We start from the raw sequence: 133,130 nt of genomic DNA on the forward strand, positions 1-133,130 counted from the left end.
GAAGCTGGAAGCCGCTGCAGTAGCAGGGTTCATATAATGGCGGAGTTTCAACGCTCCCAATAGTGGCGCAGGAGCGTTAGGCTGCGTCCATAGAAGGACAGGCAGCGCTGAGGCGTGAGGACGCTCCGCGCTGAGCCCCTGCATCCTCAATGAGGATGCCTTGAGAGAGGGGGCTCGCGCAAGCGTCCGCAGGCGTGGTCAGGCTTTGGAGTTTTCAGCCGAGCGCCGAGCTGTTTTTCAGCGCCCTGTCGGCTGAAAACATCCAATCAGCCTTAAGCAGCGTCAACGTCACGGCGCCGTGACATTGACATCAGTGCGTCACGGGCGATTGGCCCAGCGACATCACTGCCCCGCCTCCAACCACCTCCACCCGGATCCCTTCGCGCACGCTGGCTCGCCTGCAAGTCCGTGCGATCGCGCTGACTGAAGCAGGCGAGCCTCAGCGTTAGAGCGCCTCCGCTCTCCCCACATCTCTATGGCCCGGGCCTTAGAGTTGGCGGAGATATCGGCACCTTATTTGGAGGCAAGTATCTCGGCAAGCAAAGGGTTCCCCGGATCTGAAATTAATGGGGGTTCAGAACCAGAGACCGCCTGCTTCAAACTCATGTTAAAAAAACAAATATTAAAAAACAAAAAACAAAGAAAGGGCAGTGAATTGCTCCTTTAAGGATTGAGATCAGAAAGGGGAACTGAAAGATGATTCAAGTCCAGTTTCTACAAGTTAATTAACCCGAAATGTACGATGAAGGCACAGCCGCTTTGGCGTGGTGGAGACAGGGACAAACTCCTACTACAACGGGAGGTGTAGGGGGATCTTTACTCTAGACGTATTGGCACACAAAGGTACTACTACCAGCTTGAACTAGAGTTATTTCATAGAAGAGCAGCAACACGCATTTATGTGTAACATACTTGTGCTACCCCGGTCTCCACACAATTATATAGTGGTCATTATTGCTATAGGTTGCAAGTTACACCTCTGCTCCCTGTGACCGGCTACCTCTGCAAGCCAGGTGATATCCCACTGTGCAACGAGGCAAGGTCTATTTCTTTGCAGTACCTGCTCATACATCTACGGTCACCATCTGTCCCACACCTTCCTCTTTATTCCGATCTCCGCCCCATGCACACTGTTTGAACTTGGAGCTTTTATTTAACTCCTTTTGTTCTGATTCGATGTGGTGGCCTTCATACACACAGCCCCCCTTTTTATAATTGGTCTACCTTAACAGAATACGATAGCTCTGCCCGTCGGCGCCCAGCAATTCTCCTTTTGTATTGGTTGATCACTAGCTTATGTTATCTCTACCGTCCTTATGGGTTTCACATGTGCGCTCATCTCTATAAGGCAGCGTGCGGCTGCAAATTGGAAATGTGGGCTTACCATGTATTCCATACCAGAGAGCATTCAGAGAACTCGTTGTCCCCATCTTGGGCTATCTTACCTTGGACCCCGCAGACGTACCCATTCTATATTTTCATAACCATTGGAACTAGATCAGGGCACCTGCTCCATAATAGATCTTCTCAGGGCACCTGCTCCATAATAGATCTTCTCAGGGCACCTGCTCCATAATAGATCTTCTCAGGGCACCTGCTCCATAATAGATCTTCTCAGGGCACCTGCTCCATAATAGATCTTCTCAGGGCACGTGCTCCATAATAGATCTTCTCAGGGCTTATCCAGGGACTCGTATAGGAAATATTACTTTCTTGTAATTCAATCTGTTAGTCCTCAGAATCACAATATACTTGTAATATGATCATATAGGATTAACCGCAGGTTCATATGTTCATTTACTTATGGGTACACCATTACTATGCATCCACAGTTATATTGACTATACAGTACATTGTATCCAGAATTATCCCCTATTTCTCTATTGTGTGCTGGTTCAATGCTGTTTTTATACTGTTTCATCATGTTGCTCAATTGCACTGTTTGAACTTTTGCTATGTGACCGACAGAATGTAAATCCCCCACATGTGGAATGGGACGAATGGACGTGGCTATTTTGCCAGAGACTTTTAACCACTGCTGTTTAGCTGTTTAGCCGAAGGACACACACCCTCCCCCCATGTCAGCAGTCTTACGAGACACCCCCCCCCCCCCCTCTTTCACACTTCGGCTTCCAGCGCTCACCGGCGGGAGAGAGAGTCCCCCGGTGGGAGAGAGAGTCCCCCCGGTGGGAGAGAGAGTCCCCCCGGTGGGAGAGAGAGTCCCCCCGGTGGGAGAGAGAGTCCCCCCGGTGGGAGAGAGAGTCCCCCCGGTGGGAGAGAGAGTCCCCCCGGTGGGAGAGAGGCCTGCAGCAGCTGGGGAGAGCCGGGGCCTGGCGCCAGCCAGACACAGGAGTTGGGCTTGACCTCTGACCAAGCCCGGGACACCTGCCCCTGCTCTCCCCCCACGGGCATCCCTGCATACACACACACAGTGTGTGTGTGTGTGTGTGTGTGTGTGTGCACGCGTGTGCGCGCGAGAACAATTCACACATTATTTAACTGCATTCTACATTGATAAATTCAAATAAATGACTTTTTGGAAGGAATTTATTTTTTTCCCTATATGCTACAAATGCACTATATTATATAAAAAGTCCAAAGACAATAATTCTATTTGGAATACATCGCTTTAACTTTGAAAAGGTAATTAGGTAGCGCACACACACACACACACACACACACACACACCAAGAGCATGACCCTTAACCTCTCCATTCCTTGCCGGAGGGAATAGGATTTGTGCTGTTAACAGGATGTGACACTACGCCAAGTTACCTTGTTAGAGGCGGAGAATGCCAAGCATCTAATCCCTTTAACACCTGGGGGGTACATTGAACACATGTAGTTTTGGTAGCAGATAAAGTCTGTCGGGAGTAGGGGCCACCCTTATGATTAGGGGCTGGTCTCTGAAGTGGGAAATCCTTCATTTAAAAATGTTCAGAGTTAATTATTATAGGCACATAAGAATTTGATATGTTACAATGTTGGTCTGAAACAAAAGAATGAGTGTGGGGGGGGGCTCAATAGCAGTTTGACTTCAAGAAAAACCCTTCGGCCGCGATTATAGTGAGTGCGATGGCGCGGGCGTCGTGAGCAAAATGCAGGACCGCTATGAGGCCGCCCAAAGTGCGCGTGACCGCACAAGCGAGGCTGAGCGACCACGCGGCAGATTATTTAAAAGACAAATTATTTTGTCTTTTCGCGTGACGGCCGCTTCACGTGAGTGGTTCAGCCAAAGGGGGGGGGAACCCGCCTGGTGACGCGTCCGCCACGTTTCCCCCAAATTGCTGGAAGCGCAGTTCACCCATCGCTCAGGCAACAGGCGCGCATGACGCCGCAGGCCTACTATAATCTTATCCTTAGGTCCAGAATTACTAAACTGTGCTACACCATAAAATAAAACGGGCCTTGAAAAGGTGCTGTAGTTTGGCAAATCTTTCATTAAATCGTTCTCCTTTACGCGTTAACTCCTTAAGTACTTTGCAGTACATTGCAAGCCCCTCTGGCATTCAAGAAGTGAAGACCCTGCCATGCAGACCAAATAAATATAATTTATTTTGTATTCTGTAAGCATTATACTTCCAGATTTCCAATATAATGCAGAATTAAAAAGGAATAATCCTGATGGCAAAAAAGTCCATTAAAAAACCAAAACAATAAAAAATAAAATAGTATTCTGGTCTTTCCAACATAATCATTTTTACAGCATACTTTATTTAAACAAACAAACAAACAAACAAACAAACAAACAAACAAACAAACAAACAAACAATCTAAAACCCCACTGCAACTAGACAATATCAATGATATACCCTAAGGCCGCACTTATAGTCCCGGCGCCGTAGCAAGGACTATAAGCGCGGCCCAATGGCAAGGAAGGGTGGCTCGCCGTGTTGGTGCTTTCTTCCATGTAATAACAAAGGAGGGAGAGGGGGGACGGGGTATGATACCTTTCATTGGACCAACAAGTGGTTGATATGTTACAAGCTTTCGATCATCTCGGGGTCCTTCATCGGGTCCTACCCCTAACCTGAGAGGTTCAAAAGCTCGTAACATATCAACTACTTACTAGTCCAATAAAAAGGTATCCTCACTCCTTTGCTACTACGTACCCCAGTATTTTTCAACCAGGGTTCCTAGGAGCTGCTGGGTTCCGCGTGCACCCCTAAAGGGTTCCCTGCAATGTTCTGGTCATTTGAAAATCGTATCTAATACAGACAATGTACATCTGATAGAGTTGCTATTAGAGAGGGTTGGGGGTTCCTCAGAATTTCACTTAGGGTTCCTTAGGCCTGGGACATAGTGTAGTGAAGAGCGCTGGGCAGCGCCGACGCTCATGCTCTCCTGCTCAAGCAGGAGATTTTTCGTGTCTCTGCATGAGCGTCAGCGAGCGCGCTCGTGTGCCGGGCGGGAGGCGGGGTTAGGGCGCCACGTCACGGCGCAGACGTCACGGACTGCCATTGGCTTCTGGCAGTCACGTGACCGGCCCTGCGCTTCCCTCAGCGGCAAAATTTAAACTTGCCTGTCTCCTGCATTTCCACACGCCTCCGCACGCCTGCGGAAACGCCGTCTAAAGCCGCGCTGATAGGGATAATGTTTCCCCTCAGCGCGCCTCAGCATGGTCTTTTTGACCATGTCCGAGGCCTTAACCCTCAAAAAAGGTTGGAAATCACTATTTCCCTAATGGAGAAGTGTCAGAATTGTGCGGCAATAATTGCACCCTAGAGATGGCTGCTTGAATGGTTCTGAAAACACAGTCTAACTTGAATGGCAATAATAAAAGTATAATTTTAAAAAGGAGCAATCCAAGCGATATCCCACGTGGTTTTTTTTTTGTTTTGTTTTTTAATTAATCAGTTCTGTAGTATTATTAGGTAATATTGACTACTTTTTTTATTTTAAAATTCAACTGTTAAATGCCATTTTTTTATGAGTTGTAATATACTGAGCATCCTTTGATTTCTATAGCAGGTTTTAGCACACTTTCCAAGCAGTGCAAGATCTGTGCAACACTTTCCTGTTTGGGATCATTTGTTGCCAATATTCCCAGCAGCTTGAACTGCAAACTGTAACAATAGATAATGCTACCTTAGTAATATAAGAATAGATTGTAGCTGGTGAGTTACACTAACTGAATGATTGTTTTGAAGATGAAAGGCAGCCATTTAGTGAACCCTGGGAAGCAGGATCTTTGCTGATCCACCACGGGATAACTAAATCGATCAGCACCGTCGGTAATTAGTTTTCAATAAGAGGTCATTAAAGGCTGAATATAATATTACAACGAAATGTTTTTTTTTTTGTTAGTTTGGTTTTTTTTAAGTTGCTTGGACTGCCTCTCTAACCTCGTTGTTGGAGAATCTCCTGCGATTTCCAACCTTTCACCTAGAGGTAAAAATGAGTAAGGCTAATAATCCATGACACTTACTCCTGGCCAGGATATAAACCAGTCATAATAGGAAGTGCCGATCTTCCACAGCAAAGAACGCAGTCACACCAAGTTGCAACAGAGACATGAGCGAGAACACACTATGTTAAAGGGACAGTCCTGCCTAGGACAAAACAAGGGGGGGGGGGTTCTTCTGATAATGTCTGCTCTGGGGACCCCCGGGTTTCCCGAGATAATTGGTGAAGTCACTGTCATCACTTCTGGGTTTCTATAGGTGGTTTAAGCTGCCATCCAATAGGAAGTTGCAACAGATTATGTTGCAATTTACTGTAAACCTACTTGACATGAAAGTTTCGTACGGCCATTTTGTTTCCCCTGGAAGGGGAGAGACGCTGGTAACTACACCGGTGAGTATCGTGGGAACTATGGGGTCATCAGAGTTGAAAATCATGCTGTTCAGCCCCAAGAGACCCGCTGGTTCCGGACATACTTACCTGTGAAGTTACCGGGTTTAAGGTGAAACAAAATGGCTGCCGAATCTCGAGCCAATAGGAAGCTGCAACATCATCCGTTGTGGCTTCCTATTGGATGGCCACATAAATCCCCTTTAAAAAACAAAACACAGTAAGCAAGATCAGCAACCTTACCGGTTAGTATCTCTGGAGCCGGAGGGTCCCCGAAACTGAAAATAGTGGGGGGAGATCAGCTCTGGAGGACCCTCCGCTTCAAATCCTGTAACAAAATCAATTAAACAAAATGGAGGTTAGTTAGGGTGGGTTGCTGCGGTTGGTCAGTCACGTAGATTGTAAACAAAGGAACAGCTCTGCTAACTAAGTAACGATGGTGCCATCATTAGGCCGCGCTTACAGTGCCGGCAGGCTACGCGGTCGCTGGAAAAATCAAACAGATGACTTCCAGCGACCGAGCCATCGCGCTTACTATAAGCGCACGCGACGACGGCAGTGCATTTGTTTTGACGCAACGTCGGCGGCACTATAAGCGCAGCCTTAGTCAAAAAGCTGAGTTGATTGAATCCAGTATTCCAGGCAAAATTGAATTCAGATTTACTTTTCGCAAGACAGTAACAAGACTATTACTTTAACCGCGATTGTATCTTTCTAAGGAAGCGAAATCAACCAATACGTTAAAATATATATATATAATTAAAAGAGAATTGACCAGCTAAGTTGAACTGCCTCTTTAACGGACAAGCCCGTCCAGCTCATTTTGTGATGCAAGGAAGACCTGCCTTTGGAGGCATGGAACTATTGACTTGGCAATAAGGCATGGCGGGGAGTCTGGGGAAGAAACGTGTAACCAATCTTCTGCAACAGCCAAATGCTAAACTCAAGCTCCTGCCAGACAAAGTATCAGTACGTAACCAACACTTCACTTCCTTATTGGAAGCTTTTAAAGCACAATCGGCTACATAACAAACAATAAAAACAACATACCAAGCACTGGACAAGCAGAAGTTTGCGCTGTTCAAGATTTTTTTTGGGGGGGGAAGGTTTTTTTCCTTAAATGAACATGGAGCCGATATGTGTTTCTCTCCGAAATCCGGGGATATCCTGTTCCCACATTAACCGGCACCAGGCAAGAATATTTGCCCGTCGCTGGGTCAGCCAATAGAAAGCTGCCAGGTCATCAGGAGATAGGCGACCTGTGGACATATTTGTAATTTTTCTGTATCAAATGCAGACACAAAAAACTAGAAATATCATGGAAACCAAAGGGTCCCTGCAAGTCGGAGGATCGTAGAACAGCTAAAGGGAATTTAAAAATTAATTTAAAAAAAAGGGTCAGGTTTTGGTGGGATTGCTGCTCATTCGCATGTCATTACCCAGAATCCCTTGCTGCAGTGGAAGCACTGTTTGCCAAGCGATAATAGGGAAAGACAAGGTGGCAGACCTGTGAGACATGCAAATGCATCGGAAGTTGTATTTTTATTTACTGCTTTAAAAAGGAAAATGTTCACTTCTTATTGTGCAAGCCTAATCTCATCACTTTTTTTCTTTTACCTTAATACTTTTGGCGAATGATAGCATGGGGTTATTCACCTAAATTGCACCTATGAAATATACCATGTGTGAGCAGGACAAAACCGGCAAAGTAAAGGCAATATGTCAAAAACAAACTTTGTTGTGTGGCTATCTAAATGGGACACAGCTTTAATCCAACCACCATGTACCTGCAACACCCCTCATGCCAGATCCCTCCCATATAAAAAAAAGTGTGTAAACATGGCACCTATGTGCAGAACTATTTTAAACCCATAGTGAAAGAGGTAGACAGACGGGAACAGAAATAAAAAATAAAGAGAGATTCAAATAAATACATTAAATTTAAAAAACAAAAAGCCGAAGTCTCATGAAGAACAAATTTAACCCACAACTGGCCTTTTTCCTGTCCTTCCTTTGAACACAGTTTATGTCAACCATGATCTTTTGTGAATTGTATTGTATTGTATGTCTTTATATAGCGCCAAAAGTGTACTCAGCGCTTCACAAAGAACATAGTACAGGGAATTATAATAATACAATAAGTGCAGCAAAAATCAGACAATGGGAAAGGAAATCCCTGCCCCGAAGAGCTTACAATCTAAGAGTTTTGATGGGGAATTTACAGAGACAGCAGGTGAGGGAATAAGTGCATATATTGCTACAGTATATACAGGTAAATAACACTCCGGGAGGTCGCGGCAAGAATACAAATAAAGCGAAATTAAACAGGAGACACGTTTAACCTATCGCTCCCCTCGCTTTTGCAGCGCTGCAGGAGTTGTGTTATTATTACATTTTAAAAAAGTTTGTATTTTTACGGAAACACTTCATTTCCACCGCATGAAACAATTCTATTTGAAAGGTAGTTTCTGTTGCCACCTCGGGGGTGGATTCTTGGCAGGTCATTTATAATCGCAGCCTCCAAAACAGAGAGGGGAAACAATAGTATTGTCTAATTATAGCTATGTAAACTCCGGCACAGAGTAATCTGAACGGGAGGTCGCTCGCTGAGGCAGGAATGCACACACTGGTGAACCCACTATAGCAGTTTAAACACAATACACCTTCTTAGATTTACAGTATGGAATGAAGGAAAGGGGGGGAGGGGGGGCTAGCACAGGGGTGGGCAACTCCAGTCCTCAAGGGCTACCAACAGGTCAGGTTTTCAGGATATCCCTGCTTCAGCACAGGCGGCTCAATCAGTGGCTCAGTCATTATGACTGAGCCACTGATTGAGCCGCCTGTGCTGAAGCAGGGATATCCTGAAAACCTGACCTGTTGGTTCACCCTTGAGGACTGGAGTTGCCCACCACTTGTCTAGCAGGGTAAACATTGTCTTTGAAATATCAGTATATATGCTGCGTTGCGGGCGCTCTGGAAATGTTTTTCGGATTTCAAAATTTCTCCAGAAAGTACAACTATTTTTTTTTTTTAAGGTCCCAGAGCAGAAGTGGCCAATTCCAGTCCCTAAGGGCCACCAACAGGTCAGGTTTTCAGGCTATCCCTGCTTCAGCACAGGTAGCTTGATCAGTGGCTCAGTCTTTCACTGAGCTACTGACGGAGCCACCTGTGCTGAAGCAGGCTCTTTTACTGAGCCACCTGTGCTGAAGAAGAGATATCCTGAAAACCTGACCTGTTAGTTCACCCCTCGAGGACTGGAGTTACCTGCTCCATCGTCTTTGAAATATCAACATATATGTAAATGTCAGATTGATAACACCTACAAATTCTGATTCTGTATGCATTACTGCATACTCTGCTTAATGGGTGTCATTGCAACTTGTCCCATTGGTTGGGTGGGTTCTCAAACCAATGAGAAGAACCACAAATCGAAATCACAGAACCAACAGACGCGCTATGACACACACGCTATGACACACACACACACACACACGCTATGACACACGCACGCACGCTATGACACACGCACGCACACTATGACACACGCACGCACACTATGACACACGCACGCACACTATGACACACGCACGCACACTATGACACACGCACGCACACTATGACACACGCACCCACACTATGACACACGCACACTATGACACACGCACACTATGACACACGCACACTATGATACACGCACACTATGACACACACACACACACACTATGACACACGCACACACACACACACTATGACACACGCACACTATGAGACACACACTACGACACACACTACGACACACTATGACACACACACACACGCACACACGCACACACACACACACACACACAACACTATGACACACGCACACACACACACTATGACACACGCACACTATGACACACACACACACACACACTATGACACACACACACACACTATGACACACTATGACACACACACCCAAACACACTATGACACACACACTATGACACACGCACACACACTATGACACACGCACACACACTATGACACACGCACACACACTATGACACACACACACACACACACACACACACACACTATGACACACACACACACACACACACACTATGACACACACTATGACAGAAATATTAGTCAATTGTCCCAACAAGTAATATGACTCAAAGTAAGCCCTGATAGAATATAATAAGCCTCAATTCTAAAAGTGGTGTGTGCACTAAACTTTACTTTCCTACATAGCAGAAGATAGACATTCACGTATTGCATTTGGTATTTAAACATAACCTTTTTACTTATAAATTTCCACTCTGCCACCATGGAAAAACAGTTCTTACTGACAGTTTCTGACATGATCCCCTAAGCTGGGTTTGTGTAGAACAATGTTAGCTAGTAGGGCGCATGGGTGCCGCGTTTTTATAGGGTCCAAAACTACTCAACCGGTACAACAGATGTCAGAGCAAACAGGGTCTGATTGCTATGGAGACCAGAATCTTATTTGGGAGCCAGAAGAGATTTAACTAAAAACAGAGAGTGATCAAAGGGTCATGAGGAGAGGTATGTTCCAGAGAGCCAGACTGTACCAGGCCTGCCAACAGTTACTTCAGCTAATTTGGGGATAGAAACATTTATGGAAGAAGAAGGCGTGCTCACATATATTCCCAGAGAGAAGGTTGAGCCCTTTCATGCATTAGAGCTACTTTGATGGTTCTGTGATGACACTGATATCTATCAGTCTTTTGATGCTTACAGTCCACCCGGACTCTTACTGCTTAGAAAAACGAAGTTAGAACCAACACATGAACCTTGCAAGTATTTAGTCGCCAAAAAGGTTGGCTAACTCCAGTCCTCAAGGGCCACTAACAGGTCAGGTTTTCAGGATATCGCTGCTTCAGCACGCACGGATTAATCACATTTTTTTTCGTGATAGGTGCGCTATGGGTGGGGGGGGGGGAGGGGGCTGCTCCTTTCATTTGTCCTGGGCCCCATGATTTCTGTTGGAGGCCTTACCCTTGAGGGCTGGAGTTTGCCACCAATGTCCCCACTGACTTCTTACCCACGAAAATAACCAAACAGAAGAAATGTTTTCAGCAATGTTTGAAGTTAGGGGGGGGGGGGAGAACCTCAGTACTTATTTTATCAGAGTTCATCTGTTCTTATTTTGTATGTCATTGCCCCATCGTACCACGTTAAAAAAATAAATAATAAATTATAGTAATAAACAATTCAAGATGCTTTTGTTTTCTAAACTACGCAGCTTACAGATTTGAGTTGTGGACGCAACAGTCACCAAGAAGATGGGCTACAGCCAGGAGATGGGCTACAGCCAGGAGATGGGCTACAGCCAGGAGATGGGCTACAGCCAGCATGTTGGGGGTTGCCCTAAAAGATGTCATTCTGTGATAAGTGGCACACTGCGTTCCATAGCAATACTGTGCTGTGGAGGCTCAGTGATTGCCCAGGCCACTATACTAGGGTTAGAATCAACGACCCTCATTACAAGGGTAACACCACACCTCGGTGAGGCACCTTACTATAGCAATCATATCCTGGGTAGGGATTATATGGACGTTCTTTGGGGTTACTACCCGCCAGGTGATATTCTCAGATTGTCTCCCCAACCCCTAAATGCTTTGTTACCTAAATACCCACCCACCCCCCCAAACTACCCTCCTTACCCCCACTGATCCTTTTCCAAAACTGTCACCCCAGAACTAACTTACCACTAATTGACCTCACCTCCCTACTAATGCCCCTTATTGCCCCAGACCACCTTACATACACCATTGTGCCATTAACCCTTCACACTCCTCACACAAAGCATCACACATACTATATATACGATATATATATATATATATATATATATATATATATATATATACACACACACACACACAACACCCCTGTATCAAGATATCCAACACCCTTCTTACCCCCAACAACTTTTTGCCCCACTCAGCAATGCAAAGGGTTAAATCCCCCCCCAGAACAACGATACCCTTCTTGCCCCCCTCCCCCCGTACCTTGAGCGGGGCCCCCAGCAGCTTGTAGACGGCGGGGAGCTGCTCTATGAGCGGGGCGCTCTCCGGGAAGCTGTATACCGGGGGTCTCCGGGGCTCGGGGAAGTTGGTGCAGATAAAGGGGTCCATGTCATCCAGGTACTGCACCCGGCACGGTATGGAGGCCATGGCGGCACCGGGGAATCAGGGGGGCTCCTGTGGTAGCGGGGACCGCTCAGCGCGCTGCTCCGGTGCCGGGATCTCCCCGGGGTCTGTCTCTGTGTGTCTCAGGCAGGGGGCGGGGCGAGGGCAGGCCGGGGGCGGGGCGGGAAAGGGGCGGTGCCATCAGGGAGAGGGAGGGGCAGTGTGTCAGGGAGGAAGAGTGTGTGTGAGTGTGGGTGGCAGGGAGGAAGAGTGTGTGTGAGGGAGGCAGGGAGAGTGTGAGTGTGGGTGGCAGGGAGTGTGTGTGTGTGTGTGTGTGTGTGTGTGTGTGTGTGTGTGTGTGTGTGTGTGTGAGGGAGGCAGGGAGAGTGTGTGTTTGAGGGAGTGTGTGTGTGTGAGGGAGTGTGTGTGAGGGAGAGTGTGTGTGAGGGAGAGAGAGTGTGTGTGAGGGAGAGTGTGTGTGAGGGAGAGAGAGAGTGTGTGTGAGGGAGGCGTGTGTGTGTGTGTGTGTGTGTGTGTGTGTGTGTGTGTGTGTGTGTGTGTGTGTGTGGGGGGAGGGGAGTGTGAGAGAGGGAGGGAGGGTGTGTTTGTGGGAGTGTGTGGGAGGGAGGGAGTGTGTGTGTGGGAGGGAGTGTGTGTGTGTGTGAGGGAGGGAGGGAGGGAGAGTGTGTGTGAGGGAGTGTGTGTGTGTGTGTGTGTGTGTGTGTGTGTGTGTGTGTGTGTGTGTGCATGTGAGGGAGGGAGTGCGTGTGAGGGAGGGAGTGCGTGTGAGGGAGTGTGCATGTGAGGGAGTGAGTGCGTGTGAGGGAGTGTGTGCATGTGAGGGAGAGTATGTGAGTGAGGGAGAATGTGTGAGGGAGTGTGTGTGTTAGAGAGAGAGTATGTGATGGAGGGAGGGAGAGAGTATGTGAGGGAGGGAGAGTGTGAGGGAGGTGGAGGGTGAGATGTGGAAGGAAAGTGTGAGGTAGAGAGAGTTTGTGAGGATGAAAGGTGGAGATAAAGTGGGTCAGAGTTGGAGGGAAAGGGGGAACCAGAACCGAACCTAGAAATGGTTAGAAGCAACAATGTGACAGTAGCCAGAACAGGAGGGACAGAAATAACACTGTCAGAACCAGAACCGAACTCTGACATAGTGAGAAATACATTGGGGGAAATTAGGAGACGGGAACTGATTTTTATTATCATTACGAGTTCAGATTCTTATTTGTAACGGGAACGAGAAAACCTAAAGTTAAGTTTAAAAACCTATGATTGGACAAGATCCTGATACAAGAAGAGTTTGAACAAAGGCCAAAAGTGGATCCTAAGATAAGAATTTGAGACACGGCCAGATCTGGAGCCTGGAATAAAATGCTTCAGATACAATTAGAAATCAGAGTTTAAGACCAGAACCACAGCATAAAATGGAAGCAAAAGCCAGTGGCTATAGTAAGAATTGTGCTCAGGACTGGAACCAAGAACCTAATCCAATCCCGATTCAAGGACCAGAACCTGACATCCCAAGCAAAGAATGCAAGGCAACTGAAACCTGAGCAAAAAGGACATACGAAATTAAAATCCAAACTGTAATGATCCCTCAAATCGCAAAAGCTATCGCCCAATTTCACTCTTAATTAAATTGTATGCTAAGCTACTGGCTAACTGGTGCCTTCTTGACCTTGTCCATTCTGACCAGATCAGGTGTATACCTGGACAATAAGCTCTAGATGATACCAGCTGCCCTATAAAATAAATATTCCAGCTATGATTTTAAGTCTTGATGTCGAAAAGGCGCTGGACCGGATTAATTGCAGGTTTATGTTTGCTAAAGTACCTTAAACGACCATAAATATAATGGAAGAAGTCAGGGGCACACACTCTCCACACTTACTGTTGCCCAAACAAACCCTTAGCCAGCCCCATCAAATGAAACCAAAATATATTGGGCATCAAAATGAATATAAAATTGCATTGTTTGCAGACAACGGAATACTGATAGTAACTCGACCTGTAATAATGGTAATAACTAAACCAGAATCCAGGATCTGCTACAAGAACCATTTCCAAAGACTCAATAGATTCCAAGCTGTTACAAGTAGCAAGCTGGCAGCTCATGCAGCAAGGTGAACCCCTAAAACAATGCAAACTCTTGGCATCGTGAAGGGGACACAGTGTAGAGCTGGTACTATATGAGCAATCGGTATGATGGGTAAAGGAGAGAGACGCTATTAACTACCTTTATCTGCTAATGGCCCAACATATCTTCCCAACCCTACAAAGAACTTGGTGGCAACAACTGTGTGAAAAGGCAGTATTGTCCCACAAGAAGAATTGAGGGTCCTACTGTATGTTTAAATGTCATTAATATTACAACTTTGTTTAATGACATGAGAACATTTTAGTGGTTCCATTTTTTTCAGATTTGTTCTGTATTTTCATCTTAAGGCCTCGGGCATGGTCAGCGCGCTGTGCTGAGGCGCGCTTGTACTTACCTGTGAGCCCCTACAGCCGCAATGAGAGCGGTTTTAGTAGGGGCTCGCCTACGCTTCCGCAAGCGCGCGAAAGCGTAGGTCTTAGCAGAATTTTACATTTCAGCGCTCGCCGGAGCGCAGGACCGGTCACGTGAGCGGTTCGCCCAATGAGGGCGAACCAGCTCCGTGACGTCACTGGCCCGCCCGCCGACACGCCCCCCGGACGGCGCGCTGTCTAAGGCCAGGGAAAGCACCCGCTTTCACTGAGCCTCAGCGCGCCTCCGCACGCCAGCAGGAACCCTGGCTGAGGCCTTAGAGAGCTGGAGGTTGGGTGTGCACCAAACCTCCACTGCCACCAGCTTCTGGCATTTTCGGTTATGTGATCGCTTCAGCAGCGATCACCTGATTGCCACCACCACCACCTTAGTGACCGCTCCATTGGAATGGATAGCCCAATCAGCCCACAGAAAATGAGCATTTGTGCCCTTACGTACCTTTGACGTCCATAGCACCTGTGGCGTGCGGAAGTCCATGATGTGCTTGGTACGTCATAAGGACACTCTATTGCACAGGTGGCCAACTCCAGTCCTTAAGGGCCACGAACAGGTTAGGTTTTCCCGTGATCCCTGCTTCAGCACAGGTGGCTCAATCAGTGGCTCAAAGACTGAGCCACCTGTGCTGGGAACCTGACCTGCTTGGTGGATAGCTCAATTAGCCTGTTGGTGATTCCTTCTGATAGGAATGGTTTGGCCACTCCCTGCCTTATCTAGATTAATTTAAAAGTCCACAAGTGTACAGAACAAAGCAGAATATCTTAGGAAAATGTTGCCAGTCAAATGATTAAGATGGATGAGGACATAGTCAGCTGTGCAGATCACATTTCTTTTTAAGCTATACAGAAAAACAGAATAAATATCAGAATACCACAGCCACACGTTTATTTAAATGAAGGAAAACTGAGTCGACTAGTTGAGTTGGAGTGAGGTTAATGGTGTCACAAGATAGATCTTAACCATAAGTATGCACAGTAGCACATGTGCAATCATTTTCTCTCCGTGGTTCTGTGAGTTAATCATTGAAAGAGCAATAACATTAACATGTATATATGTGGAAGCCAATTCTTCAGTATCTAGCATACCTAGCTGGATTGGAATTCCCCTTATTTTTTAACATCTGGCAGGGCAATAACCCTTGTGCTTTTGGGACTTATGATTTATTTATTTTTTGGTTTATTTCATTTTTATATCCATTAAAAAAAAAAGTGAATAAACAAATTATTAATTTTGTTGATATCATTACATTTTTATGTGTAATCGTCGGTCTTTTTTTCTTACTTCTTGGAAAAGGAAAACTGCTATCAACCATCGTGTATTCATTTATTTTTAAATTATTTTGTTTTGTCTTGGGTTTCTTATTAATCTTCATCTTGCTTAGTAGAAAGGCCAAGAATAACATTAGGTTTGGTTGATTGCTTTTTTAAAAAAAAAAAAACATTTTTATGTTGTGCAAGATTATTTTTTTCTTTTACTTTAAAGCAATTGTATTTCCTCTACACCGCCGGGCTGGCAGGAAAAGCTTTCTCAGCTCAAGCTATTTATTCCAACTTGCAATGTTTCTTTGTTATGAAACAAAAGCTGGAATCTGAGACAAGTACCAGAACCTGGTATAAAAAACACTGGAATGAGAGATGGAGCACACACATACAGAAGAACTTGTAGCAGAAGATACTCCAGTCCATCCAACGTTGGGCACATGAAAATAGGTACACCTTAGTTCAGGGGTGGCCAACTCCAGTCCAGCCAACAGGTTTTAAAGATACCCCTGCTTCAGCAGAGGTGGCCCAGTCGAAGACTGAGGACTGGAGTTGCCCATCCCCGATTTAACAGGATGTATTTATATACATGAATATATAATACACTTCAATGTATGGGGATTTAAACCTCCTTGGGGTGCGGGCGGCACGTTCTAAGGTACGTATCTCGGGAATTTGGGGATCCTCAGAGCTGGAGCTGCTCTTTGAAGATCATTTGACCAATTAACCCTGTGAGTGCCGGAGGGGGTCGCAGGCACGGCCCCTCCTGCACTCGCGATCACACGACCCAATTCGGGAGACGCGGCCCTGTGATCGCCCCCCCCGTCACGGATGACGGAAGGGGAGGAGTTCTTCCGTTCCTGTTCTAGATTGCGTTCTGATCTCCCCTAGGAAGAAAAGATGGAAGTTTATGATGTAGATACTATGTCGTGGGGCCCTGCACCCAAGAGCTTACAATCTAAGTGACTTTTTGTATCATTGTCACTTTTTAACACGTGAATTATTCCCACATATTTGTGGACAGAACAGAGGTCATGCTAACAAACTGTGTCTCGTGCAGGAATATATTAGAGCAGGGGTGCGCAAACTTTTCCCCCTGCGCCCCCCTGCCTGCTATCCCTCCCTGCTTGTGCCCCCCCCGGCCCCACGCCCCCCAGCCCCCACACCTCCCTTACCTTGTCTCCAACGTCAAATGATGCAGCGTGGTCACGTTACGTCAGGTGATACCACTGTCATTTGCCGCCACGTTACCATTTGCCACCAACGCATCGCCCGAAGCCGTCGGACACAAGGTAAGTGAGTTACAGAGGCCTCGCGCAGTCCCCCCCCCGGCATTTAATTTAAATGCTTTGGGGAAGAGCGCGGGGCCTCTGTAACTTCCACGCCCCCCACCCCCCTAGAAAATCTCACGCCCCCCAGTTTGCGCACCCCTCACAACCCTCGCCTTAATCTCTCTAGTTTACTGGGACTGGCCGTGCAGTTCAATTCATGCTCGCAGGGCCCTACATTGGGGGTAGAATATGTACTCATTTACGTAAGCATTTTCAAACAAGTGCAATAGATAGGCAGGTTAATGTGTTTTTAGAATAACAAAGACGGTAAGAAGACATGCCAGCATTTATTGCAAGAATGCGGGGTCATTGTCACAGCTCTTCCTGACAACGGCTCAGAAATGTATACAGTAGATGACACTTTGCAAGCCCTGTTATTAGCAGGCTCATGCTGCGAGCTGAGCTAGGCTTCCAGTAACCCCACCCTTTTGGGGAATGTTTCCTGAAAGGTTCTGTAAGCTTCTTATCGCTGCTCCTCAGCTCTTGCTGAATTTTGCTGGTATCCGTCAATGATGCAAGCAACACAACGCATGTCACATTCATGTTAAAGGACATCAAGAGTTAGACCTCTTTTATAGTTGCGGCATCAGTGCGTGCGTTCGCGTGGCGTCACTCGCACGAAGCCTGCACTGCAGGCTGGAGGTGACAGGGAGCCGTGGCCATGACGTCACGCGAGCGGTCTGCCCTGATTGGCTGACCAGCTCACGTGACGCGGCCGTCTGCGCAGCAAGAACAGTTTCCAAAGTCTGTTTAAAAAAATCGCACGCTTGAACGCGTTGGTCGCATGCGCGGTCGTGCGCACCAAGGCCGCGCTTAAGTGAAAAACATTACTTTGTTTTGGCGTCGAGCGCACGCGCGCCGCCACTATAAACGAGGCCTCAGGCCAAGGGGGCTCAACTTTAGTCCTCAAGACCCCCCAACAGATCAGGTTTAAAAGATATTTAAGGACATCCCAGCTTCAGCACAGGTGGAAGACTGAGCCACAGATTGAGCCACCTGTGCTGAAGCAGGGAAGGATTGAGACACCTATGCTGAAGCAGGGATAGCCTTAAAACCTGACCTGTTGGTGCCCCTTGAGGACTGGAGTTGCCCACCCCATCTAAATCGCTAACAAAGTTTGGCATCTGAGACACAGGTTCATAAAGCACCTGGTCCCACCGGGTAAGTGTAGGTAGGTGAGATTAAACCATTCCTCATGAAGTTATCAATATAAAGAAATCCACAGAAATCACTGCTTCAGAAGAGTTGATGGTAAAAGGTTTAGAATCGATCAACTGAACCATTGAATAAAATTGCAAATACAATTATAAATAGAATTCAAGGTTATAATATTAAGTGCGTACAACATATCAACAGAGCAACACGATGACATTGCAACGAATGAGATCAGTCAATATATATATATATTTTATATATATATATATATAGATCCACATCTTAATTTGGGCGGATTGTTCTCAAGTGAGCAGAAGTTAAATGGGGATCAATGAGATTTGGCAAGTTCAGGGTTACGGTGTTTGCCATCAAAAGAGCCTGTCAAATTAAAAGCGTTTGTGGTATGAATAATACACTTACTGGTTAATGAAAAGCCAAATTTCAAGTCAGGATCACTCCAGCCCTTTCTTCGGGCATGTCCGAGCATGTCAGAGCCGATACTTGCTTCTTCATGAAACATTTTGATATTGGTATTCTTGAAGCAGCAGTTTCCCACCTTTTTTTGGTTAAGGGACCCTATAATTATATCATAAAATTCTGAGGAACCCCAACCCTCTCTAATAATGCGTCTGATATCAGATGCATTGGAAGGAACCCCAACCCTCTCTAACAGCACGTCTGAGATCAGAAGTATTGTAAGGAACCCCAACCCTCTCTAACAGCACGTCTGAGATCAGAAGTATTGTAAGGAACCCCAACCCTCTCTAACAGCGCGTCTGAGATCAGAAGTATTGTAAGGAACCTCATCCCTCTCTAATAGCGCGTCTGAGATCAGATGCATTGTAAGGAACCCCAACCCTCTCTAATAGCGCGTCTGAGATCAGATGCAGTGTAAAGAACCTTAACCATCTCAAACAATGTATTTGAGATCAAATGCATTGAAAATTCTTCTGTATTTGGTACAATAACCTAAAAAGTGCAGGAACCCATTAGGGATACCCGGGAAACCCAATTGTTCCTTGGAACCCTGGTTGAAAAAGACTGTCCTAGAGCTTAGGCTGCGGCCACGGTGCAGCGACGCACGCTCATGCTTCAGACCCGTGATGTCATCAACTCTCTGAGCAGGAGCGCCAGCCTGTCCTGCTGCATTTCTGAGCGCGGGCGCAAATTTTTAATTTCACCTAAAAAAATTAATAATAAAAAGACTATGTTCAGAGGATTACTAATGTGCCTGCAGAACTGGACATCTCTGCTCAGGGACCGTCAACAGAAGGAAAATCATGTTTATTGGCAGGTTATATACAACACTGAAAAGAGTATAAAGGAGACAGAGTACAGCCCAATAGACACGAGAGGGGGTAACACGGATTGGTTTTGCTGACTGCTGCTCTGTGATTCGTTGTTGCCATGTCATGTGACCCATCAGCGCGCTTAGAAATCAATTTTGCCTGTCTCCCCAAGTGCAGAGAATTGGAAAGCGCACGCACACACACGCACACGCACACGCATGCAGTGTGGACATGTGCACCCACTATCATGTATCAGATGGCGTCAAGAATGATCAGCTGCTTTATCTTGCTGTCACTTTCTGTGATATGTTTATACACCTAATGCAGCAATCCAGATGTCTATGTGCCTTTTTGAGTGTTAAAAATCAGATTGACTTAATATCTAGTGTCTACGGCTGAGTCCATAGAGACTCCAGCCGTGCGGAGGCGCGCGCACCGTCCGGGGGCGTGTCGGGGGGTGGGGGGGCAGTGACGTCACGGAGCTGGTTCGCTCTCATTGGGCAAACCGCTCACGTGACCGGCCCTGCGCTCCGGTGAGCATCAAAACTAAAAACAATTTTAGTGGTACGCCTCCGCACGCCGACGCTTGCGCGAGCCCCTGCTAAAGCCGCTCTCATTGCGGCTGCAGGGGCTCACTGCCGAGCGTCAGCGCGGGTCAGCACGGGTCAGCACCTAAGCACTGACCATGCCCGCGGCCTAAGGGACTGCACTGGGATCTGGGTAGAGCAGGAGTGGCCAACTCTAGACTTTAAGGGTTCCCCAACAGGTCAGGTTTTCAGGATATCCCTGCCTGAGCACAGGTGACTCAATCAGTGGCTCAGTCATTGACTGAACCACTGATTGAGCCACCTGTGCCGAAGCAGGAATACCCTGAAAACCTGACCTGTTGGTGGCCCTTGAGGACTGGACTTGACACCCCTGGGGTAGAGCTTTATTTTAACCTCACGGACACTTCAATCAGCGCATCCTTCACCCCCTTTTTTGATACTAGGATGAAAAGCAGGGGGTCTCCGCGGAGCTGACGTGTGTTATTTTCAGTACCAGAGACCCGCGGGTTCTTGAAATGCTTACCAGTAAGAGAAGTGACAGTACTTTCAGTTCTTGACAGATTTATACCTCAATTTGGCTTCCCCTGGAGGGGAATGTCAAGAGCTAATTTGACCCTTAAGTGTCTCGGGAACCAGGTGTTCCCCGGAGCTGAAAATACCTTATATATCCTGGACTGAGCATCCGTTCGAAGGGGCAAGGAAAGATCTCTCCAAGTAAGAGGGAAACATGGCGCCCGGCGCAGACGGCGACTTCACGTGCTGTTTATGAATCTGCAAATGATACTCTAACCCTGGAACGGCAACTACCCTACTGGGAGAAACACACGCAGTATGCTGGGCCTGAGACCTGTAACGCAGGGGTGCGCAAACTTGGGGTGCGCGGCGATTACGGAGGCCCTGCGCTCTTCCCCACAACTTAAATTAAATGCCGGGGGGGGTGGGAGGGAGAGCGCGAGGCCTCTGTATATCCCTTACTTGTCTCTGGCGGCTTCTGGTGATGTGTCGCCATGGCAACGCGACATCACATGACGCCGTGACGTCTGATGACGTCAGAGACAAGCTAAGGGTGAGGGGGGTAACTGGCCACTTTTGAGACACAGAAATAAAACCGCAGCTGAGTCAGAGCGCAAACGATTCGCCGTGCATTAAAGGAGAAATCGAAGGGGGTGATTTTGTTCCCAAATGTTGCAGTAACAAGATGTGCATGGCAGCAAAACAGTACCAAAAAAAACCTTTAACGCGTTTCGCGCACTATGACCCCATAGTACGCGAAACGCGTGTGCGAAACAATGCACATATTGGTAGTGCAATAACTCTGTTTTTAACCAGCACTGCTATTTAGCCCTTATTTTTCCACCCCAGAGCTGTGCCCCTTCCAGTCCCCGCTCTTAAGCCGGAGTTCCCCGTTTTAACACAGCCCTTCCAATCCCTCTTCTGTATAGGAATTGTGTCAGCAGAATTTTGAACATCTTGTGTACACATTTCACACCTGGTTGTTTAATTGACTATTTTGACGGTTAAAAATTGCTTGGGGGTTTGTGTAGCTTCGTCAACATGTTATCCTATGAGAGAGGAAAGGCGTTTATTTACACATAGTTATGAGAGATGAAATGTGGGTTGTGGATGTTCCACTTCAAAGGCTAGTGCACGTCTCCAAAGCAGCAATCCACTCTGTTATGGTCTTTAGTGATGCAAACTATTTGAAATTCTGAATCACTGTATAAAAAACGTTGTCAGACTAGGATTTTGAAGCATCGTTCACACTTAATAAGAGCAAGAGGTTACCAGGATAACCCCTAATACCAGTAAAAGAAAAAAACACATTAAAAATGACGTTACAGTATAGACAAAATGAACAGCGGAAACTCCTAATTAAATTCTACACTATTTATTTATACAAATGTTTTACCAGGAAGTAATACATTGAGAGTTACCTCTCGTATTCAAGATGTGTGTCTTTATTTATATAGCGCCATTAATATACATTGCGCCTCACAGCAGTAAAACATGTGACAATCATATAAATAACAAACAATACAAATAACAGGACATGGGAATAAGTGCTGCAGACATAAACATTTACATTTAGGAAAAGGAGTCCCTGCTCCGAAGAGCTTACAATCTAATTGGTAGGTAGGAAAAACGTACAGAGACAGTAGGAGGGCGTTCTGGTAACTGCGTCTGCAGGGGCCAAGCTTTATGTCTATAGTATTAGCCGCGGAGCTACTCATATGCTTCGTTAAGCAGGTGTGTCTTAAGGTGGATAGAGAGGGTGCTATGAAGTGATAGAAATATGCAAAGAATGCAAACAGTGGGTGGCGCAGTGATAGTAAAAATATATAAGGTGTATAAAAACACAAAGTGTATATAAAGACAAATAAGTGATAGGTGAAAAAGATGCAGCTCAAAACCCTATAGTGGATGATCTGTGATATCCACTTCTTGTTGCAGCACGTCTTGGGAAAGCAGGGGAGCGCGGTTTTCAATATGCAACAAATAGAAAAGCATACATAGTGCAAATAATGTTAATTCAAACGATGTGGTGTGGTTGTATCTATTGAATGGAGACTCGCGTGGTGTCAGATATAATCAGTCATGTCAGAGATCAGTGGCAATAGCTTGACTCTGTGAATGGTAGATGACCCCACAACTGGATAGTTGATGAAATGAGAACAGCATACACAGCAACCTCAGCAATCAGGGTTATAGAAAGGAAAGAGAGGCTTCCACAGCGTAACACAATAAAATACCTTTATACACGCAATAAAATTAACACTTACAGTGTCATGATAGCAAATGGGCACATAAAAACGGGTGATATCACCAGCTCCCGTCTCCTCCGTCTCGGATACCACGCTCTGGGCCGCAGGGGCCGTCAGAATCGGCTGGAACACCTATAGAACCGCCTGAACGGGGAACCTCTGTGTCCTCTGCGTCATACACTCCCAAGGTCTCGCCTGGCATCCGTCACTGGGATCCGTGCAGCTCTTGTTGTGGACTCACTGGGGAACACAGCTCTTCTTGCGGAGAGGCAACCGGTATGCTTCCGGGTACTGGCTGAGGACGTCACTCTCAGCGACTCTACGCGTTTCACTAAACAGTGCAGTTTCATCAGGAGTCATGACTACACTGTTTAGTGAAACGCGTAGAGTAAAATCTAAAATATCTAAAGAATTATCTAAAATAATGATGATTAAAAAAAAGCCTCATGTCGAGTTAAAGCAGTTACAGTTGTATTCTCCGTTCAGATGTAAGATATAAGCGTTTCAAACATTAAGTGTGAGGCAGGTTAATATGGAGCTCTCCCCAGGGCCCACCACAGTCTACGAGTTATCCACTTATAGCCTTCTGGGGGGGCTTGCTCGTTTAAGTCCCTTTAAACTGCTACTCCTTGTAACTCCACTAACCACAGATTAATGATCACTTGGGGGGGGGGGGGGGGGGGGCGGGGGTTATGCCTAACTGTGCTGTCTCATTCCATCCTTCACCCTGCTTCCCTTCTAGCTGATAAACAAAGGAAGGAACAGCTGAAAAGATACTTTAATTTGCCATCACAAAGCCAGTAGCATTCTTGTGAGTGATAATTAACAGGAAATGTTTTCCCAAGGCTTTGCGGTTCTCTGTTTGAAGGGGGGGGGGGGGGTGGATTATAATTAAATTGCATTTAATGGGTGGTTTTGGCAAATAAAACTTCCTCTGGACCAGGGGTTGGGCAACTCCAGTCCTCAAGAACCACCAACAGGTCAGGTTTTAAGGATATCCCTGCTTCGGCACAGGTGGTTTTTCGACTGAGCCACTGATTGAAGGGGGGTTATGTCCCCCTCCACCGCCCTTTCTTTTTATCTCTCCCCCTCTCCCTTCCTTTTTACCTAATGTCCTTGTGTCCCTCCCTCCTCCTCTCCATTCCCCTGACCCACATATGTAACTACTCCGGTAGACGCAAGGTTTGTGAGGTTCTAGTATAAGTTAAACGTGTGGACACGGTACTGAGCTACGGCTGCATGTACTAAGCATTGTATAAATATACCCCTACCCTAAAAATTGTTCCAGCTATACCTGCGGGGGTTTGAAAAACATGGGAGAAATGTCCATCTGTGTGTATAAAGAAAGAGCTACTGAAAGTAAGGAGTCTTTGACTGAGCCACCTGTGCTGAAGCAGGGATATCCTGAAAACCTGACCTGTTGGTGGCCCTTGAGGACTGGAGTTGCCCACCCCTGGTTTAGTAAGTCTGACCCAGCGTTCCTCCTCAGCTGAAGCCAGTTGGTCCCCCCAAGTTCCCCAGACAGGGCTCTAGTTTCAGCTTATGGTATGCGGACGTATAGTGAAGAATATACCTCTGTACAAATTGCAATTCACTGCCCTGTTCCCATAACACGCACGGAGGTAACATTACCTGTGCGCATCACTCTCTATACAATAAGGTGACACGTGGGTCAGCGCACCTTTTAATGCTGCAATTAGTAAGATCTCCTTGTTCACCCTCCGGATCCCCACAATGGTATCTTGTGATGGAAACACTCAATAGGAGCGGCTCAGTGAGTAAAGACGCTGAGTGGCACTGAGTGTGAAGCAGGGGAACCTGGGAGAAGGAGCGGCTCAGTGAGTAAAGACGCTGAGTGGCACTGAGTGTGAAGCCGGGGAACCTGGGAGAAGGAGCGGCTCAGTGAGTAAAGACGCTGAGTGGCACTGAGTGTGAAGCAGGGGAGCCTGGGAGAAGGAGCGGCTCAGTGAGTAAAGACGCTGAGTGGCACTGAGTGTGAAGCCGGGGAACCTGGGAGAAGGAGCGGCTCAGTGAGTAAAGACACTGAGTGGCACTGAGTGTGAAGCAGGGGAGCCTGGGAGAAGGAGCGGCTCAGTGAGTAAAGACACTGACTGGCACTGGGTCTGGAGCAGGGGAACCTGGGAGAAGGAGCGGCTCAGTGAGTAAAGACGCTGACTGGCACTGAGTGTGAAGCAGGGGAGCCTGGGAGAGGGAGCGGCTCAGTGAGTAAAGACACTGACTGGCACTGAGTGTGAAGCAGGGGAACCTGGGAGAAGGAGCGGCTCAGTGAGTAAAGACGCTGAGTGGCACTGAGTGTGAAGCAGGGGAGCCTGGGAGAAGGAGCGGCTCAGTGAGTAAAGACACTGACTGGCTCTGGGTTTGGAGCAGGGGAACCTGGGAGAAGGAGCGGCTCAGTGAGTAAAGACGCGGAATAGCACTGGGTTTGAAGCCGGGGAATCTGGATGGTTTTCCAGGCGATATTGCCATTTACTGCTCAATAAATCTATTCTCTCACGTGAAAGAGGCAGTCCAAGCTGGCGATTTTTGTAGCCATTTATTTTTATTTTAACATATTTCGACCCCGTTCATTTCAGCTTCGGGGACCCCTGCTTCCAGAGATCCTGAGCTCCGTAGGGGGTGCCGGTAGCTGCTCCACTCAGCTAGCTAGCAGGTTTCTCGTAATGGCGGAGCTTCACAACTTCCGCGCCCTGCGGTCCAATAGGAGGCTGTGACATCATCAGGTTTCACTTCCTATTGACGCAGGAGCATTAAACTTTGCTGAGATACCAGCGCCCCTTTTGGAGGTAAGTATCTCAGGAAGCAAGGGGTCCCCGGAGCCGAAATTAACAGGATTCAGATCTGGAGACCCCCTGCTTCACACCGATGTTAAAACAAAAAATAACATATTTTTTTTTTAATAAAAAAAGGGTATGAATTGCTCTTTTAATGAATAGGCTGCTGTGTGTATGCTTTGCTGAGACAGCCATATTATATTTCACGTGTATATTTCTAGTATGAGACTATACAGTAAGTACCAGTTAAACTTCAAATCCTAATCTGATTGATCAGAATTAGATTAGATGTGAATAACGTGTTGCCCGTACTGGAGGAGAGAGAGAGATGTTAGAAGTGATGCGTATATATGGAACATGCCATTCACTTATTTTTGTGGCCAACTCTAGATACGGGGTGAATGTGCATTTTAATAGTTTCGTATAAAGACGTGGATCTTTTCATCTGTCATCCCTGTAATTCAATGTGGCACTTTGGAGCTGGGTTACCATATGGCCATCAAAGGCGGATAATTGCTGTAACTCAATTCTTCAGTGTGCATTACTCATAGGTCACACGGATGCTGGTACTGACTTTTGAACTATTATTTCTAAGTGCCTAAAAAGCATTCGATCCTCGCTCACTGCGACACACGCACAGAGATAGCCGTCCTTCTGGTGCTGCTACAAAAAACTTTGGACACGGGGGGGGGGGGGGGGTAGGAGGGGGATGTTGAGATTATCATTAAACTGTGATAATGCCTATTGCACAGAAATCTCCCATTAACTACAATGCAAATCTGTGCGGTGTAGTGCCCCGATCAGCACTATTGCAGTTTAATGATTAACCCCTTTTCAGAGAGGTACAAAAACAGCGTTACCGTGGCAAACATTCTTGCAAGAAGAAGAGAATGTAGCCACTTGTAGATTTTGTCAAAGTCACAGATTCGTGACGCAGTAATATTGCTAAATGTGCGGGGGGTGGGGGGGGTTTGCCTTCGCTTTTGCCGGTGTTGGCTGCAGTATTGGCAAACGTTGCGACGGCAGAAAATTATTATTATTATCGCTAATTTGTAAAACGCCAACATATTCCATGGCGCGGTACAATGGGGGGGGGGGGGTACAGAGATTTGAAAATGACATAAACAGAGTTACATACAAATACGGAGAAAAACAGGCACACACGGACACAAAGAGGAGTTTGTACAAATCACACACAGTCCCTGCAAAGTCAGAACCAAACCCACTACAACACACACACACACACATACACACACACACATATACATATATACAGCTCAACCCCGTTATAACGCGATCCGCTACAACGCGAATCTGCTTATAACGCGATGTAAGCGTGGCTCCCAATTTTCGTATTTATTAATCCTTTACACCACGATTGTTGGTATCTTAAATACGTTATTGTACAATATACAGAGCACAGCGTTATAAGGGGGTTGAGCTGTATTGTGTCAAAAGGAGGGGACACCTTGGCATCGTTTGCAGCTTATAATGCTGTGGCCAAATAATTTAACTAAATGACCCTCACTTATGGGAAGAAAAACATAGGTGTTTATATAATATGTCATATTAGATGTAGCATTGGGGCTTCTTGTCTTGTGTTACTTTTCTGGCCCAGGCACACCATTAAGCATGTACTCTGACATCACATCCCTTTGATCATGATAAGTATTGAGAATGTATAATTAGAAGTATTACCACACAGCAGTAACTGTCCCAAGCTCATGATATCAACGGGTTATACTGTTATTAGGGATGCTCAGACTTATTTTATTTAGAAGATTTATATTGATTGTATAAGTGCTGTATGTTTTATGCATTACAGGTCACAATTATTGATTACATTAGTTTATTGTTTTTAAATCAAGTATTAGTTTTAAGAGTAAGTTTATACTTTTTATATTTTATTTATTTTTTATTGTTTATTTATATTATAGTAAGTGTATTTATAATAGAGACTTGACTAGGTTGTTTCTGTATGACATGAAGCATAATAATGTAATTAGGCAATGCTGATCCTGGGTGTGCTCACTGAGGCACAATTGCCTCAGAGTATAATCACACACAGGTGACAATTGGGCTTGGACTAATTGACTAATTAACCAGTTAGGTTTGAGGTCACAACCTCACCAGTGGGTAGATAAGGAAGGGTTTGAGCACTGCCCGACTGTATCCCTGATGAAAGAGCAGATTGTGGCGAAACGCGTTAGCCAAAAGACTAGCTGGTTCTTGCTTAGTCACTAACTGGACTGCGTGGTCAGCAAGTTTTACATTGTTTAACCAGGTGATTTCACTGACGAGGAGACAGCTCTCACAGTTCCGAGCAGTGAGGGTCTCGTAGCTCTGGGGATACCCCTAGAGATCAGAGCGGACAGGTTGCCTTACGACGTCACTTCCAGTGCAACGGAGAACGAGTCACAAACTACAAAAAGGCCGGCCGCAAAACAGCATTTCCCCTTCCCCCCCCCGAAGATGCAAGACACCCCCTGAGTAACCAGCCCAGGGGACGAACGCTACAGCAGCAGGAGAGCTACAGTGGCAAAGACATCGGCTCCAGAAGCAGTTCCTACTCCAGGCACCAATAGAAGGATGACAGACGGACTCCCAGAGTGTTTATTATCATCCATATTGGACTACGCATCAGAAAAAAACTTACAGGCAAAGTTTTTTTAGTTTCTTTCTAATGCATATTGTACTATGAACATTTGATTACTCACATAAAATATTTCTATTATATGCCCCCAACGCGCCTCATTTTGTTGTTCTGTTTCTGTCTTGTATACACAGGATGGTTATCCTTACTTGGGTCAGCATTTAATAGCATATTATCCCCTGTACTTCTGGACTTTGCATCACAGCATTCTGCACAGTACCCTGGCATTGGACTTTTCAGGACACACCCACTCACGTTTGTTATTGCTAACAAACGGTAGCCCGTACTGGTTAGCACTAGCCCACCGGTCAGGATATAGGGTGCTTGTGGCTTATTACATCTTGTTGACATTATTTATTTATCGTATGGTTCATGTCATCATTCTTTACCGTAGGAGGTTTTATTGTTATACATGTTTTAGCATTTTTATATAGGTTACACGCATTATCTATCTAGATTCTGTTCTATACACCCATCTATAGGTGTCATTAACATAGGTTCATTCCGCCGCTGCCCCAGGTCAGGGTCATCTAGCGCGCACTTTTCTCTGTTTTTTCTAAGTCAAGACCAACTTGGGGCGGTTTACGGTTTTTGCCCTGAGCCTCTTCTCATGCTCTGCAAATTCTTTCCCCAACCACGCTCTCTCTAGCCGTATGGCTCACCACCAACAAGGCATGACCGCGAAGACAGAGAAAAAAACCAATCCTGTTCCAGGACGATGTAGCCTAGTCCTCCGGCTACTATCTTTCTTTTGGCCTTAACAGTATAAGTCCTGTTAGGTACAGGCACTGTGAGGGATAAGCTCTCTCATAAAGGCCTAGCTTGTTGTTGTAGCCTGGATGCATTGTTACTGTACCCAGGGGCGGGCCTAACAACAACCTGAGAGTGTCACCCATGGGGAGGATACTGGCTGGGTCACATGCGCAAAATGTGATGCCTGTCAGTTTCGGACCTACCCTGTTATGGGGCAGGGTTAAAAGCCCATCCCCTGGGGGTTCATACGTTGACACTTTCCCAGAAGTCAGGGCTCTCTCTCCCAAAGGTGGAGTGGGAGAATTTTGCCCTTTTATCCTATCAGGGGGTAAAGAAGCTGAGGAGGGGCCTACTGGGCCTCAAGCCTTGTGGGTGCTACTCCAGGGAATGTGTCTGCTATGAACATCATCTGTCTGGGCCATTATCTGAGTTGCCAGTGGGGACCATTCTGGCCGCACCAGAATCCTCACCGGCTGGAGGCGCTGCACCATGAAAGATCATCTCTGAGAACCTGTCCTGATGCCTCCCCACACCACCGCGGAGTTCTCAAGGCCTCCTGTTCCACCACACAGGTATCCACTGCACCAGAATACATCGGTAGTGACACAATCTCCCTTAGGGTGGGGGAAAGGATGCTACAGCAGTTATACACGAGGTCACAATCTCAGTAGCACATATGTGTGGTGGGTTTGGCTTCTGAGCTTGCAGGGGTTGGGTGTGCTTGTAATTGTCAATTTGTAACAATTGCTTGGAGGTTGGCGACCCCTCCTCCCTGGATTTAAGCTCGCCCAGCCCCCTTGTACACAGCAGGCCTTGTGATGCTCCTGTGAATAACCAGTTTATGACTTCTTCCTCCATCAGAGAGGTAAGAGAGCGTTTGCAGGCAGTGTTAGGACTTGCAGGGGAGGGGTCACCGTGGCATGGTTTGCAGGCAGTGTTAGGACTTGCAGGGGAGGGGGCACCGTGGCATGGTTTGCAGGCAGTGTTAGGACTTGCAGGGGAGGGGTCACCGTGGCATGGTTTGCAGGCAGTGTTAGGACTTGCAGGGGAGGGGGCACCGTGGCATGGTTTGCAGGCAGTGTTAGGACTTGCCGGGGAGGGGGCACCGTGGCATGGTTTGCAGGCAGTGTTAGGACTTGCAGGGGAGGGGGCACCGTGGCATGGTTTGCAGGCAGTGTTAGGACTTGCAGGGGAGGGGGCACCGTGGCATGGTTTGCAGGCAGTGTTAGGACTTGCAGGGGAGGGGGCACCGTGGCATGGTTTGCAGGCAGTGTTAGGACTTGCAGGGGAGGGGGCACCGTGGCATGGTTTGCAGGCAGTGTTAGGACTTGCAGGGGAGGGGGCACCGTGGCATGGTTTGCAGGCAGTGTTAGGACTTGCAGGGGAGGGGGCACCGTGGCATGGTTTGCAGGCAGTGTTAGGACTTGCAGGGGAGGGGGCACCGTGGCATGGTTTGCAGGCAGTGTTAGGACTTGCAGGGGAGGGGGCACCGTGGCATGGTTTGCAGGCAGTGTTAGGACTTGCAGGGGAGGGGGCACCGTGGCATGGTTTGCAGGCAGTGTTAGGACTTGCAGGGGAGGGGGCACCGTGGCATGGTTTGCAGGCAGTGTTAGGACTTGCAGGGGAGGGGGCACCGTGGCATGGTTTGCAGGCAGTGTTAGGACTTGCAGGGGAGGGGGCACCGTGGCATGGTTTGCAGGCAGTGTTAGGACTTGCAGGGGAGGGGGCACCGTGGCACGGTTTGCAGGCAGTGTTAGGACTTGCAGGGGAGGGGGCACCGTGGCATGGTTTGCAGGCAGTGTTAGGACTTGCAGGGGAGGGGGCACCGTGGCATGGTTTGCAGGCAGTGTTAGGACTTGCAGGGGAGGGGGCACCGTGGCATGGTTTGCAGGCAGTGTTAGGACTTGCAGGGGAGGGGGCACCGTGGCATGGTTTGCAGGCAGTGTTAGGACTTGCAGGGGAGGGGGCACCGTGGCATGGTTTGCAGGCAGTGTTAGGACTTGCAGGGGAGGGGGCACCGTGGCATGGTTTGCAGGCAGTGTTAGGACTTGCAGGGGAGGGGGCACCGTGGCATGGTTTGCAGGCAGTGTTAGGACTTGCAGGGGAGGGGGCACCGTGGCATGGTTTGCAGGCAGTGTTAGGACATGCAGGGGAGGGGGCACCGTGGCATGGTTTGCAGGCAGTGTTAGGACTTGCAGGGGAGGGGGCACCGTGGCATGGTTTGCAGGCAGTGTTAGGACTTGCAGGGGAGGGGGCACCGTGGCATGGTTTGCAGGCAGTGTTAGGACTTGCAGGGGAGGGGGCACCGTGGCATGGTTTGCAGGCAGTGTTAGGAGTTGCAGGGGAGGGGGCGCCGTGGCATGGTTTGCAGGCAGTGTTAGGACTTGCAGGGGAGGGGGCGCCGTGGCATGGTTTGCAGGCAGTGTTAGGACTTGTAGGGGAGGGGGCACCGTGGCATGGTTTGCAGGCAGTGTTAGGACTTGCAGGGGAGGGGGCACCGTGGCATGGTTTGCAGGCAGTGTTAGGACTTGTAGGGGAGGGGGCACCGTGGCATGGTTTGCAGGCAGTGTTAGGACTTGCAGGGGAGGGGACACCGTGGCATGGTTTGCAGGCAGTGTTAGGACTAGCAGGGGAGGGGGCACCGTGGCATGGTTTGCAGGCAGTGTTAGGACTTGCAGGGGAGGGGGCACCGTGGCATGGTTTGCAGGCAGTGTTAGGACTTGCAGGGGAGGGGGCACCGTGGCATGGTTTGCAGGCAGTGTTAGGACTTGCAGGGGAGGGGGCACCGTGGCATGGTTTGCAGGCAGTGTTAGGACTTGCAGGGGAGGGGGCACCGTGGCATGGTTTGCAGGCAGTGTTAGGACTTGCAGGGGAGGGGGCACCGTGGCATGGTTTGCAGGCAGTGTTAGGACTTGCAGGGGAGGGGGCACCGTGGCATGGTTTGCAGGCAGTGTTAGGACTTGCAGGGGAGGGGGCACCGTGGCATGGTTTGCAGGCAGTGTTAGGACTTGCAGGGGAGGGGGCACCGTGGCATGGTTTGCAGGCAGTGTTAGGACTTGCAGGGGAGGGGGCACCGTGGCATGGTTTGCAGGCAGTGTTAGGACTTGCAGGGGAGGGGGCACCGTGGCATGGTTTGCAGGCAGTGTTAGGACTTGCAGGGGAGGGGGCACCGTGGCATGGTTTGCAGGCAGTGTTAGGACTTGCAGGGGAGGGGGCACCGTGGCATGGTTTGCAGGCAGTGTTAGGAGTTGCAGGGGAGGGGGCACCGTGGCATGGTTTGCCGGCAGTGTTAGGACTTGCAGGGGAGGGGGCACCGTGGCATGGTTTGCAGGCAGTGTTAGGACATGCAGGGGAGGGGGCACCGTGGCATGGTTTGCAGGCAGTGTTAGGACTTGCACGGGAGGGGGCACCGTGGCATGGTTTGCAGGCAGTGTTAGGACTTGCAGGGGAGGGGGCACCGTGGCATGGTTTGCAGGCAGTGTTAGGACTTGCAGGGGAGGGGGCACCGTGGCATGGTTTGCAGGCAGTGTTAGGACTTGCAGGGGAGGGGGCACCGTGGCATGGTTTGCAGGCAGTGTTAGGACTTGCAGGGGAGGGGGCACCGTGGCATGGTTTGCAGGCAGTGTTAGGACTTGCAGGGGAGGGGGCACCGTGGCATGGTTTGCAGGCAGTGTTAGGACTTGCAGGGGAGGAGGCACCGTGGCATTGTTTGCAGGCAGTGTTAGGACTTGCAGGGGAGGGGGCACCGTGTCATGGTTTGCAGGCCGTGTTAGGACTTGCAGGGGAGGGGGCACCGTGGCATGGTTTGCAGGCAGTGTTAGGACTTGCAGGGGAGGGGGCACCGTGGCATGGTTTGCAGGCAGTGTTAGGACTTGCAGGGGAGGGGGCACCGTGGCAGGGTTTGCAGGCAGTGTTAGGACTTGCAGGGGAGGGGGCACCGTGGCACGGTTTGCAGGCAGTGTTAGGACTTGCAGGGGAGGGGGCACCGTGGCATGGTTTACAGGCAGTGTTAGGACTTGTAGGGGAGGGGGCACCGTGGCATGGTTTGCAGGCAGTGTTAGGACTTGCAGGGGAGGGGGCACCGTGGCATGGTTTGCAGGCAGTGTTAGGACTTGCAGGGGAGGGGGCACCGTGGCATGGTTTGCAGGCAGTGTTAGGACTTGCAGGGGAGGGGGCACCGTGGCATGGTTTGCAGGCAGTGTTAGGACTTGCAGGGGAGGGGGCACCGTGGCATGGTTTGCAGGCAGTGTTAGGACTTGCAGGGGAGGGGGCACCGTGGCACGGTTTGCAGGCAGTGTTAGGACTTGCAGGGGAGGGGGCACCGTGGCATGGTTTACAGGCAGTGTTAGGACTTGTAGGGGAGGGGGCACCGTGGCATGGTTTGCAGGCAGTGTTAGGACTTGCAGGGGAGGGGGCACCGTGGCACGGTTTGCAGGCAGTGTTAGGACTTGCAGGGGAGGGGGCACCGTGGCACGGTTTGCAGGCAGTGTTAGGACTTGCAGGGGAGGGGGCACCGTGGCATGGTTTGCAGGCAGTGTTAGGACTTGCAGGGGAGGGGGCACCGTGGCATGGTTTGCAGGCAGTGTTAGGACTTGCAGGGGAGGGGGCACCGTGGCATGGTTTGCAGGCAGTGTTAGGACTTGCAGGGGAGGGGGCACCGTGGCATGGTTTGCAGGCAGTGTTAGGACTTGCAGGGGAGGGGGCACCGTGGCATGGTTTGCAGGCAGTGTTAGGACTTGCAGGGGAGGGGGCACCGTGGCATGGTTTGCAGGCAGTGTTAGGACTTGCAGGGGAGGGGGCACCGTGGCATGGTTTGCAGGCAGTGTTAGGACTTGCAGGGGAGGGGGCACCGTGGCACGGTTTGCAGGCAGTGTTAGGACTTGCAGGGGAGGGGGCACCGTGGCATGGTTTGCAGGCAGTGTTAGGACTTGCAGGGGAGGGGGCACCGTGGCATGGTTTGCAGGCAGTGTTAGGACTTGCAGGGGAGGGGGCACCGTGGCATGGTTTGCAGGCAGTGTTAGGACTTGCAGGGGAGGGGGCACCGTGGCATGGTTTGCAGGCAGTGTTAGGACTTGCAGGGGAGGAGGCACCGTGGCATGGTTTGCAGGCAGTGTTAGGACTTGCAGGGGAGGGGGCACCGTGGCATGGTTTGCAGGCAGTGTTAGGACTTGCAGGGGAGGGGGCACCGTGGCATGGTTTGCAGGCAGTGTTAGGACTTGCAGGGGAGGGGGCACCGTGGCATGGTTTGCAGGCAGTGTTAGGACTTGCAGGGGAGGGGGCACCGTGGCATGGTTTGCAGGCAGTGTTAGGAGTTGCAGGGGAGGGGGCACCGTGGCATGGTTTGCAGGCAGTGTTAGGAGTTGCAGGGGAGGGGGCACCGTGGCATGGTTTGCAGGCAGTGTTAGGACTTGCAGGGGAAGGGGCACCGTGGCATGGTTTGCAGGCAGTGTTAGGACTTGCAGGGGAGGGGGCACCGTGGCATGGTTTGCAGGCAGTGTTAGGACTTGCAGGGGAGGGGGCACCGTGGCATGGTTTGCAGGCAGTGTTAGGACTTGCAGGGGAGGGGGCGCCGTGGCATGGTTTGCAGGCAGTGTTAGGACTTGCGGGGGAGGGGGCACCGTGGCATGGTTTGCAGGCAGTGTTAGGACTTGCAGGGGAGGGGGCACCGTGGCATGGTTTGCAGGCAGTGTTAGGACTTGCAGGGGAGGGGGCACCGTGGCATGGTTTGCAGGCAGTGTTAGGACTTGCAGGGGAGGGGGCACCGTGGCATGGTTTGCAGGCAGTGTTAGGACTTGCAGGGGAGGGGGCACCGTGGCATGGTTTGCAGGCAGTGTTAGGACTTGCAGGGGAGGGGGCACCGTGGCATGGTTTGCAGGCAGTGTTAGGACTTGCCGGGGAGGGGGCACCGTGGCATGGTTTGCAGGCAGTGTTAGGACTTGCAGGGGAGGGGGCACCGTGGCACGGTTTGCAGGCAGTGTTAGGACTTGCAGGGGAGGGGGCACCGTGGCATGGTTTGCAGGCAGTGTTAGGACTTGCAGGGGAGGGGGCACCGTGGCATGGTTTGCCAGGGTGTATCACTGGGGCTTTTTGTCTTTTGTGAAAAACAGAAACACATTATTTTCCCTGGCACATATGAGGGGCCGCCGACAGGGGGGACAGCCGGGATAGCCATCCTGGGCCCGTCGGCTCCAGAGGTTGGGTCCAACATCCGCTGCCCATCCTCAGCTCTCCCCCCTCACCACCCCCGCAGCAGCGCAGTCTCTCTCTTCCCCCTTCCAGCGGCCCTGGCCTCCGCTGCTAGTCCCACCCCGGCACGCATGCCGGAAGTTGTCCGCCTTCCGTATCGGCGCGGCCTCCCCCCAAAGTAAGGGCGTGTGTGTTTTTTGAAGCTTGAGTTCTGCTTTGGAGGTTATTGTTTTATATATGGCGTTTTACTGTGTTAGAGATGGGGGGGGGGGGGGGTTATTGTGGTAGAGAGATGGGAGGGTCTCGCAAAGGCCGCCGACACTGGGGGGGACATGGTGGAAAACTCTAGTCCTGGGCCCCAGGAAAGATGCCTGCAACCCTGAAAGTGACCTTTCATTTATTTAAAACCTTGCCCAAACTTTTGCAAAGCGAACGTGTACGGTTTCACACATTTCCCATGAAAACAGCCTTGATTAACTTAAAGCTATGTAATGATGCCAGTGACCACCAGAGGGCAACATTCATCACTTACAAACGCCATTTGTTAACATATGTTCTGTAATTTGAGCTAAATGTCAGTGTTTTTACACTGAGCCTGAAAGCAAACACAGATTTAACAGAATATACACAAACTGTTTATACGTGAATTGTACGTTTTTAGTGCTTGAAGAACACTTGAGTCGTACATTTCAGATCCTATGTTAAATCAGCATTGCTCCAAAACAGAAGTACTGTATACTGTTAGAATTGACAGCGTATAATATTGTATCACGGGGAAAATGAAACATAAAAATCATTTGTAGGTGAAGTAAGTAAGTTAAAAAAAAAATTACTTAAATCAATAGGATATTTATTATTTTGCTGCATGTAGTCAGGGCGCAGACAGATTTCCTGGGGCACAGCACTAGAGTTACGACCGTGGTTCCCTCTTGTCGGCGGTTTTGCGATCCTCCCCCACCCCCCCCATTTCACACCTCACGAGCCCCCTCTATTTCCCCCCTCTTCCCATGTATTTCTCTCCCCTCCGTCTCGCTCCCGCTCTTCCTCACTCACTTGCCAAAGCTGGTAATTCCCGGCCCGGCTAATTCCCAAATATGCCGAAACTAGGTTACCGAGCCGAATCTACTGAAAGAATCTTCTGATCTACATATTTGGGGACGACCATGTGGTGGATACTGATTTCCACCCTTTTCCTGTCTATTTCGAGAGGAAAGAAGGGGTTGGTGGTGGAGCGTCTCACACAAGGTGAGCTTGCCCAGATGTGTATGGTTAGAATGAGTTGGTGGTGGAGCGTCTCACACAAGGTGAGCTTGCCCAGATGTGTATGGTTAGAAGGGGTTGGTGGTGGAGCGTCTCACACAAGGTGAGCTTGCCCAGATGTGTATGGTTAGAATGAGTTGGTGGTGGAGCGTCTCACACAAGGTGAGCTTGCCCAGATGTGTATGGTTAGAATGGGTTGGTGGTGGAGCGTCTCACACAAGGTGAGCTTGCCCAGATGTGTATGGTTAGAATGAGTTGGTGGTGGACCGTCTCACACAAGGTGAGCTTGCCCAGATGTGTATGGTTAGAAGGGGTTGGTGGTGGAGCGTCTCACACAAGGTGAGCTTGCCCAGATGTGTATGGTTAGAATGAGTTGGTGGTGGAGCGTCTCACACAAGGTGAGCTTGCCCAGATGTGTATGGTTAGAATGAGTTGGTGGTGGACCGTCTCACACAAGGTGAGCTTGCCCAGATGTGTATGGTTAGAATGAGTTGGTGGTGGAGCGTCTGACACAAGGTGAGCTTGCCCAGATGTGTATGGTTAGAATGGGTTGGTGGTGGAGCGTCTGACACAAGGTGAGCTTGCCCAGATGTGTATGGTTAGAAGGGGTTGTGCACTGGTGGGAGCAGTGTCGGGTTAAAAAAAAAAAATGCCGTCCTGGTGCTGCCCTCCTCCAGCGCCGTACCATCCCGTTGCCATGGCAACATGACGCCGTGTGATGTCACGTTGCCGGCCGCGCATGCGCGTTTGGTCCTTGCCGGCCGCCCGTGCGCACATGTGATCGCACGTGCGCCCCCAAATTCTGCCGCCCCCAAATTTTGCTGCCCTCGGCCCGGGCCTATCGGGCTTAATGGGAAAATCCGCCACTGGGTGGGAGGGTCCGTTAATTCCCCTCGAAGAGGAGAGAACTCGCCGACAGTATTTGGGAACTATTGATGACAGGCTGCCCCAACAACGAAGAAGTATTGCGGGACATGGCTCTGACGGCGATCCCTAAAGAGGAACCCTTACTTTGGGTTCTACCGGGGGTACCTCATTGCCAGAATCTGACACGGCTGAGCCATGCCAAAAGGGGTGTATGGGACACGTTCCGGGACATTGGGGGTACGAGTATCCCTGTGTACCTGTGGGGATTGTGGACATTGTTGACATGTCCCGGGGCCAGTGGATCAAGAACAATGTGAAGACCTACGCTACCCACCATGTCCATGCCTTCCTGACCAAGAAGAAGGACCACATAAGACAAACACGTGCAGACCGGGCATATAGTCTGCAGTGTTTATAAGAATCGAGTTGAATATGGGGGCTAAGAGGGTTTATTATGTGGAAGTGCCCGATGAAACAGGAGGAATGTGTGGAAAACGTGATCTTGCCCATTATTACTGAAGGAGCCCATCTGATGTAGAGATCAGTGGCATGTCATCTGCCCACTGCCATAGTGTAGATTTGGATCCTACTGATCACCGCTGATCCTGGCCCAACCTGTGGTGTGCAGCCCCATCACTGTCTCTAGCATTGCTCTGCCCCTGTGATTGTATTTGTATCTGCAACATTGCATTAGATCTCACCTGTAAATCTGTGATTTGGTTGTATGCCTGCTAGTGTGGTAACATTGGGTTAAAGGATAAATGTATTTCTGTATACAGCCGCATAAGGATTACCATGTATATTAAGGATGTCCTGTCACCATTTATTGCTTTCATTTAAGGAACGTGCCCAATATAGTTAGAGGCCATAGTAATGGCCAAAAGAGTGAGCATGTGCTCAGCAGGGAGTTCTCATAGAAGCTCCGGAGTATAATCGTATCGGCCCCACAGGAAAGTCCTAAGTAAACTCCCGATACAACAATTATAGACTGAGAATACCGTGATCCCAGAGAATAGTGTGTCCTCAACAAGGTTCCAACTGAGATAGGACAGAATTGAAGCTATGCAAGAGATTGCCAATCTAACCCAGGGGTGTGCAAACGGGGGGTCTGCCCCCCCAGGGGGGGGAGCAGCTGTTACAGAGGCCCTGCGCTCTTCCCCAAGGCATTTCAATTAAATTCTGGGTTGCCTGTGTCGCGTGAGGCCTCTGCAACTTCCCTTACCTTGTCTTCGGCAACGCGGCGTCTTCGGGGCGCGAGCAGGGGGGGAGTGCAGGCATGGGGGCGCAGGGGAAAAAGTTTGCGCACCCCTGATCTAACCAATACTAAGGCAAAGATAAGTACCTCCACAGCGTAGGAATGAATGCCACTAGGGGAAGAAGCACAGAGTAACCATATTGTTTAACACCAGTTAATGTCTGAAGTGAAGACTGTCTGTTCTCTATCGCGCATTATGAACGGCTGTGAATAAAGCTTGTTTGTGCTATAAAAATAGACAAAGGCGTGCACTGTGAACCGGTATATATAGCTGGGCCAAAAAAATCAGTTTAAGAGGAATTTATTGAATGAAATACAAAAAACACATCACTCCAAAAATCCTCTGACGCATTTCATACCGCCATGGCGGTTCTATGAGAACTCGCTGCCTCCCTTCTCCCGCCATGGCGGTTCTATGAGAACTCCCTGCCTCCCTTCTCCCACCATGGCGGTTCTATGAGAACTCCCTGCCTCCCTTCTCCCGCCATGGCGGTTGCGCCGATCGCGCATGCTGACATTTGTCACGTTTTTTGCCGAACAAATCTAGTCACCCTATAGCTGGGTAACATCCCAAGGGCAGTACAAATGACACGTTATCATCCCTTAAGGTTGCAGGAAAGGAGATTTCACCAGCAACAAAGGAAAGGGATCTTTACAGTAAGGCAGTTACAGTGTGGGATTCATTAGATGGAGACTGTGATGGCAGATACAATAGATTTGTTCAAAAAAAGGTTGGACATCTTTTTAGAAAGGAAAAGTATACAGGGATATACCAAATAAGTAACCATGGGAAGGGTGTTGATCTAGGGAGTAATCGGATTGCCAATTGTTGGAGTCAGGAAGGAATTTACTTCTCCCCTTATGAGATATCATTGGATGATATTTCAGGGTTTTTTTTGTTTGTTTGCCTTCCTCTGGATCAATATACTGTAAGTACAAATATAAGAAAAAGTATCTGTCGTCTAAATTTAGCATAGGTTGAACTTGATGGACACATGTCTTTTTTCAACCTCATCTACTATGTAACTATAATTAGTCAGTCATTTACTTGACGCTTTGAGGACAGGCAACCAATCTTATCAACTTCCTACATCATATAAAATAAAACCAAAGCATTTGGAAATGTGAAAACAATTATTTTAAATATACATTTTTTCCAGTTTTTATGGAGTTTGTGAATTTGCTCCATTTAACCTCTGAGACATATCACGGACCCTTTGTTCCGTTTCCTCCTAGACAGGATGGCACCTTTAATGGTAACTTCATGGACCCGTACAGCTAGTCTGGATTTATACAACAACGACCCCAAATGTCATAACTGCTCCTGGATTGATATCTTCAAATAATCAGAATTTGTGCCAAAAACTTTGCAGCTTCAGACCTGTCACTTGTCCATGATTTTGTGTGTGTGTTACTTGGAAGTAGTCCCAGCAGGCTGTTGAGTCAGTATGTTTCCGTGTCTTGCTCCAGAATACCAAAATCTCACTGAGTTGGGTCACTAAAGGTTACCATCCTTGTAACTTGTGCTCCCTGGGGAGAGTCAGTGGTCGCTTGGCATAGATGCCAACAAATGAAATATTTGGGGGCAAGAGGCCTCTTCAAGTAACCCCTTTGCTACTAGGGCTGCGTGTAACACCTTGTATTACAATGCTTTGCGTGCCGCTCTGGCACTGTAAGGAGGGATCTTTTAGCGGGGAGGGAATTGATGATGCATAGAGCGTGCTGGCTAGTAAGATCCTCAGGTGTTTAGTGGAGTCAGACAAGGAAAATATTTTATAAGCACTGATTTTAATGGTGCTGTCTGCCGTTTGTTCCTGCTGACACCTAATACGCCCACTGCGCTAATGTTCTAATACATATACAGCAAACAGAGACACTGATGCACACACATTAATTAGATTGTAAGCTCTTAGGGACAGGGACTCGTTTTCCTGTTACTTTTATATCTGAAGCGCTTATTCCCATTATGTGTTATATTATTATGTCACGTGTATTACTGCTGTTAAGCGCTATGTATATAAATGGCGCTATGGAAATATATACATGCATTAACCCACAGGCACACACAAAGAAACTCTCGTCTAAACCAGGGGTAGCCAACACCAGTCCTCAAAGGCCACCAACAGGTCAGGTTTTCAGGATATCCCTGCTTCAGCACAGGTGACAATCAGTGGCTCAGTCAAAGACTGTGCACTGATTGAATCATTGTGCCACTGATTGTGCTGAAGCAAGGATATCATGAAAAACTAACCTGTTGGTGGCCCTTGAGACTGGAGTTGGCTACCCCTGCTCTAAACATAGACATGGGCTTTTTGTCTGCTTATATGAGTCCTTTACCCCCGGTGTTGATAGCAGCCAGGGTCTTCAACTGGCAGCCTCATAAATGACCCTTGGACTGCAGACCCTCCAACATTTTGTGCCTATAAAATAGGTACCACGGTTGTTCCTCTACTCGTGTTGGACGTAGGGACTTCCAAGCCATCCCTATGGAGGTCCCATAACCCCAGCACAGCGCACACACAAAATGGTGTGCAACAGGTACAGCTGTTCATACAGAAGCCCTAACCGTGTAGTGTACCTGCCCAATAGGTAGAGGTGGAGGTATGGGACTGTGTGCTCCACCTTATTCTATTGCAGTTGCAACTCCTTCTTCACCTGAAATTCACCTGTAAGCTCAGGTAATGTGACCACAGTGAGAGGGAGCGGCTCAGTGAGTCAAGACAGGGACTGGCACTGAGTGTGAAGCAGGGGAACCTGGTTCAATTCCTGGTGTTGGCTCCTTGTGAAAGTCACTTTATCTCCTTGTGCCTCAGGCACAAAACAAAATAGGTTGTAAGTTCCACAGAACAGTGACCGTGTCTGCAAAATGTCTCTGTAAAGCGCTACGTTAAACTTGCAGCGCTATACAAGAATGTGCTATTATTATTATACAGTACAGGTGTCATACATTCTTTTTAAATCTCAATTTATACACAATAAAATGTACAATTATCACACAGGTGGATAGGCTTTGAGGATTCATGTGTACTTTTCAGGATAGTAAGGAGTAACAGGGGGGATTGGGAGGATAGTAAGGAGTAACAGGGGGGATTGGGAGGGTAGTAAGGAGTAACAGGGGGGATTGGGAGGGCAGAAAGGAGTAATTGGGAGGGCAGAAAGGAGTAATTGGGAGGGCAGTAAGGAGTAATTGGGAGGGCAGAAAGGAGTAATTGGGAGGGCAGAAAGGAGTAATTGGGAGGGCAGAAAGGAGTAATTGGGAGGGCAGAAAGGAGTAATTGGGAGGGCAGAAAGGAGTAATTGGGAGGGCAGAAAGGAGTAATTGGGAGGGCAGAAAGGAGTAATTGGGAGGGCAGAAAGGAGTAATTGGGAGGGCAGTAAGGAGTAATTGGGAGGGCAGTAAGGAGTAATTGGGAGGGCAGTAAGGAGTAATTGGGAGGGCAGTAAGGAGTAATTGGGAGGGCAGTAAGGTGTAATTGGGAGGGCAGTAAGGTGTAATTGGGAGGGCAGTAAGGAGTAATTGGGAGGGCAGTAAGGTGTAATTGGGAGGGCAGTAAGGTGTAATTGGGAGGGCAGTAAGGTGTAATTGGGAGGGCAGTAAGGTGTAATTGGGAGGGCAGTAAGGTGTAATTGGGAGGGCAGTAAGGAGTAATTGGGAGGGCAGTAAGGAGTAATTGGGAGGGCAGAAAGGAGTAATTGGGAGGGCAGAAAGGAGTAATTGGGAGGGCAGAAAGGAGTAATTGGGAGGGCAGTAAGGTGTAATTGGGAGGGCAGAAAGGAGTAATTGGGAGGGCAGAAAGGAGTAATTGGGAGGGCAGAAAGGAGTAATTGGGAGGGCAGTAAGGTGTAATTGGGAGGGCAGTAAGGTGTAATTGGGAGGGCAGTAAGGAGTAATTGGGAGGGCAGTGAGGAGTAATTGGGAGGGCAGTGAGGAGTAATTGGGAGGGCAGTGATGAGTAATTGGGAGGGCAGTGAGGTGTAATTGGGAGGGCAGTGAGGTGTAATTGGGAGGGCAGTAAGGTGTAATTGGGAGGGCAGTAAGGTGTAATTGGGAGGGCAGTAAGGTGTAATTGGGAGGGCAGTAAGGTGTAATTGGGAGGGCAGTAAGGAGTAATTGGGAGGGCAGTAAGGTGTAATTGGGAGGGCAGTAAGGAGTAATTGGGAGGGCAGTAAGGAGTAATTGGGAGGGCAGTAAGGAGTAATTGGGAGGGCAGTAAGGAGTAATTGGGAGGGCAGTAAGGAGTAATTGGGAGGGCAGTGGTGTCAAACTTCTCACAGGGTGAATAATATTGAATAATTAATATGTAACAATGTATCCGTTGAACCAGGTGGGGGGGGGGGGGGGGCAGTGTGGCACTGGGTTCCCTAACTGCGTGTGTCCCTGACAGGTTTATCTGCAGCAACAATAAAAGCACATGGCATGCCAGGCATGGCTGTCACGTGACACCCCCAGCTACCTGTCGCTCCCCGCCTTCTCATTGGCGGAGGCCCGGTGCTTATGGGCATGACGTCACCGCCGGCCTCAATAACCCCGCCTGCGCTCCAGTGCTGTGAGGAGGAGGGCGGCACCGGAGGGGGACATGCTGTGGCTGCTGCTGCTGCCGCCGCCGGTGCTCGGCTCCCTTACCGGGCAGGAGGCGCGCGGGGATGCCCCGGTGGGCGGCGGGTTCCAGGTGGTGCGCTGGGAGTGGCACACGGTGCAGGGTCCGTACCTGGTGGCCGCGTGGATCCTGGTGGCCAGTTTGGCCAAGATCGGTAAGGAAGCGGTTTATATCATCCCGCGGTGTGTCCCTGTGCGCTTTATTCACCCCCTGTCCCTCTATTCAAACCAGCTCTGTCTATCCATATATACCCATCCATGTCTCTATCCATATATACCCATCCATCTGTCTATCCATATATACCCACCCATCTGTCTATCCATATATACCCACCCATCTGTCTATCCATATATACCCACCCATCTGTCTATCCATATATACCCACCCATCTGTCTATCCATATATACCCACCCATCTGTCTATCCATATATACCCACCCATCTGTCTATCCATATATACCCAGCCATCTGTCTATCCATATATACCCATCCATCTGTCTATCCATATATACCCATCCACCTGTCTATCCATATATACCCATCCACCTGTCTATCCATATATACCCATCCACCTGTCTATCCATATATACCCATCCACCTGTCTATCCATATATACCCAGCCATCTGTCTATCCATATATACCCATCCACCTGTCTATCCATATATACCCATCCACCTGTCTATCCATATATACCCATCCACCTGTCTATCCATATATACCCATCCACCTGTCTATCCATATATACCCAGCCATCTGTCTATCCATATATACCCAGCCATCTGTCTATCCATATATACCCATCCACCTGTCTATCCATATATACCCATCCACCTGTCTATCCATATATACCCATCCACCTGTCTATCCATATATACCCATCCACCTGTCTATCCATATATACCCATCCACCTGTCTATCCATATATACCCATCCACCTGTCTATCCATATATACCCATCCACCTGTCTATCCATATATACCCATCCATCTGTCTATCCATATATACCCATCCATCTGTCTATCCATATATACCCATCCATCTGTCTATCCATATATACCCAGCCATCTGTCTATCCATATATACCCAGCCATCTCGCTATCCATATATATCCCATTCACTTCTCTATCCATATAGATCCCATTCACTTCTCTATCCATATAGATCCCATTCACTTCTCTATCCATATAGATCCCATTCACTTCTCTATCCATATAGATCCCATTCACTTCTCTATCCATATAGATCCCATTCACTTCTCTATCCATATATGATCCCATTCACTTCTCTATCCATATATGATCCCATTCACTTCTCTATCCATGTATATCCCATTCACTTCTCTATCCATGTATAACCCATTCACTTCTCTATCCATGTATAACCCATTCACTTCTCTATCCATCTCTCTATCCAGCTGTTTGAATCCCTCCCTTCTCTCTCCAGCTCTTCTTTCTCTATCCATCTATCTCTCTATCCCCTCTCTCTGACCATCTTTCTCTCTCTCACACACTATTTCTCTCTCGCTCTCGCTTTCTCGCTCTGTTTTCCTCATTCTCTCTCTCCCTTCCTCACTCTCTACATCTTCCTTCCTCCCTCCCTCCCTCTCTCTCCAATTTCCCATCTATCACTTTCTCTCTCTTTATTGCTTCCCCTGTCTCTTTCCGTCCTTCCCTTCTCTCCATCCCTGTTCCCTTCTTCCCTGAATTTCTTTATCCTCTGATTTCACCCATCTACAGCTCTTTGTCCTCTGAAATTATCCCTTTATCCTTTCCTCCCCTTCTGTACCCATTTCTGTTTGTTTCATGATCCTCTCTCTCCAACTGAATGTGCTCCATCCATCCCCCTGTCCAGTTATGCATTCCTTATTTCCTTTATCCAAATTCCTTATACTCATCCATTTCAATATACACTTATTTATTCCCTATATCCATCCCATCCCCTATATCTACACCTATATTTATTCACCCTGTCCTTCTATAAGTCCAGCTGCCTGTCCCATCTTAATTCCCTCTGTCTCTCTTTATCTGCTCTCCTTTTATCCATCCCCATATCTAACAATCTACATTAACACTCCTATTCATTATATTCCTCCAACCTACTGTCACTTTATTTTAATCTCTGCCATTAATCTAATTTATATGTATGTCCATGTGTCCCCAATTCCTTTAAAGTCTCTCTTCACTGCGTTCTCTCTCTTTCAATTTCCAATCCCTTCATTCAGAGTCTATGTCTCTGTACTTGTAACCCATCTGTAATTTTATTCATCGTTTTTGTGTGTCGTTACCTGACCATTTATGTATTTAATAATTGTGAGACAGTCCTGAGCTAGCCACTGGCTTCCGGCACATCTCCCACTTCCCATCATAGCCCTAATACTTGTGATCTTAAAGTGCAGACCATCACCCACAGCCCTGACCCCAGCACCGCTCCGAGCTTCCCTGTGGCTATGTTATTTACGTGTGCCAGTTTCTCACTGTCGGACCTTTTAGTTGGAGCACGGACACAGCACCCATAGATGCAAAAACAAAAAATGCCATTTCAGTAAAATATAAGAGTATGTAAGAATGTGTAAGTGTTGTACACATGTGAGTGTGCAAATCTGTGTATTGTATATGTCAGTGTTTCTGTGTTTAGGATATGTGTGTGTGTCATTGTGTGTTTATTGAGCGTGACCTGTGTTTTTACGGTGTGTGTACTTGTGTAACAGCATGTTAGGGAATTTGTAGTGTAGGGTAAAGGGCATCAGTTACATGCATTTAGGGTCAGTAGCCATCAGTGGTATAGGGCCCCATTAAATATGCTCACACAATATGTGCTCTGTCTGACTTCCAAATTCTTCACGATGCAGGTCTCCTCTAGGACAGAGGTACAAAGTACATCTCAACTCACAAGTTCATTATGCAATTCTTCCAGCCAAGAACAGAGGAGGAACAATGTTTCAGTTCCCATATGGACCTGTACTTTGTACCTCTGTCCTAGAGGAGACCTGCATTTTGAAGAATTTGTTTGTCTACGTTGTGTTGGCTGCACAAGCCGGACTCTCCTCGCCTGAAACCATTTCCCTGCATTTGGACTCTGTCTGATGTCCCCACATTTCCATGTATTCATCTCTTTTTAATTGGAATTTCCTCCTTTCCCCCTTTTAACTGCCCCCTTGTACTTTCCATCTGCCAATCTTTTCCCCTGAATCTATCACCCCACTTTTTGCTAATCATTATACCTCCCCTACACAAGCCTTAACCCTGTATATCTCTCCTTTTCATACAGACTTCCCTCTCTGCTATTTCCTCTTGCTCTTCCTCTCATCAGTGATCTATTCCTTTAGCCCTGTAATTATGTCCCAATCACTTGAATGGACCATAAGTTATGTCTCATGGAGTAGCACCGTTTAGTATATATGACCGCGTGTGTGCTCACTCATCCGTTAACCGATTTACCTGTGAAATCTATTAACCCCATGGTCACCAGACGCGCAGCGATGCACTCCAGGCGTCTTCTCCTACAGCAAAGACGGGTTGAAATGGAATAAAAAAATTAAAAAAAACAGCTGTACTGTGCTCTAATTAAATAAATAAATCGCACAACCTTTGTGGACAAAGGGGCCAAGCTGTCACTTTTAAATGGCTTGTGTTCTTTTTATGCTGAGAACTGGAAGAGGGTGCGATTTTGAAACATTATTATGAGATCAGTGGAAGTTTAGGTTTGTAAATACATATTTAGTGGGACTGTGGCCCCATTGTCCAGCCATCCTCAAACTCTTGTTTATAATACCGCGATCATCAACCATACACCATTTGACTTTTGCATCTCGGTTTATCTATCCCTTGGGTTGTGCTTATTGTCCTGAAGGGCAAATGGTATTTGGGCATTGTATTTGCTCACTGGTGTTCTAATAAATTTGGGATGCTGGGTGACTGTAAGCATCCTTAGCCTGACTTTTGTGCTGTCCTTTATTTATATTTAGCAATACCAGTTGTGCCCTGTGCCTTGCTTGCCACATACTAGTTTGGAGGCAGGGGTTAATTGTGCCTGTATTGTACTTTTTTTTACGGTGCTGTGGGTGTAATGTTGATTCTAGAAGGGAGATTGGACACCAAGATTAAAACTTTTGAGGTCAGCGCCTTAACCACCATCATACTGCATCTTTCTTTGTTGTAGTGGAGAAAAGATAGGTGTTTATTTAGAGATGGATGTTATGAAAGCAGCAGCCCTTAAAAATTGCAGTGCTGATGAGCAACGTGTGTGTGTGTGTGTGTGTGTGTGTGTGTGTGTGTGTGTGTGTGTCGAAACGTCGGTCATACATAATAAAAACATGTGGATACCTATCTATATCGTAGCAGTTCTTGTCTCCCCACTGCTGGATGAAGCCTCCCCAAGGATCTTCCAGGTAATGCGGTTGCAAACCTCTTCTCCACGTCGCTCCAACAAGTTTTCTGATTTCATCCTCCTATCTGACTTTTGGTCGTTGTCTTCGTCTTTTAATCTCTCTTGGAATCCAGTCGAGTCCCACAATGATCATTTCTTCTTGTGAGTGTTGCTGTGAAAAGCTTTGGTGACACGGTGTCTCCCTGCCGCGCTCCCTCGCTGATCCTGGTGACACGGTGTCTCCCTGCCGCGCTCCCTCGCTGATCCTGGTGACACGGTGTCTCCCTGCCGCGCTCCCTCGCTGATCCTGGTGACACGGTGTCTCCCTGCTGCGCTCCCTCGCTGATTCTGGTGACACAGTGTCTCCCTGCCGCGCTCCCTCGCTGATCCTGGTGACACGGTGTCTCCCTGCCGCGCTCCCTCGCTGATCCTGGTGACACGGTGTCTCCCTGCCGCGCTCCCTCGCTGATCCTGGTGACACGGTGTCTCCCTGCCGCGCTCCCTCGCTGATCCTGGTGACACGGTGTCTCCCTGCCGCGCTCCCTCGCTGATCCTGGTGACACGGTGTCTCCCTGCTGCGCTCCCTCGCTGATCCTGGTGACACGGTGTCTCCCTGCTGCGCTCCCTCGCTGATCCTGGTGACACGGTGTCTCCCTGCCGCGCTCCCTCGCTGATCCTGGTGACACGGTGTCTCCCTGCCGCGCTCCCTCGCTGATCCTGGTGACACGGTGTCTCCCTGCCGCGCTCCCTCGCTGATCCTGGTGACACGGTGTCTCCCTGCTGCGCTCCCTCGCTGATCCTGGTGACACGGTGTCTCCCTGCTGCGCTCCCTCGCTGATCCTGGTGACACGGTGTCTCCCTGCCGCGCTCCCTCGCTGATCCTGGTGACACGGTGTCTCCCTGCCGCGCTCCCTCGCTGATCCTGGTGACACGGTGTCTCCCTGCCGCGCTCCCTCGCTGATCCTGGTGACACGGTGTCTCCCTGCCGCGCTCCCTCGCTGATCCTGGTGACACGGTGTCTTCCTGCAGCGCTCCCTCGCTGATCCTGGTGACATGGTGTCTCCCTGCTGCGCTCCCTCGCTGATCCTGGTGACACGGTGTCTCCCTGCCGCGCTCCCTCGCTGATCCTGGTGACACAGTGTCTCCCTGCCGCGCTCCCTCGCTGATCCTGGTGACACGGTGTCTCCCTGCCGCGCTCCCTCGCTGATCCTGGTGACACGGTGTCTCCCTGCCGCGCTCCCTCGCTGATCCTGGTGACACGGTGTCTTCCTGCCGCGCTCCCTCGCTGATCCTGGTGACACGGTGTCTCCCTGCTGCGCTCCCTCGCTGATCCTGGTGACACGGTGTCTTCCTGCCGCGCTCCCTCGCTGATCCTGGTGACACGGTGTCTTCCTGCCGCGCTCCCTCGCTGATCCTGGTGACACTGTGTCTTCCTGCCGCGCTCCCTCGCTGATCCTGGTGACACGGTGTCTCCCTGCCGCGCTCCCTCGCTGATCCTGGTGACACGGTGTCTCCCTGCCGCGCTCCCTCGCTGATCCTGGTGACATGGTGTCTCCCTGCTGCGCTCCCTCGCTGATCCTGGTGACACGGTGTCTCCCTGCCGCGCTCCCTCGCTGATCCTGGTGACACGGTGTCTCCCTGCCGCGCTCCCTCGCTGATCCTGGTGACACGGTGTCTCCCTGCCGCGCTCCCTCGCTGATCCTGGTGACACGGTGTCTCCCTGCCGTGCTCCCTCGCTGATCCTGGTGACACGGTGTCTCCCTGTCGCGCTCCCTCGCTGATCCTGGTGACACGGTGTCTCCCTGCCGCGCTCCCTCGCTGATCCTGGTGACACGGTGTCTCCCTGCCGCGCTCCCTCGCTGATCCTGGTGACACGGTGTCTCCCTGCCGCGCTCCCTCGCTGATCCTGGTGACACGGTGTCTCCCTGCCGCGCTCCCTCGCTGATCCTGGTGACACGGTGTCTCCCTGCCGCGCTCCCTCGCTGATCCTGGTGACACGGTGTCTCCCTGCCGCGCTCCCTCGCTGATCCTGGTGACACGGTGTCTCCATGCCGCGCTCCCTCGCTGATCCTGGTGACACGGTGTCTCCCTGCCGCGCTCCCTCGCTGATCCTGGTGACACGGTGTCTTCCTGCCGCGCTCCCTCGCTGATCCTGGTGACACGGTGTCTCCCTGCCGCGCTCCCTCGCTGATCCTGGTGACACGGTGTCTCCCTGCCGCGCTCCCTTACTGATCCTGGTGACACGGTGTCTCCCTGCCGCACTCCCTCGCTGATCCTGGTGACACGGTGTCTCCCTGCCGCGCTCCCTCGCTGATCCTGGTGACACTGTGTCTTCCTGCTGCGCTCCCTCGCTGATCCTGGTGACACGGTGTCTCCCTGCCGCGCTCCCTCGCTGATCCTGGTGACACGGTGTCTCCCTGCCGTGCTCCCTCGCTGATCCTGGTGACACGGTGTCTCCCTGTCGCGCTCCCTCGCTGATCCTGGTGACACGATGTCTCCCTGCCGCGCTCCCTCGCTGATCCTGGTGACACGGTGTCTCCCTGCCGCGCTCCCTCGCTGATCCTGGTGACACGGTGTCTCCCTGTCGCGCTCCCTCGCTGATCCTGGTGACACGGTGTCTCCCTGCCGCGCTCCCTCACTGATCCTGGTGACATGATGTCTTCCTGCCGCACTCCCTTGCTGATCCTGGTGACACGGTGTCTCCCTGTCGCGCTCCCTCGCTGATCCTGGTGACACGGTGTCTCCCTGCCGCGCTCCCTCACTGATCCTGGTGACATGATGTCTTCCTGCCGCGCTCCCTCGCTGATCCTGGTGACACGGTGTCTTCCTGCCGCGCTCCCTCGCTGATCCTGGTGACACGGTGTCTCCCTGCCGCGCTCCCTCGCTGATCCTGGTGACACGGTGTCTCCCTGCCGCGCTCCCTCGCTGATCCTGGTGACACGGTGTCTCCTTGCTGCATAGGGTTCACCAGCTTTTTCTCTCTCTCTCGCGCGCGCGCGTGTGTGTGTGTGTATGTGTGTGTGTGTGTGTGTGTGTGTGTGTATTCGGGTACCACACCCTTTTTGGCGTTTCTTATATCTTGAACATGGTGAGGCTGCGGTACCATTCAATGCACCTAGACGAGAGCTCACCATTAATAAAGGTTTATACCGCTATCAAGCTCCTAAAACTGTTCCCGGGACTTACCAGATCTGTAGATGTTAAGGATTTAATGTAGATAAAAGTACTGTATTGGCCCCGAATATAGTATGGCCTCGCACATCATACGACCCTAAAGTTTTGACGGTGTTCTACGTGAAAAATAAAAGGTATATAGGCTGCGCATATATCACGAGGACAGTTTTCGGAAGGACTTTTTTAGGAAAAAAACATAGCATTATATTCGGGCCAACAGAGTAATTGTTTTGCCTGTAGATCTGCAGGTAAATGTTTTCATGATCAACAATGTATCACCAATTATTTTTTTAAATAAATATATATATGTCTACTCTGGTTTTTGATAGCGCTGCAGTGCAGTGTTTTGGGTTGTAAGACGTGGGAGATGTCCCTGTGTATTCTGCATTACTATGGTACAGATTGAGTACACCTTAGTATGATTTTTATTACTTCCTCTGACACGCCACATTGGCTTAAACCACCCTTTACCAATCAACCTGCTAGTTTAACCCCGTAACCCCTCTGTGATTAAGTGCTAAGGCACGTTATCGGCAAATACTAGTCTTCTAGGTAGTGACCTGGATGACAATCTCCACCTCCCCCTACAGTATGCCCGGGGACTAGCTGCATCACGTGACTGCGCAAAGAGCAATCACGTGACGCAGATGCGTCGTCCTTCCGGCACTGAAAAGGTTAAGGGTGCTTGTTTCCTCTTCCCCCCCCCCCTCCCCTCCATCAAAAAAAATGTTTTAGCAGAGACTGCTGTGAACAGCGCAAAAGGATGCCACAAAATATGTACTACATTGCAAAACAAAAATAAATATATAGCGTATGGTGCATGTTTTTTGGACAGTAATTGTGGCATTGTGTCTTGGGAGTTAGGATCCTGCAGCAGCAAAGTCTGCTGATTTTTATATGCAGTGTGCTATTCTTCCAAAGGGCAAGTCACGTTTCTCATGCTGCAAAAGTAACACAGCCTGTACTGGTGCGAAAGAAAGCCACTGTACAAGCAGAATTCACACGCTGCAATGTCCATTAGTGCAGAGCATGACCTCGCTCTTCCAATGCTGCAGCACAGGATGTCCTCGCTCAACCATCAAGCGACCGTTCTTTAGGAAGCACTAATTATCACAAAGGCTGAGATTATACTCTCAGCGCGTGCACGTGGCGCACGCCTGGCGCGATGTGCGAACTGCGGTTTCAGCGACGGGGAGGCGTGGCTGTGTCCGTCGGGTGACCTGTTCGCACCTCGTTGGTCGGCGCTTGAAAAGACAGCACATTTTAGTCTTTTCAAAACGCGCTCGTGCCATCGCGCTCCGTCGTGCGCGCACTAGAGGAGCTCTCCTAGGGATTGGTAAGTATATCCTTGTCGCAAGCGACAACGCGAGGAGTATAGTCTCAGCCTAAGGCACCACGCTTGGGAAAATATTGCCCTACAAAGAAATAACCCTGCCCTGTTGAGATTGCTGGCCTCCCAGGCAGCAAAGGGGTTAAAAATACTAGGTGGCAATGTTACATAACGCAGAGCCTCATAGCGAGCGAGCGCTTGTTCCTGCATCTTCCCACACCTGTGTGAAGAGCAGCGATGCCATTAGTCCCACGCTGTTTTGTTACAGAAGTGCCGTCGTTCAAACAAAGCGATTGATTATTGTGTGCCGGGGATGTTTGGAGAGTTGGATTCAGGCAGCCTAATTACTTTCAGCATAAGGCTCCGGCCGGTGTTGTAGGAACCAGGAGCAGTTTCGGCACATGAGATAAGCAGGCGGATAATCTGTGTCACCTCTCACTCCGGGGACCGCCTGGGACCCGAGATATCAAACCTTTCAATGGCTCTGGTAACGAATATCTTGGCTGGGAGAAATAATATGGCCACTTAAGAGCTGCAACAGTCTGAGGAGCAAAGTTGATGAGATTTCAGGGTTCTAGACCCAAAAATTGCATTTTAATGGAAAAGCACATATTTCTGAGTAAGGCTGCGCTTATAGTGCCTGGCGACGCGACGTCGCCTCAAAACAAATCCATTGACTCCGTCGCAAGTGCTTATAGTAAGCGCGACTGAGCGACTACATTTTTGGGAAGCCGGGTAAATTTGATTTTTTTTTTTTTTTTTTTTAGAGACATGTGACTGTCTCTAAACCAATCAAATTGCGTGGCCCACCCCCTTTAGTGATGTCACTGGCCTTGTCGCCAGCGACGTCACTAAAAATCAAATTGCAATTTTCGCTGGTGGCGACGGGTGACGTCATCGTTCGCGTCACCAGCACTGTAAGCGCGGCCTAAGGCTGTGCAGGCCTAGGGAGCTGATGGTAAAAATCAGTCAGACTGACTCCAAATCAGCAGCAAAAGGGTTAAATCCATTGGATATGCTTTTTTTTTATTTTTTTAGATGCATTTAAATAGTGTGTGGTAACTATGGAAACGGGTTCTTATTTTAGGCAGCGTGTAATTAGCTCGCTGACTGTCGGTGAACATGTGACGGTAGCAATGGCACGATTTGTAATTAATTAACACGGGGGCAAATGAATCTCAGGTGAATCAGGCAATTAGGGGTCCCTGTACGAAGTTTATATTCATTTTCTGTGTGCTAAAAAGTACTCAAAACATGCGTCCGTGTGCCTGGCGGCTTAAATAAATACAATCAAAATGATTATTTGTGCCAATAATATTTTATCTATACCCCACAGTACCTAGTGCAGCAGTTTCTAGAAGAGGGTATTGTGCGAATATATTTGTTGTTTTTTTTTGGCAGTATAAGGGAGCCAGAACTAAAGCTTCAACCTTTTCAAGACAAAAACAGCTGGGAGGCCTGGGTACCCTGACTTCACACAATATTATTATATAGCTGCAGAGATAAATAGCGCGTTAGATAGGCATTTAAATAATCGATTCAACGATCGCTGGATTCGGGTTTTGTAATCTCGCAGACCTGGAATCAATTTACTGGATCAATAAAGCTCTCAGACCAGAGGCGTTTAAATAAACATCCTTTACTAAATAGTGTTAAATTCAAGGGATACGGCAACAACCAAAGGAGATTGTACTTCTTTCCCCTCTCCCGTTACACCGATTCTTGATAATCCTGAGTTTCCTGCAGGTCTGTCTGCTTATGGTGAAAACAGGCTAAAATTAAAATAACAGTGTGGCATTAAAAACTCCCCCATACCGGGAAAAAGCTGATATTTAAGCAGCAATCGTGTGTGTGTGTGTGTGTGTGTGTGTGTGTGTGTGTGTGTGTATACATACAGTTAGGTCCGGAAATAATTGTACACTGACACAATTTTCATAATTTGTGGCTCTGTACGCCACCACAATGGATTTGAAATGAAACAACTGAGATGCAATAGAAATGCAGACTTTCAGCTTTAATTCAAGGGGTTGAACAAGAATATCGTATGAAACGTTTAGGAATTGCAACCATTTCCATACACAGTCCCCTTATTTCAGGGGCTCAAATGTAATTGGACAAATTGACACAACCATAAATAAAATGTTCATTTTTAATACTTTGTCGAGAATCCTTTGCAGGCAATGACTGCTTGAAGTCTGGAACGCATGGACATCACCAAACGCTGGGTTTCCTCCTTTGTGATGCTTTGCCAGGCCTTTACTGCAGCTGTCTTCAGTTGTTGTTTGTTCGTGGGTCTTTCTGCCTTAAGTTTTTTGTCTTCAGCAAGTGAAATGCATGCACGATCGGGTTGAGATCAGGTGATTGACTCGGCCATTGCAGAATATTCCACTTCTTTGCCTTAAACTCCTGGGTTGCTTTCGCAGTATGTTTTGGGTCATTGTCCATCTGTAAAGTGGAGCGCCGTCAATCAACTTCGCTGAATCTGAACAGACAATATATCCCTATACACTTCAGAATTCACGGGCTGTTTCTGTCTTCTGTCACATCATCAATAAACACTAGTGACCCAGTGCCATTGTAAGCCATGCATGCCCATGCCATCACACTGCCTCCACCGTGTTTTACAGATGATGTGGTATGCTTCGGATCATGAGCAATTCCAAGCCTTCTCCATACTTTTTTCTTCCCATCATTCTGGTACAGGTTGATCTTGGTTTCATCTGTCCAAAGAATGCTGTTCCAGGACTGGGCTGGCTTTTTTAGATATTGTTTGGCAAAGTCTAATCTGGCCTTTCTATTCTTGAGGCTTATGAAGGGTTTGCACCTTCTGGTGAACCCTCTGTATTTGCTCTCGTGAAGTCTTCTCTTTATGGTAGACTTGGATAATGATATGCCTACCTCCTGGAGAGTGTTCTTCACTTGGCTGGATATTGTGAAGGGTTTTTTCTTTACCATGGAAAGGATCCTACGATCATCCACCACTGTTGTCTTCCGTGGACGTCCAGGCCTTTTCGTGTTGCAGAGCTCACCAGTGCGTTCTTTTTTTCTCACAATGTACCAAACTTGATTTGGCCACTCCTAATGTTCCTGCTATCTCTCTGATGGATTTTTTTTTGCAGCCTAAGGATGCCCTGTTTCACTTGCATTGAGAGCTCCTTTGACCGCATGTTGTCGGTTCACAGCAAGAGCTTCCAAATGCGAATGCCACTGGGAGTTCAACTCTCAATAGATGAATGGAGGAAAAAATGTGTGTTCGTCATCAATCTCTTTTGAAGATCCTTAAACACCTACTAAATAATGTACAAATGGTATTTTGCCCTGGTCAGGCTGCACTGCTTGTTCCTGGACTCATCTGTGATGTGCTGGACAGTTTATGGCGACAGGGGATCTGTGGATCTCGTATGGTGGCGCTGTCTTGTAGTTTGCTTTGGAATAAAATGTTACACATACTCAAGTTGATAGCGGATATCAAAGACCCCGGAGGAATTCTTTTGACTTAGATTTACAATTTCTGGGTATTCTCAGAAAAAAAATAACTTGGATTATATTTTACATTTAAATGCAGCCAGATGTACTATCCCATTATACTGGAAATTACCCCCCAAGCACTCCGATAGGAAATTACCCCCCCCCCTCCCCCCCCAAGCACTCCGATAGGAAATTACCCCCCCCTCCCCCCCCAAGCACTCCGATAGGAAATTACCCCCCCCCTCCCCCCCAAGCACTCCGATAGGAAATTACCCCCTCCCTCCCCCCCCCAAGCACTCCGATAGGAAATTACCCCCCCCCCTCCCCCCCAAGCACTCCGATAGGAAATTAACTCCCCCCCCTCCCCCCCCAAGCAGTCCATTAGGAATTAATCTACGCCCACCTCCCCACCCGGCACTCCGATAGGAAATAGCCCCCTCCCCCCCGGCACTCCAATATGGTAATGACCCCCCCCAGCACTCCAATAGAAAATGATCCCCTCAGTGCTCCGATAGGAAATGACCCTCCCCAGCACTCCGATAGGGAATGACCCCCCCACCAGCTCTCCGATAGGGAATGACCCCCCCCCCACCAGCACTCCGATAGGGAATGACTCTCTCCCCAGCACTCCAGTAGGGAATGACCCTCCCACACTCCGATAGGGAATTACCCCCCAACACTCTGATAGGAAATGACCCCCCCCCCCCCAGGACTCCGATAGACATGTGGCTTTCAAAGATTTTGGAAACATTCTGTATGGAGAATCTCACCCACATAATATAGAATTCCTTAGGTTAATTTGAGGATACTTGGTCCATTAGATCAGTGGTGCTCAACTCCAATCCTCAAGACAAAACAGGTCAGGTTTTCAGGTTATCCCTGCTTCAGCACAGGAGGCTCAATCAGTGGCTCGAACTGCTGAAGCAGGGATATCCTGAAAACCTGACCTGTTGGTAGCCCTTGCGGACTGGAGTTGAGCTTCCCTGCAAATTTAATACAAAATCTAAGCTTCAAACTTTTTGCTGTTGGGTCTATAACAATTAAAAACCTAGATCACTATTGACACACAAAACGGTATTTCGAAGAACCTGATCTACAGCACCTCTTTCCACAAAAAATGTTAACATGAGTGATTAGAAGCAAACATTCCATCTATAGGATATAAGCTACCTTTCCCCTTATTTTCTGTTTTGTACCCCCATAAACCCACTTTAGTTATTTTAACTACCTTTTTTTTATTTTCTTCACAAAAAAGTCTACAAATAAGCATTTTGCCAATTCTACTTTGATATTTGACACTTTTTTTTAAAAATTAATAATGAAGACTTTACACTTTTTTTAATTTTATAGACTATCTATATATATATTTCTCAAACCGTTGTATGCGTGTCTGTTTGCCCCTAGGGACAGGGAGACACAGGACAATCACATTGGACCTTTGGCCCGTCACTCCGCCTTGGCCTGCCCGCCCCCGCACACCTCTCATTGGCCTGAGGCGGAGTGACGGGCCAAAGGTCAGACACAAAGACACACACACACTTACTCCCTCTGTGTCCCCCCCCCCCCATCACGTGCGCCGCCCTGCACCGGCTCCTGGATGGAGGGGAAGCGCGGCGCGGATCCTCCTGCCACAGCCGCCAGCTTCAGCCTCCTCCCCCCTCGCTCTCAACCGGCTCCCGGACGGAGGGGAAGCGCGGTACGGCCCTCCTGCCCCAGCCGCGAACGCTCCCTTACCTCCCCGGCGCTACCTCCCCGGCCGCTGGGGGGCCAAGCAGCCTCCTCGGATCTGCGCCAGTCCCACTCTCCACCACCCCTCACTCCGTGTGTGTGTGTGTGTGTGTGTGTGTGTGTGTGTGTGTGTGTGTGTGTGTGTGTGTAGAGGGACATTTTACTCCTGCCAACAATTTGTGCCTCACTTTCACCCCTACCCCTGCCCTTCACCCTACCCCTGCCCTTCACCCCACCCCCTGCCCTTCACCCCACCCCCTGCCCTTCACCCCACCCCCTGCCCTTCACCCCACCCCCTGCCCCTCACCATACCCCCTACCCCTGCCCTTCACCCCACCCCCTACCCCTGCCCTTCACCCCACCCCCTACCCCTGCCCTTCACCCCACCCCCTACCCCTGCCCTTCACCCCACCCCCTGCCCTTCACCCCCCCCCTACCCCTGACCTTCACCCCCCCTACCCCTGCCTTTCACCCCCCCTACCCCTGACCTTCACCCCCCTACCCCTGACCTTCACCCCCTCCACCCCTGCACTTCACCCCCCCTACCCCTGCCCTTCACCCCCACTCGCTTGCCCTTCACCCCTCCCCTACCCCTGCCCTTCACCTACCCCCCTTATCCCTGCCCTTCACCCCCCCTCTGCCCTTCACCCCCCCCTGCCCTTCACCCCCCACCCCTGCCCTTCACCCACCCCTGCCCTTCACGCCCCCTACCCCTGCCCTTCACCCCCTACCCCTGCCCTTCACCCCCCTACCCCTGCCCTTCACCCCCCCTACCCCTGCCCTTCACCCCCCCTACCCCTGCCCTTCACCCCCCTACCCCTACCCTTCACCCCCCCTACCCCTGCCCTTCACCCCCCCTACCCCTGCCCTTCACCCCCCCTACCCCTGCCCTTCACCCCCCCCTACCCCTGCCCTTCACCCCCCCTACCCCTGCCCTTCACCCCCCCTACCCCTGCCCTTCACCCCCCCTACCCCTGCCCTTCACCCCCCCTACCCCTGCCCTTCACCCCCCCTACCCCTGCCCTTCACCCCCCCTACCCCTGCTCTTCACCCGCCCTACCCCTGCCCTTCACCCCCCTACCCCTGCTCTTCACACCCCCTACCCCTGCTCTTCACACCCCCTACCCCTGCTCTTCACCCCTGCCCTTTGCCCCCGCCCCCTCCCCACCCTTTGCCCCCGCCCCCTCCCTGCCCTTTGCCCCAAGCCCCCTCCCCGCCCTTCACGCACCCGCCCTTCACGCACCCCCCCCTGCAATCCCGGGCAACGGCGGGTATATCAGCTAGTACTTTATATTGAACAGTGTTGGTAATATGGGGAATTAGATACACAGGGTTATATCCTGGATAACGATATGTGATAAAAAATGGAAAAAGAGGCACAAGCATGCTAAATAAATGTTATAAGCTTTGGAAGACCTGTGGAGTGCCTCTTCTTTTTTTTTTTTTTTTTTTCTATTTTTTTTTTCTATTTTTGATCTACCTGTGCCTCCGCTACCAGCGGGACCATCAATGCTGTGCCCCCAGGCGATTTGTTACCCGGTACCGTGAGTTCACCTATTTTGGCCCATTAACGATATATGATGACAGGTTATATATACTCAGACATTCTATTGGTACAGTTGAGGGTGACAACCAATGGGAATAATTGGTACCAACAAAACCGATTATGTCTTTTTGTTTTAACAATTCCGAAAAGTTATACTCTATATTAGGTTTGTTTCATTCTTAAGCTTCAATTTTTGATAGCACACGGTGTTCTGTAGTTTTATTTTATTATGTTTTTAAATGAAAAGCGAGCGAGAACATCCAGCTATTATGTAAACATATGGGATTTGATTAAGTATGCAATAAACGGTGTCTTATTCTGACATGTTATCAGGCTTTTGTTTTGTGAAAAATGTGATTTAGAGAGGGTTCCTAGCAGTGAGTAAGATGTTCTGCAACCTTTAATAAGCTGCATGGGCCCCAGTGAGCCCATAGCCCACTCAGCACCCGCATGCTCCGCACTGTAGGGTTGAGGGTGCCAAAGACAGGTTCCCGAGTGGGCCTTAGGTGCCCCAGTCCGACACGGAGAAGCCGTACACAACAAGGAGGCTGCTGCGCGTTTATGAAATAGTTTGTCTTTCTCATTTCAATTCTTTACTGCTTTGCAAACCCACAACGATCATTACATTGAATAGTGTCCATAGTGCCACAAAGTGGTATTCACAATGCAATGGCCTCCATGACTTTTGGTTAATGTCGGCAACACGATGACAAAGACCAGGAGAAAATGAGCACAATGTTTCCGCTATAGGTTAATTTACAATATTAAAGGCGGAGGAGGTATCTATATGTATATCAATTTAGGAAGACACACCTGCAAATAGTTCCTGGTACGGGAAGTTCTGTTATCGTATATATGGTACAGAAGGTACTTCAAAGTTCTGCTAGCCGTATTGGTTCTGGAGAAATGTAGGTTCATTCTACGTTGCGATACTTGCCAGGGGACCAGCATTAGAGTTCGTCATAGATGAGGTTATAGTGTACAGGGCTTTCCAAATGTGTACACTTGAAGAAACATTTTGAGGTTTGCAAAGCTCTGTATACTATAATTTCATCTATGAATCATCTGTTTATGTATAAAGAACTTTTGTGGGTCACCTGAAAGGTATCAAAATATAGAACAAATCTGCATTTCTCCAGGACCAATATGGTTACTGGAATGTTGATGTACGTTCTGTACCATCAACAGGAGAACTTCCCTACCACCAACTTCACATGTTAATCTTGTCTGTAACTGTTGCATACGCCATCATCCTATATTCTCTCTGTCCTGAAATGTCTATAAATTTAATGTAACTGTGTATTGTCATCATAACTCTGTGCGCAGGACATACTTCAAAACGAGAGGTAACTCTTAATGTTATTTCCTGGTAAAACATTTGATAATTAATAATAAACAATTTTATAGGTGTATCTATACTTAAACCCCATCAGTGTAGTCCAACCCCTGCAAAACTCCTGACATCATCAGTAATGTGCTTGTACTGCTCTGTGTTCCAGTGTTCCACTTGTCCAAGAAGGTGACCACGGTGGTTCCTGAAAGCTGCCTCCTCATCATCTTGGGTCTTGTCCTCGGGGGAATTGTCCTCGCCATAGCTCAGAGGGCACAGTTCCAGCTGGAGCCCAGCATGTTCTTCCTCTTCCTGCTCCCTCCTATCGTCCTGGACTCCGGGTATTTCATGCCCAGCCGGCTTTTCTTTGACAATTTCGGTGCCATTCTCATGTATGCGGTGGTCGGCACAGTCTGGAACTCCTTTGCGACAGGAGCGGCCCTGTGGGGGGTGAAGTCGGTGGGACTTATGGGTAAGTTCATTGGTCGATCAAGTGATTTGGGGGGGGGGAGTACTATCTTATAAAGTGGGTTTAGGCGAAATAGGAAAAGGAGTCCCTGCCCCGAAGAGCTTACAATCAAAGTGGTAAGTTAGGAGAACGTACAGAGACAGTGGGAGGGCATTCTGGTAAGTGCGTTTGCAAGGGGCCAAGGTCAGTGCATCTGAGATGTATAGTATCAGCAGGGGAGCTACCCCTATGCTTCGTTAAAGAGGTGTGTTTTAAGAAAGGTCTTTTAAGAAGGTGACAGTCGGATATTGAGGGGAAGGGCATTCCAGAGGTGTGAGGCCGTGAGTGAGAGGTTTTAGGCAGTAGAGGGCTTTAGATACAAAAAGGGGTAGTCTGAGACTTCCTTGAGCAGAACGCAAGGGTCGGGCAAGTTTATAGCAAGAAATAAGGGCCAAGATGTAAGGAGAAAAGTGTATAGCCTTAAATGTGAGGAGGAGAATTTTGTAAGTGATGTGGAGTTTAATTCGAAGCCAGGAGAGGAAATGCTGTGACCGATTTAGGAGAGAGTCAAGTGATTCTGGCAGCAGCATTTACTGTAGGATAGATTGTAGGAGAGACAAGTGAGAGACAGGAAGGCCGGACAGTAGAAGGTTACAAGAGTCGAGACGGGAGAGAATGTGGGCCTGTGTTAGTTTTAGCAGTGGAGCGATAGAGGAAAGGTCGTATCTTTGCAATGTTATGGAGGTAAAAACAACATGTTTTAGCCACATTGTGAATGTGAGAGGAGAATGTGAGGGAGGAGTCAAATGTGACCCCTATGCAGCGTGCTTGTGATACCGGGTGTATGATAGTACTGCCAACAGTAATGTAGAAGAGGCTAGTGTGGCCAGGCTTGGGAGGAAGTATGAGGAGCTCCGTGTTTGACATGTTCGGTTTGAGTCGGCGGACGCCATCCAGGATGATCTAGCGGAGAGACATTCAGAGACTTTGGTTTATACAGCAGGTTAAGGAGTTTAAACATAAATTTGTGTCATCAGCACAAGTGATATTTGAACCCAAAATATGTAATAAAGTCACCTAGAGAGAGAGTGTGAGAAGAGGTCCCAGGACAGACCCCTGGGGTACCCCCACAGCAAAAATTGATGGAGGATGTGTTGGCAAGCGAGACACTGAAAGTATGATGGGGGAGGTAAGAGAGAATCCAGGATAGGGCTCTGTTACAGATACCAAGAATTTTATAGAGAATATGAAAGAGTAGAGGGTTGTCCACAATATCAAAGGCTGCAGAGAGGTCGAGCAATCTGAGCAGAGTGTAATGACCTCTGTCTTTGGCAGCATGGAGGCCGTTAGTTATTTTGGTGAGGGCTGGTTCAGTCACATGTTCCATCACATGTTACTTTATAACATCTGTGCTAGTATTAGATGTATACATAAAAAAGTAACGGTACTCGTTGGTGCTGTTCTAATCACACTCCCGGGCATGTATGTGCTTTTGTTTTATCTCTTTATCGCTTCGCTTTTCAGTCGCCTGTAAAAACGACTTCACAATTCAACAGCGTCTTTGGATATTTTTCATTAGAGAAAATAAGGCTCGTGGGGGGTATGATTCGGTTCCGTAAATATGTAAATGAATCACACAGAGCAGGGGTTGGGCCAACTCCAGTCCTCAAGGGCCACCAACGGGCCAGGTTTTCAAGATATCCCTGCTTCAGCACAGGTGGCTCAGTCTTCAAAACCGGATCTGTTGGTGGCCCTTGAAGACTGGCGTTGGCCGCCCTTGTCATAGAGAAACGCGTGGGAGCTGGTTCTGTAAAGGAGCAGGCTGATCCGAAGACGTCACTGGTGGACAGGCCGTGGTTACAGTATGGGACCGCCCTCCAAATGCCCTCTTACTTTTACATATGTGGCAGGCATGCAGCCGGTCTCCGGAGGACCACCTGGTTCCTGAGACACACTGGGACCGCTAGTGACAGTTTAACTCGTAGGGTTTGAGGGAACCAGTCCCAGAATCAGGGCTCAATTACACCATAACATCAGTGTATTATTGTTAACTTGTAAATCACCCATTGGGGATCAATAAACATCACTCTTAGCGGCTGTGAAGGGAGAACCATCCGCACGCTCCGTGAAAGAATAAGTGAACCCGTGAGAACCATTAGAAATAAAGACGAGAGGTTCCGGTAGCACGACACTTTATGGAATGCTCAGCTGGTTCGTTACAGAACTTTACGTTTTGTGCCATTGAACACATACACCAGAACACGAGGGGAGGTGACAGAGAGTCCAGTCTCAATCGCAGGGAAATGTACTGGATTTATGCCCTTGGGACATTGGCACCCAGGGGCATGAATCTAGACTGGGAGCTGAAGCATTTCCTTTGTTATTATTGCATGCATATATCTGTTGTTCTTTGTTCATATCTGACCCCCCCTCCACTTCCCCCCCCTTCTCCCTTTTCCCCCCTCCCTCCCCCCCTTTTCCCAGTTTTTCTTTATCCTCATTATCCTTAATGCTTATTTTTATTATCTTAGACATTGAGACGGATCAATATCTCTGTTGAATATGAGTGATGCTTATTGATACTTTTTGATGTTTCTTATATGGGATGGCTCTGTAATATAAACGGTTTGCCTTTCTTCTACTTATCTCTATGGCTACAATATGATGCGCTTGTGGAGAAATAATCATTTCATGTCTACTCCAATGCTAAAACTCCAGTCATTGCATTCTCTGCCTTTCTGTTTCTCTTTAAGATTATATAGTAAGTGTTAAATATATGCACATTGTTCTATTCATAGTCAGGCTAGCCCACTTGGATTTGTCATTTATCTCTTGACATTTATATATTGTTGTAGGCTAGGTCCTCCTTTGCTATTACAGTATTGCTATCTGTGTTTCATTTAACTTGTTTGTATTGTTGTCCGCAGCTATTTTCTGCGTCTTTGTTTATGTCTTGCAGACATTCTGTACACTCCCCCTCTTTGCGTTCCCCCATACCCTCCTAACAGTGTGTCACAGCGAGGCGCCTCATTGGTGATTTCCTTCACCAATGGGAGAGGTTTACAGAGCTATTCTCGCGAGATTTCGAGCGCGTGATGTCATTGTTGGGCGGGGCTTCACGTATTTAACAGGGAATATGCATAGATGCCTATAACTCTTTCCCGAAACGCGTCAGAGTTACCCTGTACCCCTCATTTGTCATTAAATAAACGATTTTTTTAACTTATTTTTCTGGTTTGTGGCCCCACTCTTTGCTGCTGCTGCGCTCCATTTTTTGGACCTTTTGGGACATTTATTCTACAGTTTAACTCGTATGGTTTTTATTTAACACCCTGAAGACGCCCCGATATTAAAATAAATAAATCAAAGTGTTTCAAATCAGGATTTTTTTTGATCTCTGGCTTCTAAGATGGTTACCATGGTAACCTTTAGCCTGCACTGGGATCAGGGGAGATCCCCATTTTAAGCTCCCCGGACACGTAATATTTTACACGCTTATATCTCCTGAACAAAGCGTCAGATCTAAAAATTAAAACTGGGTTGGGGAGTGCAAGTGATCTCTCAAAGTATGGAACTAAAACGAGAATACCCCCAAAATGGCGATTTTAGAATGGACTGCTGCTTTGAGCTACTAACCATTTGAGTGCCCCACAGCATGGGGTTTGGCACTTGGCGGGGTGGGGGGGCAGCCCGCCCGTGACGCAGTGGCTATTTCATGACGTTTAAGCTTGTTGTGCTAGGGTGAAATGGCGTTCTATGAAGCGCAGAACACGATCTGGCCGGCTGGAGAACGGAAGGGAATTCCCAAATCCGTTCGCATCATCAGTGGCGCTGCGTTCACAAAGTGCCGGAGGGTCTGTGGCAACCCTGGTGTGGCCTCTCCAGCACGCAAAGGGTTAAACCGACCAATGCCATTTGCATGTCATTGGTCGTAGGCATAATTGCCCTTTTAAATTGTCACGGAAAATGCAATCAGTCAGTAAGCTGTTGAATAAGAAGCAATTACAATGACAAAGCTGTCTGCCTCAATGTTCAGCACCCTCCACTCCCCAGAGAAAGCAAAGAAGGGTGGGGGGCCGTGTTGGTCCATTCTTCCATGTAGTAACAAAGGAGGGAGAGGGGGGACGGGGTATGATACCTTTTAGTGGACCAACTAGTAGTTGATACGTTACAAGCTATCCCAACCTCTCGGGGTCATACCACCCTGTCCCTCCCCAGGGAAATGCATTAGGCCTTGTCCAGGGTGGTGCTGTGCGGGCGGGCGCACTCACGGTGGCCGCGATGAAACACATTGCGGCAATGTGTGTGTGGCCAGCGTGAGCGAGCGCCTGAGCATGCGCGGCGCTCACCTGCTTGCCAAGCAAGCACATTTTTAATCGGCCGCTCGCGCGTCACGTGAGCGGTTCGCTCAATGAGGGCGAACCAGCTCCGTGACGTCTTGGCCGCGCCCCCCGACACATGCCAACCCCCGCTCGCGCACCTAGCCGGCCACAAAGCGCCCGGCCGAGCAGAGCGCAGCGCGCCAGCGTGCCCGCACCCTGCCTAGCCGCAGCCTTATATGCTGCTCTGCATAATTTCTGCTGCATTGACAGACCCTAGTAATGTTTTCTCCGTCTGGCTCCCCAATAGGAGCGGTTCCCCACCTTTGTTACATTGTGCACCCCCTGCTGGAAACAAATGTACTCTGCGAACCCCAAATTAATCTTACTCATCAGCCTATCGCTGTGTGAGCGATCCCAGGCACTATAGTGTCCAGACACTGAGGGATATAGCTGTCGATTGCTGCTGGGGCTTCCAAAGTCACACCCCACAATGCCTTGCTGCTGTGGATGCTAAGCATTGTGGGGCGCGACTTTGGAAGCTCCTGCTGTAATTAACGATTTTTGTGATTGTTTTACGAAGTACACCACATGGGCTCAAGAACTCATTATACTGCCTGGGAGTCGCCATTACAGGTTTATTTTGGGGAAACCTCACAAACCCGAAGGGGTTCCCGAACCCCCTGTTCGGAATCGCGGCCCTATGGTATGTGGATTTAGGGTGCGCGGATGTAGATGAACTTCTCATCTGTTCGTTTTTTGTGTCTTTTGAGTGCTTATAAGCAGCAAATTTTGTTTAAATTGCTATTCCTACAAAGCAGTGTGCTATTTACAAGCACCTTGCGTTGCAAGAAACGGCAGACATACCACTGGGGAAATCTGTGTGCAAAATTGCAAACCTTTATCTGACCTTTGTTCTTTTCAGGCTCTTATTAATATTAAAGGAGCAATCCCCCCCCTGGGAATAAAGTTAACTAAAGCAAAAGCTGCCGTCTGCACTTATTACCATTTCTAAACGGTTTTTTTTTTTTTTTAACTCTTTAAGAGATCTTATTTTGCTCTTTTCCAACACTGTGGTTTTTATTTGTAACGTAAGCGTTTAAAATATTGTCTTTTCGTTTTGTGTTTTAATATATGCAGCCTTTGATTTCCTTTTTATTGAAAACATATTGCCTGAGCTGCCGATTTTGACACCTTCTCCCGTCTCCCCAGCTGCGGGCCTCTGATGCCAGCACGTGCCAGGCCTCTCTTATGCTGGCACGCGCCGCAAACTGGGCCCAGCTTGCGTCCAGCGCGCGCCAACGTCGGAGAGGCCTGGCGAGCGTTGACATCAGAGGCTCGGCTTGGGACAGTGTTGGTGTCAGTGAGGGAGGCCCGCAGCTGGGGAGAGCCAGGGGCCGGCGGCAATGAGTGTACCAGCATCCGGGCAAAGAGGTTGGGGCCACTCGACTACCAGGGTTCACATTATGGCGGCGTTTCCAATCTCCGATGGGCCAATGGGACGCTGTGACATCATCAGGTTCTGCTTCCTTTTGGCCCATATGACACGGGAGCATTAAACTTTAATGTCCAGCTAGCACAGCCGGAGCAGCTACTGGCACCCACCTACCTACTGAGGTATGTATCTCCGGAAGCTACGGGTCCCCGAGCTGGAATGAATGGGGTTCTGCTCCAGAGACCCCTTTGCTTCAAACCTGTGTTAAAAAAATGATAAACAGCATGAAATGCTCCTTTGCATATTCAATATTTGTCTATTTCTTTTGTTCTTGTGACTCTTCCGAAAATATTTTATTCAATGTCTTGGCAAAGTCATGAATTCACCTTCATCGTAGATTAGTGTTTCACAACCAGGGTGCCCTGTCACCCAGGGGTGCCTTAGTCTAACTTTTTTAAGGGAGCCCTGTGGAAAAACTTGGCAGCGAGGGAATTAACTGCTGATTTTTAAAAATGTTTGCATTTCATTTAAAATGGTAGAAAACCTGAATTTTACAAATGTATAACTACGTCCAGAAACCGTAATTATGATAACACTGTTGTTTTTGGTGTCAAATGACGTAAATAAATACTTATTTTCAGTGTCTACCCAGTTTTATTGGAACTTAAATAAACGAGACAATTGATGATGTAATGGAGTACCCCAGAAATTGGATCGGCTCAATAGGGGTGCCCTGTAGAAAAGAAGGTTTAATAAAAACACGGTATTGGATGAATGTTGCCAGGCAATGCGTGGGCATTAATAATACAGGCCAGGAAATCTCCTATTGTGACATTAAAGAGATTGCATTACAGGCTATGATTGATGTGTAGGTCACCGATCGTTGGGAGTTTAATATCAACACTTCCATGTGCAGAGAGAGTATTTTTATTCTACGTGTAGGATAAATATACAGTGAGTGCAGAGTAATAAACTACACACACTTTGGGACAAATTCTAGTAGCTCCGAATGGTGACAAACCGCGGATTGGCGTGCTTTGCGGTCTGTAAGCCCTTCTCGCATGTCCAAACCGCATCTACATGGCTTTTTTAGATGCGGTTTCGCTCTGGATCTGCCAATCCGATCGGTTTGTCAAAAAAGCCCCAAACTCACGTTTTTTGCCCATAAATGCTATTCTAGTAGCTCCGTTATGCAAACCACTTCTAAAACTCGCATTTGTTTTTTTAAGACCATCTAAAGAGGGCGAGATTGGTATTGAGAGTTACATTGAGAGCCTGAAATATGGGTTTGGCTGAGGGAGCAAAACCCCTAAGTCAGACCGGGGATGGAGTTAGCACCAGCTTAGGTCATTCCGCTTCTAACGCGCGTACGATCCATGCGAATTGTCTGTTAACCCCGGCGGTTTGTCACTTGTTTATAGAAGCGGTTTAGAAGACGTGATTTTGTTCCACGACTTCTGAACGTGCCAAACCGTGCAGTTTGGCAATGATCACTTCGGAGCTATTTAAAGTATTGCAGCCTCCTTCTCTACAAGACCTGAAACCAACAGTCCTCCATGTTTGTTTGACATTTATTTTTCATTTTATGTTTTTTACTTGCTTTAAGACAGGGGTGGCCAACTGCAGTCCTCACGGGCCACCAACAGGTCAGGTTTTCAGGATATCCCTGTTTCAGCACAGGTGGCTCAGTCGAAGACTCCTTACTTTCAGTAGCTCTTTCTTTATACACACAGATGGACATTTCTCCCATGTTTTTCAAACCCCGCAGGTAAAGCCGGAACAATTTTTAGGGTAGGGGTATATTTATACAATGCTAGTACATGCAGCCGTAGCTCAGTACCTTGTCCACACGTTTAACTTATACTAGAACCTCACAAACCTTGCGTCTACCGGAGTAGTTACATATGTGGGTCAGGGGAATGGAGAAGAGGAGGGAGGGACACAAGGACATTAGGTAAAAAAGAAGGGAGAGGGGGAGAGATAAAAAGAAAGGGTGGTGGAGGGGGACATAACCCCCCCCTTCCATGGCTCATCCAATATACAACGGTAAGTGGCTGGTAATCTTCTATATCCCTATCTTTCCTCTCCTTAGCCGAGAGCGCCCTCACAACATGGCTAGATCATTATCCAACCCTGCTTTTGCTCTCTTGTGCTAGCCAAGGCCCCCACACTTGGGAACATTTGGGGGATTTTTCCTTTAGAAACGCAGTAATCCTCGCCATCGTCAGTATACGCCATACTCTACGTTTAATAATCAGTATTTTGGGAATTGTCTGTGTATTCCAATACGCCGCGATGCAGCATTTAGTGGCAAGAAACATCTGTAGCGTTGGCTTGTAGGTGCGTTTGGGTATATTGCTGGGGAGACCTTCCCAGCGACGCTAACCAGGGATCTGGGACCACCAGATTCAGGGATCCCACCAGGGATCTGGGACCAGTTGATTCAGTCATGGAGTTAATAAAATCAAAGTCCTACCACCATAAGGGAGCCAGCATCGGACAGGGCTACCTACATAGAAGATGGAGCCTGTCTGTCCGCAACCTTTGAAACATAAGGGAGAAATGGTGGTATTCATCACGTGCATCTAGACCGCAGTGAGGTACCAGCAGAACATTGGTTTATATGTGTTTCCATCTATAACTGTGCATATAGAGCTTGATGCCGCAGTGTTACATATGTTAGACCAAGCCTTCATATCTCAGGTCTCCCCCAGCTCGCCCTCCCACCTCAATGTATATGCACATTTCTCCATTAAAATCTACATCCAAAAGTAGTTGATATATGATTGGTATTAGCCCCTTATCTACATACCTGGAGTCATGTAACTCAAACTTGGTGTTGACCGCAGGGGATGAGGTGGAATGTATTGGCATGGTGCAGGGGTGGCCAACCACCAACCACCAACAGACTGAGCTACTGATTGAACCCCCTGTGCTGGAGCAGGGATATCCTTCAAACCTGACCTGTTGGTGGCCCTTGGGGACTGGCCACTCCTAGTATAGTATTAACTGGAGGTATCTGAAGAGCTCACTTGACTGCAGACCTTTACGCTCTTAAATCTAAGGGAAATTCTTCATATTCCCACCCGACACACGATCTTTAATTCGGACAATCCCTGCCCCTTCCCAGGATGTAAAGGTAGACGCCGCCAATCCAGGGTTCAACTGGAGGTTATGGAAAAGCGGGGTCTTACCTGTCAAGGTGCCCTCCCGCAATACGTGTGCTTTATTATGTAATTGTACAGCTGTAACCTGGCCTAAAGCAACAGTTTCCACTTCAGAGGCCAGTATTCATGCGACAATGGGCAGACTGAGGGCCCTGTTCTACAGTATATACACCGAAGCGGTCGTTCTGGCTGTTTCAAGACAGAAAGCACCATTGAAAACACCAAGAACAGCAGCTTCTGCGGGTGTAGAATTGCCCACTCAGTGGTTGTAGTCTCCGATGCCGCGGGTTTAAATCACAGAGAGCCCGTTGGCGTAATGTTTGCCCAAAACTGAATTGCCAAAAGTACAATTTAGCTTTATTGTATACAATGTCTCTCTCCCGTATAGATGATAAATGCCAGGCGGAGTGCAGTCATTGTGGGGAAATACAATGTAGCAGTCAGCCAGGGAGAAGCTGAAAGGGAAGACACAGGAGAAATAACGCACATGCAAATAATATATTTCCACGGCCCGGTGCCCACCCTGCGCTGAGTGGGAGTACGCGAACACAAATGTGCCGTTTATTTGTTTCCCTATGTTTGCACCTCGCTGCTGGTTGTCAGAGCGCAGCATATGATGGAATAACACAGGCACAATACACCCTCGCTTGAAGAGCTAACAATCAAATTACTTCTGAACCCCTACAGTGCTGGAAGTGCCAGCGCCGCATTGCAAAGCAACATTTATTTTCTGGCCTTTTAAAAAGTATGTGCTCCCCCCTCCCTCCTGCACGATAAATCAGGATTGACATAGCAGACAATTAAATGATGTGCAAATGTATTTTATATTGCCGTCTTTCTGTGGATTATTCATTTTCTCCACTCTACCAGGCAGCATGGAGCTGTTTTCCATGCAGACTTCAAACAGACTTAACAGAGAAGCTACAAAAAACAGACAAAGTTGCCCAAAGCTACTTTCAATGTGACAAAAATACACAGTGCAATACCTATATATTCTCTTGAAAACAGGGTCATTTAGTTTAACCATTTGGCCAGAGCGTCTTTAAGTCTGCTGCCACTTACAAGGCATGACCGTAGCAGGTCCTAACCCTCCCTGGGTTAAAATTCTTATTTACCTGTATAATTACAGGAAGAATGATCACATTGGATCTGTAGTAAACCAGCAAAATGAAACTGACCTGCCAACTTGGAAAGTGGGGAGGGGCGAGCTTAAACCTTGGGGGGGGGGAGGAGCCACTACCCTCCCAAAAGCAGCTGAGACCAGCTGCACACATTTAATAAACACACAGATACCCAACAAGCTCTGATAAACACCTAGCATTACCACATAATATATACATGTATATAAGTGTCACAAGGAGTGCTAGTGGGCGTGGCTAAATGTATACAACAAAAAACAGACAAAGATGCTCAAAGCTACTTTCAATGTGACAAAAATACACAGTGCAATACCTATATATTCTCTTGAAAAAAGGGTCATTTAGTTTAACCATTTGGCCAGAGCGTCTTTAAGCCTGCTGCCACTTTCAAGGCATGACCGTAGCAGGTCCTAACTCTCCATGGGTTAAAATTCTTATTTACCTGTAACAGAGAAGCTGTCTCATCTTGAGCTCTGATGATCCTCTTTTTTTGAAGTCCAGTTATGTCACAAAGTGGGAGGAGCTTAACCGCCACGTTTTGGGTTCATTTGTAACCCTTTTTTTAGTGCCCTGGTACGCCCCGGGCAAATGCATGTCGATGGAGAGGACCGCTCCGATGGAGGGGGCCCCGTTTCCTGTATCTGTAGCCTCCAGACCCCTGGCATGAAAAAGTTTTATAATGAGAAAACTAGAGAGATGCATGCAGATCCCCTGCTACATGGGACTAGCACCGCCATTCACACGGGTGCAGGATGTAACGCAAGTAATATTCATTTAGGGGTGAGTGGCCTGTAGTCTAGATTTTAATCGCAATTAAGTACCCGTTTAAAATTTGTAAGCCTTGCAGTAATTTGTCAGACATACGGAGGGGGAATAAACAGACAGGTGATGGGAAAGTGGAAACGAAAACGGTGTTGGTGAAATTTTGGGGTTAGCATTTTGCTAATTAAAAAAATTCAACACTTTCCTGGAAAGACCTCTCAAAAAGCTTACCAGCGATATATAACATGAGCGGGTTGTAGCACAGACAATAATTGTGAACTCTAGTACTGTGAGGGGATTGCTGCTTTAACCTCACATAATAAGTAGTGAGTGGTTACTTAACAGGCACATGTACCTATTTTCATCAGTAACATGTTGGAGGGTATTTCTTCCTCGGGTTGCTATAGCAACTATTTAGGTCCTCTTCTGAAATAGGAAGCCATATTGCATGCCCGGGAAGCAGAATCTTCCCCGATCGATCGCGGGAGAACGGATCGAATCGGAGTTCACAATTATTGTTTGTGCTACAACCCTTTAACTTTTCTGCCAGATCATTAAAGGTTAACTACTTTCCTGTTGCAGCACACAAAATTGTGAGGGTTTTCTTGCTTTTTTCTTTTTATTTCTGGTACAGAAAAAAGATGGCTGCCATATATACAGTGTTTTGTACTGATTAAATTTCATTAAGAAAATCCGAAGTTGCCTTGGATCATTCTTTTTCTCAGCCATATATACACACAAGCAATAAGAAAGTGGGCAATTTTCAATATAAATTTATGACCTGGTCAAATAAGCTTCATCCTTTCTAAGGCCTCGGGCATGTTGCCTGCTTGCTGGCGGAAGCGCGCTCCCGCTCAGCACTGAGCCCCTACAGTCGCAATTAGAGCGGCTTTAGTAGGGGCTCACCTGCGCTTCCACGTGCTTGCGGAAGCGCAGGTCTTAGGGGAATTTAAAATTCCCCCGCTTGCCGGCGCGACAGGCCGGACACGTGAGCGGTTCGCCCAATGAGGGCGAACCAGCTCCGTGATGTCACTGGCCCGGCCAGTGACGTGCCCGCCCCCGGCCCGCCCCCTTACGGCGAGCAGGACAAGCAACCGCAAAGCGGGTGCTTTCCCTGAGCCTCAGCGCGCATCAGCACGCCAGCGGTAAGCATGTCCGAGGCCTAATCGCAGAAAGGGAAAAGACCGCATTGTTAATAGTTGAGAGAAGCCTGCAAGCTTTTTCAACAGCATAGAAATAAAAGAAACGGATCGCTGCAGAAACAATTGTAAAAAGACTTAATACCCTATTTCCTCAATTCTAAGAACTTTTTTCCGATTTTCACATGTCTGAAATCGAGGTGCGTCTTAGAATCGATGTATTAAAACAAATAATAATAAAAAAAAGTGTCTATAGCACTAACGTCCTCTTTTCACTTACCATGTTTCAGGAGAGGTCCCATGTCAGCAGAGGACGAAGCGGGCGGCGGCGGCAGCACTTGTCCAAAGTCTGCAGGTGAATGAAGATAAGAAGACAGCAGGCGGGCTGGAGGTGGCAGCAGCAGCAGGAGATCATAATAGCAGGAGAGCTGAGCAGGAGCAGAGCGGCATAGGGGAACGGCTTGGGAAGAGCGCACTGTAACCGGAAGTCGGACACCGGTCAACTTCCGGTGTTACAGTGTGCACCTCCCAAGCCGTTCCCCTATGCCGCTCTGCTCCCGCTCAGCTCTCCTGCTATTATGATCTCCCGCCACCACCAAACGCCCGCCCTCTGTCTTCTTATCTTCATTCACCTGCAGACTTGGGACCTGTCTTGCCGCCGCCACCTCCCGCCCACTGTCCATCTGCAGACGTGGGACCTCTCCTGCCGCCGCCGCCTGTTTCATCCTCCGCTGACATGGGACCTCTCCTGCCGCCGCCGCCTGTTTCATCCTCCGCTGACATGGGACCTCTCCTGAAACATGTTAAGTGAAAAAGTAATTTTCCTCGATTGTAAGGGCCAAATCGATGGTGCGTCTTACAATCGATGGCGTCTTACAATCGAGGAAATACGGTAATAACTTTATTTCACATAGCGCTTTTCTCCCAATTGGACTCAAAGCGCGTCACAATTACAGTATACTGCGCGGTACGCAGCACATAGGAATGTTGCAGACACAGTCCCTGCCCAGCGGAGCTTACAATCAATGTGTTTGGTGCCGGAGGCACAGGGAGATAAAGTGACTTGCCCAAGGTCACAAAGAGCTGACACCAGGAATTGAACCAGATTCCCCTGTTAACAATAGAGTCTGTCTCTCACTGAGCCGCTCCTTCTCCCGTGTTTAAAAAAACAAACAAACAATACCAACTATAAAAAGCGCAATTTATTTCAAACATGATCAGTGGGGTTAAAACTGTATGTGTGTGTGTACATAATAATATTATATATTACAGTATAATAATATATTGTACTCACTAGAATGCTGAATAACCAGTTACATGGCAGTAGAATAAATAAGGAAATAGTAGGCTAAAACAGCAGGTGATGCACCTGCAAAATAATCCAAATAAATGAAGGCGTAACTCCTTGGTGCTCCTGGATGGGATCACTTCCTGCTGTCGGTGGGGATGCTGCATAGCCGCGGTGTAAGGATAGAGTAGGGGCAGAGACTTCCTGTGCCGCCTGCTGCCATGTATTACTGCAAGGTGCACGGAGGAGCGGCACAGCCATCCCAACGCAGGAAGCAAATACACAGCAGGAAATGTAAAGCGCCCCTCACGAATGGATGAAAAATGGTACAACCAGGTACACTGGTGGGAAAACGGTGCTGTACTGGCCAAATCGGTACAGGTTGAGGGTCCAAGAAAGCTTAATACATAAGAAATCATTACAATCATTAAAAAGGGCATTGAGTGAGAACCATGTTTACAAAAATACAGTATTATCTATTTATTAAAAAAACATAGGATTTTGAATGAAAAGCTGCTTTTGGGTCACACTCTTAGGCCTCGGACATGGTGAGAAGAAGAGCGCTGGGCAGCGCTGACGCTCATGCTCTCCTGCTCAAGCAGGAGCTTTTTAGTGTCCCTGCATGAGCGTTAGCGTCCGCACTTCTAAATGCCGGGTGGGAGGCGGGGCAGGAGGCGGAGCTAGTGCATCACGGCGCCGACGTCACGGACTGCCATTGGCTTTTGGCAGTCACGTGATGGGCCCTCCGCTTCCCTCAGCGGCAAAATTTAAACTTGCCTGTCTCCTGCATTTCCACACGCGCCTCCGCACGCATGCGGAAGCGGCTGCTAAAGCCGCGCTGATCACAGATGAAGGGGGTAAGTTAATCAGTTCAGCGGGGTCTGTTGGACTATGTCCCAGGCCTTAGATAAAGAACTCTGGGCCACCGATAGAAAACTCATGTTATTATATCGCACACTAAAGGGTAATTATTCCAAGCCCTTATACACAGGGCTGTGTTACAGCCTTCTGGAATCTTCCAGCATCTTTGTTTTTCCATTTGTTTTGGGGGGTTTTTAATAGCCCTTTCCCCCTTGTATCTTTAATCTGTCACAATGTGTCTCACAGTTTTGCATTCTGCCTGATTTTATGTCTTTGTGTTTACCTTCGCTTGTTTTGAATGTTCATTTTTATCTCAACCCATTACTCAGGGAGTAATCTGATTGCCAATAATTGGTAGTCAGGAAGGAATTAATTTTTCCCCTTATGACATATCATTGGATGATGATGTCACTGGGGTTTTTTGTTTGCCTTCCTCTGGTTCAATATACTGTAAGTACGGATATAGGATAAAGTATCTGTCGTCTAAATTTTGCACAGGTTGAACTTGATGGACGTATGTCTTTTTTCAGCCTCATCTACTATGTAACTATGTAACTATGTAACTATGTAACTATGTAACTATGTAACTAACTATGTATATTTAATACATATTGAAAAATAAATCCTTGTCTTTTAAAAAAATATTTTTTAGATGAATCCCGTTCAAGTAAAACTGTCTTCTGAACTGGCGACGGAGCGCTAGCCACGCCCCCCCGGCGGTTCAGCCAATGAGGGCGAACCTGCCGGGGGATGTCATGGCCGCGCGGCACGCCCCCCCACCGTCCCTTCCCGTCTTTCCCCTTGCATCTCTGCACAGACCGGGGAACAGAGCTACACGCGCTGCTACCCTGGCAGGCACGCGTGTAGCGCCGACACCGGGGCCATAGCGTTAGACCCCCAGGTGACTTCAGTCAGGTGACATTCTTGACCCCTTTGGGGCATATTGACTAAACGGTGCGATGACACAATTTCCGGCACCTTCCTGCTCATTCACATGTGTGTTAAGGTGTCTTATAGAATAGCACTGCTTAGTAAACATGTGTCGTTATCTTTTCTGTGTCTCAGACCCCAAGGTGGAAGCCGGCCTGATGGATTTCCTCCTGTTCGGCAGCCTGATTTCGGCCGTGGACCCTGTCGCAGTGCTGGCGGTCTTTGAGGAGGTTCACATCAACGAAACCCTGTTCATCATCGTGTTTGGCGAGTCCCTGCTAAATGACGCCGTTACTGTGGTAGGTACCAACAAAAACGCGTCAACATCTCGCCACCGGGACGTTATTCCTTAAAGTGCATCAGCTTGGCACAAGCGAGCCTCCGATCTCCTCTTCAAACAAAAGATTAAAACGTCTAATTTTATTGTTTTAATTCTATTAGAATTTTTTTTAATAGTGGGGGCAGGTCTGAATGTAGCGTAGTGTAGACTGTAGAGGCAAAATGATCCTCTTAAGAGGTTACAATGTAATTGCTGGTATCTGAGGCACCGGGAAATGAAACATGCTCAAGGTCAGACAGAGTGAAGGGTAAGGGGGAAAACGACAGGCTGGTGTTATTGTGCATATCTCCCCCAAAATGTCCCCGAAAGTGAGCTCAATGTGTTGCCCCTTCCCTAGCTGTCTTTTAGTTTATTGATATGTTTTTTTATTTTTACTGCTCTGTGCCGGCTGTAGAGTGTTCACATGGCAACTCCTGCTGTTTATTCTGACTACATCTTTCCCACTAGGCAGCACAGGGCTGTTTTCCATGCAGACTTAAAAGAGACTTATCACATAAGCAGTCTAATCCTGAGCTTCTCTGATGTGTCTTTTTGAAGTCCTTGTAGTCACAAAGTGTGAGGGGCTTAGCATCCACGTTAACTTCAGGGACGGTCTCAGTGGCTAAAAATACGTGGCTTCCATGGCCCCTGTACAATATAGCGAGATGTGCTTGACTCGCCGTTATTATGTTAATTTGGCACATTAATTGTGCATTAACAGCTTCTCACCATATTGATCAGGGAGCTGTTGGAGGAAGTGGCAGGCTTGTTTATTCGGGGGAGCGTTGGTTACCGTTGGTAAAGGCCTTTGTGGGACACTCATTTGTCCTTTTTCAATGATGTTGAAGTCACTTGTCAGTCAGTATCAGGGCTGTGAACAGACGGGGAATAGCAGGGTTCAGGAGAGCAGGACTCTCTGGTTATTGATATCTGGCAGCATGACATGAGAAGACATGAGACAGCAGCCTGTCTTAGTAACACGTGCAATCACTTCCTCAGGGTTGGTCCAACGCACAAGATAAGTAGGCATTAGCCTGGAACAGCAACTGATAAGGGGGCTTTGTAACGTGCTTCGTGGGCCTGCGGCAGTGAAGATGTTAATTTGGGACTCTGCTCACCTATTTGATCCTTGCCTCATCTTCTTTAGCAGCTCCCTGCTCTGAGTCATGGAGTAGTGTGTGAGCCAGTATATAATGTGTGCTAGTATCAGTGTATATATACGCACACTCATACACGTGCGATACTGTGCTATACGTTGCCACGTGTGCACGACCAACAAAATCCAGGGGGGGGGGATCAGTATCTAGCATAATTCACAAAAGTGTAGGCACTCACGGTGTCTTGACAAAGGACCAAAACGTTGATCCATTTTTAAAAACACATATAGCATATAGACATACACATATAGCATATAGACATATAGCATCTAGACATACACATATAGCATATAGACACACACATATAGCATATAGACATACACATATAGCATATAGACATACACATATAGCATATAGACATACACATATAGCATATAGACACACACATATAGGGTTCCTGTAGAAGAATGTAGCATCATGGGATTTATTCCGCAAACTTGCGGTGCTTATACACAGGAGGAGAGCATTGGTGGGAATACTGTTAGAACGGAGTTTTGAACATTGAGTGGCAAAGTGAACAGAGACGTGGGAGCAATAAGCCACGCCGGAGCCGTGTTACAATCCGATCTGTGCCCCCCGATAGGGACGCTTTCTCTCGTGCCACGCCGGAGCCACGTTACAATCCGATCTGTGCCCCCCGATAGGAACTCTTTCTTTCGTGCCACGCCGGAGCCACGTTACAATCCGATCTGTGCCCCCCAATAGGGACTCTTTCTTTCGTGCCACGCCGGAGCCGTGTTACAATCCGATCTGTGCCCCCCGATAGGAACTCTTTCTCTCGTGCCACGCCGGAGCCACATTACAATCCGATCTGTGCCCCCCAATAGGAACTCTTTCTTTCGTGCCACGCCGGAGCCACGTTACAATCCGATCGGTGCCCCCCGATAGGAACTCTTTCTTTCGTGCCACGCCGGAGCCATGTTACAATCCGATCTGTGCCCCCCGATAGGAACTCTTTCTCTCGTGCCACGCAGGAGCCATGTTACAATCCGATCTGTGCCCCCCGATAGGAACTCTTTCTCTCGTGCCACGCCGGAGCCACGTTACAATCCGATCTGTGCCCCCCGATAGGGACGCTTTATCTCGTGCCACGCCGGAGCCACGTTACAATCCGATCTGTGCCCCCCGATAGGAACTCTTTCCCTCGTGCCACGCCGGAGCCACGTTACAATCCGATCTGTGCCCCCCGATAGGAACTCTTTCCCTCGTGCCACGCCGGAGCCACGTTACAATCCGATCTGTGCCCCCCGATTGGAACTCTTTCCCTCGTGCCACGCCGGAGCCACGTTACAATCCGATCTGTGCCCCCCGATAGGGACGCTTTCCCTCGTGCCACGCCGGAGCCGTGTTACAATCCGATCTGTGCCCCCCGATAGGGACGCTTTCCCTCGTGCCGCGCCTGCGTGATACGGAGGTTGGCCGCCTTTGGAACACAGACAGAGTATCACGCTGGCCGCATCATTTATTCGGCAGACGTTCCTCTGCGTGACACGGGGAGCTTGGTTTTCACAAATTTGCCCTTGTTTTGGCTGCTTTTTTACACAAGCCGAGCACTATTCGGATCAGATGGCTCCAGACAACGGATCAGGAACAGAACACCAACTGCTACACATTAACGCATTGTTTCCTTTTCATTTATTGGGGGGGGGGGGCAATGTAATGTAATTATGCATATCAGTTTCTGCCCCGGCGGGCTTACATTCTAGTGATAAAGTAAAACTGAACTTTACAAATGAATATTATTATTATTTATTATTTGCTGTCCCAAAATTTTGCTGCCCGGGCTTATCGGGCCTAATGGGAAATCCGGCACTGATTATATGTTTAAGTGTTCATATTTAGCAGATGTAGGGTACTTTAATTTGAGGATTGTATGAGGGGAGATAGTCTTGTTCAGATCGGGATACTCTGTATCATTATACAGTGCTGCATGTCCATTGTGGAATGAGACTATTTTGTGTGTGCTTAAAGCAAATGATGATGTTTTAGGAAAGATGCTGCCTTGGCTCAGAAGTTTGGAAAGGTTTGGTAGTGGGAGAAGCCACAGGAAGAGGTAGAACCGGTGACGTTCCAGAACAAAGTGGTGTATGGTCTGCGGAAAGGACTAGATTGTCCTGAGACGCCACGCCATGCTCGTACCTGCTCTGATGTCTTAAATACAGAGTAAGCTTATTTACAGAGCGGCTCCCGTGTGCTTCTTCCACTACCGATTCTTTCCATATCTACATCGGTTCCAGCCCTGAGACGCCGGGATCAGCGGAGGCTGAGCACCAGGGAGGGAAGCATAGATTCATTTCTTTAAGTAACGGCGTGACTCTATTTCCAACTCTTTGTGGCTCCGAAGTTTGTGGTAACTAATGGTGCGGTATAGACCATCTTTGTTTAGAAATAGGTTGAGGAAATAATGCTTTAAATAAGTGCTGTATTTCAGCGTCCCCTGGAAGTTCTCCAAGTGTAAAGGAAAAGGTCATTAAACCTCTAGCTGATCGATTCTCACAGTCACCTGTTGTGGAAAAACAGGGCCTCCTGGGAGATATTTTATAACCAGCGGCCTAGTTACAGACTCATGTTTTGTTTTCATTTTATTCCTATTAACCCCATTTTTCCTGTTCATTCTGCGCTAGATGTAAGACTGACCTGGCTCTGACGTACGAAGGAACTAATAGCCTCGGATAAGCATTGTGTCAGGACACACGTTTCTGTCTGGTATCACACACACCCCCAGGTGTTTTTCTTGTGTTGGAAGAAAGAAACCTCTCTTTGTCCTGTATATTACATCACAAATTGGAATTTTACATCACAAGTTGTATTTTGTATTGGATTGTATATTTATGTATATACAGTAGAACTAACCAAGAAGACTGAGCCACTGATTGAGCCACCTGTGCTGAAGCAGGGATATCCATAAAACCTGGCCTGTTGGTGGCCCTTGAGGACTGAGTTTGAGACCCCTGCTATAAAGCCTTTCGGTAGGATGTATCAGTCACAGTGATCTACATATGGTCCAATAACTGGTATATTGCTCATCTCGTGTTTCACCCACTTGCAGGTTTTGTACAAAGTGTTCAACTCTTTCGTTGAGATGGGGCCACAGAACGTCCAGCCGGCGGATTACGTGAAAGGGGTCGGTAAGTGTGTCGGGAAGAGGCATATTGGCTTGGATAAATTAAACATTGAAAGACGAGAGAGACCCAATGCGGCATCCAATGACAAATTATTTAGTACATTACTATGTATTGTATCTATATTCTATCTTCACATACAGTTGTGTGAAAAAGAAAGTGCACCCTCTTTGAATTGTATGGCTTTACATATCAGGGCATAATAACAATCCTTCCTTAGCAGGTCTTAAAATTAGGTAAATACAACCTCGGATGAACAACAACACATGACATATTGCACCGTGTCGTGATTTATTTAACAAAAATAAAGCCTATGGGGCGTACGCTCTCTCTTCTCTTTCTCCTGTGTATGTGTGTGTGTGTGTGTGTGTGTGTGTGTGTGTGTGTGTGTGTGTGTGTGTGTGTGTGTGTGTGTGTGTGTGTGTGTGTGTGTGTGTGTGTGTATATATATATATGGTTATGGTGGGTAAAAAAAGTGACAAAAACCCTCCACAGTAAAGCATAAAGCAACTGTAAATATTACTGTATGTTCATTTGCATGTCTTAGACAGGTCTGCAACCCTGTCTTTCACCATTACTTTTATCGTAATGTTTAATTTAGACTCACAATCTTGGCAAGCTCAAAACCCAAACCCACTACATTGGATTATATATATATATATATATATACAAACACACACACACACACACACACACACACACACACACACACACACACACACACACGTGTGTGTATATATATATATATAATCTAATGTAGTGGGTTTAGGTTTTGAGCTTGCCAAGATTGTGAGTCTAAATTAAACATTACGGTAAAAGTTCAAGAAAATCAATCTTGTTAACCCTCTACACTCACAGTCGGAACAGAATATATAAAGCTGTGGCTAAATCAACAAGTTTCTCAAACGGCAGTGTGATCGCGGGTCATTCCCGTAGCTTACCCTCTTCATGGGTAGCAAATATCAAAATCCGTGTCGCTTCAGGCTTAATTTCCTCTGAGGAAGCTCTATTAAGGTGTGAAACGCGTCAGGCTAATGGCATGCTGTTTGTCCTGATCTATGTGGAATAAAATGTAACATTTTAAAGGAACGCTTATTGTTTCTCTGACACGCTGCGACACTGATTGGGATAAGTGAAACATTAGACAAGGGGAGCGCAATCTTTTTTCCCTGCGCCCCCCTGTTGTCTGTTCCCCGCCGTCTTTTCCCCTCTCCTCATGCCCCCCTCCCCCCCGCCGTCTGTCCCACTCTCCTCACGCACCCCCCCCCCCCCCTGCTTACCTTGCTTCACATGTCCTGGCGTCCTGTTTCCACGGCGACCGAAACGTTGGATGAATAAATACTAACCACATGAGCTCCATTTTGGAGTGCTACTTTTTTTGCTTCATTGCCATAGAGTGACATAACATAACCTCTTGGCCTCCAACTCAATGCAACAAGACGTTTTATCGACTCATTGTGGCAGAGAAGGGACCAGAATGTGAAACTTTATAGAGTTAATACATTGATGTTCTTGCAATGTAGATCTTCTGTAGGTGGTCTCTTTTTGAGGGCCAATATTATGGTACTTCGTAGATGAAATGATAGTGTACAGAGCTTTCCAAACCTCATAGATTTCTTCTTCAAGTGTACACACCTGTGAGGTGTTGAAAGCGCTGTACACTATAAACAAAAAATCTGTTTTGGTTTCTTTGTAAATAAAGAAGCATTTTCTTTTCACCTGAGCCTCTGAATAGGGGGCACTTGTCAGTCAACCTCTATCCCACCTTGTTCTTGTTGGCGGCATATACAGATTAGGAGGGAGGATAGAGGGGGACTTTGCCTAGTACACACTCCTATTCAGCATGGTATCACACAACAGGGAGTAGCCAGAGGAAATCCACTGTCCCCCAAGTCTCGGGTCACCATGTTTACAGACTAACTTAAAGTAAATGATTTTAGAAATACTTAAAAGTGTCTGATTTTAACTGACGGTATCAATCATTCGGATTTAACGCCTTAAACATGTCCCCTCCACAGGCTCCTTCTTCGTGGTGAGCCTGGGAGGCACCGCCATCGGCCTGTTGTTCGCCTTCCTACTTGCCCTCATCACAAGGTTCACCAAGCGTGTCCGCATCATTGAGCCGCTCTTCGTCTTCCTCATCGTCTACCTGGCCCACCTCACCGCAGAGATGGTGTCGCTCTCCTCGATACTAGCGTAAGTGTCCACTCCTGGAACTCAAAGTGAATATCTTCCGGGAGACGCGTGTGTTACTTGATAGCACGGCAGCATTTAAATGCACGCAAGGCATCCCTCACACTCACCTATTCGCTGCCAATGACGCCACTTGCAAACATTTATTCCATCAAGATGTTGGACGAAAAATGTTTTAGGACCATATTTAATAAGGCGGGAGGCAGCTTATTTCAGGTTAATTTGAATGGAATTGGCACTTCTAAGTTAATATGGTCCAAAAAAAATTCCAGGTTAAGTTTACTCTGCATAAATGCAAGTGTGTTGCTTCTTTTGAACCTGTTTAAATAGAATAAGGTCCTAGTGAAAATCCCTGCTGTTGAGATAGACGCACACGGCAGGGGAAGCTTTAGTTCCACTAAGACGATGTCACTGCCCTCACTTGGGAAGGAGAGCCAATACATCAAGGATGAAAAGAGCAGAGGATTCTGGGAGAGGAATTAACAACCATACTTTTCCTGACACCGGTTAAAACTTTAAAATTAACCTTGTTTATGTAACTGTTGCTAGATTTAGATATTGTGTTTGGGGGGGGGTGGGAATGTACTGTAAGATGCTTCTTAGAATTGGAGTCTCCTTCATAGGAATTGTTCGTTTTTGGCGGGGGTTGCTCTTTTAAACATAAAATAATACAAAAATAATGCTGTTTGTGGATTGCTATGTAATGTTTGGTGTTTAAAATAGTAAGGACATGCAGTGTATAGAGTGAGAAAAGATGAAGAACTATCCCACCTCCTCTCAGACAGAAACCCTTTTTGTGGTCCTCTATTATACTTGTATAAGTATTAGTCCATGTCTAATCCCTTAAAATGTGACACAGTGGCATTATTACTACAGGGATTTAAAGCACCAATGCCCCCTGAAAGCTATATGAGTTTAACTATTATAATGTTAGTACCTTTTCCCCCGGAGCATGTCCTGCTCTTTACAAAATTAAATTAATACAAATACCAAATGTGTCTTGAAAATCAGGATTCTCTTTATCTCGAGTGTCTTAGATTGCGCTGTGGGGAGAGCGTCACTGTGACCTCCCGGGCAAGCGTAATAATTCCAACGCTTCCAGCTCCTGATCGAAACATCAGATTTACAAAATAGAAACACAACGTTGGAAAGGCCACGGAGAGATCTCTTAAAGGAAATAAATTGTCAATCGTCGCAGACTGCTGCTTTTTAAAGAGGTTTTGTGTCTGAGTTAACAGGAAAGGGCTTAGTCACGAATCCTGTGAATAAGGGAATTGTGAAGTCAGATGAAATTATCACCCCATCAAAACTAAATGGAACGGGCGCTTGTCAGCGAGTATAATGAGTCATAGGTGCAATGTCCTAATCAGGTCTGCAGCTAGAAATATAGAAAATGTAGATAAGAAATGTTTTGCCCACTAAGTCTGCCCATTGTCCAATCTGCTATCAAGTCTCACATGCCATTTGTCCCTGGCCATTTTAATATATTTAGGCTGCTTCTGTGTTTGTACCAACAGAATTAAATTTCTTTACTGTATTAAATTCCACTACCGCTGCTGGAAGACGGATCCATTAACACAGCGGTGCGCAAACTGGGAGACTTTATAGGGGGGGGGGGCGGCGGTTACCGAGGCCCTGCGTTAAGAGCGCAAGGCCTCTGTAAATTTACTTACCAGCTTCTTGTCCACGCGTCTCCAAGGCAACGGGTGTCAAATGTCGCCCGTTACCATGGAGACGTGTCGTCAAATGACGTCGCGTGTCACGTGATGTCACGACCCCGCAGCGTCATTTGACGCTTCATTGAAGGTAAGGGGGGGAGGGGCGCGATCGAGCAGAAGAGCAGGCAGGGAGGGGGCGCGGCACAGGACGTTTGCGCACCCCTGCATTAACATATATAATCCAGGGTACATATATAATCCAGGGTACATATATAAGAAAGAAAGAGACAGAAAAAATAAACAGTGTAGTATATTTGGACTGAAACGGTGTACCAGTCGTTCTCTTGTTATATTCACGTGATTCAGCACATTGTATCAATTCCAACCAGCAGTGGCTTTGGTAGGACGTTCACTTCCGATCCTAGGCCGATACTGCCTCTCTTCCCTCTCTCTCTTGTGGGTAAGTAATAAGGAACAGAAAGAAGGACCCGAATATGATGCTAGTATGCCCAAATATTTACTTCCGACAAACAGTATGGCACTGCAATAACTGTAATGTTAAGCAGAGTAACGGTATGTTTTGTGCCTCAGACGCGCGTGCCATGTCCTCTCCAATCATGGTCCGTAGGGCAGTAAGTTCCACCTCCTTCCAGGGATCACCGCCGACGCCTATCTTTTCCCCAAACCATTTGTGAGTTCCTTAAACTATTTGTCAGAAATATGTCTGATTATAAATATATAAATACACATTTTATTTAAAAAAAAAACCATTACCTATGCAGTTAATTGGGAGGGGGGGAAGGGGGGGGGTAATCCTTTACCATTCATTAAAAATAATAATTGTCAGGAAACAAAATTACATGGACTGGAAATCAATAGAATAAATATCAGACAATAATCTAAAAGCACAGAAAGGAGAGGATATGTTGGAAGGATAAAAAAGAAATTGAATCTACGATCATTAAATAGAAGGGCAGGTAAAAATGTGAATATAAAAACTAGGAATTATTTTTCCTCCACAATACAAATGGGTAATTTGGGGAGGGGGGGGGGGGTATATTTTTCATAGGCTAAACTATGATAGAATCGAGGTCTACATCCTACGAGTGTCTTTACTGTACAGCCCAGTAGGTTTCTTTGGATGGTGCATTTGTTCCATTCCCTGCTCTCCAATCTGCCTTAATATTTCCATTCCTATGAATTTTAGACCTTTATAATTCATTATGCATTATGGCAAATGATTGAAAACATTATAGATTTCCAACCCTATTTCAATTTGTCTAATATGTTCATAAATAATTTTGCATAATGGTCTGCTAGTCCTTCCACCATATTTCATATTGGGTATTCAATTAGATATATCATGGAGTGTTTGGTAATATTAAACATATTGAATACATCAATTGAAATCTCCCCAGTTACATTAGGGTTAAAGGTCTTGCTTTTATGTGACCCATGTTTACATGGTTTATATCTCGAACGGCCAAAGAACCCAAAAATCTTGTTATTCAACTAGTCCATTCTTAATCTTTATATTTCTGGGTACAGTGCTTGTTTCCAGTTTGTTTTAAATTGTTTACCTTGGTAGCGACCTCTTGTGGTGTTTCTGTAAGATCTTTAAGAACAGGGTCTTTCAGTAGGATGTTCCAATGTTTCAGTATCGCCAGGACTACTGACGGCTGGAAAGAGCAAGACCCTGACTTCTGGGGACGGCTGGCTGGGCCTACTTCCTCTGCCTGGCTCCCCTCCTCTCATCTTGAATGGCCCCAAATGGGCTCAGACCCCAGCTGGACAAGTGCACACCCCTCAGCTCGCCTGCTTGGGAGCTCCTGGGCCAAGTCTTCAGCCCTGGAAAAACCTTTCGGACAGAGAACCTACTCACAGACAGCTTTTTTTGACCTTTTGGGTTTCGGTGTGAGGGTGGAGTGATAAATCGTACAAAATCATCTGCTATCTTCAGTTTTTTGTTTGGGATCATATTTGCTTAATTCTTTCCTTTGAAGATTATGTGCTTTTTTTTAGTGATTCCTCCCTACATTAATGTTATATTTTCTTCCTAAAAATGTATATTTTAAAAGCTTGTATATTTTAAAAGTTAAAAAAAATCAAATCGATACTCCATGCACTGTGGATCATTCTACTGGAAGACCCTGTTCTTAAGGACAGTCTTACAGAAAAAACACACGTTCTGGCCACACCCTGATTCTTTAGGCATACTTCATTTTCTCAACTCCCATAACCTACTGATCTTCTCCAGTCGGCCTTATACACAGCATACGCCACTGAAATCGCTCTCACCAAAGTAGGTCATGATCTCTATATTGGCAAATCTCAAAGAAACTACTCCAATCAGATTCTTTTTGACCTCTCCTCTTCTTCTGAGACTTATCTCAACGCCTTTCTATGTCTCTTTTGCCAACACCTCCTCTACCTCCTTGGATCTGTCTGTTGGTGTACCTCCATGGATCTGTCTGTTGGTGTACCTCCATGGATCTGTCTGTTGGTGTACCTCCATGGATCTTGTCTGTTGGTGTACCTCCATGGATCTGTCTGTTGGTGTACCTCCATGGATTTGTCTGTTGGTGTACCTCCATGGATCTGTCTGTTGGTGTACCTCCATGGATCTTGTCTGTTGGTGTACCTCCATGGATCTTGTCTGTTGGTGTACCTCCATGGATCTGTCTGGTGGTGTACCTCCATGGATCTGTCTGGTGGTGTACCTCCATGGATCTGTCTGTTGGTGTACCTCCATGGATCTGTCTGTTGGTGTACCTCCAAGCCTCTGTTTAAGGAAGGTCCCTTACGCTTCACTCAATATATGCTCTCGTTGGCCGACCTCATTAACTCCTTTGGCTTCAACGATCATCTCTATTCCGATGACGCACAACTAGATTTATCTGCACCTGACCTTACACCTGCAGTCACAAATCAGAGTGGATATCAGCAGTCTGCCTGGATGGCTCGTTGCTTCCTGAAACCTATATGGCTAAGATTGAGCTCCTCATACTCCATCCCAAACCAGGCCCCATTGTTCCCTTCTCCATTGTCTTGTACTGTATTTGGTGCCAAATAGCGTCATCTAGTGGCCATTATAGAAAAGCTACATAACTTATGCGAGAGCCCTTTAACCCTGTGGATGCCAGCAGGATATATATCTATTATTGTGCATATATATGACTGTCTATGTTATATATGTTTACATTTTTTACCGTTATTTATCTTTCTCTGAGCCCCACCATGACAGAATGCACGATGGGCGTTATGCCCCTCCTCCTGTGTGGAGGGACTGCTTTTGCCAAAGCGGATTAAAAGGCTCCTCCCACCTCAGTGATAATGCGTTTTCATCATATCTTATATGGATACGCAGATATGCATCTATTGATGGTAGGACGTTCCCCGGGTTGAAGTTTGTTGAGAATGGCCTTTAGGGATTTCATCTTGAAGGGACTGACCCTTAAAACTGGTTGACGAACTTTAGTTCTAGAACAGGACGGGATTCCCCTGAGGCCTTGGAGACCATAAACAGATTGGAATAAATTCCCTTCTATCAGGGTTTCAAGTGGAAGTCCACGGGAAGAGGGTATCGTGCACATTTACCTGGGGTTGTCGCAGATGGCTGGAGCCAAGGAGTCTGGATCCACGGTGCGATGGACAGAGGAGAATTCAGGGAGGAGCAGCCAGAAGGGTTAGTCAGACGATCCAAAGTCAGGGTAGGCAGCAAACCGCAGAGTGGTCGATCAAGCAGGGAGCAAGTAGCCGGAGTCGGTGCCAGGTATTTGAAATAGCCAGCAGTAAGTCTGGGAGCTTCTAAGCAGCAGATAACAAGACAACCTGCCTCCAGGGTAGCAAACTTGTTATGAAGCACCGGAGGACAGGCCAGGTGCCTTTTTATAGGCTGTGGGAAGTCAGGTGGTATAGTCAGTATAGCTGTCTACCAAAGGCCTGAATAGAATGACGCAGTCCCTGTGTGTGGGTCCTTACATCTTCTTGGTCTCGTGGGACTCTGTTAAAAACTTATTGTTGGCACATCTTATAAATAGCTTCTAGTAGGGTTAATCTCTTGTTTGGGGAGCGTTGAGACAAAAAAAGCGGTTCCAGCATAGCCGTCTTTGATCTGCAATACCCATGCATCTGTTGTGATGTAAGATTATTGATACCTGAAAAGTGATATTCTTCTCCCTACTGGAGAAGATTTCGGGGACGAGACCTGCTGGCCTTCAGGAAGTGGGATCTTTAAGGAAATGTCGGCCGATGCTAGACTTGTTCCTTCCTGTAGCACGGGAAGACTGAAAGGGCTGAAAATCATGCTTGGGGTATGATTTTCCAGGCCTGTAAGCTTTGGAGTCTTGAAAGGAGCATCTATCTGGATAAGAACGCCTGCTCCGTGATCTCCGATCCTGAGGAAGGAAACCTCCTCTTCCGCCTGGGGCCTTGGTAACTGTAGTATCTAGTGCCTCACCGAACAATGTGTCACCTATAAAAGGAAGGGAAAGAAGTAGAAAAAGTATCAGCGGACCAAGATCGTAACCATAGAGATCTTCCAGCCAGAGCTACCAGAGCTGAGGACTTGGCCATTAGCCTGATGGCATGAAATGAAGCATCGCACAGGAAATCACCCGCTTCCTTGGTAAGAGCACAATCCTTAAGGATTCTCTGTCTGTTCACACCCGACTCGAGTTGCTCCTCCATCTGGGCCATCCATCATTTATATTGTGAGGGCCATGCATGCCATGGATATTATAGGCTTAAAACTTTGTTTCAGTATTGGAACACTGTGTTTTGATTGTTGACTCCACCTCCCTATCCCTGGGATTCTGGAAGGAACCGTCCTCCAGAGGGATCTTTGTCCGCCTCGAAATTCTGTCAATAGCCGGATTCAACTTGGGAGGAAGTTCCCAACTGGTGGGTTATCTTACCAAGAGAAGGGATACATTCTTTCAAAAAGCTTTGCGATTTAAACATTTTTGTCTGAATGTAATGTCGCTATTAATGATATCTCTGACTATTTGGTGAACAGGAAAAAAAGCACTGTTTTTTTAAGGGCCACAATATACCCGATCCAGTGTCAAAATCCTGTCTGACATCCTCGATGTCCATAGTTTGTCTCATACCCTTAATGCGTTTATCCACAATTTCCACATTGACGTTTTCTGGGACATCTGTGTCCTCTGTATCTTCTTCAGATGAAGATTGTTGCCAGTCAGAGTAATAGGTGCCTTGCATATCAGAGTCTGCAGAAGGGGGATCTCTTATGAGACATGCCCTCAGCTTCCAGTCTAGCAGCTTCACAGGTCTCCAAGACTGAAAATTACGAACTCAAGGGGAAGCATTGGTTGCTCACAGAATAGAGCCCATGAGACAGCAGCAGCAACAAGAAATCAACTGGTCCATAAAAGGTAATGAACAGAAGGAACCCCTTGTACCTTATACACTCTTCCCAGGAGCGCAGCTGTTAGGCATTACCTATTGGGACCGTTTTGGCGCCTTCTGGTCGTGGCAACCTGCATTTTCGGTTTGTGCCGCACAGTCTATTGCCCAACCTGAAACTCCTTCCCCTATTCAGGGATCCCACCGGTTCATTAGGGCAGGCAGGGGCTGTATTTGAGGCCCGGTCCTGCTTAGCGACTCCAAACCGCTTGCGTGGCATCAGCGCCAGTAGGGACCTGGCTGCTGAGGTAGTTCAGACCTCGTTCAGTGGATCCAGCCAATTTTGCACAGTATCAGAGCCAAGGCCGACCTGGCTTGCAGAGGTATCTTGGAACTCAATCAGCAGATCCAGCCAGTTTTGTGTGGCATCAGAGCCGACAAGGACCCAGCTCCAGAGGCTGCGTTAGGCCGTGATCAGGGAATCCAGACAGTTTGCATGAGGCGGGCCGGCAGATGCTTGGTTTCAGTAGGATGCATTTTAGACCCTCTATCAGAGGATTTGTATATGGGTGGGAATAGCACGCCAGGAGCCCCCTTGTAACTCCAATACTTTTTTTCTTGTTGGAGCTTCTGAGAGAAGTCTACACACGCAGGTAGGAAGAACATGACTGGGGATCTGAGGGGGGAAGAGCTTTTTTTATCCGCTGTGGCAAAGGCGGTCCTACAACGCAGGAGGGTGGGGCATAAACCCCATTGTGTGTACTGTAATGGGGGACGATAAGATATATATGTATGTAATGTGTTTTATTTCTTATTTATAGATATTATGTAATGTGTTTTATATGTATACGTACATTTATTCTACTGTAGGGTGACGTTTTGCGGGTTGTGCTGTAAGAAATACGTTGAGGCGAACATCTCAAACAAGTCCAGGACCACAGTGAAATACACCATGAAAACTCTGGCCAGCAGTTCTGAGACCATCATCTTCATCTTCCTGGGCATATCAGCGGTGGATACGTCCAAATGGATGTGGGACACGGCTCTGGTCCTGTCCACACTCATCTTTATCTTTGTTTTCAGAGCCATAGGTGAGTCTTTTACGTTCTAAGTTCAGTGTCACTATGTCACATACATGTCAACTGATTTTCTGTAAACTTCACGGATCGGAAGTCATTCTCACTGATTTGTAGCATCCGCATCTCACAGACTCCCAAGTCTTCGTAATTTGAGAAAAGATATATATATCAACCATGGTGCACATGGGGGAACCGGTCATCCCAAAAAACAGCCGTGTAGAGTCAAAGGAAGATTAAAGATTCCCCTAGGACCAATTTATTTAAAAAAAAATATCCTAATACATCAAAAAGATGGAAATGTTTCGGGCACCAGATGCCCTTCATCCAAGATCTTTATTAATTTGACTCCTTGGAGGGCGACCTTTTCTTTAGAGAGACCGACATGATGGACCATCTGTTCCATCTGTATGACTCGATGGGGGGTTATTCACTCGAGTCTCCCGGCTGTAGATCTAGGACAGAACCAGTTAAAAAGAGGGGTCACCAGATTTATCAATGAAAATCGCCAATTGCTTTCGATTCCATTCCCTTTCACAGGTTTTGCCGTTGGGAGACTTTGGTAAATAACCGGTGTGTAAGTGGGGTAATACGTTGCAATGATTGTATGGAAAACCCATAGACAATGCTGAGATGCGTTGGGCATGGGATTAACCGGAGATGCTGTGGGAGGAGAAGGGTGGGACAAAGGCATTGTTCCGGATGGAGGCTTGAGACGGACTAACTGTTTTATATTCTAGGTGTTGTCCTACAGACTTGTGTTTTGAATCGCTTTAGACTCCTCCCGCTGGACAGGATCGACCAGGTTGTGATGACGTACGGTGGCCTGCGGGGGGCGGTCGCCTTCGCCTTGGTAATTCTGCTGGACGGCTCCAAGGTCAAGGCCAAAGATTACTTTGTAGCAACCACTATTGTGGTTGTGTTTTTCACGGTAATGTTTCAGGTCAGTACATGTTCTCGTTTCCCGTTGAAGGGTGGAGGTTTTCATAGTCGGGGGCCCTGGGCTATTGAAATTAGTCTTTTATTTGGACCTGGTAACCATGATTATTTTCATGCATGAAGAGGCCAGGGAGATTGGATTTAGCTGTGGGATGTTTATTAGTTGGTATAAGGCACCGATGGTGTGCACTGTGATGTACGTAGTAGAAATTGCAATGGATCCCCTGCTAAAAGAGTTTACAGTCTAATTTGTGGTACCTCAGCCTCGTTTGTTCCACATTAAAGTTCCAGTGGGTTTGGTATTAGATCCACCCCTTAAACCCTGCTTTTTGTTGTTGTTTTTTTAAGTCATGTGATATAAGTGGATCAAGGAAGATACTAAAGCCCACATCCTTCCAGCCAGAGCACAGAAATAACGATGGTTAAACTAGGCTGACAGTGAGATGCGCTAGCAAAATGCTGTTCTTTTCTGTGGGCTGCAGTTTATAACTATCGCCACTAGAGGGCACCATTTTACATTTTTTGGGGTGTTGCTGTTGCAAAGCTCGATGTGAAAGGGGAAGTCCTTAGGTTGATGCTGTGAACATCTGCATGAAGCCCACATTAAAGACTAGAACAGGATGTAGTCCTGTATAGAGGGGTTCTATGACACCTCTAGTCTGGATTGATGCCATAGAAACAAAAGGGGTCAGTGGTCTAACAAGTCAGTCACTCTAAGGATCATATTCAATATGAAGTAAGGCTGATTCCCTATGCTGGAGCCATTGGGGCTTATTCTGTATCCGCCAAAGTAAGTGGGAAATTTGGGCCGAAAACTGATATAGAATAACCCTTTTATACTCCAATTTAGTCTTTGAAATAATACATTTTGTTCCATTTAAATTCTTTTGGTCCGGAACACCCAATTCTCTCTCATATCAGTCGTCTTGGAATTTGACGTCTGTGTCCAGTTGGTTGAAGTTGGGAATATTTCACCGTTCTATGTACAGTATTTTTTCTTGCTACACAAACACAATGTATGTTAAAGTAGTAGGTTTCGTCTGCTATTTATTTTATTTGTACATAATTGGAACCAGGGGGGGTCTTCAGCGCCATAGGCTCTCGGGTTCTGGAGATACTTACAGTTTTCAGTGCTGGTATTTGAAGCTTCCACCAGGAAATAACAAATAAAAATATCCCTTGTGAGCACATTCACGTGTCAGACAGGTCTGCAATCCTGCTTTCCCCCATTATCTCTTAACATACAATGCTTCCACTGCAGCCAGGGATTCTGGGAAATGACATGTAAATGAGCGCACAGTGTCACCTTTTGCTTCAAATCCACTTTGACATGCAGGCCTATAAATTTTTGCCTGCCGTATTACACCTCTTTTCAGCACTGCCTGGGTTAATGAAGGGCACTACTCATACAGCTGTTTTGACCTTTTGCGTCTCCTCAGTGTGAGGAAGGCTGGTTATACTTTCTTTGCCAATTTAAGCTGGGATAGGTTTCAACCACACCTTAAGCAAGTTATGGTAAAAAAAAAGTGACAAAAACCCTCCCCACCATACAGTGTACAGCGAACAATATCACCTGTGTGCATAGTCTCGCGTCTCAGACAGGTCTGCAGCCCTGCCTTTCACCGGTATCTCCTAGCATCCAGTGCTTCCATTGCAGCAAGGGATTCTGGGAAATGCCATGCAAATGAGCACACAGGAAATCAAAATTGGGGTCAAATCTCGTGGGTCCCGCGGGCCAATAGAAAAATGCAACTGGTCGACACCAGCTGCCATGCTGGGTTTTACACAAAGGAGCAGAAGAACTGAAAACTATTTATCTCGGAGATCGGGGAGTCCATGCTCATGAAAATTACATGGTTCGGAGTACCCCTGGTTTCAATTAATGTCATAAAAACATTTTAAAATTTTTTATATTTTTTTATAACGTTGGCGGGATTGCACGTAAAACAAAGTAGTGGTACAGTGCGCAGGATTTGCTAATAGGTAGTGTTATGCTTCAATCACGCTTTGACCTCCGCTTCTACATTACTATTCAGTTCTGGAAGATGTGGTTACAAGCCTTGGATGTGCCAAGAACGAGTCGTTTGTTTTCTGATGCAATGACTCTCTCCATCACTAAAGCAAAAAATGGTGTTCTGCATTTATTACTTATTTGTTTATTTTTGGGGCGTATGAGTCACTGTACATAGTCCGCAGGCAGAATCCGTTCCTGACTTAATGAACTTACTTTTAGTAGCCTGTCAAGTCATTAAAGGGCCATGTTCTGCGTCACGTCAGACAGCACTACAATAATTGCATGTAATTCTGTATATACATACACCCAGAAGTGGTGCCCGTGGAAAATGGGCTCCCCCCTAAAGCCCGACCAAAATAACACCTCTACTATATATTTGGTACTGGGATTCGAACGGGGACTTCCTACTGCGTTCCCAGGCCCATTAACCTGAGGCCGCCCCTTCTGTTATTTGCACGCACTACAGTCGGCACAGGCTTCCTTCTAGTTCTTTCAGGGACGATCGCTTCCTGCTCTCCTGTACAGCGCTGAACGCCAGGCGGCTGGAAGAGGACTCCTCCACTTCTGTTTGCTTCGTGGTTGACATCGCGGTCACCGGATCGTTCCCTGGAGTGGTCACGTGGTGGTGATGTCCCGGAGGAGTTGGGGATCTCTGGTGCAAAACATGCACAACACAAACATGTTTCTTTTATTCTTATTATTTCAGCACTTTTGGGGGAGGGGGGGGGGAGTTTTATAAATAGTCCCGTTTGTATAGTTCTGCAGCTGCCCATCACACATTTAGAATGGGACGTGCCCCTCCTGGCAGAGTTACCTTCACCTGGGGCACACACCCTCAGGCGTTTCCCATGACCAGCGCCCTTGACGAGGCCCGGTAAGCATACATTAGCAGAGGAGGGACAAGCCTACAGGTGTTAACTCCCCGTGCAGAAGAGCGCCTTACTCAGCTGTTTGGCACAATGCCAGCTAGAGAAGCCCGTCCAAGTCAGCATTAAGGGCTTTGCTGTCCTGTGCAGAATGGAACAAGATCCGGACTGTAAATACTTTGACAATTTTTTATTTATTTTTAATTCCATAAACGGTTTGATTCTTTTGTTCTGTTTGTGAAGTTCTGACCTTTTAATGTGCCGCACTGTGCGTGATATAACCATACACACCCTAACCCGAAGAGCTCACACTCTAAAACCTCTATAACTGCCACGCCTCCCCCCCACCCCCGCTGAAAATCTAGCGCGCCCCGCTGATCTAATCCGAGCTCTTGCTCAGGAATAAGTTAAAGCAGGAGTCTTGTTTTTTGAAGAGTTATAAGACTGAAGCAGGGGGTCTCTGGCGCTGAACTGTGTTAATTTTAGTTCCAGGGACCCCCTGCTTCCCAAGCTATTTACCTCCGTAGTCTGTGCCGTTATCTCTGCAGGCTTCCATGTCCGATGACGTCATAGTGTCTTGCGGCTTCCGTAGTTCTTTTAACGAATGATGGGTGATGCTGGTGCGTGCCATGGCAAGTGTGACTTTCATATTGTGTCTGACGCAGCGCACTTTGGCGGTTATTCACTAAACTGCGAGACGGGGATATTGGGACATTATGGTTTTGACTTTAGTGGGAGTTTCCTTGCGATAATCTTTCAATTAGCAGTATTGCAGTCTTCGACTGAGCCAGCTGTGCTGAAGCAGGCTCTTTGACTGAGCCACCTGTGCTGAAGCAGGAATATCCCAACCTGTGAGGGTGTTTGGGGGACTGGAGTTGAGCACCCCTGCTTTACCCACATATAAAGATTGCTCAGCCTGTGATACACACGTGTTGTATAGATATGATACATTTTATACATACTGTACACGTGTATTATAGAGGCACACATTGCTCTGCATGTGATATATTAATAATATGTTGTATTGTATAACCCTGACAGTGTATGCAGTGCTGTACGTACAATTTTGCCGGCACAATTCGTTTCTACCCTGAAGAGGTTATCTAATTTCGGTGCATGACGCCAAATGGAGATTAAGTGAGTTGACCAAGGTCAGAAGGAGATGACCTTGAGTTTGGTACCAGGCTTTGCATTCATTGTTCTGTGTACATATGGTATACACAGCATATAACCCAGACACAGATTAAATCAGCAGTGTATTTCAGCTCCCTCAAAGAGCAAAGAGGTTACCCTAATGTAATCCCTTTTAGCAGACTGGAAGTTAAAATAATCCGATTTGCATCTGAATGTCTTGTTATTTGCATCTGTAACTAGATCCCTGCCACATTGTGACAAGATGTTGTTATTATTATTCAGAAAATCAGCAAATTGAATCATTCGCCCTTAACCCTTTCACTTCTGCCAGTCCCGGTGCAGTTCTGCAAACGCCGTGTATTTTGGGGGGAAATCGCAGGCCGTGTTGCTGCAGGGGTTACCCCGTAATCGCAGCTCCAGGTGGTAGTGACAAAGCTACCATTACACACATTTACATACCCATCACTCCCAATCACAGACGCTGAAATTAAAGCAGCTCCCTAGAGAACAACCTGCTGGGCTGACACTCAGATTGCCGGGAGCAATGAAGATGTATCGGAATAACAAGGCACTTCTTTTGACACGCTGATAAGAAGGAAGCACACACAACAGTCCAGCATAGTGTTTGCACTTATTTTAACCTCTTCTCTGCCAGAGGGGCCATCACAATTTGACTACTGGGTATGAAAGTCTTACTGGGGCAGCACCTGTGCAAGAGAAACGGAATCAGAAGGTAGGATTTAAATTGTTGCGTTAAAATACGCAAGAGGCCTCCCTGGCAGCACAGGGGTTAACCCTTTTTTTTTTAGCAATATGCTTCCCAACGGGAATTGTGACACTTTGAAGAATAGTCAAAGACCTTTAAAATAAAGGTTTCTGTGTACAAGCCCTCGCCGTGGCAGATCGGCATGTCATAGAACAGTTGGCACCTTCAGGGATAGAGGGGGAAGGAGCCACTGAGGGAATAATTGTAGGCTGTGGGTGGGGGATTCGTGGAGTAGTGAATAAAAATGAATAAAAACAGAAAAACGAGCGCAAAAAAAATACACTGTGAATATAAATAGGATACTTATAGTCCCAATTTAAAGATATAGCCAGAAACTGGTGGGTGCAGCAGAGGGTGTGGGTATTCGTAGAGTAGGACCGGTCTCCCAACAGGTGGTAAAGGGTTATCCAGTAAGGGAATTTAAAACTGCTTGGGATAAGATAAGTTACCTCTACAGTAAGGTAACGATGGTACTGCCTTTGGCCAGCTTTTAATTGCACTACTCACAAAAGCATATGCTTTATTTAACCCCTTCTCACATTATTTAACCCCTTCTCACATTTTTCACTAGTCCATTGGGCTGTAATTAGATATATCCAGTGTAGCTACCTGCAAATTTTGGTTATGCCTTGACATGGCTTGCAGGCTTATAACGCTTTGGCCAAAGGGTTTAACAAAATAACCCTTTTTCATGAGATCACTATTTTATTTTAGCCTGATTGGCAGGAGCACAGGAATCGTTCTTTTTGTTTGGAATAAATACAAGAAAGAAACCAAACAAGTTCATTCATTACCCATAGAGACTGTGATGGCAGATACAATAGACACAAACAAAAGGTTGGACATCTTTTTAGAAAGGAAAGGTATACAGGGATATACCCAATAAGTAAACATGGGAAGGATGTTGATACAGGGACTAGTCTGATTGGCAATTATTGGAGTCAGGAAGGAATTTATTTTCCCCTTATGAGATATCATTAGATGTCACTGGGGTTTATTTTGCCTTCCTCTGGATAAAAATACTGGAAATACAAATATAGGATAAACATTTGTCGTCTAAATTTAACATAGGTTGAACTAGATGGACATATGTCTTTTTTTCAACCTCATCTCCTATGTAACTATGTAACTAAGACATCTCGTTTGCTTGCAGTTTTTACCCAATTTGCTGCAATGCAGGCCAGAAATTAAGAGAAATCTCACTTCTCTGAGGTTGGCAAAATATGGCTTTTAGTGAAGGGAGAGAGCAGAAGTCCTATCTCATCCACCCGAGAGGGGCGAGCTGTCTCGCTGTGATATACAATCTAACAATAGCCGATAAACACGTAACTTCGCGAGTTTGCCTCATTCGCATACAACGTTTTCACATGGCACGGTATTGCAACCGCAACCAAATCGCATTAAAAAAGGCGTTGTTGTTTGGACATGCAACGACTGAGTAATAAATACAAGTGGCTGTTTTATGGCTGTGTGCGTATATATATAGCAAATGGAAATATTACTGTATGCTCATTTAAATGTCTTAGACAGGTCTGTAACCATGCGTTTCACCATTATCACACAGCACTTCAACTACAGCAAGGGATTCTGGGAAATGACATGCAAGTGAGCACACAGTGCCACCTTTTGCTTCAAAACCATAAACATGGTTCCCTATAGGCTTAAGCTTGCTGCATGGTCACAGCTTTGAGCACAGCCAGGGTTAAGATGCATAGCCAGAAAACCCACCCACAGACGGACTGTTTCAACCTTAATGGGTCTCCTCAGTGTGGGGTTGGTTATACTGGCTATGCAAAAAATGAAGCAAGTGATAGGTTTTACCATACTTAGTTAAGTTATGGTGGGTAAAAAAAGTGACAAAAACCCTCCACAGCAAAGCCAGTATAACCAGGACTAGTCACAGGTGTCTCTTCTTCATTGCAGGGTCTGACCATCAAGCCTCTGGTCAAGTGGTTGAAGGTGAAGAGGCGGGACCACCACAAGCCAACGCTAAATGAGGAATTGCATGAGCACGTAAGTCTGTCTCATTCCTTTGCTAGTTTTGATTTATAACTCAGCGAAGTAAAAATGTTCCGTGAGTTTTAGGCGCCGTGGGCTGAGTTATACGCTGTTTGTGTTTGAGGAAATTCACAACAAATGTAATAGCAATGATAAAGAACACTTACATCGGTGCTGCCGCTCGTTGGCAAGCAAGCACCAATCGCGCATGCGCGGTCGGCAACGTGACATCATATGGCAGCGTGACGGCGCAGCGTCAAATGACGCTGAAGGAGGAGGGAGGCACCAGGTAAGTGCCTACGGGCGACGTATTTGTTAAACAGCCACTGGCCACGGCCGTTGTATAACTCATTAGCATAGGCTTCACGTTAGGTGAGTTTAGCACACACTGCAGGATCCAAAAATGGTTCTCCAGTTTGCAGTCACAGCACTGAAGTCTCTGAGAACATTTGTAGAATCAAAGAGAGACAAGTTCAATGAATATGAGGATACGGCGAAGAGAATGTCTGGAAATGAAGAGTAGGTTCGATCTCGAGTGAGAAATGGGCGCCCCAATCCATTGGATTACGGCCAAGCACAGGAAGTCCAGATGTCGGCCAAAGAAAAGTTTTGTACAACAAGCATGATTCTGGTTGTCGATCAGTTTGTTACGTCCTTGATAGAGGAAATAGGTGCCTATGACAATGTCTGTGAACGGTTTGGCTTCCTTAGTCAGCTGGAAAATCCTGGATGCTTCTGATCTCTGCTCTACAGCGGTCAATCTTGTCCGCGTATATAAGGATGACTTGGAGCATAGCCTCGGCAATGAATTAGTGCAGTTTGCTGCCATTGTTAATCTCTGCAATGAAGATTACAATGACAACATACCAAAGGAAGTGTTCTCTCCTACAGAGGTCTTGTTGAGAACTATTTCAGAGCTGAGCTGACTTTCCTAATGTTGAAATTGCTCTGAGAATGTATTTAAACAGGCTAAGATCAGCCATGAAGCCGGAGCGTCTCATGGCGAGCATTGTTGAGCGTTTTTGAGCATTGTTGAGCATCTCATGGCGAGCATTGTTGAGCGTCTCATGGCGAGCATTGTTGAGCGTCTCATGGCGAGCATTGTTGAGCGTTTTTGAGCATTGTTGAGCATTGTTGAGCATTTGAAAGTGATTTGCAGCGCGAATTGGAAATCAAAGACATCAGTGAAAAATATTCCCCTCGGAAAGCACTAAAAATCCAGTTTCCTTTAGTTGAATTGATTTCTATGTAGGGTTCCTACATTTGTTGCATTGTAAATATAACCAATTGAATTTCTTACGTTTAATGAAGTTTTATTTTTATTGTATTTGTTTATAAAATGTTTTCCCAGGAAGTAATACATTGAGAGTTACCGCTCGTTCTGATGTTGGTGCAAAGATTTCAGTTTAAAAACCCTTGAAAAATTCTTCGGCGCATTGAATTTCCTGTAAATCAACAATGTGATTTTTGACAGGGGGCTCTGATATATACTTGCCGCATGGCCCCCATAACTGTAAATCCAGCCCTGGGTATAAAGGTATGTTTGGGGAGTTTTTTTAGGTGAACATTGGGTTAAATAGTCTAAGTGAGCTTAGTACATCTGGTCCATAGTGCCTCACTGTTTGCTTATCCACTTTGACATGGATCCCTGTAGGTTTATTACCATTTACAGCAAGACCTCATAATATGGGGCCCATCAACATGACTACACATATATATACAGTATATATGTCTTTGTAATTGAAAACGGCTGACTGATTGGACAGTGACGTGTGTAATTAGAATGGAGACAAAAAGACAATTCCTAACGGAAATGACAGAGGTTCAGATTTGAGAAGGTCTGCAAACTTTAACGCTTTAGGAATGAGGAGGTCTTCTATCCCTTGGCCTTCAGATGATGTACAGAGGTAATGCTGACCAGCTGACCACTCCAGGCATGGGTCACCTAGGAGGGGTATGGATTAGGGTAGTGTTTATTTATTTCGACCTTTTTCTAATGTGCTACTCACCAAGAAAACTCGGTTCTAGAGCGTGTGTAGGAACTTGGGGAGGACACCCATCCCAGGACCATAACCACAAGCTACTCTGGGGGTATTTGCATCAAGTGTCACACACTGGGGTAGTGCACCAAATCCGGTGTAATTCGACAAGCTGCTTAGACGTCACTGACATTACCACTAATCAACTTCTTCAGTGTTCTAAGGAAATATACTATTCAGGTGTGTAGCACCTATATAATCAAAGAAGCACAGTATATAACCCCGGTGTGTGTGTGTGTCACTGTGTGCTAGTGAGATTGTGCAGTGAGCATTAGGTGCTGACATTAGGGGATAGATCTAGAAACATCTGGTAACTCAGGACTCATAACATGGGAGGAATAGTAAGAGAAAGAAACACTCTATATAATACGTGGAGATATACAGGTGAAATATGCTAATTTAAATCATTTGAATGTACTTTGCATATTCAAATGATGTTATTTCCCAGGTATCTCAGATTTGTTCATAGGTACATCTATCTTACTCTCCCCTCTCCACTCCAAGTCCTATTTCAGGGTTTGCATGTGAGTAACGCCACCTTTTAGGTTTTAACGAACGGACATAACGCCAAGTCCCTGCGCTATCCTAAACGGACATTCATGGATATGCAACTCGTTACAGTTAACGCAACGCTGTTTACGGGAGAAAACACGACTTAACGTCATGTTGCTTTGACGATGCCCGGTACGTGTTAACGTGACGTGTAGCCACTTACCATAACTGTGGATCCGGACCTAGGTGTTGGAGGCTACAAATAGCACAGAACACCAATAACCCCTTCGTTGTTAGTGAGCAAATATATTGCTGACCTCTCTGGCAGCTAACGGGTTAAAGTCTGTGCTGACAAAATATCTTCCCTGTCAGACTTCCCAGACTCCTCCAGCCCTGGTTTTATATAGCCACTTGCTGGTCTGGTAGATAGTTTGATAGACTGGTGCGGTTCTTGCCTAGCACACGTTCTGCAGGAGACTTCCCGTCCCACCAGCCGTTGAAGAACAAAGCGACTGGGCTGGATCGCTGTTAGGCCGCTGACCTGGTTGCACGGTCATGGACGGTTGGCACCACATGTGCCGGGATTTGGGCTCGTATTCTCTATCCTGCTCTCCCACACCCATCTTTGCCGGCGAGACGCAGTTCTTATCAGATAAGAGGTCACTCTCACCAGCTTGATAGACTTATCGGACATAGAAATTTGCCAGCAGAAGATGCCACTTGGCCAACATTGTCTACCCATTTTCTGTTGCACGACCTCAGACCCGATGTGACCATTGGCTTTCATGTATGTATGTATATCTTTATATAGCACCATTCATGTACACAGCGCTTCACAGCTGTAATACACGGGACATAATCATATAAATAACAACTAATAACACATAATGGGAAGAAGAGATTTCAGGCATAAAAGTGACATTTAGGAAAAGGAGTCCCTGCCCCGAAGAGCTTACAATCTAATTGGTAGGTAGGAGGAACGTACAGAGACAACAGGAGGGTGTACTGATACAGCGGTGCGCAAAGTGGGGGGGCGTGAGATTTTGCTGGGGGGCGCGGGCAGTTGCAGGAGCCCTGCGCTCTTCCACCAGTCATTTAAATTGTAACGCCAGGGGATCGCGTGAGGCCTCTGCAACTGTTTACTTACCATTGTGCCGCGGCACCATCTGACGTCACACGCGGAAAATGACGCCACGGGTCACGTGACGTCACATGACCCCGCAGCGTCATCTGACGCGGATGAAGGTAGGCGGGGGGGGGGGCGCGAGAGATGGAGGGAGAGAGACGGGGGCGTAGCACTAAAAGTTTGCGCTCCCCTGTACCGGTATATCTTTATTTGTATAGCGCCATCCATGGACATAGCTCTTTCCAGCCATAATATAAGTGACAATAATAGGAGACATACCAGGAATAAGCGACATTAAGCCATACATAAAGGTAGATATTAGGAAAAGGAGGCCCTGCACAGAAGAGCTTACAGTCCTTCTTTAAATTATAGGGTAGCCTTATGTCTATCGCAACCATATTTTAATTCTCTTAGTGTGCTAGTCTCTACCACCTCTGCTGGAAAGCCGTTCCACACATCCACCTCCCTTTCCGTGAAGAAGTGCTTCCTCGTGGTTTCCCCTTCAGAGCACAAATAACACACTTCTTATAAAGATCACATGGTCACAGAGCTTTGCTCTCCCACTTTCTCTCTTCAAGGCCTTTGACCACATCATGGCGGCTGTGGAGGATGTTGTTGGTCACCATGGTTACCATTACTGGAGAGACAGGTAAGTAGAGCTGGTATTGAAGGTGACTCCAGACCCCACATGAGGGTCTCCATGGTTTTGAAGGCCCCTTTCCCATTCAAAAACAGTTCATGTGTGGGGGTTAACAAACCTTAACATGGCTTTGGCCTAACAAAGGCTCCTACTTTCCGGTTCTTTAAAAGTCGCCCCTCCGCCCCTATTGCTTTGAAGGATCTTGAAAGTGACCTCAATGTGATGCCCTACTAAGTAAATTACCACTTCTATATTTTTTTTTTAATGTGATATAGATTTTTTTTTTTTTAAGGCCCAAAGCCTGCATTAGAGTATTCACATGGTAACCAGGGTTGCCACCTTCTACTGAAGGCCAACCCGGAGTAAAATGGAAAAAAAATTCTCTCTCGCAGCGGTGGCGGGGTGCGGCGGCGTCTCCCGGCATCCTCCTACATCTCCCCCTACAACTCCTATGAACATGGCTGCGCAATATCAAATGATGCCACGTTGCCATGACAATGGGATGCTGTGCGACGTCATGACGTTACGCTGTGTCACGTTGCCATGGCAACAGGACGCCACGTAGCGCTGTGACATAGCGTCCTGTTGTCTTGGCAACTGGCGTCACGTGACGCTGTGACATCACGTAAAGTCCAGATGTCTTGGCAATGGGAGTCACGTGACGCTGTGACATCACGTCGCGTCCCGTTGTCATGTCAATGCGGCATCATTTGACGCCACGCAGCCATGTTCGCTGGAGTTGCAGGAGGATGCCGGGGACGCCGACGCCACCCGGAGATTAAGAAGCTGAACCCATAGCCCGGAGGTAAGTGCCCAAAACCCGTAGTCTCCGGGTCAAACCCGGAGTGGTGGCAACCCTTATGTAACCTCTGCTATTTATTACTACATACACCTCCTCAACAGGCAGCACAGAGAAACTCTTAATCCTGTGCTTCTCCGATAAGGATTTTTTGAAGTTAAATGATGTCACAAAGTGGGAGGAGCTTAACAGCCCGGTTAATTTCTGTGTTGGGTTAAAAAAAAATAGGTACAAACCACTCAGTTTGAAAGCCAGTGAGCGGTGAAAACAGTCGCTCCATTGTATAGGGATAAGGGTTGAGTTATTAGACGTATATAAACCATTTTTAATAGCACCCCGGGGGGGAAATATTTCACTATAACCGCAAACTACTGAACGATGAGGTTTGTAAATCAGGGAAAAGTAAATGCATCTTGGACTAAAAAAAGCTGAGTGTCTCTTTCCCCTTGAAATTCCTGCCACATAATTAATTATAGAGGCTACTTAGTTACAGCAAAATAACCAAAAGAGACAGTCTGGAAATGCAAAAATACTGAAGGTTTATTTTTTTATAGACCCGATGGTGCCGATCGGGGCATTATCACACAGTAAATTCCAGTTGACTTTCACGCTCTGCTTCATGGAAAATAACGTTCCCTGCCTTTCCTCCACCCAAATAGGTGGGAACAGTTTGACAAGAAATACCTGAGCCAGTGGTTAATGAGGAAATCCGCGTACCGGATCAAGGACGAGATCTGGGAGGTTTGCTACAAGCTGAATATCCGCGACGCGTTAAGTCTGGCAGACCAGGTACTCGGGGGGCCGTTACTCACAACGCACAAGAGGGTCTTTGGGGCAGATGTGTCAAAGTAATCATGTAGAAGTTTGTTTTGACGCGTTGCTAGATTTTTCTGTGGCTCTCAATGGAACAGTTGCTTGCAGTTTCTGATTCACCCAGGAGGAGAACGGACGGGACAGGGGCAGCAGAACAGGGGCAGAGGGGATGGGGCAGAGCGGACGGGACAGGGGCAGAGAGGACGGGACAGGGGCAGAGAGGACGGTACAGGGGCAGAGAGGACGGGACAGGGGCAGAGAGGGCGGGACAGGGGCAGAGAGGATGAGAGAGGGGCAGAGAGGGCCGAACAGGGGCAGAAAGGATGGGACAGAGGACGGGACAGGGGCAGAGAGGACGGGACAGGGGCAGAGAGGACGGTACAGGGGCAGAGAGGGCGGGACAGGGGCAGAGAGGATGAGAGAGGGCCGAACAGGGGCAGAAAGGAAGGGACAGAGAGGACAGGACAGGGGCAGAGAGGATGGGACAGGGGCAGAGAGGATGAGAGAGGGGCAGAGAGGATGGGACAGGGGCAGAGAGGATGGGACAGGGGCAGAGAGGATGAGAGAGGGGCAGAGAGGGCCGAACAGGGGCAGAAAGGATGGGACAGGGGCAGAGAGGACGGGACAGGAGCAGTGCAGTGGAACGGGCAGTGGGACAGGAACGCGGAAGCAGCTGCTGTAGCTTTTAATATCATATCATTCAATACTCACTCGTCCCTTCTGGCGTCGGGTCTTCATTTCCGACATCCCAAACACAAAGTATTAAGCTCCACAGAAATGTGTGGCAAATTCAGGGCATTGTATTAACCCTTTAACTGCCACAAGGGCTTGCAAACATATTGTTGCTCTCCAGACCTATTTAACCTACATATTATATATTTGTATTTCCCTTTTCTTTTACATATATGCGTGTGTGTATATATACAGTGTGTGTGTCATATATATATGTGTGTGTGTGTGTGTCATATATATATATATGACACACACACACACACATATATATATATATATGTGTGTGCGTGTGTCTGTCTGAGTACATACATAGTGTGTGTGTGTGTGTGTGTGTGTGTGTGTGTGTGTGTGTGTGTGTGTGTGTGTGTGTGTGTGTGTGTGTGTGTGTGTGTGTGTGTGTGTGTGTGTGTGTGTGTACACACACCTTTACAGAATCAGTAGTAAACGGTAAAGAGGGCGAGTAATTGCACTGACCGAGAGGACTAGTTATTCGTGTTTTGCCTCCTGCTGAAATGTTTTTTTGGGACGTGGATTTACAGATTAGACTTTAAGATGGGAAGAGAGCGAGTTTGACAAACACTGAATGGGGAGCAATGCGCGAAACATAGACTTCTGGGGTAGAGGGGGAGAGACGAGGGGGAGAGACACGAGATATCTCTGAGCAGAGTGCAAGATGTCAGAAGACAGCAAGAGATCAGAATGAGGAGGGGAGGGGGGTAAATACAGAGCCGTGAAGGAATAGAGGAGAATCTGCGAGTAATGCCAGCTTTAATTAGGAAGCCCACAGAGTATTGAATGAGAATGGGATGTGTGGAGCCTGGGCAGGGACTTTTACTTCCTTGTAGTTGCACTGAAGGTAATTCACATGTTATTGCTAATAGAATAAAGGCCCTTTCATATGCAAACCATAAACATGAGTTTGCTCGCAACAATGAGTGCAAAGCGTTGTTATTCCAGGGAAGCAGGGGGGCTGAGGTCTTAGGCTACGGTCCCGCTGTCTGCGGTGCACGCGCGTGTGCAAGGCTGGCGGCACATGCAGTCGTGTTCCCCGGTCTGCAGTGAGCTACAGGAGGGGCGTGACTGGAGAGCGACGGGGGTGCGGCCATGTTGTCACCCGGCACGTTCACCCTCATTGTCTTAACCGCTTGGGGGCGTGGCCTAGCGCTCTGTCGCTAGGTCTCATCTCAATTTTCCAGTCTCCTGGAATAACGCACTGCGCGGTGTGGCGGCCACCCCTTGCAGCGGGCCCGGCCCCATTGAGGGGCGGCTCTTGTCCCAAGCCTTAGGCCAGGTCCCCGCTGGCTACCGCAGCGCCCGCTGTGGCGGACGCTGCAGGGACAATAGCTGCCCCACAATGGGGCCGGGCACCGCGCTACGCAGACAGAAACTCCTGCTCTCAAGAGAATTGAGATCAGGACTCGCGACGGAGCGCTAGGCCACGCCCCCAGCGGTTCAGCCAATGAGGGTGAGGGTGACGTCACGGCCACACCCACGTCACGCCCCCTCTGTCTTTTCCCCTTCAGCTCACTGGCGCGCGTGCAGCGCAGGCTCTGGGGCCGCAGCCTTATACTGCTCCTGGGGAAATATCGAAAAGGTCCCTCCTCCCTGCGGAGGGATTCCTGTATCGTGCTGGGATTTCTTAGCAGGCTTTTACCAACTCCTTTCCTCAGATTAGCAAAGTCATTATGGGGAGAGGGAGAGTGGGGGTAAGAGAGGGAGAGAGAGAGCGCGGGAGAGAGAGAGAGGGGGAGAGAGAGAGCGGGAGAGGTATCTGGTGTTGATATTTAAGGCTTTTCTTTCTTTTTTTTTGTGGAATTTTTTTTTTGTGGGACGGGCAGCTTGGGGAAGATGGGCGGGTATCAGGGAAGATAGACGGGGAAGATGGGCGGGTATCAGGGAAGATGGGCGGGTATCAGGGAAGATGGGTGGGTATCAGGGAAGATGGGTGGGTATCAGGGAAGATGGGTTGGTATCAGGGAAGATAGGCGGGGAAGATGGGCGGGTATCAGGGAAGATGGGCGGGTATCAGGGAAGATGGGCGGGTATCAGGGAAGATGGGCGGGTATCAGGGAAGATAGGCGGGGAAGATGGGCAGGTATCAGGGAAGATGGGTGGGTATCAGGGAAGATGGGTGGGTATCAGGGAAGATGGGTGGGTATCAGGGAAGATAGGCGGGGAAGATGGGCGGGTATCAGGGAAGATGGGCGGGTATCAGTGGAAGATGGGCGGGTATCAGGGAAGATGGGTGGGTATCAGGAAGATAGGCGGGGAAGATGGGCGGGTATCAGGGAAGAAGGGCGGGTATCAGGGAAGATGGGCGGGTATCAGTGGAAGATGGGCGGGTATCAGGGAAGATGGGTGGGTATCAGGGAAGATAGGCGGGGAAGATGGGCGGGTATCAGGGAAGAAGGGCGGGTATCAGGGAAGAAGGGCGGGTATCCGGGAAGATGGGCGGGTATCAGGGAAGATGGGCGGGTATCAGGGAAGATGGGCGGGTATCAGGGAAGATGGGCGGGTATCAGGGCAGAAGGGCGGGTATCAGGGAAGATGGGCGGGTATCAGGGAAGAAGGGCGGGTATCAGGGAAGAAGGGCGGGTATCAGGGAAGATGGGTGAGTATCAGGGAAGATGGGTGGGGAAGATGGGCGGGTATCAGGGAAGAAGGGCGGGTATCAGGGAAGAAGGGCGGGTATCAGGGAAGATAGGCGGGGAAGATGGGCGGGTATCAGGGAAGATGGGCGGGGAAGATGGGCGGGTATCAGGGAAGATGGGCGGGTATCAGGGAAGATGGGCGGGTATCAGGGAAGAAGGGCGGGTATCGGAAGATAGGCGGGGAAGATGGGCGGGTATCAGGGAAGATGGGCGGGTATCGGAAGATGGGCGGGTATCAGGGAAGAAGGGCGGGTATCAGGGAACATAGGCGGGGAAGATGGGCGGGTATCAGGGATGATGGGCGGGTATCAGGGAAGATGGGCGGGTATCAGGGAAGATGGGCGGGTATCAGGGAAGAAGGCCGGGTATCAGGGAAGAAGGGCGGGTATCAGGAAGATGGGCGGGTATCAGGGAAGATGGGCGGGTATCAGGGAAGATGGGCGGGTATATGGGCGGGTACAAGGGAAGATGGGCGGGTATAAGGGAAGATGGCCGGGTATCAGGGAAGATGGGCGGGTATCAGGGAAGAAGGGCGGGTATCAGGGAAGATGGGCGGGTATCCGGGAAGATGGGCGGGTATAAGGGAAGATGGGTGGGTATCAGGGAAGATGGGCGGGTATCGGAAGATGGGCGGGTATCAGGGAAGAAGGGCGGGTATCAGGGAAGAAGGGCGGGTATCAGGGAACAAGGGCGGGTATCAGGGAAGATGGGCGGGTATCAGGGAAGATGGGTGGGGAAGATGGGCAGGTATCAGGGAAGATGGGTGGGTATCAGGGAAGATAGGCGAGGAAGATGGGCGGGTATCAGAGAAGATGGGCGGGTATCAGGGAAGATGGGCGGGTATCAGGGAAGATGGGCGGGTATCGGAAGATGGGCGGGTATCAGGGAAGAAGGGCGGGTATCAGGGAAAAAGGGCGGGTATCAGGGAAGATGGGCGGGTATCAGGGAAGATGGGCGGGTATCAGGGAAGATGGGTGGGTATCAGGGAAGATAGGCGGGGAAGATGGGCGGGTATCAGGGAAGATGGGCGGGTATCAGGGAAGATGGGCGGGTATCAGGGAAGATGGGCGGGTATCAGACAGGTCAGGCGGGTATCAGGGAAGGTATGCTGGTGTGAAGGAATGTAGAATGGTATCTGTGAGAGTAGGCGGGTATCAGGGAGCGCAGGCGGGTATCAGTGGAAGTAGGCGGGTAACAGTGGAAGTAGGCGGGTATCAGGGAGCGCAGGCAGGTATCAAGGACCACAGGCGGGTATCAGTGAGAGTAGGCGGGTATCGGTGAGAGTAGGCGGGTATCAGGGAGCGCAGGCGGGTATCAGTGGAAGTAGGCGGGTATCAGGGAGCGCAGGTGGGTATCAGTGAGCGCAGGCGGGTATCAGGGAGCGCAGGCGGGTATCAAGGACCACAGGCGGGTATCAGTGAGAGTAGGCGGGTATCGGTGAGAGTAGGCGGGTATCAGGGAGCGCAGACGGGTATCAGTGGAAGTAGGCGGGTATCAGTGGAAGTAGGCGGGTATCAGGGAGCGCAGGCGGGTATCAAGGACCACAGGCGGGTATCAGTGAGAGTAGGCGGGTAGCAGGGAGCACAGGCGGGTATCAGTGAGTTTACAGCTATTAAGATTACATTTTGCAATAAACTTCCCCTCTTTTATGCTGCCTGAAAATAACAGATCCCACGTGGATGCTGAATTCTATATACACTCCTGGTTTTAATCCCACTTTGAACGTACGATAGCTCAAATACACTTGGCTGCTTCAGTTACCAAATATATATAAAACAGTTCCTCCAATTGTAATGTGAATTTGAGTGAGCGCCCTGCATCACAGTGACTGCCATGGGGAATCTGAGTAGAATTTATCAAAATAAAATTCCAGATATTGTATACATTTAAGTAATATATAATTCTATCTATATGGGAAAAGTAACAGTCATCTTTGCAAAGCTTCAGAAATAGAACAACAACTGGATAAGGGGAACATTAACGCCTTTGATGCAAAGGTCGCAAGGCGTTGCACCTTCAACAGTGAAAGGGTTAAAAGTATGTGCTTTCATATGTGTGGCTTAAGTTGTGTTCTTTGGGAGGGGATGATTTAAACAAATAAGAGTGGTGGTGGTGGATGCCTCCTTTGGTTGTGGGATGTTTGCTAATCCTGTATTCCCTTGTCCTCTTGCTTCAGGGTGGCCATATTCTGTCCTCCGACAGACTCTCTCTGCCGTCAATGCCAAGCCGAGCCTCAATGTCGGAAACCTCTGTCACTAACCTTCTGTAAGTCATAGACACTTTGTATAAGGGATAAATAGACATGGACACTTCTTTGGTTTAAAGAGTCCTGCATGCGATAACCGCATTGTATCTGTCCCCAGCTCCCAACCCCGCCCTTCAAATAGAGAAATAGCAGAAAACCCAGCAATGGTTTAATTCCAGCACAGTAGGGAATTCATGGTAAACGCACTTCTGTAGTGCATCTCTCCATATTACTGCAGGTGTCTCCTAAACTTCCTTTGAAATGCCCTGCTGCCTGGGATAAAGCAGCATGGCGGAGTGAATCAGATGTATTTTGTCTGTGTGATGTCACTGAATAAGTAGATGTTGTGGTTTCGATGTGTAGGTTTGGGGGCGAGTGGCACCTTTCATATCCTCGGTGCTGTTTTACTCTGATTTCCTGACTGCCTCTCATTCCAGGAGAGGGAACGGAAGCAAAACGTGTCTAGATCTTCAAGTCATAGACACAGTGCGTAGCGGGAAGGATCGAGAAGATTCCGTCATGCATCACGTGCTCTGCGGGAGCCTGTATAAACCTCGTCGCCGGGTACGGTTAATCACCCCTCCTCCCAATCTCATGCAAAGTGACTTTTAATAGCTGGGGTTCTCCTTGAGAAATATATATACAGTGGTTGACAAATCACCAAAAAATCTACTCGCCACACAAAAAAATCTACTCGCCACCTAGTACCAAACGTGTGCTGCTTGGGCCAATATTTACTCGCCCGGGGGTTAAATCCACTCGCCCGGGGCGAGCAAATGTATAGGTTTGTCGAACACTGTAATATATATATGTGACTGAAACTGACTCTTAAAAACAATGACACTGCGTTTGTATCAGGGGAGCCTGGTTCAATTCCCGGTGTCCACTCCGTGTGACCTTGGGACGGACGAAGAGTCACTTTATCTCCCTTTGCCTTAGGCACCAAAATCATAGATTGTGTCTGTACTAACTAACGTACAGCGCCCTGGATAAGGACATTATATAAATGTTGTTATAAATAAATACCTGAACTCTTCCTCGATCTCCTGATTCCGATAGTAAATTGACTCATTGCTTTGGGATGAAGTACAGAATCCGTTGGCGAATAATTCACTTTGCGTCACTCTATGAAGATTGTGCGTTGTCGTGACCACTTTGTGACCATTTCCTTTCCCGCAGTGCAAGGCGAACTACAGCCGCCATTTTATGACCCAGGACGAGCAGGCCCGCCAGGAGAAAGAGGTCTTCCAGCAGAACATGAAGCGGCGCCTGGAGTCCTTCAAATCCACCAAGCACAACATCTGCTCGGCCAAGTCACGGGCTAAGAAAGACGGTCGCAAAAAGGTCAGTGCAGTTTAACTTGAGCGCTACATGTGCCCCCAGGGGCAAACACTATAAACGCTCCCTGTCTGTGACCCTTCGACCTCTTGGGCTAGAATAAGAAGTCATGCTCTGAAGCTAGATGGCGATAAGCAATGTGTGGCCATATTTCTTCCCGAAGTGGGTGGTGGATTTGTGGAATGAACTCCCAATGAAGATGGTCAAACTTTGAGAAATAGTCGAAGACTTCAAAGAAACCTTTAAAGTGGCCATAGCTCTCTCTCTCTCTCTTACTCTCTCTCTCTCTCTTACTCTCTCTCTCACTCTCACTCTCACTCTCACTCTCTCTCTCTCTCTCTTACTCTCCCTTCCCAGCAGGGAAATCAAGGAAACAGCACTCAGTAGTATGTAGCAAAAAGATTGTATTCAAACAACATGACAGCACAATACTGATAGCAAGAAAGATTGTAAGAATGCTCAAATACCCCGCTTAAATAAAATATTCAGTCCCAAAACATGGGGAGGTGTATGTCATAAAGTGAGTAAGTCCTTGTTAAAAGGTATTAAACCATATTCCCTGAAAACTGAGAGTGGATGAGGGACTCACCACAGACAATTTCATTGGGGGCTAGTAAGGCATAATAGCCCTATTTCTCACGGACACCTCCTTGTAGTGGATGATGTGCTGCTGTTGATAGATCCAGAGTAAAGCAAAAGAAGAGAGCACCATTATCTCCTTGATAAAGAACCTTTGTTCGAAACGCGTAGGAGGTGTTCCTGTGCTTTTACTCCAATAAAGAATTGTTACCTGGATCCCCTCCTGACTCCAGTCATCGATGGTGCTCTCTTCTTTTGCTTTACTCTGACAGCACAATATCCCTGAAGAAGGTCCTTAGTGGACCGAAACGTTGGTTTACACATGTGGTGTCATGTTGTTTGCATGACAGTGTACACTGTCAGCGCTGTATAAGGCCGCGAAATATGGTGAGCACGACGGCGCGAACAACTGACAGCACCGCCATGAGGCCGCCCATAGTGCGCAAACAACTGACAGCACCGCCATGAGGCCGCCCATAGTGCGCAAACAACTGACAGCACCGCCATGAGGCCGCCCATAGTGCGCAAACAACTGACAGCACCGCCATGAGGCCGCCCATAGTGCGCAAACAACTGACAGCACCGCCATGAGGCCGCCCATAGTGCGCAAACAACTGACAGCACCGCCATGAGGCCGCCCATAGTGCGCAAACAACTGACAGCACCGCCATGAGGCCGCCCATAGTGCGCAAACAACTGACATCACCGCCATGAGGCCGCCCATAGTGCGCAACAACTGACATCACCGCCATGAGGCCGCCCATAGTGCGCAACAACTGACATCACCGCCATGAGGCCGCCCATAGTGCGCAACAACTGACATCACCGCCATGAGGCCGCCCATAGTGCGCAACCGATGAAGAGCGACCGCGCTGCAGAATTTTGAGCTGACAAAGTAATTTTTTTCCGCGTCATGTGAGAGCGGTTCAGCCAATGAGGGCATGCCAGCTTCGTGACGTCATGGCCACGCCTCCCGATCGCAGTGCACGAATCGCTCGGGCCACAGGTGCGCGCGACGCCATGCGAGGCCCACTATAATCCAGGCTTAAGAAACTTATTATTATTATTAATACCTATTGTATTGACTGCACTATTTTATCCTGCATTGTGATTATGTTTAATGTAGCAGGTGTAACATTCCTTTATTACAGTATGAACACACAATGTATTGTTTGCATTTCTCTTACATTAAAGGGGCCGTCCCACATAGAATGCGAGAGGTAACCCATTGGCTCCCAGTGAAAGATGTAATAACCCCTTAAATTAACTGTTTTGTTTCCTGGAACAAAATTAATGTCTTTCTTTGGGTCTGCTGAATTCATGCTTATCGGGTACGTATGTTTATTTGTATGGCTAATGAGCCATTTGATTATAATGGAAGCATTAAACATTTTTAAAAAAAATACTTAACCCCTTCAGTGACCTATATATGAAGGTTGAGGAACGCTGCCATAAGGTTTAGCTTGCAATCACGTCTAAACAGAAGAGGAGGACTATCTCCTTCAGTGTACATCACCGGACGTAAGATTAAAACACGTGATCGCTAGAGATATGGCCACAGATGTGGCAGGACCCTCCAGCACTGAACGGGTTAAATACTTATACTTGCAGGTAACAGTCACCTGCATATAGCGTGTTGACTGTGCCACTGCCATACAAGGTACAACCGCATTAAATATGTTACCGGTACATACCCCACAAAACCTCAATGCAAACCCAACATCTCAACCTTAGTACCTACTGCACCGTTCTTCACTCAGACTCAATACTGCGTCAGCATTCCACATCCACACACAGTTATTATCCTAAAGCCTCCAATATCTGCAGAAGAGTTGGGTTTAGCCGGCCAGCACGGTGATTCAACAAACCCCAAGAATATGATCTGGAATAGTAGACGCGTTCTGTTTAATTCCTGCCAATAGCGGTCCCACAGCCATATTTTTCCAATCATTGTTGGAATCACAAAGTTTCATTTCCTATGAACTTGGACTCTTTAAAAAAAAAAAAAATAAGGCAACAAATATACTTGCAAATAAAGAACGCTGCTGGTGAAAGAATCTTGGGGTTTGAAACGCAGAGCTGTGAAAGTGTGCTGTAGTACCAGAGCAGTATAGTGGTAATGTCACAGTCTTTGCAGTGGGAGGACTCGGTTTGATCCCCAGTCTCATGTCCTTGTGACCTAAGACAAGTCCCTTTACCTGCCTGTGCCTCGGGCACCCAAACTAGGTTGTAAGATCTGCAGGGCCTTAACAATTCTATGTACAGCACAGTGTACACTGTCAGTGCAGTATAAGAAACAATATGTATATGGTAACGTTCTTACTAGGCCTGAATGCACGGGAGCATGATAAAGAAGAACGTATACCGTGCGCTTTGGTATGTAATGTATTTAATAGAAGAGAGGAAAAGTAGAATGTTTTTGAAGAGGTGCAGTGTGCCCCTAAAATGTTGGAAACTCATTGTTTCGAATGTTGGAAACTCAAGCACTCTTAGCCAGGGGACAGAGTTCTGTTCGAGTAAATCGTAGTCGGGGTGCAGGCAGATGTCAAGGCATTCGGCAGAGATGCAAGGTCCGGATAACAGGCTGGGGTCTAGGCAGGTGGCAGAGGTGCAAAGTCGGGGTCACAGGCAGGTGTCAGCAACAGGGAGTCTTCTGCACGAAGAAACGCGTCAGAGGGATTTTTGGAGTGATGGGTTTTTTGTGCATTATTCAATAAATCATTTTTACGGATTTTTGTCCAGCTATCTTTACCGGTTCTCGGTGCATGCTCGTTTTTACGGATTTTTGTCCAGCTATCTTTACCGGTTCTCGGTGCATGCTCGTTTTTTTCCTATCTTTTGTATATCTGCCCTTTTGCTGGACCATGTGGATACCAGGACTGGTTCTCTACCTACCAAGGACGGAGAAATACACTACGATCCGTGAGCTATTCTGATCATTTATGCAATGTCAAGCCTAGTGTGACAGAAGGAGATTTGGGGGACGATGGGGGTCGGGATGGCCGGCATCGCGTGGCTCACTTCCAGCGGGTCCCATGGCGCTGGTTTCTCCCCCCCCTCTCCCACCCCCCCTACCTGTACTACTGGTCCACAACGTTGAAGTGGCTTGCGATACAAGTGTTATTGTGGATATATACACAGTTCTTGGACTAATTTATAAACTGTTTCACGAGAGATCAGATAGCGCAACGTTGCTTTCCCTTTATCCTTGATCTAGAGCACCGTCTTTGGGGATTATGTTTCAAAACTCAAGTAGAGCCAAGTCATAGAGTGATTCCGCCCTGTCATGACATATACAAGGTCCTTCTTTAATTACTCTGCTATAAAAAGTGTAATACTCTGTGTTAGCCCTCTCCAAATTCCGATGTGTCTCCACCGCAGGCATTGATCTTTAGACACGCACACAAGTCCAGAGCTGCACATTATATGGCAGGAACTGACACCAGCTTTCCTGACAATCTCTGCTTGTCTCATCACTGTGTCTCATCCCCTGAGCAGATTCACCAACATTACCTGGACTGGAAAGAATAGAAGCGCTTTTCCCAGTATAGAGAAGGGCATTACAAACATGCGAAAACAATTGAAAAACTCCCATTAACTTTAAAAAATGAGCGAAAAACACAAGACTCTTCCAAGATTTATTTTGCAACAGTAAGAGATAGAGATTGACAGCAGACACGGCCCATCTGGCTTGTCTACTCTGCTCCTTTCCATGTTTACAGTATTATATGCTTAGACTCGACTTGATCTTCAGAGATCATTCTGTAATGACACATTCTTTACATCTCCCAGGTGCTTCTCCCAGGCAATTGTGCATTATCCTTTCACTGTTCTTGTCATAACCCTCACAGCTGGGGGAGGCTGTTTGATGCTTTCAACATTCCCAGCTCTCTTTATTTTTTATTAATTTAATTTTGGGTCCTTCCAGTGCATGAACATAGTGGTCATACACGTGGAAGACCTTCTTTATTCCAGGTACAGTTAAATTTGTTGGTGGGTAGCGACAGCATTAATATTTATTGCACCCATGGACCTTCATGCTTCGCGACTATGTGATCACCTCTGTCCCTGAGAACTGTGAACGAGGTCTCCCCTAGGAGTGGCATGACGTTCTCTTATCGTGATATGGACCACTAGTGACCCAGCCCTTGTGACATCCATAGGGCGTCATCGGGTACTATAACGGTTACAATTGGCCACCAATAGCTTCCTTTCCAACGAACCAATCGCTTGTGGTGAAGTCAATGGAAATACTCATTACTTGGTGCTCATATGTGAGCAGGTTTTATTACTGGGGCTCGTATTTCCTCTAAGCCAACCCCACTACCTACAACTCTTCTCTAGCAATTCAAGGTGCAGCATTAATATACGATTAAGAACTTTCATCAAATTTCAGTCCAAAACCCATGCGTCAGTGAGAGCAGCACCAAGTATGAGAGAAGAGAAGATGAACAGGGCCAGATGTATCAAGTTGAAAAAACTGGACATTGGTCCAAGAACAGATGATTACTGCGTCACTGTGCCCCAATGTGCTTCACTTCCGCTAGTGAGAGTTTTTTTAGGGAGTGATTATAAGAGAAGTTAAAGAAGGAGAAATGTATCAAAATACTGTATGTGCCTATGATGGCTGTACAGTAGGTATCCTTTCTCTGTGTCAAATATGGCAGGTCTGAAGTGTCATTAATCTCTGATGAAGGTGCCTGTTGCACCGAAACGTTGGATGCTGTTATGACTCTTTTTTGTCATTAAATATTACTTTTTTGATTTCTGTATATTATTTTTATGAAGGCTCGCACCTCACAGAGACCTATATACTGCCGCCATTTCCAAGTTTCCTTTTGTTTGTAGAAGTATGTTGGGAGTTGCACTGATAGAGCAAACATGTCTGTCCTCCTTAGCAGCAGATCTGCAGTGTCATCTACCACATTATACTGTAGGTACAACAGAGTGAAAGCACTTACCCACAAGCACCTTCCTTTCTATTGACCGTTTTATATATATAAGTGGTATATCTACACCTACAAACAATGAAGCTCCGGCCAGATACTTCATTTGGTAGACTGGTCGTCGCCCCTGATTTAATTATGGGGCTACAGAAATAAGATCCTCAGAGTCCCAGTACACATAGGCTAACTAGCTGGGGGGCATGGTTTAAACTGTGTCTCCATGTTAGGGATTGGATACAGATAATTGTTCACCAATAGTCTGTATTCAATGTTAAGAATAGGGTTACACAGGTATATAAACTGTGTCAACCCTACAGTTTTTAGTTGTTCTTCTGATTCCACCTGGAATGTCACCGGATTGCTGGAGAATTGCTAGCTGATACTTCTCCATTCCCCAACCCTAAGTAAGTGTTACCTTCTTGTCTGTTAATTGTGCTATATTGCTGTATTCACCTTTTTCAAGGAATAAATTATATTTTATTATATCTAAGCCTCGTTCAGTTCAACCCAGATATTTGGTGTTCATTATATCTTGTCATAAGTTACTGTGACACATAGCGCTTCACAGTAGTAATACACATGGTAATCAAATAAATAACAGATAATATAAATAACAGATCGTGGGAATAAGTGCTTTAGACATAAAAGTAACATTAAGGAAGATAAGTCCCTGCCCCGAGGAGCTTACAGTCTAATTGGTAGGTAGGGAGAACGTACAGAGACAGTAGGAGGGAGTTCTGGTAAGTGCGTCTGCAGGGGGCCAAGCTTTATGTATCAGGTATTCAGAATATCCACAGTGCTATTCATATGCTTCTTTAAGCAAGTGTGTCTTAAGTTGGGTCTTAAAGGTGGATAGAGAGGGTGCTTGTCGGGTACTGAGGGGAAGGGCATTCCAGAGGTGTGTGGCAGTCAGTGAAAAAGGTTTCAGGCGGGAGAGGACTTTAGATACAAAGGGGGTAGAAAGAAGACATCCTTGAGAAGAACGCAAGAGTCTGGATGGTGCATAACGAGAAATTAGGGCTGAGATGTAAGGAGGGGCAGAAGAGTGTAAAGCTTTAAAAGTGAGGAGAAGAATGGAGTGTAAGATGCGGGATTTGATCGGAAGCCAGGAGAGGGATTTCATGAGGGGAGATGCTGAGACAGATCTAAGAAAGTGTAGCGTGACTCTGGCAGCAGCGTTTAGGATAGATTGTAGGGGAGACAGGTGAGAGGCAGGAAGGCCGGACAGCAGGAGGTTACAGTAATCAAGACGGGAGAGAATGAGGGCCTGAGTCAGAGTTTTAGCAGTCGAGCAACAGAGGAAAGGGCGTATCTTTGTTATATTGCGGAGGAAAAAGCGACAGGTTTATATCTGTCTCTTATTGATCACCTGAGTTGCCGCTTTGCACAAAAATGACGCCACGGTCCATGTTTTCTGACTATTGCCTTTCTCTCCCCCACAGAGAAGAAGCAGCCTGGAAAGTGAGTTCCGAAACGGAAGACCACATAAAACCGTCAGCTGGCACAACGCCGGTACGTGCATTATTCCCAAGACAGTGTGTCGGTACAACGCACTGTGTATAGTGCACACAGCTGAGCGGGCCACACACACACACACACGCATTGCTCAGCAAAAGAAACCCACTGTAGACTTACAAAATGTTTGCTGTGCTATATACATGGCCTCAAGTGATCTGTTAGATGTTTAATGCTTGGCTCATAAATGCAGGACAATAACATTAAATTAAAGGTGCGGTCCCTTCCCCAAAAAAATATTTCCATCTTTGGGTGGAATCTAATTAATCCCTTGACTTCCAGGTGGACTTGCGTCCCCCTGGAAGTGAAGGGGTTAAAGAGGTATCACGTTAAAACCTTATGTAATGGATCCCAAAATTGAGGTCGTCCACCAGGGGTAGGAGAGGAGAGCAGGGACTAGTCACGCGGGCCCAACGATGGGGGGGGCGGGCGAGGAGCAGTTGGCCACCAACACTGGAAGTTGAGCACAGCCAACCAGAAGTCAGGCACACGTTCCGTGACCAGCCAGCTGAGCGCCTTCCTCTGCTAGTCTCAGGCGGAACCTTTCGCTTCACAGGTGGACCCCGAACAATACACACTCACCTTGCTCTCAACAACACGAGTTCAGCCTACTTTTCCCGTTCCATGATAATCACTTCACGGTTAGGTCGTTTGCTGCGCCCTTCAGCACGGGAAGAGTAAAATGACTTGATGTGTTATCTCACCAGCTTCCATCGTGGTCACAGCGGATTCCGATGATGAAAGTTCTGATACAGAGGTTGAAGAGGACCATGGTATAACCTTTGTGGCTCGGGCCACAGACGAAATCCTCCAGGGGGGGAAAGTTTCAGGTAAATCCTCTCTATATTTAAAAATAGAAAGTGTACAGGTATACCTTTTTTATTTTTCTGTTTTTGGGGGAGGTGGAAGTTACTTTGGTAATTGGGACCAAATCTTAAAGGTGTTTGTTCCAACACAAATTGGGTTGTCACAGCTGTAGGGTTTGGGTTGTCACAGCTGTAGGGTTTGGGTTGTCACAGCTGTGGGGGTTTGGGTTGTCACAGCTGTGGGGGTTTGGGTTGTCACAGCTGTAGGGTTTGGGTTGTCACAGCTGTGGGGTTTGGGTCGTCACAGCTGTGGGGTTTGGGTTGTCACAGCTGTGGGGGTTTGGGTTGTCACAGCTGTAGGGTTTGGGTTGTCACAGCTGTGAGGGTTGGGTTGTAACAGCTGTAGAAGTTTGTGTTGTCACAGCTGTAGGGTGACGGGGGAATTCACTAAGCTCAGTTAGGCCACTTAATGTGACATGAGCCTAAATCAGGCCTGTCCAACTCCAGTCCTCGAGGGCCGCAAACAGGCCAGGTTTTCAGGATATCCCTACTTCAGCACAGCTAGCTCAATTAGTGGCTCAGTATGACTCAGCCACTAATTGAGCCAACTCTGCTGAAATAGGGATATCATGAAAACCTGGACTGTTTGCAGCCCTTCGAGGACTGGAGTTGGACAGGCCTGGCCTAAATGAACCCCACGTTAGTAGTAAGCCATGGTTTCTCCTGTAAAGTGTATAGCATCAACTGTCCCGGACGTTAGTGGTAACGACATGCAAATGAGGCGTTGTTATATCATTTGCTATTTACTAAGCTCGGATAAGGTTAACGCGTGAAGTAACGTCACGTTAGTTAAGTCAGAGCTAAACTCAGTAAGCTATGATGTAACAAACCTAGCGCCATGTCCCTCTCCTGTCTCTCTATCCACTCAAGAAAAAGCCCTATTTAAGGGTCTGATTACTAGTAGCGTTGGTTACCGCAGGTTGACGTCAAGTTAACACGTCAATAATATGGTGGTAAACCTATGCTATGCTAATGAGCTGTTAGGGTGAGATGTAAGGAGGGACAGAGGAGGATATAGTGACTAGATGACTTGTTTCTCCCCACAGGGATGTTGGGAGTTTGTCAGAGTCCCCGCATCATCCCACCGTCCCCAACCCTGGCTGAGAAAGTGCTGCCGTGGAAAGGGGAGCCCGACGAGAACGCCGTCTGCATCTCCTCCGAGACCACCAAAATCGTCCCCGTGGACTTACAGTCATCCTGGAAACAGAGCATTTCCTCCCTGGAGAGCCTCGCCTCTCCCCCGGCGCCCGAGTTTCCACCAGACAAGGCGAGGTGCCCACGGCAGGACGGGAAGAGCCCTCCGGTTCTCCAGGTGCTGCCAGAGACGTGCAGCTGCTTTCCATTCGTTAGCACCCCGGGGCAAAGCGTGAAGAGCCACGCGGGCAGCGGGCGCGTTCAGCAGCAAGAGCTGCAGCCTCTGATGCCAAGAGGAGAAGCCACAACAGTGAGTCCGTTGTCCACAAGACAGAAGCAAAGCAAGAGACTTCTGCAGCTTCACAGGCCTTCCAAAATCTGATCCGGCGTGCACAGTTGATCTATCCGACCAACGGAGGAAAGCAAAGAGATGTGGTATCCTGGCAACAATACGGCACTTGCTTGTCCTAGGTTCAAATCCCTCCCGCTTTCTCTGTGATCAAGACTCCTGAGAACACATCATGTAAACTCCCTTTCAAGCATAGGGTGATGGACAGTAATCAAAGAGCGGTGGTATAATAATTAGGGTGGCTCTACAAGGCGGGGGCGTTTGCCCTGTGACAATAAAGTAAGGAGAAACCTGAACTGCCACTTCTTCAAAGAAAAATATCACTTCTTTTCATGGGCCTCTCTAACCATTGTCTTACGGCATTAATGCATCATACCGCCTCGGCTAATGGGGGTGTTAAGATCTTTGCTACCTTGTTTCCCGGGGTGACGCTCTACTGAAATCAAGCAAAGGACCAAAACTTTGGTACAATATAATATATAGTGCTGATGTTTGTATATTCAACAATGAAGAGCACTTTCACCACGGGATGAAGACTTCTGCACGCACCCTGCGGAACATGGACGTTGATTGATAAGGATGAAGCCCAGTCTGACATTTTAATAGGAGCAAATGTATTTTGGATGTAAATACATTGTTACAGGTCAGGATCCAAGGAACCGCCTCGCGGTAATGCCTGGAATTCTCGGTCAGGTTATCTGCCACAATAGATTCTGGTTAGTGCCAGGAAACAGGTACTAGCAAGTAAGTCTTGCAGGAATTCCACAAGTAATACAGTACTATTCACGCTATGAATGGGTGTTTGTCAACAGACCTTGATGATGAGGGCCTGATTTGGATGCTGTAGGTGAGGGGTGCTCAACTCCAGTCTTCAAGCCCCCTCCACACCCCCCAACAGGTCAGGTTTTCAGGATAGCCCAGCTTCAGCACATATGGCCCAATCAGAGGCTAGTCTTTGACTGAGCATCTGATTGAGCCACCGGTGCTGAAGCTGGGTCTGATTGAGCCACCTGTGCTGAAGCAGGGATATCCTAAAAACCTGACCTGTTGGGGGTGTGGGGGGGGGGGGGAACTGGAGTTGAATATATATTGGAAGTGCTTTAAAGCAGGGGTGCGCAAAGTTGGGGGCGTGAGATTTTCAGGGGGGGTGGGGGGGCGCGGCTGTTACTGAGGCCCTGCGCTTCCCGGAAGGAGTTTAAAATAAATGCTGGGGATCGGGTGAGGCTTCTGTAACGTTTTACTTACCTTGGTTCCAGCTACGCGTCTCCATGGCAACCGGCGTCAAATGACACCTCTGATCATGTGACGTCACATGACCCCGCTACGTCATTTGACGCCAGAGCCGTGCAAGGGGGTGGGGGGGGGGGGGGTTGCGCGAGCCGTAGGGGAGAGAAGACGGGGGAGCATTAAGGTAACTTTTCGCACCCCCCTGCTTTAACGGATTCCTCGTGCCTCTACAGAGACCCATTAGTAATGGGTAAGGTAGTTATTTTCTCTGCATTGTTATCAGTGAAGTAAACTGTAACCCAGAGGTGGCAGCTCCTTTTTACTAAGGATACCCCACAAATTATTTTTGTTTGCTGTTGGTATTTTTGTGTATAGGCTTTTAGCACTTTGATTGGTTTACTTTTACTCAACCAGGGTTTTTTTAGGCCCAGAAGGTTACTTTTTAAGGATGCTTTCTTTCACACAAAGTGTGAGGAGTTTTATGTTGTTTGTTTTTTTGTTGTTGTTTTTTTTTTTTAATTTAAACAGTTCAGCAATTAAATATAATGTGAAGAAATAAACCACATATTTGGTATAACATGGTGCTGTAATAATAGAATAGAATGTAAAATATGAAATAAAGTTATTATTAAAATGCAGAAGATAGTGTTGAAGATAAGAAGTAAAATGTAATGGTATTATTAACAAAATAATAACGAGACCCATACCAAAGTATTATTTCTGGAATGTATAGCAGTGATGAGGCCTCCCGGGATTGACTCTCAAGCGATGACATCAAAGGAGGGGAGGTCCTTGTTATAATTTTGGGTACATTATAAGTGAGAAGGAACATCTTTTTGGAAGCATCGCACTTGACCATGGGTGGGCAACTCCAGTCCTCAAGGGTCACCAACAGGTCAGGTTTTCAGGATATCCCTGCGTCAGCACAGCTGGCTCAATCAGTGGCTCAGTCATTGACTGAGCCACCTGTGCTGAAGCAGGAATAGCCTGAAAACCTGACCTGTTGTTGGCCCTTGAGGACTGGAGTTGAACCCTTCGGCCAAAGTGTTCTAAGCCTGACCAGTCACGGCATGACCAGTATGCAGGTCTACTGAGACCATTCTCCCTCCACTGCGGCGGTAAATGAGAATGTTCACAGGTAGTGTTAGGACCTGCATACTGGTCATGCTGTGACATGGCTGCATACTGGTCATGCCATGACGTGGCTGCATACTGGTCATGCCGTGACGTGGCTGCATACTGTTCGTGCCGTGACGTGGCTGCATACTGTTCGTGCCGTGACGTGGCTGCATACTGGTCATGCCGTGACGTGGCTGCATACTGGTCATGCCGTGACGTGGCTGCATACTGGTCATGCCGGGACGTGGCTGCATACTGGTCATGCCGGGACGTGGCTGCATACTGGTCATGCCATGACGTGGCTGCATACTGGTCATGCCGTGACGTGGCTGCATACTGGTCATGCCGTGATGTGGCTGCAGGCTTATAACGCTTTGGCCAAAGGGTTTAAGTAAATGACCCTTACTCATGAAAATACTAACAGGGAAGTATTTAACGATGTATTTTGTCATATTGGATATATACGTTTAGTTTTTTTCCAATTACACCGCTGTGTCAGAACATTGTCTGCCTGAAATGCCGTTGATATTAACACAGTGGACAGATTGCATGGCCAGGTTTGATTTTGGACATGGTGTAAACTTCAGTTCAAAAGCTTGACTGGACCATACATTATTTTGTAATTGGAGCTAACGTGTATTAGGACTTTTCTTATGATGATTGCACAGGCGTTTTCTTCAAATGGATTTCGGTTCTTTTCTGCTGATATCTGTGTAATTTCAAGTTTTAGTAGCAGTATTATGCCTCAACAGTGTAGATTTGCTGCAGACTTTTAAACTTTTGATGGGACCAATACACAAGTTCTTCGTGAATCAAATGATGGTGTATAGAGCTTTCGAAACCTCACAGCTCTGCCCTTATAGATGCCGGTCCTTAAAGAGGTATCATGCCTGCAATTAATCTGCTAACATTTGAATTTCGGATGACATTTTCCATTCAACTGCTTGGCGTTGGGTTGCTGTTCTCTCTGAAAGCCAAGAAGGAGAACTGGGTAACCACAGAGATCATTAGCGTCTTGACTAATGTGAATCCTGACATGACTTGTTTCTACCCATAGGGATGTTGGGAGTTTGTCAGAGTCCCTGCTTCATCTGGGCTGGAGATGCTCACCCCAGGTCTAATTAACGTCATCGACGGACGGTGCTCCGAGATGGAATAATTTTTTCTGTGTATCCTGTTTGATTTTTGGGGGTGATTGTATATTTATCGTCTTATTTCATGTACGCTATTTATTTTATGCTAAATATTTGTATACGTTTTTGGAAGCTCACCTCATAGAAATTGTATTTAACATAGATTTTTTTTTTTTCCAGCATACTGTCATTCACTTAGTAATTCATATATTTAGCGTTGGCATACACTCCTCATGCCAGTAATGTATAAAATAATTTTGTGTCATTTTATGGAGCACCCACTTTTAGAATAACTAAGGGCAGATGATTGTTTAATAGGGTAAATTGTGTTGACTGATACCTTGTTTAAAAGATGGGACAAAGTACAAGTGTTTGATTTTTGTTTACTTTCAACAGTGATTTATTACACAAAATACTGTGTGGTGGGGTATACAGTCTTTATCTAATGTCTTTTGGCATTTAATACTGGTTAAAAAAAGAACACCAACCTCTTTCTAGTTCAGAAATTATAGGGGCAATCCAAGCAAAAAAAATATAAAGTTTTTTTTAATTTATTATTAATATATGCAGCCTTTGATTACATTTATTGAAAACTAATTACAGGCATACCCCGCTTTAAGTACACTCACTTTAAGTACATTCGCGAGTAAGTACATATCGCCCAATAGGCAAATGGCAGCTCACGCATGCGCCTGTCATCACGTCCTGAACAGCAATACCGGCTCCCTACCTGTACCAAAGCTGTGCGCAAGCGGGGAGACTATAGAGCCTGTTACACATGCGTTATTTACAGCAGTTATGCATGTATATGACTATTGCAGTACAGTACATGCATCGATAAGTGGGAAAAGGTAGTGCTTCACTTTAAGTACATTTTCGCTTTACATACATGCTCCGGTCCCATTGCGTACGTTAATGCGGGGTATGCCTGTACCTAAGCCGCCGATCGATTCATTCTCCGGTTATCGATCAGCAAAATTCTGCTTCCCAGGGTTCACTAAATGGCTGCCTTTCAGTTTCAAATCAATCCTTCGGTCAGTGTCTCAAAGTAGAGACCTTGTATATTATCGCTTGAATGCTGACAAGACTTTGTGAACTGTTTATGACTTATTAGCGATGATGTCTCTAGTCCTTGAATACATTGTATATATATTTTTCGGTATATTCAGATACAGCAGAGGTGGCTTGTAATTGTTATTATTTGTTGCAATGCGTTGCAGGCCTCTTAATTGGGCTGCAGCACGCAGCGGCCCGCCTGGCACCAGCAGGAAAGGAGCCGTCTGCGTCTTCATGCCCCGCGGGGTCTAATACATGTATTTAGAGTAAAGTCTCAGTTCCTCCTCCAGAGCTCCCAGAGAGGAACTGTGTGTGAGATCCCTGTGCAGGGGAGAGGCTGAGAGGAAGGGACAGTGTGTGTGCGTCTGGGAGTGACAGTGCACGTGTGTGAGTGTGTGTGCGCGCGTATCTGGAAATGACATTGTGCCTGTGTGTTTCTGGGAGTGAAAATGCATGTGTGTGTGTGTGTCTAGGAATGACAGTGCCTCTGTGTGTGCGTGTCTGGGAGTGACAGCACACCTGTGTGTGTGTGTCTGGGAGTGACGGTGCGTGCGTGTGTGCGTCTGGGAATGACAGTGTGCCTGTGTGTGTATGTGTGTGTGTCTGGGAGTGACAGTGCACCTGTGTGAGTGGCAGTGCACCTGTGTGTTTGTGTGTGTGCGTCTGGGAATGACAGTGCGTGTGTGTGTGTGTGTGTGTGTGTCTGGGAGTGACAGTGCAAGTGTGTGTGTGTATGTCTGGGAGTGACAATGCAAGTGTGTGTGTATCTGGGTGTGACAGTGCACGTGTGTGTGTGTGTGTGTCAGAGTGACAGTGCAAGTGTGTGTGTGTGTCTGAGAGTGACAGCGCAAGTGTGTGTGTGTCTTGGAGTGACAGCGTGCCTGTGTGTGTGTTTGGGAGTGCCAGCGCGCCTGTTTGTGTGCCTGGGAGTGCCAGCGCGCCTGTGTGTGTGTCTGGGAGTGCCAGCGCGCCTGTGTGTGTGTGTGTCTGGGAGTGACAGTGCCCGTGTGTGTGTGTGTGTCTGGGAGTGACAGTGCAAGTGTGTGTGTGTCTGGGAGTGACAGTGCACCTGTGTGTGTGTGTGAGTGACAGCACGCCAGTGTGTGTGTGTCTGGGAGTGACTGCGCCTGTGTGTGTTTTGGAGTGACAGTGCGCCTGTGCGTGTCTTGGAGTGACAGTGCGCCTGTGCGTGTGTCTGGGAGTGACAGTGCACGGGTGTGTGTGTGTCGGAGTGACCGTGCGATACTCCCTCTACAGTCCTACATAACTAAATCCTTTAAAAAGTGAATGAAACCCTGTCCATCTGTTGCAGTCGTATCTGAAGGATATTTCTCAGACACAGACATATTATGTAACTGCTGATCAGGGGCCTCACGATCAACCCACCCCCATCTGAGGCCCACCCCTTTCAGAGTCCTGCTGGAGGAAGTCAAATTCCTGTGTCCATCCTAATTAACCTACAGCATTCATCCATCTCTGTCAGAAAGTACCCGCCCCGAGCAGTCCTCACCTTCATTGAACAGGACATTTCCTATGGGGGGGGGGGGGGGTGATTTGTAGCTTTACCTGAATCCTTTCCTATTAAACCTCTTAAATGTTGTTTTATTTACATAATTCTCTGGGAAGGGGAATCAAAACCTTGGGTTCACCTGTATATCTGTAAACTAAAATTCCACTAACTTTACTTCTATCATTTCTTATTTATCCTGAATTATACAGCTGGGTTTCATTGAAACTAAACAGTGCTGACTTTGAAATACACCTCTCTGCCATTGTTTAAAGTTGTTGAATCCGTTTAATCTGATTAATTCAGCTGCGTTAATGATTGCGCTTGAACCAACAGGGTAAGAGACAAATGTAAGAAACAGAAAGGCATTAACAGCTTCATAATAATAATAATATTTATTTACAATGCCCATGTACATCCCATGACGTAAATTCCAACTTACCTAGCTGTGCTCCACTGCAGTTCTGTTACTTTGAGGTTTTCCTAGTGTTTACTCATACTTTGGATATCATGCCAAATTCCTCCCATGACAACAGTGAAGAGTTCCAAAATGGCGTCTGTTCTATGCATGATACTCACCATGCTGTGTTTTACCTGTGTGCAGAAAGTCAGCCTTGTATCTTGCTTATTCGGAGTGTCTATTTCTTGCACATTGTTTTGTATGTCTTTATTTATATAGCGCCATTGCCCATATTGATAGATCTGTACACACGCTGAATATGTTTAAATAAAAGGAGAGAGAACAACAATAAAAACACAGACACACATCTCTATATATACATCTCTGTATATGTACTATGACAGTGGTTTTCAACCTTTTTTTTTTTAGTTAAGGAACCCTATAATTATATTGTGACATTCTGTGGAACCCCAACCCTCTCTAATAGCGCGTCTGAGATTAGATGCATTGTAAGGAACCCCAACCCTCTCTAATATCGCGTCTGAGATCAGATGCATTGTAAGGAACCCCAACCCTCTCTAATAGCGCGTCTGAGATCAGAAGCATTGTAAGGAACCCCAACCCTCTCTAATAGCATGTCTGAGATCAGATGCATTGTAAGGAATCCCAACCCTCTCTAATAGCGCGTCTGAGAACAGAAGCATTGTAAGGAACCCCAACCCTCTCTAATAGCGCGTCTGAGATCAGATGCATTGTAAGGAACCCCAACCCTCTCTAATAGCGTGTCTGAGATCAGAAGCATTGTAAGGAACCCCAACCCTCTCTAATAGCGTCTGAGATCAGATGCATTGTAAGGAACCCCAACCCTCTCTAATAGCGCGTCTGAGATCAGATGCATTGTAAGGAACCCCAACCCTCTCTAATAGCGCGCCTGAGATCAGATGCATTGTAAATTCTTCTGTATTTAGTTTCAAAAGACTTGAAAATTGCGGGCGACCCCTGTTGGAATACACTGTACTAATAAATTTGCTTTGCAATGTATTGCAGGCCCCATCTGGCAGCTATGGGGTTAACTAAATCAAATAAAGTTCAGCCAAAGGTTGCGGCAGCCGCACATAAGGCCGGTCTCGGTAACCTGATTATAATTTTCTGTTCCGCTGCAAGCGGCTGCTTTTATATTGTGTGCAGTGGAATAAAAAAAAAACACACAAAAAATGACTTTGTGTGTGCGCGCGCGCGGAAATAAATCCCACGGTTTTATAGAGGACTTGTTAAATAACTTGTCACCACCTGCACAAAGGCTGCACTGTTGACTCGTGCACCTTGGATCAAATGCAATCTTTTATACTCCCCCCTGTTGCTGCTCCTGAAACCCGAGTGTTGTAGTTGCTGTGTACATTTCAGGATGCGTTTCTGAGCAGCGGAGTGCGGTGCCAGGGAGCTGGAACTCGAGTGGATGCAGACTCCCACCGCCAGGTCTGCCCGCGTGCTGGGGAACTGAGTGCAACACGGTGGTCTTGTGGTTAAGGCTTCAAGTCTCCTGCACATGTGAGTTCAAGACCAGCTCCAGCCTATGTTCCTTAATTAACTCTAGGTTCCCCTTTCCTCAAATTATAGCTGTGCTTCTCAACCTATTTTGAGCAGGCACAACCCTGAAGGATTTATAAAATTTCGGGACACCCCTGCTCTTTATCCCCTCCTCATTTACACATAACACACTCGCCCTCCTTTTCACAAGCACACCCAACCAAAACACTAACCCCCCTATCCTTACACACTCCACATTCTACCTCACACATCACACTCACCCTTTTACTCAACACACACTCCACATTTCCCCCCATCCCCTTCTCACAGAGCACCCTCACCCTTTCTTAATCATATACACCATATTCACCCCCCCCCCTTCTCTTACACATAGCTCCCGCCACCCCACAAAAAGCACTAGCCTCCCTCACCCTCTCCAGACAAAGCCCGCACTCCTTCCCTTTCCTCCCACACGCCTCGAACATGTTAGCTCCTTAGCGGGCACGTCCTTTGCTGTCTGGAGATGAGGAGGCTTCTCTCTCTTGTCGGTGCCGGGATGACAGGAGAGGCGTGTCGCGGGTCCCCAGGCATCGTGGGAGGGTGTTTCCCCCGGGGCAGCGACACCCTTGCATGAGGATCACGGCACCGCAGGCTGCCCAGGCTCCCTGGTTTAGAAACACTGCATTATTGTGACAGAATGCTCAGATACATAACAATGCACAATCTTTCATGCACATTAATGGCTGTTCCTGCATCAATAAGTGTGTGCTACCCCATATTGAAAGGGGGCAGTTGTAGCTTGTGCTACCTTTTTAATAGGCCATCAGTCTAGTGCCCACTAGTTAAACTTTTCCATATCGCGGATCACTTCAATTGTAATAATTGGTTGATCACCGTACGTACTTAGGTCTTTAGAGGAATGCATCTGTATATATGTATATTATAAGCCAGAATTTAAAGCAGCAATACAAGTTCCACTGGTTTTATTTGTATTATTACGGGATTGACGCATGGGGGTCTTGGGAGTGGATCTGTTAACTTCACCTCCGGGGACCCCCTGCTTCCAGAGATTCTTACATCCGTAGCGGGTGCCGGTATCTCTGCAGGCAGGGAAATAGTGTGCCTAACATAATGGTGGCGTTTAAATGTCCCGTATCACGCGGGTCAATAGGAAGCTGTGACGAAATCCAGTATGGCCTCCTACTGGCCCGCGTGACCGGGACATGGTTCCTGAAAAGAGTTCCCGGCGCCCCCTACGGTAGTAAGTATCTCTGGAGGCAGGGTGTACCAGACCCGAAATTAACACAATTCACCTCCGGAGACCCCCTGCTTCAATCAGGTAATAATTATTATTTTTAAAACTTTATTGTTTTAACACTGATAAGTTGGCACTTATTGCATATCTAATTTCCTGTATTCCAATGTCTATTTTGAATGCACTGTGTACATTGCAGGCATTGTTTAAACACATGTAGCACCCCGCTATAAGTCCCCTTTTCCCTGCATGCCAGTCCTGGTAGCTGCAGGCAGTGCCGGGGTTAAGACCTCACGAGGCTCTGACATGAGTTCGTTTCAATGATGTTACTCTAATGTAGCACTTCCAAGGCACATGTCTGGCCTTGTGCTTCCCTAGAAGTTGCTAGAGGGTCACATGCCTAGTGTTGTGACCAAGTGGCAACAGTTAATCTGCACAGATACTGGGGAAGAGCATTGGCCACACCCTGAGTATATAACATTGGGTTCCTCCATGTAGGCAGACCTGACCCACCAAGGTGGACCTGATCTACAGATCTCTATCCTCATAACATCAGGGAAGATCCAGACTCTAAATACCATCAGGGAGGTCTCCATGCTCTCCTAGCCTGTAAAGCAGCAGCAGAACATCTTTTATTTGTTGTAAGTGTGTAACGTACGTGCTTGCCACAAACTGATACCGGACCGCGGGGCTGAGGTGGGGATGTATAGGCACCGACCTTAGGCCACGGAGTCAGGTCCGGAGTGCGGATTCCATAGTCAGACATAGCCAGGTCAGGATTGGAGAAAGTAGGGTTAACGTTATCCAGGCAGGGGTCAAGGCAGGCGGCATAGGAGCGGTGGTCGGGGAAACAAGTCGAGGTCATCAACAGGAAATCTTGGGAGAAGGTACTTCAGCACAGGAGGCTAGAACCTTGAGAGAAGCCACTGCAGCGGAGATGCTTCAGCGAAGGTGCTGCAGTGCGTCAGGAAAAGGCCAGGAGTAAACTCCACTTGGAGGAAGCAGGAACCAGAGGTGCAGACACGCCACAGGAAATGCTAGGGATACCAGCGTAGCCGCTTCAGCGCGGCAAAGTCTGCCAGGAACAAGGAAGCAGCGCTGAGGCTACTAAGCAAGAAGCCCTAGGCAGCAGGGGACTAGGCGCAGGATACAAGGCACAAGGAGGCAAAGCTGGCCAAACAGAGAGTCTGTGACAAGCACAGATACTTGGATTGCAAAGTCTATGTCCAGCAACTTCCTGCGGGCGGGGCAGTCACTAAATAGCACAGGAGGCCAATCAGGCCAGAGCTGCACAGGAGGCAGCAAGAGGCAGGTGATTGCAGAAATGGAATAGATTGTCTGGAACCTGCAAACCTCCGGATGGATGGGCTCCAGCCAAACCCAGGAGCGGATTCCTAACAAAGTGTAGGGATAGTATCCCCATATTAAGGGCCCTGTAAGAGGCGCAGAGAAGAGTCTACATTGCTGTAGGAAGCAGTCCATTCCCAGGGTTAAGTAGGGACCTGGGTTGGATTGACCTGTTCCCATTCCCAATTTCAGTAGAGACCTGGGTTGGATTGACCTGTTCCCATTCCCAGGGTTAAGTAGGGACCTGGGTTGGATTGACCTGTTCCCATTCCCAATTTCAGTAGAGACCTGGGTTGGATTGACCTGTTCCCATTCCTAGGGTTAAGTAGGGACCTGGGTTGGATTGACCTGTTCCCATTCCCAGGTTTCAGTAGGGACATGGGGTTGGATCTACGCTGGGTTTCATTCCCCAGATTTAGGTAGGGATCAGGGATGGAATAACTCACAATGCAAGAGATTGTGGATGCTGTATTTTGTATGCTGAAACCCAGTCCTGTTGTCCGGACTATGCTGGTGGTTCTAAATAAAGATAAGTGACAAAGTTCCTGGCGCCCTCTTCTGTTCGCCAACTCCCTTACACACGCTGGCACAAACTCACCATCTACCCTGAGATGAACAGGTAACCGCTGAGCTACTGCACACCTGTGAACAGGTATAGACCCTGTCAAACCCAGAGACTGTTGCTAACCCCACACTTATTCCATGTACGACCTATCCCTCGGGTCGGGGGATGGGTGGGGGGGGGGATAGGGGTGTTACACATATATACATATACCCTTTTTTAATCTTTAAAGGCTCCTGAACCTAGAACTTATCTGAACCTCTCCAGGACCAGTGTGGCTACTAGAACGTTGCAGTATGGGAATTAGCATTGCAGGGGCTATTACTGGGGGGAAAAGTGCCTGTTGTAAATAAATAGGAGAGAAATAAATAGCATTTGCACTAGAATGTAATGAATGGCCCTGTTAGCTGTATGCACCCAGGAAGGGGGGCTGGATTTTTTGGATGGGGAACAGAACATATTCAGGTTTGCAGCTCATCCCATCGACCCAATATCTGCTCATACATTGCTTTTCCTCCACTAATATGGTATCCGTGAATAAACTTCCTAACCCCCCCCCCCCCTTATCTCTTTCTATTTTATTTGTTGGTACTTTACAAATCCTAATGTAATCTATATAGAAATTCCCCAGTCATTGTCACCATCACGGTCTCTCTCTTACCTTCTTGCTACTTGGTCATGTTAGGCCGAGCTCACACTGCCTGCTACGGCCACGCGTTTCCGTGCGCGCCTCCGCCCGCGCGCTTCTGCAGCCCAGCGATCTTTGAGCTAGCTGGTGGAGTTGGGTCACGTCGATTGGGGGCGTGACGGGGGTGGGGGGGGTGGTTACGGAGGTGGGGGGGGGGGGCGTGATGAACGCGTCACGGAGCTGGTTCGCCTTTATTGGCTGAACCAGCTCACGTGACACGACTGCAGCCCGAAATTTCAATTTGGGTTGTGGCGGCAAAATGTCGCAGCGTCAACGCTGTACTTTGCCGCCACAAGCAGTTTCTAGTGTGACAACTCATCCGCTAGCCTCAAAGAGTGCCGAGCGTGCGCGTGCACGTCGCGTAGCAGGCAGTGTGAGCTAGCCCGTAGGCATATTTGGTAATCTCTTCTGAAAGACTTTCCAGGAATATTGTCAGATTTATGAATGTCTAAAAATGAGCCGACACCCTCTGCGCTCCTCCATTACCGGGTCGGGCTACGGCCAACGCGCCGCCGGTTGTGGTCCTGTGCCACTACAACTCACCGACTTTACAAAGGGACAATATAGTACAGGGAATTGTAGTACAATATCTGCAACAAAGTCAGGCACTCAAAAAGAAATCCCTGCCCCGGAGAGCTTACATTGTAAGTCAGGGGTTCTCAACTCCAGTCCTAAAGACCCCCCGCCGCCCCCAACAGGTCAGGTTTTAAGGATATCCCTGCTTCAGCACAGGTGGCTCAGTTGAAAACAGCCACCTGTGCTGAAGCAGGGATATCCTGGAAACCTGACTTGTAGGGGGGGGGGGGGGGTCTTGAGGACTGGAGTTGAGCATCACTGAC

At 47.6% G+C, this 133,130-nt stretch overlaps 2 protein-coding genes across 5 annotated transcripts in view; one reads left to right on the forward strand and one right to left on the reverse strand.

The window, feature by feature from the left end:
• Positions 1 to 12,091, reverse strand: part of FHOD1 (formin homology 2 domain containing 1) — a 124,563-nt gene extending 112,472 nt beyond the window's left edge. The window contains exon 1 of one of the 3 annotated variants that reach the window (XM_075576636.1): positions 11,820 to 12,091. In XM_075576636.1, the coding sequence (XP_075432751.1) occupies positions 11,820 to 11,984 (165 nt within the window). In that variant the 5' untranslated portion in view covers positions 11,985 to 12,091. The remainder of the gene's footprint in view (positions 1 to 11,819) is intronic. The other 2 variants (XM_075576634.1, XM_075576635.1) reach the window with 2 other exon arrangements.
• Positions 12,092 to 42,956: 30,865 nt separating this feature from the next.
• Positions 42,957 to 121,490, forward strand: SLC9A5 (solute carrier family 9 member A5). 2 transcript variants are annotated; one of them, XM_075576637.1, is made up of 16 exons: positions 42,957 to 43,322; positions 60,279 to 60,581; positions 75,733 to 75,896; positions 80,123 to 80,201; positions 82,214 to 82,391; positions 90,284 to 90,504; positions 91,230 to 91,432; positions 98,132 to 98,221; positions 102,442 to 102,512; positions 103,962 to 104,091; positions 109,675 to 109,763; positions 110,181 to 110,307; positions 110,923 to 111,087; positions 118,049 to 118,118; positions 118,829 to 118,951; positions 120,034 to 121,490. In XM_075576637.1, exons 1-16 carry the CDS (start codon positions 43,148 to 43,150, stop codon positions 120,501 to 120,503), a joined length of 2,658 nt encoding a protein of 885 aa, XP_075432752.1. In that variant the 5' UTR covers positions 42,957 to 43,147; the 3' UTR covers positions 120,504 to 121,490. The 2 variants fall into 2 exon arrangements, with proteins under 2 accessions (XP_075432752.1, XP_075432753.1); XM_075576638.1 differs by lacking the exons at positions 42,957 to 43,322; positions 60,279 to 60,581 and adding an exon at positions 71,039 to 71,397.
• The last annotated feature ends 11,640 nt before the right edge of the window (positions 121,491 to 133,130 follow it).

The sequence above is a fragment of the Ascaphus truei genome, chromosome 19, assembly GCF_040206685.1.
Source record: "Ascaphus truei isolate aAscTru1 chromosome 19, aAscTru1.hap1, whole genome shotgun sequence".
Classification (NCBI taxonomy): Eukaryota; Metazoa; Chordata; class Amphibia; order Anura; family Ascaphidae; genus Ascaphus; species Ascaphus truei.

Coding starts and splice junctions, on each gene's coding strand:
- SLC9A5 (XM_075576637.1), top strand. CDS start 43,148: ATGCTGTGGCTGCTGCTGCTGCCGCCGCCGGTGCTCGGCTCCCTTACC. Junction 75,897..80,122: donor TAAATGACGCCGTTACTGTG/GTAGGTACCAAC, acceptor ACCCACTTGCAG/GTTTTGTACAAAGTGTTCAA. Junction 118,952..120,033: donor CCAGGGGGGGAAAGTTTCAG/GTAAATCCTCTC, acceptor TTCTCCCCACAG/GGATGTTGGGAGTTTGTCAG.